The sequence below is a fragment of the Notechis scutatus genome, chromosome 4, assembly GCF_049901735.1.
Source record: "Notechis scutatus isolate UNSWTSFEM ecotype Mainland chromosome 4, rNotScu1.2, whole genome shotgun sequence".
NCBI classification, from domain to species: Eukaryota; Metazoa; Chordata; class Lepidosauria; order Squamata; family Elapidae; genus Notechis; species Notechis scutatus.
Window position 1 is genome coordinate 93,037,039 of NC_142012.1, and position 144,179 is coordinate 93,181,217.

A 144,179-nucleotide genomic window follows, 5' to 3' on the forward strand; every position below is an offset into this window, starting at 1 on the left:
AGCAGTGATATTCCAAAGGCAGGTGCCACAGCAGCAAGGGCTCTCTTCTTGGGACCCATCAGATGACATTCCTTTGTGGATGAGATCCCAACATGCCCTTCCTTGATGGGATGAGTTGAGTGGATGTGATTGGGAAGAGGCTACTCCTCAAATATATACTCCTATCTCTCTGATGTAATGTTTCATATGAAAGTGGATAAAGAATACTTGCTGCTCTTGAAGTTACCACTTGGAGTTACCTTTAATAATGATGTCACTATTGTCTTAATTTTCTGCTAGAGCCATCAGGGCATTTTCATTTGTGGGTGTTGCACTTCTCATGCAATCAAGCAGCAGGATTAGCCTGCTGACTCAAGATCTTCTGAAGAAATCCTGATTTTCCCAATTATACTCAACAATAACAACACAGTAAGTTTTATTAATGTTCTATAGCAAATATCCAGATGATTTCCTCTTCTGTTAGAAAATGCTATGGGCAAAAATTTGAGGCGTTTTTGGACGTTCCTCAACAAGAAAAATTGGTCATAGACCCACTTTACTTAGCAGTAATACCTTTTGGATTTTATCAAGTTCTCGTTGGCAATTTTCTTGATTTTGATCCCTAAACTGGCTTCCTTTTTCTGAATTGTGAATTTCCTTCCTTCCATAAAGCAGGCATACAAAAATATAGAAGAATAAACTGCCTGAATGATATTAAAGCAATGTTGCTCTATCAAGAAATAGAAGCTGTTTTTTTTTTTCCAGGGACAGTAAGAAAATGAATTTATGCATAATATCAAACCACTCTTTGAATTGTAGTTTTATGAGAAAGGTAAAATTAGGTGTCATACAATGAAGAAACCATAAATCTTACATGTGAATTCAGCTAAAAACTAAATGGGTAAGGGAAATGATGCATCTGGCTGAGAAATACCACAAATGCAGATACTCTCTTAAGAAATGGAAAAAATGCCCATGCTTTTGGAATATATCAAGTCTGCTTTTGTGCTGTCTCTCAGTGGTAAGGAAGCTTTGCCACTGAAAATCAGCAATGTGCTCAGATGGATTACAGCCCTGGGAATCCAGGTCACATGGGTTTATGCACAGAACCCTTGTTTTCCTCTCCATAGCTAATATTTTCAGAACTGGGGTTAGTGTGTTGTGTTCACTGTTTTAGCCTGAGCTGTTACTTTTGCTGCCATTATATATTCTGATATTGTAAGCCAGCGAGCCACAACCTTTTGGCCACAAGGGACCAATTCTATGGAGATGTTTTTCCATGGATCGAGAGCATGGTTACATGGGCTGCCTGCATTCTATGAATGGAGCTTTGCTTGTTTTCATGGTCCAATTTCTGGCATGCTGCTGGTCTATTAGATTGGGTAGCCATAATAAATAATTCTGTTTAAAATCAAATTAATTTTTATACTCGGAAAATACTTACTGAAATTGCATTTTGAGTAGCTGACCTGTTAATTATGCACCCCCCCCCAGGACCCCCAAGGAAAAAAAAAACCCCCGGAACCGGAAAGCCAAAAAACCCAAAAAAAAAAAAAAAAAAAAAAAAAAAAAAAAAAAAAAAAAAAAAAACCCCCCCCAAACACACCAAAAAAAAAAAAAAAAACCAAAAAAAAAAAAAAAAAAAAAAACCCAAAAAACCACCAAAAAAAAAAAAAAAAAAAAAACAAAACCAAAAAAAACAAAAAAAAAAAACAACCCCACACCCCCCCCCCCCCCCCCCCCCCACCCCCCCCCCACCCCCCCCCCCCCCCCCCCCCCCCCCCCCCCCCCCCCCCCATCTTCTAGTGCATTGTTTTTGCTTTCACCATAGCTCTGATTCCTATATTGCTCTCAACCTGCCAACTATCTGACCTTAAAGGAACAGTTTTGCCTCATGTTTGTATTGGCTAGGCATATTAAGAGATATTGGAAGAGATATGATTAGAAAGATAAGTATTAGTTTTCCCATTACAGCCAACCTGGGTTTGACCCTGTCAAACTGGTTGGATATGGGTTTTATCACAGCCAGCATCTCTTCCAGAATACAATTTGAGAGGTAAGATATTTAAAGACTGATCCCCAGCTGTAATCATACATAAGCCAAAAGGACAGTGCACACCCCTCTTTCGGTCACACATATCCAGAGAATTCAAACCCTCACAAACATTGATACAATTGCATATTAATCGCTTTTAAGAAACATTCTCTTCCAGAACTCAAATCTCGCTGCATTAACATCAGTAAAGATTTCAGTTCATGCAGCACTGTTAAAATTACTTGTAGACTTGTTAGCAATGTTTAAAATATATAGTCCTAGTTTGTATATATAGTTTGTATGTATGCATACAAACGATCATCATTTTGGACTCAAGGCACTGTCCTGATAATAGTTTACCTACTGTATCTATGAAAAGTTGACAACAAAATGTCATTTCTAAGTGTTTCCAAATACCTGTAAGCTTGACTTATATGTTTCTGATACACTTCTGTTAAGTTTAACAATTTGCTAATTATTTTTAATTTTAAAGGTTTTACATTCAACAGGTGAACAATATTATTTTACAGAAATATAGTATAGCAAGGTTTTGATCAATTTATTTGTGCAGAAAATCTGTTCCTCCAAAACATTCACATCTATTTTGCTGGAAATTTGCTAAATGTATCTAAGATCCTGCTGTGTTTATTTCTTTTTATCAATTAATTGCTGAAAGTGTGCTGCAAATTAAGGGTAAATGAAGATTATTTATAAAACCAGTCATTTTTTAGGGGTTGCTTTCTTTCCTCCTTTTTTGGATTTGTTTGCATACTTTGCTTCCATCCGAGCCACAAAATCTTCCATTTCCTTTTTTCTACTCCCCATTCTGCTCTGTTAAATGGAATAAAAACAAGTTGGTTAAAAAAAGCAAATATCAGCCTCTATTATAAAAAACATTACAGCTTCTCCTCATTTAACAACTACCTCAGGTAGGGACCGTTTGCAAATATGGTAATAAAAAGTAGTAAAAAAAATAATTTTCTTAGCAATGCGCATACTTACACCAAATTTTTGCACCTGAGAATATACTCTATGAGTGAGAATAACGCTGGCATAATCCACTAGAGATCTTTATCTGAATGACAGCAGCAACCAGCAATCCTTACAGTATCTCTCAGTCACAATTTGCTTAGCAACCATTTTGCTTAATGACAAAGTTAAATGAACAGATTGAGGTCATTACATGAGGGTGTACATTTTATCAAAATAATTCAGAAACGGTACAATAGCATCTACATTAAAGGTATTTAAAATATACAGATTTAAAATAAGATTGCTGAAAGAATCAAAACCACTGTTTAAAAATTATAAAGGAAGAAACTATAACATCTATGAGCTATTGTTATCAAGATGCCTGTTAATTAAATATGCTACAAAGATTAGAAACTGATTCCCAGGAGATTGCTTGTGTTTTGCATAAGAGAATTACAGCTCAATTCAGAACCCCTACCATATATCAAGAAGTAAAATTCTTTGTCCCAATGTGAGTCGCTGTATGCTAAATTTTATTTTGACATTTTATGAACTCTTTAATCGGCTTGGAAAAGTTTTTCCCCCCAAGGATCTTTATTCTATAACCTTACTTGAATTAATACTTTCAGATCATCATCTCCTTCACCAAGTCCCATTTGTTCTCTGGATTCTTCTGCCTCTTTAGCCTCCTTCTCTGCCTGAAACAGCAACAATACTGAAATGAACTATCAATTTCTTTCCTAATCCAAACCACCAACTGCAATTAGCATTTAAGGAAATATTCCCATAGCAACCATTGAGTCAAAGTGGCCAAAGCCACACATGAACTTATGATTCATAAACTTATGAATCCCCAGGAATAATTCCAAAACTTTAATAACTTTTAATAATCTTCAAATAAACGTGTGTATTCTGTACATGTCATTGACTACTAACTTTAAATTTATTATGTTCATAGCTTTAGAAAATCTTTTCTAAAAAAAAAAAATGTAAGAAATACAAAAGATAAGGGGATTGGTCATTTAAAAATTCCACCTTGATTTAAAAACATGAGGACTATAATGTAAAGATAAATGATGGATGCTATACACCAATATATTTAGAATTATATTTCGTGTTATAAGCTTTATTAATAAAACTTATCAGTTAAACATACCTTCCTTTTTCTTGCATTTATCTTTCTCTTAGATTCATTTGCAAAGGATTTATAAGATGGAAGTTCTCCAGAATCAATAGCATGTTGAATAATCTGTCTTATTCTTGGTTCATCTGTATAATCAACACATAGGACAGACTCCATAATTTTGTCCATATCGCCTTTAAAGTCTTCATATGCGGCTTTAATGTCTTCCAGCTCTTCTGTGGAATGTTTGTACTTCTTTTCAAAATCTTTAATATTTTTTACAGTTATCTAGTTGATTAAAAAAAATTAAGACACTTTTTTTTACAAGCTGAAGTTAAAAATACATTCTACATTCGCTGTTATTTAAAAGGATTTTCTTTTCCTATCATTCAAGCTCATCTGAACCAAATCTTGATGAAATAAGAAGGTATTCTGTATATGCATTGTCTAGAACTAGAGAAGACAGTTTCAATTTAAGTAAAACCAGCAACTTACCTAGTTCAGCAATGTAATCACTGCTTGGCAGCAGCTCCTGTGAGCTTTGAGCTTAATATTTTCCTGCTCTATTTGGAGATCCTAGTGGTCTAAGTCTGGGAAGTTCACATGCAAGGCCCATGTTCATTAGTCACTTCAGGATTTTTAGGGTTCAGAGTAAAAAAAATAAAAGCTACTTGTATTTTGGCAAAAATGAATTTAAAAAATAATAATAATTTCTGCATTTATATAAAATTCTAGAACTGCTTCTCTTTAATTCTAGCTTTCACTAAGCCTTCTTTATTAAATTTGTTTGCTACTAATGTCAGGAACAATGAAGTGATGAAAAAAACAAAACCTGGCAACTGGCTTTAACTATGATAAAAGTCCATGATAAAATGATGTATTATACAAAACTTAATCATATATCCAAAATGTTATCCTGGAAAGATTAATTCTGGCAATTCAATTATATACTTAGTATACAGTAAAAAAAAACAACCACCCACTTTTTTGAACAGCAACCTCCAGTATTCTTCCCAGTTACAATCTTGGGTCAACACAGTTGATTCCTCATCCACAATCCCTTGTTGATCATACAGTGTCCGCTGTTCCTCATCACTTAGTACTGCATAAACCTTGCCCAGGATCTAGGAGAATTCAGACAAACCTCAATAATTCAATAAATGGCTTCTTCTTGCCTCTTCCAAAGGGCCTATTTTAGGATAAAGAATGTTACATTATCATAACTCTTTCTAATAGTAAATCTACTACTGAAGACTTATCAATTTGTAATTGGGGGCACTCTAAGTAAGCAGAATTTAAAGTAAAAACTTTTAAATTCTTTTAAAAACAAAACAATTGAATCTTCAAAATATGTGGTTTGTTCTTTAGATGTATAAACCTTTATAAAAATAACAAATTAATATATTTACTGCAAGCACATTTATGCTGCTTCATTTAATTCTAAGCAGCCTACAAATTCAAAGCCAAACATCAAAACCACAGGATGGTAATACAGGTAGTCCTTGACTTACGACCACAACTAAGCCCAAAATTTTGTTTGTTAAGTGAAACATTTGTTGAGTTTTGCCCTGTTTTATGACCTTTCTTGCCACAGTTTTTAAGTGAATCACTGCAGTTGATAAGTGAGCAACGTGGTTGTTAAGTGAATCTGGCTTCCCCACTGACTTCGCTTGTCCGAAGGTCACAAAGGGGGATTGAATACATGACCTTGGGATACAGCAATGGTCATCAATACGAACCAGTTGCCAAGCAACTGAATTTTGATCATATGACCATAGGGACGCTGCAAAGGTTATAACAATGAAAAACCAATCATAAGTCACCTATAGTAACTTTGAACGGTCACTAAAGGAAGTTGTGAAAGTCGAGGACTACCTGACCTGTAATTAGATAAGAATCTTGTAAAAAGCTCCTGAAGTCAATTTATGCTTCTTACATGGAATGGGGGGGGAGGTGTCAGGAGGCATAAATTTTTATTTTATTTCATTTTTATTATTTATTTATTTTGTCAAGCATACTTTTGATAATTACTACCAACCTGCCTTCAATCGAGGACCTGTATACTGCACGAGTCAAAAAGACGGCTGTGAAAATATTTAAAGACCCCTCACATCCCGGACATAAACTGTTTCAACTCCTTCCCTCAAAACGACACTATAGAGCACTACACACCAGAACAACTAGACACAAGGACAGTGTTCTGACCCACACCCTTTTCCAACAAATCAAACACAATCCAAAAAGAACAAAAACCTTGTAATGCTTTTACAAAATAATTAGCTGTGATAAGCACAAGCCTTGCCAAACTGTACGAGGCTTGCCAAAAGATAACAGACAAGAAATGATTTGCAAAATAAGAACTCAGGATACTGGAATGTCCACGAGGCTGTAGTTTCAAAACATCTTTACCTTCTGCAAAGAAGGTTAGTTTCACAGCTGGCTTTTATCTTCTTAAAGGAGGGGCCATTATCTTGCAGCCTTACTCCCAAGTTGCCCATGCTGTTGCAGCTGCTCTTTCCTACGAGCAATCCTGGGCACACACGCACTTGGCACAGGCTCTTTAGGAACCTCATCACTGTTGCCAGCCCCCACAATCTCTGAAGGCAGCAGTCCTGGCCCCTCATCTGAGTCCTCGCTCTCCTCAGCTGTCCACACCTGCTTCTGGCTAACCACAACAAACAGTTTTTCCCCAAACGCCATCACTCTGCTAAACAAATAATTCCCTCAACACTGTCCAACTATTTACAAAGTCTGCATTACTATTACTATTAATCTTCTCATCACTCCTTATCACCCATCCCCTCCCACTTGTGACTGTAACTTTGTTGCTTGTATTCTAACAATTTTTATTGACTGTTTCCTAGTATGATTTGATTGCTTATTGTACCCTATGACTATTATTAAGTGTTGTTCCTTATGATTCTTGACGAATGTTTTTTTTTCTTTTATGTACACAGAGAATTTGAACCAAGACAAATTCCTTGTGTGTCCAATCATGCTTGGCCAATAAAGAATTCTATGCTATTCTATATATATAAGTATAAACATGATTATTAATACATGAAATAGGTACGAATAAAAAGGAACAATAAGACAGGGATGGTAGGCACGTTGGTGCGCTTATGAACGCCTCTTACAGACCTCTTAGGAATGGGTTTATAATTGAGAGGCAGAGCCCTGCACATCACTATAGCACAGTGATTCTTAACCAGAGGTACCAATACTACAGGTAGAAGTCCAAAACAGGACACAAGCCAAATTACCAAACTGTTTGCCTTTACAATTAACTCGTGGGAATTGGCAGGCAAGCAACCGCAGAGGACATGCTTCTTTTTTTAAATTCAAATTAGAAGGTTTTTATGGCTCTGAGAATATTCCACCACAAATCTGACCATTATCTGGGATGCTTCTGGCCCTTTTTTATGCCACAGGCTTAACACAAAGGCTTAACCCCCCCACCTCCACTTTTTTTCCCTCCCCCCCAGTCCCCCAGCCTTGGAAAATTACCTCAAGCCAAAAGCTAGTCAGACAATGTCAGTTAAAGATTTATAGCAAGGCTCTTCAAACTTGGCAAGTTTAAGACTCGTGGACTTCAACTCCCAGAATTCTTGAGCTAACATGGACTGGAGGAGGAATTCTGGGAGTTGAAGTCCACAAGTCTTAAAAGCTGTCAAGTTTGAAGGCCCCTGGTTTGTAGTGATCCATCCAGAATCTCAACAAGGCTAATTGCCCCACCAGCTTACACCTCCAATATTTATTTATATTCTCTTATATTTGTCGTGGCTGTCCTCTTTCTGGCTACCCCTGAGGTGCAATGACTGGAAATAGATAATAACAGATCATCAGAGTTGGAAGGGACCTTGTAGGTCATCTAGTCCAACCCCCCCGCCCAGCGGGAGACCCTACATCATTTCTGACAAATGGCAGTCCAATCTCTTCTTGGAAGTCTCAAGTCCCACAATTTCTGAGGGCAACTTCTGTTCCACTGATTGATTGTTCTCACTGTCAGAAAGTTTCCCCTTATTTCCAGGTTAAATCTCTCCTTGTTCAGTTTCCATCCATTATTCCTTGTCTGGCCTACAGGCGCTTTAGAAAATAGCTTGACCCCCTTCCTTTTCTGTGGCAACCCCTCAAATATTGGAAGACTGCTATCATGTGACCCCTGGTCCTTCTCTTCACTAGACTAGCCATGCCCAGTTCCTGTAACCGTTCTTCATATGTTTTAGTCTCCAGTCCCCTAATCATCCTGGTTGCTCTTCTCTGTACTTTTTCTAGAGTCTCAACATCTTTTTTATAATGTGGTGAGCAAAACTGGATGCAGTACTCTGGGTGTGGTCTTACTAAGGATTTATAGAGTGGTATCATTATTGCAATTCGTACATGCAATTACTCATTCGTTATATAGAGTGGTATTAGTACTTCACTTGATCTCGATTGTATCCCTCTGTTAATGCACCTTAGGATTGCATTAGCATGCAGTTTAGGATTGCTAGTTTTCTTCTGTCTCAGAGTATGGCCTTTGTGACCCTCACAATATGGGTGTTGTAGTACTGTTGCCATGGGCTTTCTTGTCCTTTACACCTGCCTTTTCCCCCCCAAACAGTTCTCAGCACAGAAAGAGAAAAAGTGCCTTTGCCGTCCCCTACGCTTCCCAATCCCGTCTCCTCGCCAACCACTAGGTCCGTCTCAGGTTTGGCTTTCATTGAGGTTTAAAACCAAGGCTGTCACCTCGATAGAGCTTTCCCCGGAGTTGTAACTTCAGGCGAGTGTGTGTGTGTGTGTGTGTGTGTTTTGTTTAACTTCCCAGGCTAGCCCTGGGATTTCCTGGTGGTCTCCCATCCCCGTACTGGCCCAAAGTAACTTCCCTCCACCGGCCCTCCGCGTTGACAGACAAGGTGGGGGAGGGGTGTTTTTCAGGGGGCTCAATGAGAAAATAAACCGCCCTCGGAGCTCGGCTCTACCTGGAAATGCCGGGTGGAGCGCTCCTTATCAGCCGGCTCAGCGCGGTCCGGATGCACCCGGAGGGAGACCCTGTGGTAGCCCCGGCGGATCTCATTGGCCGACGCCTCAGGCCTCACGCCCAGCACTTGGTACAGGTCGCCCGCACCGAAGGCCTCCCGGCAAAGCTCCAGCAAACCCATCTTCTTGTTGTTAGTTCTGGTGGTGGTTGTTTTTTTTTTTCCCGCGACACAGAACCCGAGTCGCTTGTGCGCACGCGCGAATGCGGCCCCTCCGCCTCTTTCTCCTCCTCATCAGCGCGCGCGCGCCGGGCGTTCCCGCCAGTCGTGCTCCCCGCCCCCACACCTTTTACTTTACGGCGCGGCTCAGGCGATGTCGCAAACAAAGGGAGTCAAGGAAATCGAAGGATCCGGGGGAGCGTGAAACCGTAGAGATAGGGAATGGGTAGAGGCGCGCGCCAGCTGCATTTCGTCCTCGATTTACGACCGCAATGGAGCCCAAAGCGTCTGTTATTGTGACATTTCTGAAGTGGGTTTTGCCCCTTTCTTGCCACGCTGGTCAAGTGAATCAGTGCAGTTGATGAGTTAGTAACCTGCTTGTTCAGTGAACCGGGCTTCCCCATTGAGTTTGCTTGTCAGACCGGTTGCAAAAGGGGATCACGTCGTGGCCAAGGGATACAGCAACCGATCATAAGAATGAAACAATTGCCAAGCATCTGAATTTTGATCATGTGATCCTGGGGAATGCCTCAAAGGTTGCAACTGTGAATAACCGTCACAAGTAACTTTTTGTCAGTGCTGTTAACTTGGAACGGTCACTACAATGAACCGTTGTAAGTTGAGGACTACCTGTACTCAACCGATCCGGAGAGGCGTGCTCTGCTTCCTGAGACATTAATGTGAGGGATGCAGAGGTGGTATTCAGCAGGTTCTGACCAGTTCTGGAGAACCGGTTGCGGACATTTTGAGTAGTTCAGAGAACCGGAAAATACCACCTCTGGCTGGCCCTCCCCTATCTATTCTCTGCCTCCCAGGTCCCAGCTGATCAGCTGGGTCCTCTTTTGTTGCCCTGTGCAGGAGAAGGGAGCTGGAAAGCAGGTTAGTGGGGTGGGGAGGGAATGGGGACTTTGCAGTAACCTTTCCTTGCCATGTCCACCAAGCCACGCCCACAGAACCAGTAGTAAAAAAAAATTGAATCCCAGCACTGGAGGGATAAGTATGTCACGCTTACTCCTGGTTTATGACTGCCAGACTAGAGTTTGCTCGCAAAAGGACGTTCGCTGCAAGAGACCCAAAAGGGAAAAGTTTGCTTACCTGAGCTGCTAGGCAGTTTTTTCAGTTTCCGTTTTTTCCAACCTGGGGCTGTCCAGGGAACCCTGCTGATGATTTGTACATCACAGCTTAGTTATTTCCTAAGTATTCAGTACAGACAGTCCTCCAGTTACAAGAGTTCGTTTAGTGGACGTTCAAAGTTACAACGGCACTGAAAGCAGTTCATTTAGTGACCGAAGTTACAACTCACCGAAAAAAAGTGACTTATGACTGTTTTTCACGTTCATAATGACCATTGCAGTGTCACGTTAACAAAATTCAGACGCTTGGCAACTGACTCATATTTATGACGTTTGCAATGTCCCGGGATCACTGCGACCTTCTGACAAGCAAAACCAATGGAAAAGCCAAATTCACTTAGTATTACTAATTGAACAACAGTAGTGTTTCACTTAACAATTGTAGCAGGTCGTAAAATGGGGCAAACCTCACTTAACAATTGTCTCCTTCCCCCCCAAAAAATGTGGGCTCAATAGTGGTTATAAGTAGACTATGATTTTTATAGAAATGTTCCCGAGCCCTTTACAGCAGGGATCCCCAACCTTTCGACGCCGCGGCCCGGTTCCGACATCAGCTGGGCGCCGCGCCCGGTATCGGCGTCAACTGGGCGCCGCCATCTTTTATGACGAAAGGCGCTTCCGGTGACGTCACGGAAGCGCTGTTCGTCATAAAAGATGGCGGCGCCTAGCGCTGGTGAGCTTTTTCGGTAGAAATGGCTTTCTACCGGAAAAGCTCATCGAAGCGCTGCGCCGCCATCTTTTATGACGAAACAGCGCCGGTGAGCTTTCTACCCGGAAAAGCTCACCAGAAGCGCTTTTACCAAAAAAGATGGCGGCGCCCAGCAACCAGCGGCCCGGTAAGGCTTGTTCCATGCCCGGCACCGGTCCGCGGACCGGCGGTTGGGGACCCTGCTTTACAGTGCAAAATAAGATTTAGAATCTGATAGGAAGGTTCAACGATCTTCATTCAGAGCAGCGTAGGCAAATCAGAGACTCTGAATCCAAGCGAAAAAACTAGATGCAAGTCTAGTTTTACAAGTGAGAAAGCGATCAATTAACTGCCATTAACTACCAGAAGCATCATAAACTCACCCCCCCCCCCAAGGATAATAGCAGTAGCCCAGAATCATATGGAGAAGGGGTCCCAGTGACTTTCTCTAGCCTAGTTTTCCACAATCAAGATTATATAGTGATGCAACCTAATTCTCTCTCTCAAACTCTACATGGAGAGTAGTGGAGTATTACATGGAGTAGTGGAGTACATGGAGAGTAGTGGAGTAGTACATGGAGCCTGGAGTATTTCTGCTGTCATTGACAATTGTTAGTTTGCTCATGTACAAATATTTACTGTCCACTAGTCTATATATTGATGAAAACCATACTTCATTATAAAGTAAATATTAAAATATACTGGTTTCTTGACATCACCAGTATGAAACCTTTTACTGATTTTCTTTCCAAGATACCTATTTTACTGGGATTTTTTCACTATGGCACTATTTTCCCTGTCATTCTAGGTACCGGTAGAAATACCAGCTTTCAAACTGCTCAAACAAGGACTACATTTTAGTGCTGTAAACCAGGGGTGTCAGCATTGTAGTTCTCCACGGGCTGGGGGCGGCGGGGGGCGGCGGGGAACAGGACTGCATGGATACCTCCTGCAGCACCCTGCTGGCCAAAACAGGGCGCAGGGGGGCTCACACGACCCCCTTGCACTGTTTTGGCTGGCAGAGTGCTGCAGGAGGCTGTTCAGGCTGAAAACAGGATGCCATGGGATTGCATACACCACCCTGCCCCCCGTTTTGGCTCCCAGAGGCACCATGGGCTGCTTCTTTGCTATTTCCAGGCGGACCCTGCAGGCCAGATTTAAGCATCCCACGGACCTTGGGTTTGACACCCCTGCTGTACACTATGGTTTCCACTAAGTTGGGCAGAGTCCTATCAGCAACATTAAATTGTATGTTCCTACATTCTATTCATTGGAATTTCTCTTCTCCCACCCAACAGACCAAATCTCATGCGGTATCTCCAAAATTCTGGAGTAGAAAAAATGTTAGGACTCGTTTTGCTGACACAAGAGCAGCAATGGCGCAGTGGTTAGAATGCAGTACTGCAGGCTACTTCTGCTGATCACTGGCTGCCAGAAGTATGGCAGTTCAGGTCTCACCAGCTCAAGATTGACTCAGCCTTCCATCCCTCCGAGGTGGGTAAAATGAGGACTCCGATTGTTGAGGGCAATAGGCTGACTCTGTAAACCACTTAGAGAGGGCTGTAAAGCACTAAGTGGTCTATAAGTCTAAGTACTATTGCAGTACTAATCACTCTGCCAGATCTAAACAACAATACTAATATATTTTGCATAAACCGTATTATAATTCTTTATTTTTTGCAATTGTTTTATGTGCATATTCCTATGTGCTGTTACTAGACATGTTAAATGAATCTTCAAAATACTATTGAAAATTTGTGGACCAATGGTTTAATTACAATTGAAATTTGTTATAATATATATATATATATATATATATATATATATATATATATATATATATATATATAATTATAATAAATTTCAATTGTAATCAAAATTAAACCATTGGTCCACAAATTTTTTATATATATATATATATATATATATATATATATATATATATATATATATATATATATATATAATTGTTTTCTTAAGTTTTCATGGTACTTACATGTATGGCATTCAGCTTTGGGAAAATACCCGAACAAAGCTGAATGCATCTACATCTACATATATTATTTATATATTTATCTACATATATTTGCCCACTAAATTACTGTAATAAATATTTCACTGCAATAAATATTTCAATTAAATTCCTATAAATCACAAGACACAGGTTTGTACTTCAAGATGTTTTAATTAAAAAAAAAAAAACTATGTCCAATAGTTATTTAGACATTTTTTGGGGGAAACCTCCCTTTCCCATGATTAGCAATCACTTAAGTTTCCACAAACTTGATTATAAATGCTTGACTCTTTACAAAAAAAGTAAAATACTTGTATTTATGGGGAATAACCCTCAATAAATGACAAATGATTTTCACTTGCAGTCAAGAATAAGACATTTTTAAACTTATTCCTCAGATGGTTTTACTCTTGCACAGGTTTTCTTTGTTGCTGATGAAACAATATTGCTTTTCAAATATTTATTTTCAGCTTAATGGTTCTGTTGCAGGTTTTTGTCGTTTTCGTGTCATTTTGAATTTATAATTTAGAACATCTCCACGCCCACTTGCTTTCATTTGCTGTTCCCATGATCTCACTTCATTTTCATAGCGAATCTTATCATCTTCAGCAAGCTGGCTGTAGGCCTGTAAAGTAGTATATGAACTAGTCACATATATTAAGTTACAATCTTTAACTGCATTTTGATTAATCCCAAATTGAAAGCAACTCATATGAATTGTGCAAAGGTATAAACCACAATTTAGAAAACTTTATGGCTTTGGTCTGCATAACTCTCTAAATTAAAATCAAGCAAATCTCATGGTTTAATTTCATGTATGAAACAGTTACAAAGAAATGGGGTTCCAAAAATGGTGAATGTCTGCAAATTGTCACACAACCAATGAAGCATTTCTCTGCAGAACCTCAACCATCTCTAATGTTTCCCAGGATTTAACATTATATAGGAGCTGTTTATACAAATTTCTATTGGGGTGGGAGGGAATCAGAGCTTGGTTAGCTATGATCTTTTTTCTGTTTGAAACACAAGATAAGCCTTTGTATCTGGCAAAATGTAAGTATGGCAAAATCAGTATCTTAAGGTGGAACAAAAAACAGCCCTTAAGCTAAATTTGCTCATATTATTAATTTAAAATTTATATAACTGAGATGTTGTCAAAACTACATATATTGTTTCAGCTTTTCAATATTATTGAATTTTGCAACGTCTACCATTAAAGTACTTCTTGCATTTTAAAAAGTATTGAATGTATGCACAAAGCAGGCATTGGTGAAGAATTTGTTGATGAATTTAATGGTCACATAAGAGCTCCTTTTAAATAGCTATGTGTATTATTTAATAATCAATAAAATAAAATAATTGTATTTTTTAAGTAATGGGAAAATCGGATTCCCTAGAGTCTCAGGTCTCAGCCTGAAATTATTTATCCCCCAGTTATTTGGAGGAAAGCTACGGTACAAATAGTATTTGACTAACAAGGGCAAATGGAACTGGGATTTCCATTGCTAAGTGAAGTGGTTGTAAACTGAACCCAATGATTGTTAGGTAAGACAACTTCTTGCCGGCTTCCCACAGCCAAAGTCACGGGGAAGTTGGCAGGAAGCTGCAAGTTCCATGTCAGCAGGCAGGTTATTGGTTGAGGTTGGGTGAGGGAGGGAGCAAGAGAGTCCGCAGGAGTGAGCCTGGGAGGCGAGTGCAGTAAAAGCATGGAGAGGCTGAGGAAAAGGTGTGCAGGGTAGGGAAATTTATCTCAGCAACTTGTGACCTTCTATGCTATTTTGCCCACTGATTTTCTCGGGAAGGTTGCAAATGGTAATCATGTGATCACTGCAACCAGTCATAAGTCATAATCAAAATCATGACTGCGGGGGTGCTAGAGGGCTGGAACTACAACGATCAGTCATAACTACCACTTGTTCAGAGGCGTTGTTTGTAACTTAAAATGACTGCAGACAAAATGACTGTAGGCTGAGAACGATCTATGCTGAATATCAAATCGGATATCCATCCATACCTGCATATAATATATATATATATTTGGTTCAGAGGAGGGAAGAAACCAGAGTTCGCTATGAATTGTTGAAGGACAGCCATGTTACCCTTAGGACAGCCAAAAACCAGAAGTCTGGTATACCTTTTTCAAATAACAAATTGTATGGAATGGCATAAATTTTCCTGAAATGTAGCTTATTTCATCTCATGTGAGGAACTGTTTTTTGAATGAGCAGGTTTAAATCTTTTACTAATACATTCTTTTGATCTTTTTTCAACTGATAAACAAATAATTCAGACACAATAGATCAATAACCCTAGGTTCATATAGACCTGTTTCCAATAATTAGAGCTATGATATAGCCCATGGGTATCAAACTCGATTGCATCACGGGCTGGATCCTGACTTTTTTGCCCTTGCGGAGCTGGGGTGGGCATGACCTACGTGTGACATATACGGGCCCCCATTTTGACAGACCTGATATAGACAACAACTCCTTTCACAGTAGCACATTCAATTATCAACATTTAAAAACCTTTGGCTGCAAACGTAAATATGATTTGTAATTTAGGTATCAGCTTAAATTTGACATCAACACCAGTTTTATGGCAGTACCTGCTTTTGAAAACTGGATAGGGTTTTCCATTCTTCACATAAAGCTTTAAACTTTTCCTAAGTGAAAGGGGAAAAAAAAAAAAGAAGAATTCACTAAAATTATGTGGATATCCCTTAGTCACGTTATTTGTTCTGTACTTATGTTAGACAATATGTATTAGTCTAAAATAAGACTACCAAATGATCCAATGTAAATAAATTATAATTAATTTTATACTCTTCAGTCAATTTATGGTACTTGTGAGAATCTATAAGTACAGCTATAAGTGATTCACAATAAAATTACAAACTCAGCAAACTTAATTTTTGTTGAGTTATGGATGAAGCAGGAATGAAAAATGGAATGGCAAAAGCAAAGTTGATAAATTATAAATAGCTTTCCTAAATTCTTACTTGCTAGCTAATTTAATAACTAAAGGACCCTAACATTGCTTTTGGAAATATGTGGTTTCTTCTCTGCAGATCTCCAAAGTCAAAGAATAACTTATGTGTTGAAACTGGAAATAATCTTTAAAAATTTAAAGTAGCTCTGAAAAAAAAAAAGGAAATTAAAACTCAGTCATTAAAATTAGGTGATACAGGTAGACCTCAACTTACAACAGTTCATTTAGTGACTGTTCAAAGTTACAATGGCACTTAAAAAAGGCACGACTATTTTTCACACAACCGTTGTAGCATCCCCATAGTCGCATGATCAAAATTTATATGGTTGCAGTGGCCTAGGGTCATGTGATCAGCTTTTGTTACCTTCTGACAAGCAAAGTCAATGGGGAAGTCAGATTCACTCAACAACCATGTTACTAACTTAACAAATGCAATGATTCATTTAACAACCATGGCAAGGAAAGTCATAAAATAGGGCAAACTCACTTAACAAATGTTTCACTTAGCAATATAAATTTATGGGCTCAATTGTGTTCGTAACTTGAGGACTACCTGTATTATTTTTTGTTACCATTAGTTTTATTCACTTGGGGGGAGGGTACAGTATACCAATTCATTTCAGGGATTTGGAATAATACAAAGTTTAACACTCTTTTCTTTATGTTACTTGCCATCTCATTTTGTTTACCTGATTTGAGGTGCCTTCAATTTCTTGGAAACGTTCAGAAACAAATATATTGAAGGAACTCCGATTTTTTTTTGGTTTTCCAAATGCTGTTAATTCCTAGGTAACAAATGGACAGGATTTTTGTAAAACAATGTGTTTACTGATAAGGAACACATTCAAGGAAAGTCAGTAAGAGACTGTACATTAAGGCAATTTGGAAGCATCCTACATCTCAGAGCCTGCTCTGAATTCCATTCCTTACTAGAGACTCCAATTTTACTAGTACAGCATTCCATTATGAGGCACTTTCATCACATTATTTAAACGACATTTTATTGTAAAGATTCAAAAGATTGTAGAGAACAGAAAGGAATAATCTGAATGTAAGCATACTGGCTTTATAGTTAATAGACAAAAACCAATTATTTTTATTATTGGCATTGACAAGTTACTATCAGTCAATTGTAAAAGGCAGCTTTACTTGGAACAGCTTACATCCTCCAATAGCCTCAACCATCGACATCTGCCTATTTCAGGTCCTTGAGAAGGACTGAATAGGTGAATAAAAATGCTAAATTCAGTCTGAACATCAGGTTGACTGTGCAACAAACCATAATAATAAACTTGGAAATTAGGAAGGTCCATCAATTTGATCATGAGTTTTCAGATGATTAAATAGGGCTTGTCTTTTGGTGCCATTATTTTATTGTTATTTTTGTTTGGTTTTTAATCCTATATTCACTGCCCAGACTCACAATTGCAAACAAGCAACCACATAATTTGAGTTAGAAATTAACTCTGATATTAGTATGTGAAATATATCCTTCGATGGCATATAACTTGATCAAAAGATGTGACCCATGTCATTTATTGTTAGTGTGAATTAACACAATTTAGAGGTTTCTTTATCAAAATAACAGTAAGTATACACAGTGGGTCACAGTTAGAGATATTTCAAAAGGAAAAAAACCTCACACACAAACAAAACCAGAATAAAATGTATTTAGTACTGAGGATTAGCTGGTACAACGTCCTTGAATATTTGGATGATGAGAATAGTAAGCACTAACCTTCTTTATTTTTGCTTGTTTTCTTATTTGTCTCCTTATCCTTTTTTCCTCTTTCAAAGCTGCCTCCTCTACAGGATTTAACTCAGATTTATATTTGGCCATTTGTTCTTTATATTTATCCCATTCCGACTTCGCAATTGCTTCATAATGCTAAAAATAAAGAAAACTAAATTTTGCAATAAACAGGTACACATATCTATCACGCAACACTGAAAGGTCAAATATTAAAGAAATGACATTATCTTTCTATTAATACAAGAAGCATTTCTTGTCAGTTCTAAGAGTTCAAGATTCCTAATTTGCATTGCACTCATGTTGGAAGCGATGCTTCTGGGTTGAAAGGATTAGCAGGTGACATTACCATTGCCCTGGGATCCCCAGTTGGGGGCTCCTTTCACAGGAGCTGCAGCGAAGGATGGGAGATCACCCCACTCAGTGGTGGGATTCAAAATTTTTACTACCAGTTCTGTAGGCGTGGCTTGGTGGGTGTGGCAGAGAAAGGATACTGTAAAATCTCCAGTCAGAGGTGGTATTTGCTGGTTCTCCGAACTACTCAAAATTTCCACTACTGGTTCTCTAGAACTGGTCAGATTCTGCTGAATATCACCTCTGGCTGCTCCAACGTAGCACTCAGGTCTTCATCATGGACTCGCTAACCTCCAACCCAGCATCCTAACCACATTAGCCACTGTACTCCATGATTCCTAATGAAAATAATATTCTATTTGCAAGCAAACAAATAATACGTATAGAGCAGGGGTCCCCAACCACCGGTCCGCGGACCGGTACCGGTCCGTGGAACAAGTCCTACCGGGCCGCTGGTTTGCTGGGCGCCGCCATCTTTTTTTGATGAAAAAGTGCTTCCGGTGAGCTTCTACCCGGAAAAGCTCACCGGAAGCACTTTTTCATCAAAAAAAGATGGTGGCGCCCAGCTAATGCCGGTACCGGGCCGCGCCATAAAAAAGGTTGGGGATACCGGGCCGCGGCATAAGAAAGGTTGGGGATCACTGGTATAGAGGACAAAATCATACATACTTGTTTTTCATGTTGTGGTAATTCCCTCCAGATACGCCCAATCTCTTTTATGAACTGCTGACTGTTTAGTTCTAGATAATAACAATATGATTATAATAGTAATAATAATCTATAAAGATTTACAATTTACATGACACCTGTATATCAGAGCAGTGGCAGACTAAGTTAAACTTTAGTATCTATACCATTCACAATTACCCCAATTATCTGAGAAATTTAAACAAGAGATTTAGTGAGCAAACTATATTTCTTTAGCTATGAAATCACTCCCAGTTCTTTTACATAACAAGAAAAAAAGGGATAATAGCTTTTTAAGGAGATTGTCCTTTTGGGAAAAAAAATCGTAACAGTAAATTCCAATGGTGCAATTACTAGAAAAATGAAAAAAGGCAGAAGGATGTGTGGCACATCGGTATTGTCTGCCTGCCATGTCTCTCTGGCCGGCTGCTGCTGGACCTGCCGCTGCTGGCCTCACAGGGGATCTTTGCCCTCCTGGGCATGCTGCTCTCAGCCGCTCTGCTGGGCTACTCCTATTTGGCGTGGGGCAACTGAGCCCAGATCTACGACCTCCGGAGTGCCTTGCCTGCCATCACCATTGGGCTGCGCCACTCCCATCCTGCACAACCTCCATGGTGGCCTTGCTGCGGGATGGAGATTACCCCTTCCTCCTTTGTGCTCTCAAACCCCACCTTCCCTGGCCGCTGAGCCAGCCTGGCTGTGGCAGGGGTTGATCAGCAGAGGACTCCAGCCTTGCAATCCTGCAGAGAAGGTGGAGGTTTGTTCCAGGGCTGTAGCAGAGTGTTGCACCGGGAGGCCTTCACAGGTAACTCTTGGTCCAGCAAAAGAGGTACAGGCTGGGGGCTTGGCAGCCAGGGAAGGTGGGATTTTGGGGCACAAAGGAGAAAGGGGTAAATTCCCACTCCCTCCCATTGCAGGGCCGCTGTGGAGCTCGTGCAGGGCAGGGGACAGATCTTGGCTGAGTTGCCCCATGCCAGGCAGGAGCAGCCCAGCAGGGTGGCCAAGAGCTGCAAGGCCAGGAGAGCGAAGAGCCCCTGCGAGGCCAGCAGCAGCAGGTACTAAGGCCCAGCAGAGGCATGAGGGGGAGAGAGCTGATCATGACGCGCTGCACAGCCTTCTGCTTCGTCATAGCAGCAACAGCCTGAGCAAGACCCAAGCATGTCCCAGGAACAGCAGGGCCAGCAGGCAGGGCAGGTGGAGGCCGGGGCACGCAGAGAGCTTGGTTTGTTGCGGCCGCAGGCAAGTAGACTGTGGGACGGAACCGGCAGTAGCAGCAGCTCCACTCCCAGTGGCTCCTGTGCTCACCACCTCCTGTAGGTGAAAAAACTAAGCATCCCCCAAAATAAGCTCTAATGCTTACTTTCAAGCCCAAAAGAAGACGAGCTCAAAAATTTGGGCTCGAAAATAAGCACGAGGGCTTATTTTTGGGGATGTCTTATTTTTGAGAAAAAACGGTATATACATAAATAACACAGATTTTTGTGGACTTATTTCTTTCAGTTTACTAACTTAAAATATGTTTATAATTTTAAAATATTTATAAGCTGCCCTAGAAAACTGATCGGATTACAACTAAATTCAATAAAAGTACATTAAACAGATATCAAGGAAACAAATTTCTTAACTTTAGACAAACTTACCTGGAAATTTTTTCTTGTAAAAGTCACGCTGTTTATTTAGAAAAATAAGGTATGATGGCAGAGGACGCTTTGGACTACTGACAGAACTAAAATATTTTGAAAAACATTTCTCCAGTGAAGGAGTGACAGTGTATCTATGGTAGACAGAAACAAAAACATCAACTATTAGTACATTTAAACTGTAACAATTATATAAATAATGGGAAGCTAGGCATTGTTTAAAAAAAGACGCATAAACTGAAGGGTTTAAGAGAAAGCAGTCACCAATAAAGGAAAATATTTGTAGTTTCAAGATTGAAATGAAGGGTCCTTGGTGCTCTCTGAACTTGGTTGTTGTTGTTTTTTTGAACACATTTTATTACCCCAGTAATATCATCAGTGCAAAAATATTAAAGTTAGTTACAATGATATCCTAATTACAAAATTAGAAATAATGTCCTAATTTAAACATTTTATCTAAGCCTAAAACAAAATCACCAAGGTTTTAAAGTTGCATCTTGATTTCCTCTAAGATATGGAATCTCAAAGTGAAAGCAGGAGGAAAATGAACAGTAAGAAAGAAATATTACATAGAACATATTTGTCTGAATTCTATATAAAATTAATCACAATGTTAAGTTTTAAAAGATCCCAGATTGGACTACACTAGCCTTTCTCGATCTGGAAGAGCCCTTTAAACAATTTTCACCTCTGGGGGGGGAACCCTTGCATAAAAATTACAAAACCCTGCCACAAAATCTTCATAATTCAGTTCAAACCTAGAAAACCCACATTTTACAACACTTAATAATTGCAAAGCAATAAATCCGTTGCAGCTGGAAATTCCTACCACCGTGAGTGCTAACACTGGGAAGGCGCAAATTTCAAAAGAGAAAATGTTTCTCTTTTTCAACCTCTGGGCAGAACCCTATAAGCCCACAAAGTCAACAAGGTGCAGGGACTCATAATACCAGATGGCTTATTTCTGGCTTAGCAGTTATGTGCCCATTGTAGCAGAAAAACTTTAGTATTAAATCACAGTTTGTGGGTTTTTGATGGCTTATTGATTGCAATGGCACAAAACACTTTAGTGCGCTTTTGGTTTTGTGCTGATTTCGTTTGCTTGATTTAATTTTTGCACTCTAACCCAAACATGAACCCCATTCATAGTTTATAAACACAAGTGTTTTTTTTAAAATAAACAATAAGGTGGATACTAATAGATACACCCTTCTCAAATCCCTTAAGTATATTAAAAACCAGCACACACTGTTCTAATAAAAGCTTCTTTACGTAAATGTCTATTTATAATTCAAAAGGACAGGAAGGGAACCCGATGGGGAAGGCATTCCCAATAAAATAACCCGGGATGAGGCTCGCGGGGCTGAGAAAAAAAGCCCCGTAATTTAGCACATTTTTATCTTAAAATAGTAATAGTAACCTGGGTCCTTTTTTCTCTGGAGGCCTAGATTAGGAAAATGCAGGCAGGTGAAATTTGGAATTACAGGTAGGATTCTTATAGCCAGAAAGCATAAAATGGCTATTCTTAAAAAGCTCGTGTTTTTATAACCATTTTCAGTACAGAATTACTATATTCCAGGCCCCGGTTTCTGAAACAGACGCCCTGTGCTTCGGTTCCTCGTGTCTTATAAGACACACGAGGAGACAACCCCGCCACCCACCCCAAAGAATAGGAAAACAAGGAAGAAAGGTGAAAATGAGGCTGTGGGTACGAGCTCTTGCTGGGCCTCCAAACGGCCCGGGGGACGTTGGAACCCCAATCGGTCAGGTCGTTGGAGGGTCGCTCTGAAAGCGGGCGTCGAGCGAACCAGCCCGGTCCCCGCCAAACGAAGGTCAGCGGGACAGAGGCGCCGAAACATTGGGAAGGAAGCGGGCATGAACGCCGGGGTTTGCTTTACCTGAGGGGGCCACGTGAGCCAGACACGGATACCGAGGCTAACAGACGAGCGGCCAGCGCTACCGCCATCGCGCTCTTCCCCTCAGGCGACCCTCCGCCCTCCCTCCCCCCCAAATCCCGCGCCCAACCGGTACGGACCAAGGGCGCCCCGGATGTTCCTTCACCGCCGACATAAAGGGAGGCGGGACTCCGCTCGGCGCATGCGCCTTGGCAGCCCGAGAGGTTAGGGGGGAGGAGACACTCTCTTTGAGGTTATGTCAACTTCCGCTTTCTATGCGCGGTCCGTAGTCAAATAGAATATAGAAAGAAAAGAGATGGTGGATTTTGGGGAGAGGGCACCGACAAAGAAGTACCCTTTGTTGCCATTATCCCGGATAATGTTGGGAGCCAGCCGTGACCCCGCCCCCGAAAGTCCTTTGGTGATGCACGTGCACTTGGATCCTTTTGGCGGGAAATAAATTTTCTACGGCAAAACCAATCAGGGGACAGGGAGACTTTATTCCCGCCCACGCCGGGAAAAGAAGGAATAGGTGAGGTAAAAATGGAGGCGGGCTCAATGGGCCACGTGCCTGTTAAGTCCTCCCAGAGACGGAACTGGGGTGGAAACGAAAGGATGGCGCATGCGTGCTACCATCTGAAAGCGGCGACAGTAGGGGAATGAAAGCTGGGGTGCGTTTGAAGACTATGGGTGCCAAGAAGCCGCCCAGAGCCTTTAGAGCAGGGGTCCCCAAACTTGGCCACTTTAAGACTTGTGGACTTCAGTTCCCAGAATTCTCCAACCAGTTGGAGAATTCTGGGAGTTGAAGTTCACAAGTCTTAAAGTGGCCAAGTTTGGAAACCCCTGCTTTAGACTAGACCAGGGGTAGGGAAACTTGGCTCTTTTATCACTTATGGACTTCAACTCCCAGAATTCCTGAGTGAGGTATATATATAATATGTCCTACATTTGTATATTAAACAGTCCTATTCAAGTCAAAAATTGATTTCCCCCACAACTGAAAAACCAGGCGGCCAGGGATGGGGAACCTTTTATGGCTCACTCAGGAATTGTGGGAGTTGAAGTCCATAAGTGATAAAAGAGCCAAGTTTCCCTACCCCTGGACTAGAGGACCAAGGGTCCTCTTTAACAAATGAAACTGCATAGTAGACTCCAGTGTGCTTCAACAGCTTGTGCTCTTTCATTTCTGGAGAATTTTTTTCACTTAGGCTTCCTGTACACCCTTCTAAAATTTACTGTATTTTAAAAAATCTAATGTCTTTGAAAGCAGCATAAATCGACTAAGTTTGCTCAAGATCATGAACACTAAAGAGAGCTTTTGCTTGTTTTGCTAATGGTGAATTAACAATGGTATATTAAGTTTGCCCCTGTACCTTTTATGTTTCTAGTTCTATAATACAAGGGCATAAATTTCTGCGAATCATGTTCAAGAAGTGGATGCAGAATTCTTTCAATATTTCTGCAGATTACAGGAGCCTTTTGGAAGAATACTTCGGGGGGAAAAGTTTGCTCAAAGCAGCCTTACTGAATATGTATAATACAATAATCAATCTTAGAGTTTTGTTGATAGCACCAAACTGACATTTGGACAGTACTACCACTGCTCCTTTTTTTCATTCATAAAAGGTGAAACGGCTGGGTTAAAAATACAACTTTACAAATTCCAAGTTCAAATCAAAATTTTATTTTCATTCAAGCCTCAGCTGATATCTTCAGGCAGAAAAATACCACATCAGAAGTAGCTAGAAAGCACACCTTATTTAACATTAACTAGAATGACTAAAGATTACATTTTAAGAATTTCACTGATACAGAGATCCTTTGCTTTAGTCATACCAATTATGTCAAGTGAGGATTATACAGAAAATGGGATGGCTCAGTTAGTGCCCTCGCTAAGGCACTGTACAGTATAAACTGGCATTTGGTGGAGGGACTGAAATTCAGACACATTTATGCCACCATAATGGATGCACCAGGACTGAGCAAATATTGAGATGGGGGTGAGTGGATGATAAAACCAACCTTCATCATGAGTCACTTAAAAACAAAATGACCAATTTCCAGAAAATGCAAAAACAAATAAATTACAGAGAATTCTTAACACCTTTCAGTTAACTGAATCTCTACTCCAGATGCCTGCTTAAAGATGTTACTGTTATTTATTAAGATTAGTCTGGAAGTTCAGTTTATGAAACCAGTCTCTGAACTTCAGTTTTAAATGTCAACTGAAGACATTTGTGGTACTTAAACGATACTTCATAGAACCCAATGAACAATAAGCAGCAACCTCATTTGCACCTTTTGCTCAGCCTGAAGATTTTGCATTATGGCTAGTAAATTCCTCCGATTAAGTATATTTCAAAGCATAACAACGTCAAAATAATTTCAAACCATCTTCCATATAATTTCAGTAAAGCAGATTAAACACTCTTTCACTTAACAGCCATGCAAATCAAACTACCAAATTTTACAGAGCCTATTATAAGAAGGAATATGGGATATTCTGGGACAAACTTATTTTAAACATTTAATACAGATAAAATGTGGAAAGTCAGAATCTTTTACCACTGTTTTTAAATGCTGATGACAGAATGTTAATAGCTTCACAAGCAATGGCATCCCCCCTTTTTTTCAAGTATAGCGAAGGATTCATTTACTGCATGGAAACATGTATTGGCTATTTGCAGAGATGGCCTGTTTCACAATAAGCAATGACACTAATGCAATGAAGTTTCAGTGCTATCTTATAAAGCTTCCATCTTTAGATTGTACTGAGGTAAAACAAAACAAACAAAAACCTCTGAAGCCTAGCTGATTTTTATGCATAAATTGCTCAGTAAAGACTTTTTCATAGGCAGTTAGCGCGATGAAAAAAAATGTGGAGATTAAAATGCTTAAAAGGTTATGAGTAAAGCCAAGTAAACAGAAAAATAGCCTCTGGGATGTTTGCCACATTTTGATGCATTCCAGTTATGGGGTTTTTTTTGAATACTTTTTGGGTCGCGAAGCACTAAGATAATAAAGGGTTAACTTTTATCTATGGCAGCAAAATCTTCTAGCTAAATTGATTTTTAGAATTATTTCAGCTACAAATTAAGATGCATTTCATACTGGTTTAGTACCACAAAATCTACATTAAAAAAATAATGCACTTATCTGTAAGGAACCAAAGGCTGTTTTTCCCCAAACATGCAGTATACACATACTGGCTTTAGCATATCAGATCAAAATATTGTTAATACAACAGGGGGGAAAAGCATTTGAGATTTTCTAAAATCAACTGTTTTCATCATAAGCACATTTTCCAAACTACTTTGCAAGCTTGAAGGTACATCGTTTATACTGGATAAAAGATCGATCCGCTTAGATCAATAGAATACAATGAATAAGTAATTTGTTTAAAAGCTATAATAATGCTCTCAGGAGCATTTTCAAGCACATAGGTCAGTTATTCCCAATGGTACGTTATATATTGAACAATATTTTGATCTTTTCAGAGCATGCACAGGTAAAGAATGTGCTAGATTTAAAGAACAGCCAAGACAAGTAGTAAAAAACATGTTTTATTTATACGGAAAAGCTTCAAGTCAATTTTGTTAACATGTCAGAGATTATATTGCCCATATGGGATAAAAAGTCAGATGTGAATAGAACAAAATTAGTTACATTTCTTTCTACAGAGCAGTGCAATTAGTTCACATTGCAATAAAAGTATGCAACAAAATCAAAACCATGTGTTTCCCCATAATCAGCATACTGAAGATTAGAGTGCAAAGTTTGTTTTTAGAAGTCTATCAGTTTATAGAATATTCCTTTGGGAAGGAATAGTTCACTCATTTAGTAGCAGTTGTATTTTTCAATACTGTGCAGAAAGTCTAAAATGAGTTGAAATATATGGTAAATAAAATATAGTCTATACAGTAAAAAAATACAAATTATACAATGAGCTAACAAAGAATGACATTCAAACAGACTTACAAGACTGACATCTCAAAGACACAGAATATTTATTATGTACCACCTAGTTTTCAGCAAAAATAGTTTGGTTGCTCTACAACTGCACTATGAATCTTGTAGGCTGGAGATGCAGATGTCCAAGTATCTTTAAAAAACATAATAAATGTCTTTTGCAAAGCATACAGAAAGGATAAATACTCTCGTCACAGTCTTCAGGTTAATTTTTGTAGTTAATTTCCTTGTTCCAGAAACACACTTATATGGGTAAAAATCAAAAAGGGCTTCATGGTACACTGAAAACAGTAAACTGTGCTCCATTTACTTCTAATTTTGAAAAACCCTAAAATTTACAGTACTCTGGTATATAAGAAAATGTCTTCAAAGTTTACATTGCATATTTCTGTGTCCATTCTCTTGCATGTCTGTTATATCTGTCCAAGAAAAAAACAGTGAAAATATACAAGCTTATGATTCACAGCTGTATCACATTTCAAATACAATCAACAACAAGATACAAGCGCTTACAAAAGCCTTCTTCAGTCATATTGCAACATCCAGAATTCCTATGAAAACAATCATGCTGAGAGATTCTGGGAGCTGCAATTCTAACACACATTGAAGGCATGCAACTGGGAAAGCTGGCTTAAAATAGTCATGGTTTTCTAATCTACTGGAAAAAAAATAGATATCTGTTTGGTACTGTAGAAATTTAAAGAAATTTAAAGATTGGTTTGTACCAACCTAGCTGGTCATAGTGGGATAAAAAAAAAAATCAAGCATTTTGGAGGAACCATTTTAACTGGATTGATTTATAACAGCTAGAATACAGAATGTGTTGATGATTTCCATGGACAAATAAGGAATTGGATGAAAAAAATCCCAGACCTATAATGATGATCTCAAGGGGGTGGAAACCCAGATATAAATTGCTGGCTCAAATATAAAACATGGATTCATCATTTTTTAATGACCCCATAATCCCTTGCGAGGTGGAGTCTGGGCAACTGAATGGAACTAGCGAGTGTTTTTAATGGCCAGATGCCCTTCCTGTCAACCAATGCGGGTTGAGAAATATCTGCCACCACCTAGGATTGAATTCACAGCCTTCTGATTGTGAGGCAAGAGCTCCACCTCTAGGCCACTACACCACTCATATAAAACATGGATTAAATAACAATATAGCAATAGCACTTAGATTTATATACCACTTTATAGTGCTTTATAGCCCTCTCAAAGTGGTTTACAGAGTCAGCATACTGCCCCTAACAATTGGGGTCCTCATTTTACCCACCTTGGAAGGATGGAAGGCTGAATCAACCTTGAGCCTGGTGGGATTTGAACTGCCAAATTGTAGGCAGCTGGCTGCAGAAGTAGCTTGCAGTACTGCACTCTAACCACTGCACCACAGAGGCTCCTTATATTTGTATATATTTGTACAGCAACTTTTTCTGATAAAGGTGGAGTTTTACAGGCACACATCAGCAAGTATGTGGTACCACACTGATACGTGGTCAACACTTCAAGAAATGCATGATGTTCACTCCTGTAATAACTAAAGGATGACAATGCTATGAAGTACTGTCATGTCTTTTCTCCTCTTCTTACCAGGACAGTTAAGGAGATGTTTAAAAATGAATCAGCTAGTTTACTATGTGAAACATTTTCCAAGCTTTGTAAATTGAAGTGTTCATACAATTTGTTTACTTACCTTTCTTAGATTAAGAACACATATACAATTGTCTCACCGCTCCAAAGCATAACAGATAACAGTTTTAAGACAAAGTATCTAGTTTAAATTTAAATCAGTGTAAACCTCCGTTCAAAGGTTTTTCTTGTTAAAGATAAAGACTTTTTCAAGTTGAAGTCAATTCATGCTGTTTAAATGATCAGGGCTAGGGGTTATGCAAAATGTTCCATGTACAGGGTAAGTCCATACCCGAATTGAAATGTGCAAAAGGTATTATTGTTGATGCCTGCTAGATAATAAGAAAGCCAGTACATCAATAAGTGCTTCATGGATTAAAGAAAAACATTTAAGTAGAATGTGCTTAGGAGAATGTGAATCTTGGAACATCCTATTGTCCTCATGAGAAACCTTTATACAGGTTTGAAAGCCATAGTTCAGACCAATATGAAAAACATATGAGATATGGCTGTATCCTTTCCCCTTCAACTTACATGCTGAACATATATTAAGGGAAAACCATGAGTGCGGTTTTAAAACAAGAAGTCAAACTTCTTGATTGGGGGGAAAATGTCTAGTAAAATAACTGAATAATTTTATCAAGATCTTTGTGGTGCGAGGAAAAAAAACAGAAAAGAACTAGTGGCTTACAATTTTTGAAATAATATTTATACATACTTTTCCTTGTCTGACTTGTAGATTTGTGCAATATCTGGTACTAAAGGGTCATCTGGATTAGGGTCACAAAGTAGAGAGCATATGGACAAAAGCACTAGAGGGAAAGTAAAAATAATCAATTAGAATTTTCATGATGTAAGATACTAATTAGGCCTCAAAAGTAGCTACTCACTTTTCATCTGTTTTATAATTTAACAGTCCCTGTTTTCCAATATTTGAGGAAACTAGCTGCTCCTCAGATTTACTAGCCCCCTGCACATTAATATTTGGATATTCTAACATAATTGCAACTCTGGCCAATTTCAGAGGTGCTTCCTACTCTGAAAGAAATTTGGCTTCCTTAGCGGGATGCGTGGAGGCTAAAAATGGAATGCATGGAGGCTGAAAATGGGATGCGCGGAGGCCAAAATGGGGCACGTGGATGCCAAAAATGGAGCATGCAGAGGCCGAAAATGGGGCACGTGGAGGCCAAAAACCGGCTGTTTGCTGCAAGGAAGCAAACTGCTGGGAGGCAGATGCCGAAGGGTGGGGGCCAGTGGGTTGGTGGACGGGGCTTCGGCAACATTTGCTCTATAAGATGCACAGAAATTTCCACCAACTTTTTTGGGGGGGGAGTAGGGAAGTGCATGTAATAGTATGACAAATACGGTACGTTTTTTTCAATTAAAAAAAACAACAACCAAGAGTTTACCACGAAACTAATTTTGTCAATCCTTTCATTTTTAAGAACCAAACACTAATAGAGGAGTTAGTGTCTTAAAAATGCAACTAAATTAAAATGGACTGTTTCCGTATCTCCTCTTTTTGGCTAGCGTGCCTCCCTTTCCCAAATATTTTAAAAACTGCTTAGGCATAGTAGTTTAAGAAGTATACATGACATTATACTTCTAGTGAGGCAAGTCCCCCTCCTCTGAGCTGATTGTTTTAAAAGCACGTATCTGGCTATTAGGAAGTATTTTAAATATTTAAGTTACTTTAACACTTATAATACTTTAAGTATTTATTTAAGAATAAATGAGGTATCTAAAATCCAAAGTACTGAAGTTGGGAAAAAAGTTCTACACATTATATGAGTGGCAACTTGAAGTTGGGTTTCCATAGGCAAAGGATATTTAAATTGAAGGCAACCTCGTCTAAATTCTTTCCATGCGCTAACTATACAACACCAGGGCTCTTATCTGAAAGGCACACCTTGGAAAGTTATGGTGCAGATTTTAAATAACTCTGGAATTGCTCCATTCAGTTTAATTTGTGTTTCTTTGTAGATAAAGAATATGGGTAACTTTTGTGTGGGTGACAATAACAGAGGAATAAAACAAAACTGTGTAATATTCTATTATTTTTCATTCTTAATACCAGAGATCTAAGTGTATGAAACTCAGTGCTACATTATATAATAAAACCTTAAACTACTGCCACCAAAATAACTCCACTGTACCTTCTAGAAACTCAGTATTTTGGTTCCTAAGCAGGGAGCTGACATCATCACTAGAGAATAGTTCAAAAAATGAGTAAAATTAAGATTAAGGAGTAAAGTGTTGCTTTTCAGACGGTAAGATATTGTCTAACACGGGTGGGCAAACTTTTTGGCTCGGGGGCCGCATTGACTTTTAAAATTTGACAGACGGGCCGGGTCAGCACAAGATTTTTTGGGAATCGCCCCCCCACCCTTCCCCCCCCTCTTCTCCTTCTTCCCCTCCCCTCGGAGGCCCCCTGAGTCAGGAGTTGCTACCGCCGGCGCAGCTCCGCGCGGCTCTAATCCCGTGTTGCCTCAGGAAGGGAAAGGCAAAAAGGAAGAGCCGCGGCGGTGCTTTGCAACGGGAGCAGCGGCACCAGAGGCTCAGGCTCAGCGGCTCCCGGTTTTGCCTTTTCCTTCCCAAGGCAACGCGGGACTGGAGCCGCACGGAGATGCGCCGGCGGTAGCAACTCCTGACAGACCCAGCCGGACACCTGAGCGGAGCCCGGGCGAAACTGCCTGTTGCTGCTGCCGGAGCACCGCCGGGTCGCCTCCTCCAAGCAGCCCGCCCGCCCACTGGGCTTCCCCTCTGCCGCGTGGCTCGGGGCCAGGCGCGAGCGCCCGCGAGTTAAAAGGAAGCCGAAAGATGCTGGGAAGTTGCTCGGGTGCTGGGAGCAGGCTTTTAAAGTGCCGCCCGAGCAAAGTTTAAGCAGCCCGCCTGCCCGCCAGGTGGAACCCTTCCCGCTCCTCGGCGGGAAGACGCTCCAGCCTGCAAACTTTGCCTTTGCAAAGCCCTGGAAGCCCCGGAAACCCGAGCAACTTCCCAGCAACTTTCAGCTTCGTTTTAACTCGCGGGCGCTCACGCCTGGCGGAGGGGAAGCCTCCTCCAAGCACGAGCGCCCGCAAGTTAAAAGGAAGCCGAAAGTTGCTGGGAAGTTGCTCGGGTGCTGGGAGCAGGCTTTTAAAGTGCCGCCCGAGCAAAGTTTAAGCCTGGAAGCCCCGGAAATCCAAGCAACTTCCCAGCAACTTTCGGCTTCCTTTTAACTCGCGGGCGCTCGCCCCGAGCCGCACGGCAGCCCGCTCCAAGCAGCCCACCCCACCTGCCGGGCGGAACCCTTCCCTCCTCGGCGGGAAGACGCTCCAGCCTGCAAACTTTGCCTTTGCAAAGCCCTGAAGCCCCGGAAAACCAAGCAACTTCCCAGCAACTTTCCGCTTTGTTTTAACTCGCAGGCGCCGCGCCGCCCGAGCCGCATGGCGGAGGGGAAGCCCGGAGCGCCGCCGGTCGCTCCTCCAAGCAGCCCGCCTGCCCGGCTTCCCCTCCGCCGCACGGCTCAGGGCCAGGCGCGAGCGCCCGCGAGTTAAAACGAAGCGGAAAGTTGCTGGGAAGTTGCTCGGGTGCTGGGAGCAGGCTTTTAAAGTGCCGCCGAGCAGGACCGCCGAGCCGGGAAACGGGGCACCAAGGCAGGGCAAGGCTCCACCAACAGCGGCCTAGCTTTAGGTGGCTCCAAGCAGCCCGCCCCGCCCGCCGGGTGGAACCCTTCCCGCTCCTCAGCGGGAAGACGCTCCAGCCTGCAAGCTTTGCCTTTGCAAAGTTTAAGCCTGGAAGCCCCGGAAAAAAAAGGGGGATCGGCGGGGACTCACCTTCGGAGAGGTTGCACTCGAAGGTGATTTCGAACTCCCAGCCGAGGCCTTTGCAAATTTCTTTTCTTTCCTACCCCTAGATCGCTCCGCACTGTTTTGCAGCTTTGGGGGCCACGCGGCACAGGGCAATACGCCACGCCCAGCGATTTTTTTTCAGGGGCGGGCCGGATTAGACAGACCAACGGGCCGGATGTGGCCCGCGGCTGTAGTTTGCCCACCCCTGGTCTAACATGTAGTTCTTAGTTATCCAAATATAACTAACAGGGTTTTTCCCAGCTATGTAAATTGTCATAGCTTATGGCTTTGTCTCTCAGTTAGATCTTCCTAATGTTTATTCCAATTAATCCCTCAGAACCTAGTACAAATGACATGGAACAGTATTCCTCAATCTCCAGTTTCTCCTATTGCTTCTGGCATCAAAAATGATTTGGAAATTTCAGAAGCTATTTGTTAAGTCCTTATTTATTTATTTATTTATTTATTTATTTTAATATATCTAATACTGAATTTTATTGCAAAAAAAAATCAGGAATCTGGTAGCACTTTTCCAACTAACAAATTTTATAAAAAGACACAAGTGTTTGTGAGCTGTGTGCAGATTAAACAGTGTCAAGCTAAATTATGCTTTCAAACTGATTTTTTTAAAGCTACTATGTTAGGAATATAAGTCACCTAACAGCTATTTAGATTGGACAATATATAAACCAGGATAGACATTTTAAAACTGTCTCTTTAAGAGAATCATAAAAGTGTAATTGGGTGTGGTTTCTCAAACAGCCATAAGATGGAGCCAGAAACCTGGGTTGTCTTTAGTCTTAGTCTCAGAAGAGAGTGTGTCTCAGTGAGTCTCTCTGTTTCCTTCTGTTGGAGAGTATTGCCGTTCCTTCTAATAGACTGCTATTCCTGAATTGATGTAAGTCTGATACTGAACTGTTTTTGACACTGGACTTTGTTACTGGATTATCCCTGGACTGAAAAATATACATTCAATTTTTTTACAATGAGTTTTGCTGTCTAGTGAAGTTTCACAACTATTATATAATGGTCTCCTGATTTCCAGATCTTTTTCCAGAAGAGCTCTCTCAGACTATGCAAGCATCCTTCTTCTTGAAGGCTCTTGAATTTGATCCCTACAATCACCAATTTTGATCATAGTTTAAAATCTCCACCCAAGACAACAGCAATGGTCTTATGCCCAATACATAGTAACAAATTCAGGCTTGGTTATTTAATTATCTCACTTAGGGGATCCTCATAGAATATAAACCTTATACAATATGCACATAAAACAGTATGTTGTTGGTATGCTTCACAAATAGGATTACCTTTAGATACAGTCAGTGCTGGTGACCACTGTGACCTCAGGATATCAAGACAAATACTTCCATTGCTATTTATGTTTGGATGGTATATTTTTGTAGTGAATGCAATCTGCAACGTAAGAGTGCAAAACAAAATTCAATTGTTTGTACCACATATACTAGATAACTTCCATTTTATTGTTTCATCAGACATTTTTCAATGAAAAAATCCCTTTATGAATGAGCAGTAAAGAGCCATTCCATGCCAAATCAACAAATAAGACTATTTGTTGAGTGGGTTTTTTAGAAAGTTTGTCAGTCATTATATATTCTAAGTAATATCTAATAGCTCAACTTCTCTTTGGAAGGACAGAGCTATCCTCATGCTCAAATCTCATCATGGTCATAAGATATCATGAGTGGTGAAATTTATTAATTTAAAACATTTATATAGCCACCCACTTTATTACTAACCCTGGTAGTTCCCGATGATCTCTTAGGACTTACTGGATCTGGCAAAATAAATGAATCTAAGTGTAATAAATTTATTCAAATACACATCTTTACAATGACTTAAAATTATTATGTTCCCAAAGAAATCAGTATGTGTATTAATTTGATTCTGAGATAGTTTTTAACAATTTTGGATGTCCATATTCTTGTTGCATCCTTATTACACTGAAATCCATGGCTTGGCAATTTAGCACTAGAAATATAAATTTATGGCCCTAGTTACTCAATGGACTAAAGGTGTTAATTATAATTTATGAATGTATTGCTTTTAGATGTAGACTATATATAGCTGATTATAATGAAACATGGTATTTTATTCATACATTTATGTAAAATTGTGACATACATAGATACATCCATAGTATAATTGATTCAATTAAAATCAATAGTCATCTGTTGTCTAAAACAAACAATTGAAGCAAAGTGCCCCTTTGAGACCATACAGCCCTAATATAAAATGTTTGTGCAAAAATGTCAAGAAATTCCGTTTCTGTGATGTGATTATATGTGATTTTTTTTTTCCTGGCAATTTGGTAGAGAATGAATTCAATACTTTTTCTTCACTCTGTTGTTAATACAACAACAGTTATAACCAAATTATCTGGATAAAATACACTACCACATAAAATGATTGGAGCTTTAAGCTGTTCCTTGGATCTTTATATAGCTTTCTATTAAAGGCATGTTATCAGAGTAATTTCCAAGTCCATGGAAACATTAAAATCACATTATGTTAGCAATAGTAGATGTAGGTTCAGACCATTGCTCTTGGTCATCCAAAACATTCAGTTCAATGCATCAATTCCTGCCTTCCTATCTGATAGAATTTCTCTGGAAAAAGGGGAAAAAAAGGCCAGATATGATTTCAGAGAGAAAAAAAATACCATAAGGGAGAAATACTACCACAGCATAGACCCGAGAAGTAGAGTGGTAAGAGCGTGGGTGGATTCCACAAAAGCATCTGAAGCCTTGGACATCCCAGTCTTGGTAGCACCACTGTACATAAAATTCCTATTCTAGATCACATATATAGATCAAAAACCAAGATCTAAGTTAACCTTAGATAACAGATTGACCATTAGGTTTCCTCTAAAATGAACACTAGCAAACGAATGTGCGGGTGGAAAAGCTGATCTCAAGCTAGTAGGATCTGTTTCCTATTCTCTAGGACCTCAAATATCAACTTGAGTCTCTTGTAAAAGACATACATTTAAAATGGATTAAAACAACAACAACACAGGAAAGGCTGAAGTCACCATGTCAAATTGAAAATATTGCAAACTAATTTGTCTTTTGATTTCTTCTGTGTTTGTCTCAAAGTGCTCTGTCCTCTGATCTATGTATTCTATTCTTATTTTAATAAAATATCTATGCCCAGCAAATTTTCCCATTAGAACAGAAGGCCAAGCCCGGATATTAAAATGAACAAATGGCATTTTTAAAAATTGTTTACCTTTGGTGGTTTGAAGGGGTAGTCTGTTGGAAAATGGACTGTAAGAAAAAAGACTCCCCCTTGATAAGCACTGTCAGGCTGGAAAACAAACAAAATAAATAAAGCTTTCCATCTTTTGCATGAAAGTACTACTTAATTCAGAGTACAGACTGTAGGCTGCTGTCATTTTTTTAGCCAATTTTCATCCAAACCTGCAGAAAATCTTGATTATCTTTTTCTTAAAATAATACTTGATTATGACCACTATTTTAATCTTTATACAATTTTAGAAAGAAATCATCCAGACAGCACTCTTAGCTTTATGCTGACAACTAAACTCTATCTCAGTAAGAAGGCTTCTTACAGGTTTAAAGTATATGTTAATATCCATCAATTGCTCTCCCTAAAATGGCGATAGGTAGGAATAAAAGGAAATTCTGATAGTTGGTTAGACCCATGAATGTAGCCATCTCAGTGCCTGATCTGTGGGGGAGATAGTTTCTGCCTCTTCTGTTTTATCAGAAATCCTGTTGGTTGAGCCACATATTATTTTTTCCCCCTTTCCTTCTCTGTTGTGCTCCCTTGCTGTTTCTCTCAGCTTAAAAGGAGGCTGATAGAACCTTGACAGGACTAGCAAACTCCCTGCTTCTCTTGCCACCCCTTCTTGCCCTGGTCCTGTAAGCCAGGGGTCCCCAACCACCGGTCCGCGGACCGGTACCGGTCCATGGAACAAATCCTACCGGGCCGCTGGTTTGCTGGGTGCCGCCATCTTGTTTTGATGAAAAAGTGCTTCCGGTGAGCTTTTCCGGGTAGAAAGCCATTTCTACCCGGAAAGCTCACCAGAGCATGGCGCCGCCATCTTGTTTTGATGAAAAGTGCTCCGGTGAGCTCACCGGAAGCACTTTTTCATCAAAACAAGATGGCGGCGCCCAGCTGATGCCGGTACCGGGCCGCGGCATAAAAAAGGTTGGGGACCACTGCTGTAAGCCATTCACTCTGCTGTTCCTATTCCTACTGCAGAAAAGCAATCAAAAGATGAAGAACCAAAAGCAAAACAACACAGGAGGGATTGCATCCTTCCAGATTAATGTAATTACAGTAACAGAATAGCAGTCATAATAGCTAAGTGTAGTATAGGCAAAATAAATATGTAACACAATATAAAACATTAGCAGTAAAACAATATAATGTAGATAGATTTCCTAATATCAATACAACCAAAATGTAAATGTATACTGAATATTGATAAAGTTCTTCTAACTTCACAAAGATTTTGCTAAAAGCAGTATTGTAAGGGCTTTTAACCTTCAAATAGTCAGATGCCAGACATAATTCAAGGAGGAAATTTTTTTCAGAAGGTAGAATCTAGAAAAATCCCTAAGATGTGACATGGTAATTTAATATGAGGAAAAAACAATCAACCTTGATTGCATGATGGAACAGAGTATATGACATAAATTATAGTAAAGTTATTCAGAAAGCAGGATGTAGGATATATGGCCTGTCAGTTAACACCATTCATTTAACTTGATTACATTGCAAGACTCAGCCAGTATAGAGACTGGCAAAATAATTATTAAAAATTATTAAGACTGAGTTGAGAATTATATAGCCATACAAACTATATCATTATGGATCTGAACCAGAAGATGGACAGCAGGACCATTAAGGTCTATCAACACAGTAAAACAAAAATTCAAATATTTAAAGTGCATTTCTAATCAATAAGAATTGCTCACAATCATGAACAGTCGTGCATGTAGACATAAAAATTACAAATAAAAATATGATTGAACTAATCTTGTTCTGTTTATCAGGAATAAAGTAGCAAGATGCATTATAAATGAATTAGTGGTTGAAAACAATTGTGTAATATCATAAGCCCTTAAAATAATAAATTAATGTATACAGATCCCCTTTAAAATTAGCCTGGCCTAACAGAATATTTCTGGTCCTATGTTATGAAAGATCTTCTCCAAGCCTGAAGACATACTTAAATCTGGGTCTCCCCACTTCTAATTCAACACTTATTATTATATGTTGCTGTTTCTTCTTCCCTGGAACAAATTCTCTCTGCTCTATCACCTCTAACCACAAATAAGGCAGATGAGTATTTGTTTAATCAACCTGTGATATTGTAGACTGAAGACACTTCAGCTCTTTTGTTTCCTTTTGTATCTTATACTTCCATTTTATTTTCACACCTAAGATCTAGAATATTACATTTAGCTTTCCATGTTTCCTCTTTCTACCTTGGATTAAGGGTAATTACAATTAGTTACTTACTTAGGGTACCATGTACAATACTAACAAATTTATTATTGTATAAGTGCCCATAGATCAGAGTCCACTTCATCAAATATATGTAATAAGACCTGACAAACACATTCTGTCATTTAATCACCAAATATTGATTTGATTTGGATTTCTCTTCTGTTCATTTACTTTCCATTTGTTAATTGATCAGAATCAACTATTAACACTTCTATTTCTGAAAGCATTCCTAATTTACAGCATAACTGCCTAACACTTTTGTACAGTACTGAATATTAAATAGAGTGAACACATATTTTTGTAATCAGAAGATTTTATCCTTGTTATCAGTGAGAAACGGCGTTCCTTCTATTTAATTGTTAAAGGTATTTAAGAAGGATGTTATAAAATGTGGCTTCTCAAACCTCAGAATATATTACAAGCCCACATGGCAACTTCCTAGAATATAATATTAGTTTGCATTTTCTTATTTGCTGAGATGGATCTCAATACTACATACCAAGATGCTCCACTCATCCAGTATCACATCCTGAATGAGATGAGTTTTATTAGAGGCCAACCTAATATGCATGTCCAGGACTGCCTAAGGTTTGATAACCAGTAAGTGACAATGTGGGGTAGGGCTAGAGTGCAGAATAGATGCAACGCCTCATTCCTACACTCTACTATTACTATTTAGAGCCAACTAAGATTTATTCACTGACTTCATTCATACATCACTCTGTGCTAAACCTAAACAATATACATTAGAGTTTAGCTTGAGATACATGCGGAAATCAATTACATTAAAACTTAAGTTTATTATTAATGAAGTAAACAAAAAAAATGAACTCAGTTATAAAAATTACATACTTACAGGTCCCATAATAGTTGCTTGCCAATGAAACACTGAAAAATACAAAGTATTATTTATCTTATTAAGTATTTAATGATACTATATATTATATGTATATAAACTATTTTGCTATCAATTATAAAGATCTTACAGTCATCTCCAACCGGTCCAGCTGAACAATGTGCAGGTGGATCACGCTGCAGATCACTTAGCTCCTGTAATAAACATAAAAATATTTGGAAGGTTACAAGCAAACTCAAGATTGATTATCCAAATTTGGATACTGTTTATTGATTTGATCAAGCATATTCAAAATTTACAACTAAAAAAATCAAAATAAATTTTAATCAAAATAAAATTCAATGAATGCACAGTGGAACTAAGATAATTAGTACTGAGCACTATTGCGAGATTTAATGTATATGTTATACATTTTAATACAATAAATGACTCCTGTTTTATTTCAGTTCTAAAGTTGTTGGCCTGTGTGAAAAGACATAAATACAGACTTCCAAACACCCTGATTAAATAGAGTTAAGGTTAAGGCAAAAGTTGAGCATGGTTTAATCTGAGTAGAACACTGCAATGAATTAAGTCAAACCCCTGCATAGGTCAAAGAAAGAGCCAATGATAATTCATATTACCATGTTTTGAAGTTATTGTTTTATTGACTATTGTACAATTTCATTAACAATAAGTTTCAAAGAGGTAATGATAAGATTTTCAAGCATACAAAATATATAGGACAATCCAGTAAGTCTACAAACTTTAATTCTAACAGAGCATACAAATATTAATGTACGTTGTAGATACATTTATTGATTCATTTAATGTTGTACATTCATGAGTGTTGTAATTCATTTATTTTTTAAAAGTTTATATTGCAACAGAAATGAACTTCCATATACCATACTATAAAGTATATAAAATTATTAACATAATAAAGCCATAACATAATAAAGTCATAACTGCATCAGCTCTCCAACTGCCTGAAAATTCAGACTTCCAGAGGTGCCAAATGATTAGGCCAAAGGGGTTTGTGAAAGAGTTTTGTAAGCAATTTACTATGACTAAAAAGATTCAATTTTTCATGTCCATCTGCTTCATTTTTGAAAGCAAAGGAGCTCAGTTTATATGATAGTTACATATATAATTTGCACATATTTTAAATAAACACATTTATTCAGCCCAGAATTACAGAGATGTTGTCAGAAAAGCTACAGCTCCAAATGAGCTGATATTGGTGAAGGATGCAAAAATCAATGAATTAATAATACGACCTTCCCAAGTTATATTCATAACAAAAGGTAAAGAATCGCCTGCTAAATGAAAATGGCAAAATGCTAACAGGTAACCGAGCAAAAGCAGAACCTATTCTTGTAGATGTTCCCTTTGGCAAGTGTAAAGAGCAGGACGAAGGAGCAGGATGAAATCTCCAGAATCAGATAAACTAGATTTTACGGTATGAAGGACTATGCTGATTATCAGGGGTGACATAACGTCTTTGACAACTCTTGGAGAGATGATGAAATTCCAGAAAACTGAAGGAGAACAAATATTGTCTTTATCTTCAAGAAGAGAGAAAAGGGTACTTGGGAAAATTCCAGACCATTTTGTAAAAAAGATGATCTAAACAACCTTAAAAACAAAACTATGATTACCAGTAGTTATCATGGATTGAGTGGAATTGGGGGATGCTATAGACAGAATAGACCTTAATTTAACTGAAGTATTTGACAAAGAACCCAAACTATCCTGTTTAGCAAGATTACCAGTTAAAGTAAGACAATGAATACTGCACATAGCTGGTCCAAGAAATGTATCTGAAGCCTGCTTAATAATTCTTCTACCTGAGTGTGATATCAAGTGGAGTGATGAAATGAAATCAGTCCTGAATCTGGTACTCTTCAGTATTTTTTTTCATGACTTTGATGTGAAGGAAATGCTTCTCAAATTTTCAGGCATAAAATTGAGTAGGTTAATACTGTAGAAAACAGAAATAAAATTCAATATTATCTTGGTAAGTTAAGAAAAATAGATTTCTCTAAGTAATCTACCATCTCTCAAGTATTATGTGCAATTCTCAGTATTAGGTAGCAATAATGATTTAGAGAAACTGGAACAGGTAGGGGTGGGGAAGGATACAGGGTGATCTAGAAATTAAGTCCCATGACTAAGTATCTGGGGATATTTAGCCTGAAAAGAGAAACTTGAGAGAATATGACTAAACTCTACGTAAATACCTAAAATACTTAAAAAGATGTCACAGAAGATGGCTGGGACTTTATCTGATCTCAGGTAGCTCCAAGGTAACAGGAATCAAAATTAATAGATTTAAATTACATAAAGACAGACCTGAACTGAACCTTAGAAAACAAATTTCCAACAGTAACGATAGCTTGACTGTGAATCCAGTTACTGAGAGAAGGCAATTTATTGGATGTGTTCAATTAGAAGCTAGACAACTATCTGTCAAGGATGTTTTATTCTGGATACCTGCATGAAATATGGGGTTAGATTTGATGGCCCAAATAGTTGGGATATGTGTTGGAATGTATGCAGTGTCACAGAAGCAATTTCCTTGAACAGGAATTAATATGTAGCAAAACATATATTATTATTAAATCCAGTTCCAGGACAATCATATATTTCAGTTCTTGCCCGCCCTTAATTCAAGTTGAGATATAGTATACAGTATGCATAATGTATCTTTTTTTATATATAAAATCAAGTTTAAATCCAATATAAAACAAAAGAAGCAATGTCTTGGGTGATTTACTATAATCTCTCTTTTTGGCACTAAAGGAAGTTTTTGTTTTTCAGTACAAACTTTAACAATCAACTTGGCTGTTTTAATACATGGTTTACATGTACTATAAATTTAAGTGGAAATGTTTTAATGTATTGTCTTATTCAACTTAATACAAACTAATTCCCTCAATACAATGTAGCAGTTCAGTAGGATATAATTTTTTAAATTCTTTACACAAACTAATAAAGGATAATATCTGTAGCTCAGGATTGACATGAGGGGTCCTTGGTGCTCTCTGAACTTGCTTGTCTTCTTGCAGACATTTCATTACCCAAACTAGGTAACATCATCAGTGCTAGTAAGGAGTGGGGTTCACTGTCAGTTACACAAATTATTAAGAACTGTATTTTTAGCAGTTAATTCTTGCCTAAAAGACGGCACTAACTTAGGAAAAAATCAATAGCTTAGTAAAGTTTAGTTTATTCATAAAACATCAAAATTGAGTTTTAGACACTACTATCGGTACAAATAGAAACTTGGTAAGAACTATTCTAACTACCAGAATTAGTGAACATTCTTTAAAACTGGAATATTAAAAAATACATGTCCTTAAGTATAAACCTGTATGAAGCAAAAAGGCAGAGAAGTCAGAAATTAAAATTACATTCAGAACAGTAATACATTAAAGCCAAATGTTAACGCTTTCAAATATTATTTACACTGGAGAATCTCACTGGAACTGATGGATTTCATATCTTCATCGCTCCCATCTATTCTGGAAGCTCACCCAAATTGGGTGGGTGGGGGTGACTTCGCATTGGGAAAGCTGATTTATGTTATTATTTCAAGAGAATAAGCTAACTGAATTCCATAGTCAGAATAGTATTAATTTTTGACTAGATCATAAATACTTTACTAAATTCCTAGCTTCATTATTAAGAGGCTATTCATATTTAATCAATTAATCAGTGTAGAAGAAAAAAATATTAGAAGTTTTAATATCTTTGTTTTATTTGAAATAAATGGCTAAAATACTCAAATATAACAATACTATAAATCATATTGCACTAGACTAAACTAATTTAATTATAGCTCAGATGTAAAAAAGAGCTGAAAATTAGAAATTATGCAAAAAAGAAAATATTGAAGCAAAACTAGTATTATAATCTTAATATTAAGGACTAATAGCAGTTCTTAAGCACAATAAGTATTAAATACAACATAGTCACGAATATCTATTTTTTATAATCTTACATAGCCATCTATTACCCATTTTTGAAAAAGAAAACATCAACTCCAGAAGAAAAAAAATCTTTGGAATTATTTTCTTTGGTCTTCTTAGAATTTCCCATGTTTTTCTTGGGGAAACTGAGGTGTCTAAAATGTTTTCCACTTCTATTTCTCCGTGGCACATCCCATCTCAATAGGGTGGCTATTTACAAACTTGTTGGTAGTTTGATTTCTCACATTGTATTAATATAAAATATAGTTTGGATTAGCACAATGTGTAAACCTAACTATTATGGTTTGTGAGTTATGGTTTCTGGCTTAATATAAGTATGAACCAGGCATGAACCATGATTATTCAATAAGCCACAATTTAAATTAGCCACAAACTCAGTAATGCATCTGATTTTTAACTGACCTTCCATTTCCTCACATTAAAATTATAACCAATCAGTATTCATCAACATTCATTTATTACTGCTTAAATTACATTAAAATAAGTAATCATTCTGATACAAAGCCAGATGTTTGTTGTTCCTCACACAATTCCCCTGACCTTCTAGAAAAACTATTAAGGTTATTTGCAATTAATTTTATTCTGAAAAACTAATTGCATGTCACACCTGAGAGGTCATTTCAGTGTGTACTTTTCCAAAGAAACCAATGGCAAAATCTTTTTAAGTACAGTGCCTTTTTAAATCCAAGAGCTCAAGTTTCAGGGAGAAGAGAAAATAACTTATTCATGCAAAGTGCTGATACTACCAACCCAAAGGAGAATCCACAAGTGTCCAATTTCTAAGTGTTATGAAAGCTGAATACAGCATAAGGCATATAATAAAGATACAGAACTGCAGGCAGTGGGAAACCCGTTGATCTCTTTACAATTTTCAATTCCAGATGAAATAAAAGATCTTTAAAATGCTGACTAACCAAACACCTTCCTAGAGATCTTCTTCACTGAAGCACAGAGATACTCTTAATTATACAGGAAATTGTACTTGTTAATGGTCCCTGTCTACTTAAGAAATTAAACTGCTGATGTTAAAATAACTGGAACTACTTGACTGCTTTTAGGTTTGCCTTGTTACTTTGCTTCTGAAATAAATATTACTTTTAATTTCATTATTGTTCTTAAGAACTGTTGTGATTTTAAAACTTTTCTTTTCTTTTTGAAAAATTCTTTTGGAATTTTTTCCTGAGAAAGGTTGTTATAGAAATAAAATAAATAAGCAACTTGCTTGTTTTCCTATCATGACCAAACAGAAATAGCAGTTAGTCCTTGGTTAACAATGGTAATTGGGAGCAAAATTTCCATTGCTCAGTGATGAAGTTTTAGTATTTAGTATTTATTTGATTTGTCAATCGCTTACAAGATACAGGTATAACAATAAACATAGTTTTGAATACATTAGATATTTATAAGTTGCAAAGCACGCCATCACATCACTGTGCAGTTTAGCAACAGAAATCCCAGCAGCTCCCTTTGTCATCATTAACTGAATCCCACCGTCATTAGGCAAAGACCCACCTCAATCCAAGCTTTCCCAGCTTGGTCCCTCCCAGCCCAAAACTTTGGTAAGGAAGGGGACTGCCTCTTTTTGAACTCCTACCACCCACCCCAACCTCCCTGTGGCCACTCTGTACTCTTAGCAGTGGTGGGCACCCAGCAGCATCTGGATTGAAAAAGCCCCATGACATCTATTTCATGTCCCCAGTACCACTATTGGCATCAACGAGTGCCAGCTCAAACCTCATGGCCAATCACCCCAGCATCACAGCACAAAGCCTCACCAACCTGAGCTGCACCCACCTGCCACCTTCCTCCCACTTCTGAGAGGTGTGCCTATCCTGGCCCTACTATGTCAGGCAGCTGCTACTGTATCTGCACCATGCCTTTTCCCCGAGGCTGTCATGATGTTTTGTAAGAGACTTCTGAGGCCTCCAAAATCTCTTGAGAAGGTCCATCTTTCTCCAAACCATGTGTGGCCTTCTCAAGAAGTTTCAGAAGGGTTGGCCATGGCTGGCTGACACTGCTGAAAGCTCAACCACCACTGCTGCCAAGGAATGCCACTGGGCAGGGTGGTTAAAAGGGGAGAGTTGGGGTGGTTGTAGAAGTAGAAGTGGTTGATGTAAGTTCTGATCACAGCGATAACATCAGGGACTGAGTATAAGTACCATTCATTCTGCATCGCTAACTTTGAACTGTTGCTGAGTAATGGTCTTTAAAGAAGGACAACCTGTAATTTTAACCAGTATCTGTTGGAATTACTTTGTTAATTTTCTTTTGACTTGGTGGGTCATAAATCAGGTCAGCATTAAATTGCAAAAATTCAAGTGCACCACAACCATCATTTTTAAAAGCAGGTGTATTACTATTTATAAGCTGCTTAGAAGGTTTCACTTTCATTTTTACTGCTTGCCTTTCCTCCTCACACTTAGAGCCTGGTGGTACAGATGCATTTCTTTTCAAACAATTATAGTTTGTAGTGTACATAGATTTGCAAAACAATAGGATAACTGAATATTTCTGAACTTTGTTTTATGATTTATCTCATGGTTACTATGAAATTGTGTGAATGCATCAATGCAGTGCATGTTATATCAGCTTGCAGAGCTTGAATTCCTTGAGTTTACCAAAAATATAAATATTGCAGAATATTCAGCCACATGCTACATGCATGTAACTAAGCTCCATTTCATGCTGAATAAACTAAATTATTAATGTATCTGAAATAGAAACAATATATTTTTACTCCAAAAGCATTTTATTAAAATAAATTTGATAATTAAAAAATCTGATTGAAATAAAAAAATCTGATTGAAATAAAAAAATCAATTTTTATTTTTTTTAAAAAAATCATTGATTTTTATCTACCATGGTAGCTTCCATATTATGAGCTTATATTATTTAATAATATTTAGTTGATCAATGACCAGCAAAAAATAAAAACAAAATGGTATGAAGCAAATAAATGTAATAATATACTAACAACTAGCAAAACAAAGTATAAAATGTAACATTCACTTCTCAATGCAAAACCAAAACAACCAATAGTTTAATGGAAGATACAGTGACATTCTGATAAACAAAGGTACAGTGATATCCTAATGAAGGAAAAAAACACATACATTTGAACAAGGAAAGCTGTTGATAACCCACTTCAATAATGTTCCTTTTTCCACCTGACCTCTAGATGATTTTATTATACTCCACCACTGTTTTTAACACCTGAAGTAAGACAGCAAAGCCCACTGAAATCAATAGGACAGTCAACTAAGTACAAGATGAGATTGCACTGAACAACCTTGTTATGTATTTCTGTGTATTTCTGGAACTATTACTTTCCGAGCTGAAGGCTTAACACAGAATTACAGAAAAGGGTTATCCAGACAAAGCTACAGATGCTGAATGGTGTTAAAGTTGCTGGGCTGAATAGATCATAGGAGGCTCTGCCATGGTTAAAATGGGCTGCAATCTCCATATCAGGGGTTCAAGAATGGAGTCTGGTTTATTGGGAATGTCCAAGTCCTACTGCAGTTTCCTAGATATAGCAGATTGTTTGGATCCTTTTGGCCAGCATTCATGCCTCAGGATGGAACAGAAGCCACATCATTTACTCTGGTCAATACCACTGATGAGAACATCTTTTTGGGCCACCTATGTGGATTGGGAGGAGGGATACTATTCCTTCCTGAGTGGGTCATTCAAGTTGGCAGTAGCTTGACCCTCACCTTTGCTGTTTAACAGATATCTATATAAAGCTGCTGGAAAAGGAAACTTGCTGCCTGGGATTAGATTATTATTAATATACTGATGATATCCTACTGTAAATCTTGTTTCCATACCTAACTGGAGATGCAGCAGGACACTGCATGAGGAAAAACCGACTGAAGCAAGATGGACATGTTTATTCATCTAAAAAAACCAGGTGGGAATCAGCTGTTGCACTGAGTCTGGAAGGGATTGAAGTCTAGAAGTTTCCATCAAGAGAAGATCTGTAAGTCAAACTTCTTAATCTGACAGCTGTTGTTGGATCTTCAGTTAAAGCCACTGCCAGAGATGTCTTCAGCCAGTTTCAGCTGAGGCCCCAGAGGGGGCTCTACATGCCTTTAGTGACAGCAACTCATGTCCTTATCACCTTTAGAGTGAGTTGCTATAACACATTTTACATGAATTGCCCTTGTGGAGAATGCAGCAGCCCATCTGCTGAGAAATGGAAGATTTTAAACCCACAGAGCTCCAATTGTGCAAGTACTACAAATGTTTCCAGGTTGTTCAAAGTGCTGGTTTTGGGCTAATAAAGCTCTTTATGACTTGACTCCCAGGTATCTCCAGGATTGTCTTGTTAAAAGTTCAACTTGCCCATCTTGTTTACTTAATCTGGAAAAGGATATTATGGGTACCTTCCCTCCGAGAGGTTGATGAGAGACAGAATTTTTGGTAATAGCCACTACACTCTGGAATAATTCTATCTATCTATCTATCTATCTATCTATCTATCTATCTATCATCTATCATCTATCTATCTATCTATCTATCTATCTATCTATCTATCTATCTATCTATCTACCTACCCTTCCCTTCCCTTCCCTTCCCTTCCCTTTCTGGAAAAGTTAAATACAGAGCTATTTTGCAAAGTGTCGGATGGCAGAGTTATCTGTTGAAATTGGATGTTGTCACTTGAGGTGATGTTAGCTGTTGTGAATTGGTTTTAAATATTTTTCAATTTTTATTGAGGATTGTGAGTCATCTCAGGATTAATGAAGTGTAGCAGTATGTCCACAATTGTAGTATGTCTACAATTGTACATAAATAAAATGAGTTGAATGATTATATAATAATAATAATAATAATAATATATAATAATAATAATATAATAATAATATATATATATATATTGTGTGTGTGTGTGTGTGTGTGTGTTTTCTCTTAAGTTTTTGCGGGTACTTACATCTATGGTATTCGGCTTTGTTCGGGTATTTTCCCACGTCATTATAGTTGTGCTTTTAAAGTTGTAGCAACGTTTCGGCAGAATCTCATCTGCCATTATCAGGCTTCTGTATTGTGTTCGTCTGTGAGTCAGACTTTTACAGTTGTTTCAGTTTTAAATTTGGGGCTAGCCTACTGCTGTGCCAGAATGGTTTTTTCTTCATCCTGAATGGTTGGGAGTCTTGGTCTGTGTTTATTGGTCTTGGAGTTTGCTGTGTTCTGCTTGATTGGTGTTTCTAATATCTTCTGTCTGTTTTGTGGCTTTTTTTGTGTCTTGATTGACTGGCAACGTTGTGTTCCTGTATTGGAGGCTTTTAGTGCAGCTTGGCTCCAAGTAAATGGACAGCTATCATTTGTTAGGAAGCTAGGTTTCATCTGGGTGCCTGGTTGGGGTGTGTTTGAGCTGGAGGTATCAGGGGGGATCTGTTTGTGCCCAGGTGTTTGCCTGGCTTGTGGTGTGGAGATTTTTTTGTTTGTGAGTGCAGGCTTCCAAATGATTGACAGTCTGGTGGAATCATCTCTTCTATTCATGCTTTCAGGTCTTTTTTCAATCTCTATGGCTTCTCTGATAATTCTAAAGACCTAAATTCCTTTAAAGGACCACAGGAGGCAGTTCAAATCCAGAACTCTTGCTCTCTGGACTACCTTGAGACTTTATCAGAAGTAGAAGTATTTTCTGTTTTTGAATGTTCTGCAAAATGTTTGAGAAAGGGGCACTTCTTAAATGGTATTGCTGCAAGCAAAATACTTCTTCTCAAAGCAGCTATAGGTATTCCTCAACTTACAATCTTCATCCAATGACTGTTCAAAGTTATAATGGCACTAAATGAAAGATACAACTGGTCTTGGCATTCATCCCAGCACTTGGTGGTCACATTATTGCAGTTTAAAGGCTTAGTAACCCATTCACACTTACAATCATTTGCTAAACACCGCAGGATCACACATTTGTTATTTGCAACCTTCCATGCCAGCATCCCTAGAAACTAAAAGGGAAGCTGGCAGAGATGATTTTATTTTGCCGGGGTACATCTCCCACAACTCATGCACTCCCCCAACCCCTCTGCATTCACACAGGTCACTGTATACACTCCTCAATCTATGCTGCATCTCCAGGCCTCTTCCCCAAAGTTGTACAGTGCCTCTTGGACACTGCCTGCACACATCCTCACATCGCCTCTCCTACCTGCATAGCACCACTCACAGACGCCAACGCACCTCCCCCAATCTACATAGTGCCTCCTGTACACTCCCTTACTCTCTCCAACCCTCGTCTCAACCTTCCCTAACCCATGCATCCAAAAAGAAATCGGAAGTCAATGTATATCTTTCAATATTTGAGGTGGAATCTCTTTGGCACGCTGCAAGTAACAAGTCAGGTCCAAGGATTAAACAGCTGTAGTGCTGGCAGACTCACAAATAAACGAATACTCGATCTATTAGAGAAACAGTTTATGCTACAATCCAAAGTCATTTTCCTCATTTACATATATTTATATCTTATTGCCTATCACTAGTGTTCCCGCTCACTTGTCATCAATCTAGCTGTTCTCTCGAAATAGTATCATGAAGATGATTTCAGAAAGCTGAAATACATATAGCTATTGGAAGTTGGGGATCTTTTTAAGATAAGAAGAAGAAAAAACTTGAATGGTTAACCAAGAAACAGTATTATACTGTTTTGCTAGGAACTCTAATAGATTCACACCAATTTCAAATACGCTAGTCTTGATAGTCATGGTATACAAAGATACATGGCCAAACTGCAGTTACAGTTTCTGACCATCAAGAAAAAAGACATTTGAGCAGTCCTTGACTTCCCTCCCCCCAAAAAGAAAAAAGAGCTTCAGATATGGGTTAAATACCAATTATCAGAAGGATAATGGGGAAACTGTCTCAGATTTTTATCTTTCTCAGAAACTTCACAAAATTCTAACCATATTCTTCCATATCAATGAGTGTAAGAAATACTAATACACTTGCAACAATACACATTTAATTAACATAATGTATGCTATTTTTATTTACCAATCATTTATTTGAAGTAAATTGCATGAATCAAGTGGGAAATAGTTTGATTGATTCAATAAAGGTGAAATTCTTTACAAATACTTTTATTTGCTTAAAGACACAACTGTTATCCAATTCTTAAATGTTTCCTGCTTAGTTAACAAAATAATACTTGTACATCCATGGTAAGGCTAGCAAAAATCATAGAACATTTCTAGTTAACCATTCTAGATTTTTAAAATCATGTAATCATCAGATTTAAGAACATAATAAAAATAGAAGTTTAAACCAGTGATCTTATAATGCTGATTTAAAGTCTCCATTTCTATAAGTTTTTTTGATAAATCAGAAATTAAATCAAACATTTCATCGATATCTATATATAAAATATATACATTTAGAAACACAAAGTTAATGCTGAGAGCAGAAAAGAGGATATTTGTTTCAAACATCAAATGATTAAGTACATTTTGTGTGTGTAAATTAATTGGTTACTCTGGCAAAATGTTTTCTTCCCATGCAACTCCATACACATCTGGGGTATAGGAAACATTTCCAGAGTGGGCCTTTGACTGTTACTTTCTAACCATTTGGTGGACTACTTGAAAAATACAAGCAAGTGTGTGTGGGGGGGGGGGGGACATTTTGACACCTACATTTTCAAACAAATATGCCACCAACTAGATGGCCTCAACATATCTCTAAATAATCTTTTATAATATTATAAAATATTCCAGTATCCCCGAGAGAAAACTGTCTAGGCTCCAATATTTTTAAAAGCACATTTAATTCCTATTTTTCAGAAGTTGCAGTGCTGCTTATTTTTAATTAGAATATAAGACACATGTAAACATGCTTAATCCTTAATATACTTATAATAGGACTTGTTTAAAGGCACTTAGGATTTCAGCCTTGACATAACTTATAATATATCCTAAGCACTCTATTTTTAAAAACTAATTTGATTTAAACCTTGCTTTTCTAATTAACTGACTATTCAAGGTGGCTACATAAATTATTCCCATAAAGTGAAGAATTGCAAGAAGGGGGTATGGTTAGACAGTATACTATATCCTATGATAGTCAACTTGACTCAAAGCTGGCACTGTGAATTCCAGAAAGAATTCACATGCAACTAACTGCCCATGGTTGGACAAAGTACAGTAATTATAATGGTTTTCTGCAATTTTTCCTTGCCTACTTTTGCAAATAAAATGTCATTAAATGACACCCATTGCTAATGTCATCAGTTACTATTTCATTTTCTTTTTTGCTAACATGTTAGGAGCTCTTCCTCATCTTCCCTAATCTAACACCAGAAATAACAAATGACAACATCTGAATCAACCTCTCACATTTTAAAATTAACACTAATCAAGCGTAGTCTTGAAGGATGTCATTTCTTTAAAGACCCAGTTAAAACCAGAAATTTCCCAAGAATTGGTACAAGCAAGTCTGTTTGAGAAATAAGGCATTAAGAAGCAAATTATTCAGACTAATTCTGCAGTAAGACAGACTGTCGATCCTTTAAGTGGAATACACATAATCACATCCTTTTATTCCAAACCACAATTACACTTGCCCTGCTAGGCAGAGAAAACTGCCAAGTAGAAAAAAAAACAAAAACCTACCAACAGCTTGCCCATATGCACTTCCAAGAACCTCACAAAAAGGCTTGAAAAATAATAGCAAAGCAGGAGGCATTCTTGTAACACACTTCAACCTAGCCAGGTCTGATATGTATGTTTACTAAGATGCAACAAAAGCCTGTACAGAAACCTTTTTTTTCTCTTACCCAGGAAAAGTGTTAGGAAAAAAACCTTCCAAAATTAAAATATATATGTATATATATCTGGTAGCAATAAACTACAGGTAATCCTTGAGTTATGACCACAATGGAGTCCAAAATTTCTGTTAAGTGAGACAACTGTTAAATGAATTTTGCGCCCTTTTACGCCTTTTCTTGCCTCAGTTAAGTGAATCACTGCAGCTGATAAGTTGGTAACAGCTGTTAAATGAATTTGGCTTCCCCATTGACTTCGCTTGTTCAGAAGGTCGCCAAAGGGGATCATGTGATCTGGTTGCCCACAGCAACCCAGTCGTAAGTATGAGTCAGTTGACAAGCACCTGAATTTTGATCACATGATCATGGGATGCTGGAAAGGTCATTAACTGTGAAAAACAGGTCATGTCACCTTTTTTTCAGTGTGGCTGTAACTTTGAATGGTCACTAAGCAAACTGCTGTATGTGGAGGACTACAATTATAATTTTATGTGGGGAGCAGTTGTAGTTTTGCCAACCACCCAAGAAAGGGAAGACCTTTCCAAAGCAATGGGACATTATAAACAACCCTGTTACTAACAGTTCAATTTCTACCAGGAAGCATCCTGAACAACATTGCTTGGGAAGAAAAGAAAAAAAAAACCATGACAGGTCTTGGGTGCTTCAACATTTGGCCAGGAAGGAAGATTACCCCAGCAGACATTCTATTAAACATTTATTTCTCTATTAGGCAAATTCCTTATGTGTCTAATCACACTTGGCCATTCCAAATCTCTTCTTCCCCTGCTAAAGGGTTTCTAGGGACAAGCTGCCTTTTTCTTCTCGGTTGTGGGGAAAACTGCACACCCGTGTGCATCATTTCCTCCCCTCACCTGACCTTTCTACTAAAATCTGGAGGGTTTAATAACAAGGGTGCCCGTCCAGAAGGAGAACGAAGGATTTTTTTTCCCCTTCAGGGGAGGGGAAGGTTTCTATCATTTGTCAAATGATCCAAATCCTCTGCGAGAACCTGCCTCCCAAAGAGGAAAATTAAACACACACACACAAAAGCGGGGAGGGGGGGTTTAATAGTCATTATTTCAGATCCCCCCCCCTTCGCCCTCAAGTCCTTTCGGGTAGGCCCGGGTCCCGGTGTCCTTCCCCCCCTCTTTCCCGAAACGCAAAGCGGTTCTCCCCCCCCCGTCCTCTCAGGCTTCTCTCCCCCTCCCTCCTTCTCCCCCCCCGCTCCCAAGGCCCCGGAAAGCTCAAGTTCACCCGGTTCCCAACCGACGAGAGAGGGGAGGGGGGTTTGCCTGGCCCCGGCCCATTCGGGCGCGCTCACCTTCTGTATCCGCTTCAGCGCCATGGGCAGCGGGGAATGCAGGCGGACCGTGGTGTGGGGGAAGCTGCGAGGAGGAGGAGGAGGAGGAGGAGGAGGAGGAGAGCGTCGGCTGCTCCAGGAAGGGGAGGGCGGGCGCTCGCGGGGCGTGTTAAGGCCGGAGCCGAGGTGCCGCTCCACTCCCAATCGACGGATCTTTTGTTTCCGCTCCTACTCGCAGACGGCACGCTCCGCCCACCGCCTCCTGCCGCCCGAATTGCATTCTGGGACGCGTAGTTCCAGCTGGGCCGGCGGGCGGGCAAGGCAGCATCCTTTGGAGTTCTCTTCGGGGGTGGGTGGGTGGGGGGTACCGCCAGTTTGACATCTCTCACGATGACGGTCGTAAGATCGGAAGCGCCAGGATCGAGAGGATTCCGGTTATACGAACCCGCTGCTGTATGGGAGCAATCTGGGGAGGCTTTAACAGTTTGCACTCAGTGTTGTTGTTTTTTTAGTGCTTATTTTTTTGCAAAGTAAAAACATTAGAAATGTAAAGAAAAAAAGTAAAGAGAACAGTGAAAATTAGGGAAGAAATGGAAGAAAAAGTAGAGAAAGAAAAAAAAAAGAAGACTTTTAACATTTCTCCATTTAGGGAATAAAGGATTTGGATTTCTTGCAAATTTCGGCATCCCTTCCTGTCAACTGATATTTTTCTCTTGGAAATGGGAGATGTTGCTTTGATCATAGTTGGATGACTCTCTCAACTACCCTTCAAACTTTTCAATTTATTTCTGCTACTGTGCATGGGTCACCTGAGCTAAGGGAGAAGGGAGGGGATGAGGCTCAACTAAATTGAGTCTGTGTCAAGATTGTGGGTTTTTTTAAAGTTTGCAAAGTAAAGTGCCATATTAAAATCAGATGGGACTAAAACTTCTGCATTCATTTATGTCACATAGGTGAGCAAGCAGCCTCTATCCCAGAGCCATATCCTGGTTGGCAAGACAATATTCTATCACTTTAAAGTAAAAATACAGATAAACTATATATGGACCCTAAGGAGATATTCTATAAACTATATTCAACCCTAAGGAGAGTTAGATTTAGTCTTGGAAAAAGGGGGAAATGGGGCATTATATGTAGTTATCTTCTCCAATCTAAAATGTATGGATTATTAGTTATATCAAATTGTCATTTTATAGGATTAAATGTAATATCTGAAATATTCTGTAAAATTATGTCAGCAAAGTCCAAATTACTGTGATAAAATAAATCCTTAAAGAAGCCCAGTCATTATCTATGGCTTTACTTAATTATTAATTAATTAAAGAATTATGAGAAATTCAACTATTCAGCAAATGTCATTAAATGATAGTTGAATAAAATGAAACAAATATAACAAATTGTGCTATATCCCAATTATCTCAAAGTGTGTGCCATTGTGAGGATATATGTACATAACCCTTCCTGTCTCCCTTGTACAACAGGCTACGGGTTCATAATACTTGCTCAGGTGATTTTTGATTCAATTCTGCCCAAACCCAGGTATTAGTGCAGTATGTGAATCCTTGTTGCATATTCAAGGAGGTGTGACTAAAGCTATTGTTTTAAACCCAGCCTAGGGGCTCATTTCATTTGTGGGATATGCTTAATCAAAGTTTACTCATACTTAGCACAAAGCCCCAATATGTCCTATATACTATAATTATGTGAGTGCAGCCATTAGGGATACTCTGGTAAGTCAAACTTGACGATTTAGTTTAAGGCGCTGTGCTATTGTGGTTGAATCAGGGAACAAACCAACCATAGCTTAGCATCTGGCCCGAATGCGGCCTTTTACGAGAAGGGCAACCCGGCGCCACGAAACGAACCCCGTCAGCATCCTTTCCTCTCAAGGGGAGGGGGATTTCCAATGGGTGTTAGGGCTCAGCTGGCCCTTTAAGAGCAGAGGACGCTCCCTGGTCGCCATATTCGGGTCCTTCGCACGCAGGCGTAGCTCGCTCTTTGGGCACAACCTCGCGTGTCCTTTACTTAGAGAGCGGAGCGCCTGTGGAGCCGGGCGAAGACGATGGGGCACGGCTCGAACTGCTCGGTGAAGGGTAAGAGCGCGCAGGGAAAGCGGTGTGTCTGTGTGAGGGGGCGGGGCAGCCTCTTGTGTCGTTTTACTGAGGGGCGGCGGGAGGGGGGGAAGACTAGTTCTTTCTCCCCTTCCCCGGCGGCAACTCTGGGGCTGGTTTCCTTTTTTACCCTAAGGCTGCATACAACCTCGCCGGTTCTGGGAGGAACGGGCTACACGCGTCTTTCTCGCGCCCATTCCCACGTGCGCGAAGGCAAAGGCTGGCTGCAGTCGGAGCGAGCAGAGAACGCCCGGCTACCTCTGCGACCTTCACAAGATCTCCCTCCCTCCCGCCCTCCTCCTCCTCCTCCTCCGCTCCACCGGTGTGTGTCAGGGCGCGTTTGAAGATGGTTGTTATGTTGTGTTGAGGGTTTTTCCTCGCGCCTTCCCAGCGTGACCCCTTCTCGGCTCCTTAGATTCCCAGGAGTTGGAGTCCTCGCTTTATGGCCGCCCCACTTGTTTGCACCCGAGAACCCTCGCTTCTTTTTTTCCCTTGTGGCGCTCCCTGCTCCGGGTCTTATTTATCCCCCCACCAATTCTCTCTTGTCGAAACTTGTTTTTTAATACGCCGAGAACAAAGAAACTCGAGCCGTGGCAGGTTTCACTCCGAATTAATAGGAGGTTTCGTTAATGAGGGTGGGTTTCGTTTTCGAAACAGCGTGGACGGGCCTCCAATAGCTCGCGATGCTAGGTGGCTCTCTTTCAAGCCACCTTTGCCCGTTACTCCCTTAATCCTCCTTTAAATTTTAACGTGGTTGAGTAATACGGCCCACCTGCTCTGAACTGTGTGGTTCTAGAAATCGAAAAGGGCATGCCGTAAGTCAATGTTTAACCAGCTAGGGGTAATTTTTGACTTAGGACCATAATTGAGCCCGACAGTTTTGTTTGCTCAGTTTATGACTTTTTTTTTTTTGCCATGTTGTTAAGCAAAGTATTGCAGTTAAGTGAATCGCATCGTTGTCAAGAAAATCTGGCTCCCCCCCCCCCCTTTGTTAAAAGCTGGCTGGGAAGATTGCATGTGGTGATCATATGATCCAGCTGCAGCTGTCCTAAATTTAGGAGAAATTTCCTGACAGAGCAATAAACCAATAAACCAACTTGCCTTCAGAAGTTGTGGATGCTCCATCACTGGAGGCTTTTAAAGAGACCGGACAGTCATTTTTCTGAGCAGGGGGTTGGACTAGAAGACCTCTGAAATCCCTTCCAACTGTGTTATTCTGTTAAATACCTGCCAGTTGCCACATGCCTGAATTTTGATCACTCAACCATAGGGATGCTACAACAGTCATCAGTCACTTTTTTTTTTTTTTTTTTTAGTACCGTTGTAACTTTGGTCACTAAGCAAATGGCTGTTGAGGGACAACCTGTAGTATGCTATTTCAATGGTATGTTTTGTCTTTGAGATAATTTCAGAGCAGTTCCTTAGAAATACTTATTGCTACGAGAATATTCTCTATCCCAAATGTATGAGGACCAGCAATTGACAGTTGTGTGAAAGGGATGCTTTGCATGTGCCCTGAGGTTGGCACACTTGCATATTTAAGCATTTCAAAGGCTGCTTTCAAATTCTGAAAGCAGGTGCTAAATGGCTCTGCTCAGGTGGAATCCCTTTTCCTAAGGCTGAGGTATATATCTGGAGAACATGAACCAAGCATTGTTTGAACTACAAAAGAACATGTCGGGCAACCCCCCACACCCATAGGTCTACCTGTGAAGGTTCAAATTAACTGATGTATTGCTAAAATCTTTTCAACTAATGGACAATGGTTAGAGTTAGACAAGGGTAAATGGCAAGGTGGTGGGGGTTGTACTTAGTTTGCTCATGACTCCTTAACAACTAAACTGGTCCCTCTTTTTTCTCTGGCTTTGCCAGTCCTTCTCTTATAAAAGGAGAAGCAGTCAAAAATGTTCATCTACAGCAAAGTAGAAGAGAAGTTTTCATTGTGTGCTGTTAACAATTATGAAGATTAGAATGTTAGGCTGTAAATAACTTTGGACCTGCCCTAAACTCTTTTTAGATGTAATTGTCTTTGTACAAACAGAAGCAAATAAAATGTCCTTGTGATAAGGATGTGTGTGAAACAGAAACATATGGTTTTATTTTGAGCTCAGGACAAAACAGTCCTACTCAGAATGTTCCACTGTTGTCTGTCTTCAGCAGGAAGAAACAACTCCAATGTTTTGATGGTACAAAAAACTCAAAATATGTTTAGTATTCTGCAATAGCAAAATGAGATTTCTAAACAACCCTTATTTTGGGGGTTCTTTTGCCTTTCAAGCCAAACAAGTGTGAGATCATGCTTTAATATATTTTACAGAAATGTTGCTCCAAGAAATGTTTTTTTTAAAAAATAAAATATTTTAAGAATTATTAGAAATAATTAGTGCCCTTTGCAGTATAAGAGACACATTAATTCAATATGCAATAATCATTTTGAGTGATTTCAGTGCAGCTAAAATACTATGGCTATAGGGTTGAGAAAAGCCCAGATGTATATATATGTACTGATCATTGTTTTTTTTTTTGCATAGATGAACATCTGGCATAATATAATTCTTTACATAATAACTAGTACAATTGAAGTTTCATTTCCCCCCCCCCCCCCCCCCCCCCCCCCCCCCCCCCCCCCCCCCCCCTACCTTTGGCTTTTTTTTTTTTCCCCCCCCCCCCCCAACCCCACCAAACCCCCCAAACCAAACCACCCCCAACCTCCCCCCCCAACCCCCCCCCCCCCCCCCCCCCCCCCCCCCCCCCCCCCCCCCCCCCCCCCCCCCCCCCCCCCCCCCCCCCCCCCCCCCCCCCCCCCCCCCCCCCCCCCCCCCCCCCCCCCCCCCCCCCCCCCCCCCCCCTTTCCTTTCCTATTTTGTATACCTCATTGGTTGCCCTTTCACTATTGATCTAACCTGTTAGTATACTTTTGTTGATTGTCAGTACATGGGAGTTTCATTTTTGTAAAGGCTAGAAAGGGAACAAAACTTCAATATTTCTGATACTTTTGGAAATATTTTAAGAGCCCTTAAATTTAAGTTTCTTCTGTTGCTCTTAGTTTGGACTTAAGGTAATAAAATAGAATGGCTGAACCTGAATATAAAACAACACTCACTTCACTATGTGAAGTATTTTTGAAATGAAAAAGAATAATTTATCTTAGTTTTATGCACACTGTTAAAATGTGTATATTACATAAATAAAAATTAAAATCCAATTTTATATTATGCTGTGTTTGATATATAAGAACTTACCCCTTGATATTAAATAGAACAGTTAACTGAAATGTTATTTCTTTAAAAATACCTGGGCTTTGCACTAATTGATTAAAAATATGGAGAAACAAAGAATTCCCAATGTTAGAGAACTTGTCCTACTGACAAATGTCTGCTCTAGAGGAAGGATGGAAAAATAGATTGTTGTTTATCCTTGACTGTATACCCTCCAAAAGAGGACTTAATCAAAAAAGTGAAATTAGCAGGAATATTGGAGGAATGTCATCAAAGCTAAGCTAAGACTGAACTTATTCAGACATATATTTTGAATTTCAAAGTGGATTTTTATACAGTTAGATCAACGATAAGTTAAATTCTATGGCAGGAGAAGCCAAACAGAAAAGGGTTGCAAGATTTGTGGGAGTTATTAAAGAAGACATAGTAAAAGCAAAATTGTTCCAATGAATTAAAACAGTACAGGAGAAGAAATTAATATGGCTGCCTACAAAGTCATATGACAATCTGGAACAGAAAAGTATACAAATATAAACAGATTTCTATATGTAGATGGAAATAGAGATGGTATACCAAAGAAAACTACATACATGTAGTCCTTGTGGAAGAAAACCATGATGGTCTGTGGCAAAAATCAAGGAGTCTGGTAGCACCTTTTTCAGTTAATGTTTTCAAAAGATACATGCTTTCATGAAGACAAAGCTTCATAGCATTCAGTCTAATAGGATATTCCATTATAGACTTCAGTTACTAATTTGAAAAAAATTGAAGTTTAATTCCATCATGAAGCAAGAGGTAGCTGAATTCAAATACATCAAAAAGTTTCAGGCAATCTAATAATGTTTCAACTAACACAATGATTTTTTAACAAATTGCTAATTGATGTATTCATAACCCCTCTCTCGTGTAATTTGTATCTACATTATCAACCTTGATCAGTCTGTTACCTCAGCCCAATTGAAATCCTATATCATTTTAGTCATCCTATATATATCTGATGAAGAAGTGAAGCCCACTTAAGTTTTTTTCTTTAAAGAACAGGATCTCCCATTTCTGCACCAGAAGGCCTTGGAATACCTTTCTCTTTGTAGCAAGAGAATTTTCAGATAATTGAGGCTTCCATTCTTAAGGCTTTTTCTTTTAAGCAGCTGTCTCATTGTATCAGACTGCCTGCCAGAGTGATTCTTCCTCCTATTTGGCTAATCAGAAGGCAGTAAACGCCCCCCCCCCATGCTATCTTGAGGAGCAATAGGGAAGCTGAGTGATTCCCAAATTGGACAGAATGAAGCATCACATTAAAGGACATTGTTTTTTTCCTCTCTCCCCAATCCATTGATCAGTGGATATCAGGGTCTGGGAAAGCAAACCCCTCCCCTTCCTTTGCAAACTGTTTGCATGGAAAAGCACCTGGTATAGCTCTCATCTAGAAGAATTCAAAGGAAAGAAATGTCATCCTACCCATCTCTTTAAATGTTTATCAGTAGAGGTTACCCTTATAAGGAGGCAGTAAAAGCACCATCATTTCTTCTATTGGCCTAGGCTTCCATCTCTAAATCAGGTCTCAAGCAAAGGAAGTGCATCACTTAGCTCACATGGCCAATTGAGAAGACAGAATGCCTCTTAGGATCCTGGGAGTGGATCCTGGCACCAACTCATCTTATACCTTTCTCTATCTCAGGCTTTTAGATGGGGAATTAAGGAGGGCCATCAAGAAGGTAAGTGCGCAGTGGACTTTGAGGCTGTTTTTATGAAGCACTCCCTGCCACAAACATTTGCTTAAATATTTGATGTCAAGAGAGCCTAATCTCAGTTATTCACTGATCTGTTTTAGATCCAGGAATAGCTGAAGTATTCTCTGTAAGCTCAAAGCCAGTAAGAATCCTCAGATGCAGGCTCATCAAGATGGAGTGTTACCAGTTGTAAAAAAAGCTTTCCTTATTTCCAAGCTTTATGGTACACATTCCCAGGTCATTATTGGATTCTAAAATTTGATGCCTAAGAATCTCAGTTCAGTTTCATAGGCAATCATTTTAAAGTTGGAGAGGTGCATGCAAACATCCTATGTGTAGGCATAATATTCTTTAAATAGGAGGCTACTGTTTCACCAGTCAAACAATGGAAGCCATATCCCTGCTTATCTAATCCAGAGTACCATGGCCCAAATAATATTTGGTCATACGCTTAAGATTTGGAATGCAGATCTAATCTATTCCAAGTATATGGTTAAACCAGCATTGAATAAATGTAACAAATAATGTATAAAATCTAAAAGAAGAAATGAGTACTTTGAGCCATCTATCAGAACAATACAGAGGTGATTTACTAGAGCCCAGACTTGCTCACTTAATATTTTTCAGCCAGTTTAATAAGTACTAGGAGTCATTTGACATTGGTCAAAATACCAGCAAAAGCAGTACTTTGTTGGTACTTTTCAAAGTTTCTGCTCCTGTAGAGTGCTGTAAGTAAAAATGATATACCAAGATCCACCAGTAGAAGGCAGTGTTGCTTCTCCATCATCAGAGGCACCTGAGTATTTTGTACAGTTGGCCCTAGCTGCATCATAGAACTGGAAGACATAACCTTACCACTGATTTATATTGTCTTCCAGGTGGCCATGGCAAACACTGATGATCCAGGCCATTCAATCGTCTGTTTGCCTTGGTTTAATCAGAAAAGTTATCCGTTCTTTCCAAGATGTGCAAAGAGAATAGGAACTAGGGAGCATTCTGGGTCTCAGAAGGGTCAGCTGATGTGATGTGGCATGTTCTATATAGAAAATCTGAAACCCATAACTGGTTCTCCATAGAGGGCACCTTGGTTGAAAATGCCTTGAACATCAAATGGTTCTAAGTGGTTTTGTATGCTTCTCCTTCGTTCTTCTACTGACCTGCTTTCTATGTAACATGTACCTGAAGAAAGCAGAAGTTACCATATTTGGCAGCTATCAACAGTCTGAGTCTTCAGCAGGTCCTTTCTATATACATGTCCAGAATACAATAGGTTTTAAATATTCTCTGCCTGTTTTATAAACTATATTTGCAGGTCATGTCCACTTTCCACAAGGCATAGGGAATGTGCCTGCCATTTTTTTTTATTGCCAGCCAGCAATTTTGAAATATAAGACAAGGAACTGCATGTGTAAAAAGCTATTAGATGTCAACTGTAGAAGATCAAGGATTGGAATTGGTCTTTCTTTCCAGCAAGCTTGACTACAAATCATTCTGCATAGGCACCAGGTGGATTAAACAGTATATAGCCTATTGCTACAAGGGACAACTTGTTGCTGCCCTAGCAGGTATGATGGCCCACTCTGCTAGAATCATAGCTACATTGCTTACAGGAAATTTATGACAACTAGGGCCAGAATTGCTATTGCTAAGTGATGCAGTTATTAGATGAGTTGTGCCCAATTTTATGACTCTTACACCATAATTATTAAATGAATCTTCTTTGATTGATTTTACTTATTATGAGTCATGGAAACGTTGCAAATGGTGATCACATGATCCCTGGGATGCTGCAACCAGTGTAAATATATGCTGGTTGTCATGTGCCTGAATTTTGATCATGTGACTGAAGGGTCACTGTAACAATCATAAGTGCAAGGATCAGTAATCACTTGCTTTTTTTCAGGACTGTCATAATTTCAAATGGTTGTTAAATGGTCATACGTGAAGAATTACTTTTACTTTCTATACAAATGTCCAGTGAAGTAAAATATGCAGGATAACAACACAGTCCTTTGAGAAGTAGTATGAGCTTAGTAGGTTTATGTAAAACTTTCTTTGGCAGATGAATCTTGCAATAGGTTATTGCTAAAGATCCCCAGCAAATAGATCCATGTATTTGGGAACTATTCCAACTAATGATAAAGATATTTTACAACTAGTAAAATTAAACACTGGATTTCATTTTGGAGTACCTTTTTCTACTATAGAAAGACAATATCCACACCCATATTCCTTAGTAAAAGATAGGTTTTTCACTATAAACTTTCCACTGTATTTACATCTCTTTTTCTTCTTTCTTATTTATGGAGCTTTTTCAGTTCTTTAACTAGGTTGGGAGGGTGCTATTCTTTACTGCCACCTAGGGACTACAGAAGACTATTTGGTCCTGTTTAAAGGAAACCACCCACCCAGCTAATAAAGAAATTTGATGGTAAAATCCAACAGTCCACTGTATCAGTTAGACTCTACCTCAAGTGGTGTTTCCATTTAAACATTTAAGAATTGCTGAGAAAGGCAAAAAAAATAAGTACTATGAAACAAGATTGTGAAACAAGAATTGGGAATGTCTGCTTTGGGGAAGAAAAGGATTCTTTAAATATCTGAAAAGTAGCTGTGCAGAAGGTAAAGTTCTCCCTTCTAGAGCACAAGGCAATCAGAGATTTAAGCTTCAGAAAGGCAGATTCTGATTAAATGTTTGAAAAAGAGTGTTTAACTGTCAGAGGGAAACCATTCTGTCCCTGAATAATTGGATAGTAATTGAATAGTTGGATTCCAACTAGGATTGATTGCCTAAATGTCCTATTTCAATTCTCCAAATATATCACTGTATAAATCCTGCTAAGAATTTCAGTATTTTTCAACATCCGGTTCCATACTGTATTTTTTGTGAAACAGCACAATGTTAATAACATACATAAGCATCTTTTACAGTTTGTATCTTAGAAAAAGTATTTTAATTTTTTTTTTAAATTGAAATTGACATCTGAAAAAAAATACATTCTGTTTGATTTATTTCCAGTTTAAGGGACTTTGGGAAATTAAAGGTTTGCAAGAATTCAGAAAATCTTAACTGTATTTTTCATATTACTCATTTATTTGATCTCGAGTATTTTTTGTACTTGTTGCAAAAGAAAGAGAGAGAAATCTGAGAAGCAAAATAGATAAGAGCAACCCAAAGATGCTACAAATTGCAAACACATTATATCCTTGATGGGCTGTTATCACGTGCCTCAAGATGCCTTCTTAATCTGCAACAATTGAAAGTGCTTTGGCAACATTATGTACTGTTTATTTATTGGATGCATTTATGCCCAGCTCTGCAATGTGAAATGACCCTAGGGAAGTTGGCAGAATAAATAAGATTTTTAAAAACATTTTTAATGTTTTGTGTAAAAAATTATAGAAAAGTATAACAACTTCTAACGTTATTTTACCTGCTAATATAAAGACGAGAGATAAAGTAACAGCCCTGGTAACAAAGCAAAGACAAAAGAATCAGAAATGTTGAAGTGATGAAGAATCTATATAGAAATACAGGGGAGAGAAATAGTGAGTAAAAAAAAATGCAAAACATGTTCTTGCAAGTAAGAAGCCTTGCAAGATGCTTTTCTGATCTGGAGTGTATCTTATTGATTAAAACATTATGGATGCCGGCTGTAAAAGGAAACCCTTTGAGAAGTATATTAATTAAGCTCTTCAGATCATCAATCTCTCTCTTTTTTAGAGAAAGCTAGCCAGATCAAATGAAGATATTAGTATAATTAAAAATGATGATAGCTCTAGTATATCTTGATATCAATATACTCCAAACATCCATTACATTTGATTAAACTGGCAGTAATCCACATCCTGATGATTTCACGATTATGCACCACCTCACTGGGTACTAAAATCATAGCAGTTTATGAATAAAATTTGTTTGAAACAATTCAGAATATGTACCTTCTAAAAATAAAAGTGACATGTGAGTTCTGAAGAGTACATTTAGTACAAACTTTTATTAGAAATAAGCATGTTAGAGAATTTTTACTAATTAATAATTACTGCTTTATGATTTAGAGCAAATCTACCACTCCCTGTGTTTAATCAAAAACATGGGCAAAGTCTGAAAAAGTTGCGCACTGGATAGTAGTTTAAGGAAGGGCAGTCTAGATTAACTTGTTAGTAGAGTTTGGTGGGATCAGAAAACTGCAGTTAGAAATAAGAAATAAAATTAAGTCCAAAGCAAACATGTTTTAGCATTGCTAAGTGGGACTTATTTTCATAGTCCTGGGGTCATTTTTTGAAGTTACACATTTATCACATGTAGAATTATAATACTTCATACTTTAGATTCTGTCATTTTTATTGACTTCTGAATGATCAATTTGCAGCAACTGACTTGACTTGAGGTATATAATTAATGATGTATATACAATACATCAATGCAACATGGTTCTACATATAATCTAGTATCTTGTTCTGGTGATGGGTGGAGTGTTTGTTTTGTTTTGTTTTTGGGGTACTTTCAAGTCATTGCTGACTCCTGGAAACTGCCTGGACTAGTCCATGTAGTTTTCTTGGCAAGAGTTTAAAAGCCATTGTCTTCTTCCTATGGCTGAAAAAATGTGGTTGACCCAAGGTCATGCAGATGGCTTTGTGCCTAAGGCAATACTAAATCTCACAGTATCCTGGTTTCTAGTCTAGCAGTCCTGTATCTTTCATTATGTGATGCTCTTTCTAATAAAAATTCCCAAAATTAAATAGGTTCCTCCCCTGAAGTGGTCGTCTAATGTATGATTCTTGAAATCATTGATGCAATATAATTAATATATGTAACTAACATTCAACCATTAGAACAAATATTAAAATGCAGTCATCTACCACCTACTGAGGAGTAAGCCCTGTTGGTTTGACTGGAGTTTAATTCTGAGTAGTCATATATAGGAACCCATTTCATAGCTTCTGTTCTGATTAAACAATAGATGATGCATGTTCTGGGGTAGGGAAGCATGCAGAGAATTGGACAGGTTTTGGAGGGAAAATAGAAAACCTATTAAAAGACAGATGACAATCCATGAAGCATATCTAAGGAAACCAACAGAAAACACCTTGCAATTCTTGATTTTCAAGGTCAGGTTGCATCACCAAAAATTTTGACTGTTTTTCTGTTTTTCTCTTTCAGTTGAATGGATTGCTGCAGTTGCTTTTGCTGCAGGAACAGCAGCTGTTGGATATCTCGCTTACAAAAAGTTTTTTAGCAAGGGCAAAGGTTGTAATGGAATGGTGAACCTCCATATTCAGAAAGATAATCCCAAAATAGTTCATGCATTTGATATGGAAGATTTGGGAGAGAAAGCAGTATACTGCCGATGTTGGAGATCTAAAACGGTGAGAGAAATCTCTTGTAAATTTTTATTGTGAATGTATTTGTTGAATTTCCAAAACAAAATAATGACTGCTAGATTATAGTTAATTGTCCAGTGGGCGGGTGGAATAAACAGGAAGTTGTTACTAGATCCTTGAAGTAATGATCAAAGAGTGTTTGAAACAGAAATGATGATGATGTGAAAAGAGAGATGTGAAGGCTCACAAAAATTGGGAGAGGGAAAAGCATTCAAAAAGATTTTTGTAAAGAACTCTAAAGAATTGGCATATCCTGTATTTCTAAATCAATGGCTAAGAATTCCACAGAATATTAAGTAAGTTTCTTATGGTCTTAAGTTAAAACTAATTCAACAAGATACACTTTTTCATGGGTGTGTCAGAGATTGTTTCAGAAAGACTGGCTTTCAACACAAAAGGATCAGGATACATTTATTCATATGATATTGCTTTGTCCTTCTGTTGGCTTGTTTTGATTCAATAGCTATATCTTAGTTATCTGGGCTTACAAAGATCAGTATGATTTAAAGCAGGGGTCCTCAACCTCCAGCCCCCACCCCCGGCAGCAGCCCACTATCAGAGCTTGAACCCTTTGGAACCGGGCGGCAGAAGTGGTGGATGAGCAGTATATACATCCCCACTTGCACTAGCAGTGGGTGGGTGTGGGTGCCACTACTTGCGCAGATGAAGTTGCGCACATGTGCTTGTCTGCAGTTTGTGTGGAACCATCCCTTCTCCCCAGCCAGTCCACAAAGCTGGAAAGATTGAGGAACTCTGTGGTTTAAAGAACTGAATGTACTGTTGAGTTATAAAACTAAAACTTGGAATAGATTAAGAATTATAAATTTCTTGGGCATTAGAACAACAAAAGAATAGTAATTCTTTTCAATGAAAAAAAAATGCAGTCCTAAGATTTTAATTCAAATTCTTTGTTTATGGAATGGTAATCAATTCACAAAATCGAAAGACTAATAATTCACAAGTTCAGGATTCAATTTGTTTGTTTAAAAACTGGCCTGAATACTCTTACACAAGAAAGGTATTCTTATATTGAAGCAAAGAAAATAAAGGATGAAAAAAATATTTTATCTTGTTTTTATCACAAAACAAACATGAAATATTTTAAAAAAACATTTTAATTTTAAATGGTAGGGAAAGTGAAAGAAATTGATCTGTGTTTTGATTGTTGATAGCAAGGCTTCAGATTCAGAATATGAACTCAATTAGTATTTTATGGGACAAAATACATACCCTGCATTTCCCCTACTTTTTATGAAAGTTAGTGAATTTTGTTAATTCAAACCAAAAAGGCATGATAGATGGAATGATTTATATGATATCTAACCATAATTGCTACTACTCTGCCTAAGCAGAAGTATTTGTCACGAAAGCTATTAATCCTCTTGATTAATGCATAGAAATCCAAATTTTTATATTGATCTGGGTGAGATCCACTTTTATTTACAATGAAAAGAGGAGAATTGGTATATTGATACATTCTGGTATAGCAACATTTATTTGTTTGTTGCATTTATTTGCTGTCTATCTCGCTGTGAAGCTACTCTAGGTGGCTTACAACAATAAAAACGAAGAAATGAAAAGTAGTATAAACATAACAGTAGCAAAGTAATGGAACAATTGAATAAACAGTGAAAAAGAAAACAATGAGAATACTGTGATGTGAGAAAAAAAGATGGGAAAGCAGGGAGCAAGGTGGGGTTTGCTATCAAACTATGAAAGCTACTAGTAGCCACCTCCAATATCGTACTCCCCATTGGGCCCCCAGGCCAACTGGCAGAGCCAGGTCTTCAGGCTCTTACAATGCCAAGGTTAATATCAATTGATATCCCAGGGTTGCTTGGAGCAATCAGAGTACTTTCACAGATCTAGAGTTAATAATAATAGCTGTCAGGATTTCGCCCAGTCTGCTGGGGAGAAGATACATCTTTTTCCTCAATTTGCAACTTGGAGGAAAAGAGAATGGACCAATAAGGCAGACATTTCTCTCCAGAAAATTTTTGCCTTCAGTTGGATAGACTACATTTTCTTTTACCCGCAATTTACTTTGATGCCGACTCTTTATCTTGCTGAAGATGTACATTTAATATGTGTTTTCCTTTCAGTTCCCCTTATGTGATGGGTCTCATACAAAACATAATGATGAAACAGGAGACAACGTGGGACCTCTAATCATCAAGAGGAAAGATGTGTGAACAGCAAATAGTTGAGACACCATCAAAACGATATTGTTGCGGTGTTTTCTGGTCACCAGTATTTGGTGTGAAAGAAGATCTTAATTTCACCGAAGATGTTTAGATGTGGTATACAATGCACTGCAGCACATGTAGTTCATGTTGCTTGCTTAAAACACTACAGTGTATATGTTAGAAACAATACCTGTGACTTGCTGATTTTTTTGTCTTGTAAAATGCACATTCTCATTAAGTGTAAAAAATAAAAAACCCTTTAGAAGGTACTTGAAACAATGGAGATACATTAAATTATTTTCAAATACACACTGTTTTCCTAAACTGTCCTTGTCAAGAGCCATGAGATTAAACCTATATTTTTGTCAATCTCTAACTAATATATAGCTTTCTGACTTTTTTTTTTTAAAAAATAGATCTGCAGTATGCAAGGCATCAAAACCACGATGAAGCTATGATTACTAAATTTTACACATTTTAAGTATCAGAAACATTGCAGATGGAAATTATATTGCACAATGTTGGTAGGCACATATCTTTCTGCCTTACATATCTCTTCTTTTCTTACATATCTATAGTAGGGTAAAGTGTCTTGCTGGAGGTAAGCGGTTGGATCTGTGCCACGGTCATGAATTATTTTAGAGAAGGCAGATGACTGCAGAAGCCCAAGAACATGTCAGAAAAGAGGAAAATGCTAGAATGCACCTGTTAATTGACACACATGCTTTAGGAATGTAAAAGAAAAAGCAGGATGGGGGTTGTATTTCAGATGCTGCAGGACATGCTACTAGAGAGGACATCACCCTGTTTATATGGAATGAAATAGAAAACAACCCAATCTGTCAGGTTCAGAATTCCAGCCCTTGGGATATGGAAGAAGACCAGGTGGCTTGTGCAAATATGGAAAGAGATGGAGGATCACCTGGATTGAATATGCAGAGCTTCAGATGCTGGATAGTAGAAGTTTTGTGAATTAAAACCTTTATACAGAGGCGTCAAACTTGCATCGTCACATGACCTATTGGGACTTTTTCCCACTTGCTAAACTGGGTGGGCATGGGGCCAGCACATTACTCATCCGGGCTGCAAGTCTGACACTCCTGCTTTAGTAGGAAGACTGCAAGGAAAAAAACTAAAGGACAGTCCATTGCCATTAACTGATAGGAGTGGAAGAAGAAAGCATACTTTATATACTTACTGATAAGCTAAGAATTTTAGGTGCCAATTTATATTTGGATGGGCTTATATGCAAGTATATATGGTAATTACAAGCAGATATTGAGGGAAAGAGGAAACAGGAATATTAAGTAGGTTACAACTTGATTTGTATGTATTCTATTCTGGATATAGGGAAACATTTGGCTTAGCAAATGTTTTCACTTGTGTAAATTACTAGATTACACTTCATTAGGGGTTAGTACCCAGAATAAAACCCCTCATTTAACTACCGGCTCTGAGTGTATCTATATTAGCTCCTATCCTGATCCACCCTCACAATATTGACTCCTTGAGCAATAAACCAAGTCCTGCTACCTCAGCTGGCTAGTAGGAATCCGAATGCCTGGGTTTTTGTTCTTAATGGTAGTAATAAACCAATTCTATATTGTTTACTAGCCAGTGTATTGTGCTATTTATGAAATAAAGCAGTTCTGTCCAGTTTTTTGGGAGAATACTGGGAGACAGGTCCTTTGGGACAAGAAATAGCTGGAGTCCTAGATGAAGACCTCAGGCAAAGTGAGTTATTTAGTGGCTGGAATTGCATTAGGGTGTTTTTTTTAGTTAGAGTGGCTTTTTTTGTATTTTATCTTTTTAAACAGTCTGTGTATCCATTTAGTATATTTAATAAAGTTGAATTTTGTTTAAATCCTGGGATTTACTAGATGCCCTCTATTACCCATCTCAGCCTGGCTGAGCTACTTATTCCCACTTTTTTTGTATAGTTTATCTTTCTATATTTAGCCAGACCTGAGATACCCCAGGTGGTGTGGAAAGGGAAAAGGGTTGTGGTGAAGGTAGTGGGGGGTAGTAATTTTCTAGTCCTGTTCACCCACAGGTGCTGAAATACTTAAGGAGGGGCAATATTCAACCCCAGTGTTGCCTTTTCCCTTGTTACAAGGGATTGCATGCCAAAACATAATAAGCTTTTAAAATTGATATTCCATATGCAGTTTCTGATACCAGCTGTACCTACTGTTGTTCTGAATTGCAAGTGGTGTTGCTCTGTGGCACTTAGCTAAATTACAGTACAAACTGAGTATAGCAGGTAATAATGTAATTGCACTGTTTTTTTGCACTAGAAAGAATAGAAAATCTTAAGCTACTTGCATGATTCTAAAATATTACAATCCCTTGCAGATGATGAGGATTTTTATTAGATCACTCAGTTCAGGTAATTTGTTGCTTGTATAGTTCATCCTGTTATGATAGTATGCATCATCTAATGGCTTGGGATATACACTATTGAGCCACAAATGACTAATTTGGTTCTGGTTTAATATGCTGTTGAAAAACTATGGAGTGTGTGATTCATGCACATACGTGCAGTTTGTAGCATTTCAGAGCCTGGAACATACTGTTTTGATCTTGAAGTACACTTCCAATTTCAGAAAGTGTTAATGATGGTTGTTTGGAAGGGTTCAGAGCTCAGAAAATTTCTGGTAAAATCAGAACAGTGACAGAATAGTTTCTGTAGGATCAGAATGTTACTTTTCAAACTCTTGAATATTTTGAAAGGACAAAATCCAAATACTTCGGATATAATTTGGAAATGGATCTGAATCTACTTCCAGCTTCAACATTATACCATTACCCAAGATTGACCTCTCCAACATTTCTTGGGGGTCTCTACATTCTGAAGTCCTGCATTTGTAAGAATGTTCTGCTGCCTGCATTTGCTGTGCATGGCAAGACTTTATTTGACAATATGGCCCTTTAATTATTTTGGCACCAAGACAAAATGGGTTGGTTTGTGATTTATTTTTTTAAACCCTAGCCTTCTCTGAAGTAAAAGACAAAAAACCTGTGGCGTATGTTTTTACGCAGTCCATGGATTTATATTAAAATGCATGAAACAAGGAAAAGGGTTGGGAAAAATGATGGAAAGCAATTGCGTAACTGAAAGATTTCTTAGTTAAAAACTCCATAATTGTCTACTCTATTACATAGCACATTAAGCTGAATGTTTGATTATTATGAGCACATGTTCCATTTTATTATATTGCCCCTTTTGCTTGCTGTTCTTTAACTATGGGGCTTTCTGCATTCTCTGAACCTGAAATAATATGAAACTCTTGACAAGTCTCAATTTCTGCATACCCCAAATGGTAATTACAATTTTGGTTAAAGAACAGACTGATGGGGGGGTTGATGTAATAGGCCATTATGTGCCATACTTACAATATTTTTAAGGTTAGCTTGCCAAAGAAAAACTACAGTATTGTACACCAAGTGACTATATCTGCACATGATGGAACAATCTAAAAAAAAACATTTTAGTCAATCATGCAGCTAATTTATAATTCAATATGTTATACAAACCCAACCAACTGGAACAACTGAATAAATTGCAGTCATGGTTAATTATGAAGAAAGTTTTGGCAAAACACATTGTGCTTTTACCAATAAAACTATGTAGAAGTATCCATTCAGTCACTAGAAATCCCAATTCCCTCTTTATTTTTTTAACCTCAGGAAATAATGTAACTCAGCCCAACTGGGTTTAATGACCCAAGACCATACACATGTTTACAGTTGTATGAACACAGCGTGGTTTAAAGGTACTTTTAAAACCTTAAAAGACAACTCTGAACTTTTAAGTCCCCACAGTGAATCGAAGGATGGTTTAGCATGAAATATTTAGCCCGGTTGCAGAGCGGAAACCACTTTCGGAAATAGCAAGGCGGAAACAGCGTATAAAACACATCTCTGCCACTGACTAAGGCACCGTCGCCGTACGCTTCGGGTGCCTTCAACAGGAAACACATTCAGGGCAACTCTGAGCCCAAAGGTGGCTTCAATTGATACCAGCGCGCAGGCGCAAAGCGCGACGCGCATGCTCAGTTAGTGCCTCGGTAGGTAGTCTTCGCCTCACCAAGCGGAGGAGCGCTTAGCTCCCTGAGGGAGAGAAACGAAGGCGGACGCGCCATGGAGCCGCGGGCCTGGCCGGCTCCACAAACGGACAGCCGAGACGGCGGCGGGCCTTGAGGGTAAAGCGGGAGGCGTAGCCATCGCGGCTCTTTAAAGGACATGGCCACCGAGCCGCCTCGGCGTGTGGAGAACCGGGAGGCCGAGCGGTTAGAAGGACTTCCCGGCTCGGCGCCGGCGGGGGCAACGGCAGCAGCGAACGGGAAAGAGGTTGAAGCGACGATGGGGCTCCTCGACGGCTGCGTGCCGCTTTCTCACCAAGTGGCAGGGCACATGTTTGGCAAGGATAAGGGCGGTGAGTGGCGGCCGAAGGGAGGAGGAGGCGAAAGTTTGACCCGCGAGGCTGTGAGCCGGTCGGCAGGCGAGATAGCCGTCTGGGGGTCTCGGGATCCCCTTCGCCGGCGGTGTAACTTCCACCGGCCTGTTGCCGGGAGATCATTTTGAAATGGGGCCGGTAGGCAAGTACGGTAATTCTGGGTTTTCCGACCGGCCGCCAGCTCCTCTTTCTCCTGGGTTTCTATCCTCTCTCTCTCTCCTCCTCCACTCTTTTTGCCTATGATGCGGGTTGCAAGGTTTCATCATGCGGGGGGGGAGGACCGGGTGGATGGGGGAAATAGCTGCCCTGGGGGCTGGGTGGGACCCAACCAACCAGTCTTTTATGATACCTTTACACCTCTATTTTGTGGCCCCTAAACAGCTGAGGGCAGCCTGCATGGTGGACTTTCTTTTGTGTCCTGGATAATCCAGTCGGAGCTGTCGGGGATATGACAGGCGAAAAAAGCGCGGAAGTCAACACAGGAGTGATTTTCATGGTTTTTCTGGTGTGGTCATGCGGCTTGTCCCAAAAGTGCTTTTTTTTTTTTTTTTTTTTTCATGAGGCAACTGGACTTTATTGTTTTTCCTCTTTTGAAGATGTTTCACTTCTCATCCAAGAAGCTTCCTCAGCTCTGACTGGATGGTGGGGGAATGGAAGGATTTATATTCTTTTCAAACAGCTGATCATTTGCATCCTTTTAGAGAGGCATTGAGGCCACTCTGAAGTTTATCTGTGTCCTCAGAGCCATCTGAGTAGTGCTAATGGTTCCTATAGTCTGCAAATCTCTCTGGAAATCCATTTTTCCAGAGGGATTACAGACTACAGGAACCATTAGCACTACTCTGGTGACTGAGGACACAGAAAAACCTCCAAGTGCTTCAACAACCTACTAAAAAGGATGCAAATGATCAGCTGTCTGCAAGGCATATAAATCCTTCCATTCCCCCACCATCCAGTCAGAGCTGAAGAAACTTCTTAGATGAGAAGCAAGACGTCTTCAAAGAAAATCCAGAAAGTCCAGTTGCTTCTTGAAAACACCCTCATAGTAAGCTTCTATGATACATTTTAGTTTAGCTCACTTTGTCAGATGCATAGTGTGGCTAAATGGATGTAGGGTTTAAATTGGGAGGAGGGTGAAAAGGAAAAGACAGGTTGGTTGTGTAGATACCAGCTGATTACAAATGCATTTAGTCCTCAATTTACAACCACAATTGAGCCCAGCATTTCTTTTACTAAGCAAGACGGTTGTGTGAGTTTTGCCCTATGTTACCACGTGACTTGCTATAGTTAAGTGGATCACAACAGTGGTTAAGTAAGTAACCTTTTTATTTTTATTTTTTTAAAAACAGTTTATTAGTTTTTACAATTAAAAACAACCAACGATACATACACAAATAAACGAGAGAGAAAAAAGAAGAAAGAAAAAGAAAAGATTGAAAAGAAAGAAAAAAGAAAGAAAAAGAAGGAAGAAAAATTAAAAGCATTCTTATTTTTACAGTTTGCAAGATCTTTTTTCATAGCCTTTGATTTATGTCATATACACACACCTATTCTATACATATATCGCTATCTCATTATTATAGGTTAATACTTTCCTCTTATGCCTTATGGTATATAATTTATCTTTGATCAATCCAATTATACCAACAATTCCAACTATCATAATATAGTGAAGTATCTTTGTTTTTTAGTGCCAAAGTCAGTTTGTCCATTTCTGCACATTTTGAAATTTTATTAATAATCACTTCATCTGGTGGAATTTGATGTTTCCAATATTGAGCGAAGGCTAATCTGGCCGCGGTTAAGATGTGTATTGTTATGTATTTAGCTTTTTTGGAAATTTGTTTGTCAAAGATCCCTAGTAGGAAGGACTCTGGTTTATATTCGATCTGCTCTTTTGTAATTTCTTCCAACCAAGTTTTGATTTTCTTCCAGTAATTTTGGGTTTCTGTACATGTCCACCACATATGGAAAAAGGTTCCTTCTTTTTTCTTGCATTTCCAACAATACGGACTCATGTTGGGGTGCATCTTCGCTAGTCTCGAAGGAGGGAGATGCCATCTATAAAACATTTTATAAAGATTTTCCTTGTATGCTACCGATTTTGTGATCTTATTATTCCTGCCCCAAACTTTTTCCCATTCCACTAGTGTAATACTACGTCCTACGTTCCGACTCCACGTAATCATATTCCCTTTTACAATTTCTTCTTCTAATTCTGTTTCTAGTAAATAATTGTAAAATTTTGTTATGTTTTTTTTGTCCGGTCCTAATAAAATTTTATCTAATTGTTGAAGTTTGTTGTTAATTCCAAATTCTTTCTTGTCTTGTTTGTACCTACTTTGAATCTGAAGGTAAACCCATTGATCAATTTTTTGTCCCTGGTCCTGAATTTCCTGCCTCGATTTCAAATTTCCTTGTGGGTCCAATAAGTCTTTATATTTAATCATTTTAGTAATTTCCAGATTGTTTGGGTGAATCATCGCCTCCATTGTTGAAATCCATATTGGTATTTTTATGTAATGTTTTTTCCGTATTTTCTTCCAAATTGTTAGTAGCGCGTCTCTAATTAAATGTCTATGAAAATATTTTTGACTGGTTTTCCTTACGTCCCATAAGAAAGCGTGCCACCCCCTTTGTAAGTCGTGGCCTTCTAGAAATAATATTCTTTTATTAGTTAAATTCACCCAGTCCTTCAAACAAACTAAGTAAGTAACATTTAAGTGAATCTGGCTTCCCTGTTGACTTTGCTTGTCAGAAGGTCACAAAAGGTGATCAAATAGTCCTTGGGACACTGCAGCCATCATAAATATGAACCAAGTGCCAAGCATCTGAATTTTGATCATGTGGCCATAGGGATGCTGCAATGGTTGTAAGTGAAAAATGGTCATAAGCCACTTTTTTCAATGCTGTTGTAACTTTGAACAGTCACTAAACAAGCTGTTATAAATTGAGGACTACCTGTATTTGTATTCTGTATTAAATTCCACTGTGGGTTCAACAAATTCCACTCCATCAACCTCAACAGGTGTATATAGAACAGGTAGAAGTACTTGTACTTTGTATTTGATGAATGTCTCATAATTATGAACCAGGTGCCGAGCATTGATTTCAACTTGTTCCACTCAATGAACTTCAGACTTCACCTATATACAGAGTACATCATTTCCTTGATATCATCATTAGTGCTTGTAATCTGACTCATATGTGACCTGCATCTACATAACTAGACTGTCTTCTTTCTTTCTCCAATCCCAGTTTAAATCCTTCAGTTTAGCTACTCTGTGCATCTAATGAAATGAGCTAAAGCTCACAACGTGTTTTCCTTTTAATAAGCTTTGTTAATTAGAAAGGGTACTCACTTTTTCTGATTTTTTTAGCATAGGCTAAGGTGACTGTTTTTCTATTCTCAGACTTACTTTACTGACAGTTTTTGCATGAATCCATTACTAACCCCACTACATTTATCATTTACGGTAATTGTTTTAGCAAAATTTACAAGACAAGTAATTGAAAATGTAAAGATCTGAAATTCACGTAATGGCTGGCTTTGCTTCTGGCTTTTTGTCATCAGTTTGTCATGTTATTTATAATATAACATGATAGTTTATGGTAGATATATTTTCATTTTTAATATTTATTAATGGATATAATAGACTGCTATGTTTTCTTTCCCAAGAATCAGCTTAATTCCTTATATGATTTCCATACTGTGCATCTTCTATGCTTGGTCTAAATGGCAGGAAATTTACTTATTTCTCTGTCTCCCACAATGATATTTTTAAAATAGCTTCAAAAAGTAATGCTACTAGTTCTTCAGGAGAAATTATAAAATTGGTTATTTTGCTGGGAAATATATCTCTTGTAGGTTTCTATAAGAAGCAGAAAAATATAGGATAAGTAAAGTTTTTTTTTTAAAGAAGGATCTGTATTCATGTGTTAACTGAACCATGTTGATTTGTTTTTAACTGGGTGCTTTCTGTCTTACATAAATTTGACATAGTGACCAAGAGGAAGAATGAAAACAGGGAGGGGGAAGAAGAAAATAATGAGCTGTTAAAGAGACAGTCTTAGTTTTTCACAGTCAGTGAACTTCAAAAGGGTTTATTGGAAATGTTCTCATAAAACAACAAATGAAAGAATACTTCCATGCCCATTTGGAAGGATTTTTAAAGCTGCAATTTTTACTTTGTCCATTTTTCCTAGCTTGCTTTTTATAGACTTACAGTATATTAGATGGAACACTATAAAGCAACAATTTAGAAAGAGCTTTAATTATCTAATAAATTGCTACAGTTTGAAATAAAAACTTTTTATTAGCTACAGTCTCCAGAAGGAATGTTGCTTGCTACTGTTAAGGTTAATCCTCATAGATTGGACTCAATATTTTGTCTAACAGAATATGTGTTTAAATTATCTGCCTGTAGGAAATGTGACACCACTTTTGGTTTAAGAATAAAATTTCCTTCATGTTGACCTCAATTGCTAGGATTTTTATGGTAGAAACCATATAAAAGGGGTCTACCATTGCTTTTTTATGATATGTATTTTTTTCTAGTGTAACCTACAGCTCTGTTGTTTTCTGTTGATCTCTCTCTCTCACACACATGTTAACCTTCTTGGCTTTTTGAAATCAGCCAAGATTGTGTGGCTTTAGGTACTATAAACCATGTGTAATAAGTTTACTTTTGGGGTACTATGAAACCCAATGTTTATAGTTTTGATTGTAGAATTAAACTATATTAGCAGCTTAGTTTTTTAAAAACTTCAAAAATTATGGTACTTGGGGATTATGATGATAGGATTAAAAATGCACAGAAAATAGATTCTTAATTCTCAGATGCCAAAATGATCGGTTGAAAACATTTCTTGGTTAGAGATGGTGCTGATGCTCTGCATGGTTTTCTCTGCCCCATCTCCTCAAGAACTGGCAAAAGCAGAATTATCCTAGTTCTATGATAATGTTAAATTGTTGTGTATAAATCTTTTAAAATAAAGTTATGAGAAAGAATAAAGGTTGATATTTATATGTACCGCAACAATTATAAATTGAAATAATACCACAGAACACTACTGCTTTGAGATTATTGTTACATAGTTCAAAGAGTATTTTTAATAATAATACATATACTAAAATAGGAGCCTTGGTTATTTTTTAACTATGCGTGTAAAAGTTGCAGATCCAATTTCAGTTAATGATTAAGGTGTTTGGATTAGTGGTAGGAAAACCTGGATTTTAGTGCTGCTTTAGTATGGAAACCAAATGGGAGGCTTTGAGACACTCAGTCTCTCTTAGTCCTAGGAAGAAGGCAGTGTAAATTGCTTTTGAAAACACTGCCAAAAATTGCATAGACTTTTCCATATAGTCACCAGGAAGCAAGACCGACTTGAAAGCACATACATGGTGCAAGATCATTCTTATTTTTTTAAAAGAAGAATATGGTTTCAGTTAGGTCTATCCATCTGCATATTATACGCAATTGTGGTAGGATCTGACGCTGAGTTGTGTAGTGAAACTGCTGAGTAACCTTGAATCACTTGTGGGGAGGAAGTGGCTGAAGGGAGATTCTCCTTAAAACTTTTTTAAATATTCATCAAGTAGCTACTTATGTAGTCTGTGCTTTAGATTCCTGGGTATAGGTGAGCAAGTAATAAAAATGCCACTCTGATTAGTTCATTGTGTTGTTTCTGGTTCCTCGTGCCTGGCAAATTGTTTGCAAAAAGTAGGATTTCTAATGCCTACTGTTCACAACATTTGGGGTAGCAGAGTTCTAATCTATGAAATTTTATATGCCATAAAGGCTGGGGGTTAAAATTAGGATTACTATTTGGTTACTAAAATAAATCATGGTAATTTATTTTTGCTGTAGCCTGCTAATATGCTGTCTGTTTGACAAAACATTGATAGTAGAAGAGACAGACAAGAAAGGAAAGTGGCAGTGGACTTGAAAATTACATTATAGAAGTAAGATTTATGGAAATGAAGGAATGTGCATCACACAGAAATATGTTTCTTGCTTGAAGTATGCTGATTAAATGGCCCTCACCTTGGATACAGTGGCCTACATCAATTCTACCAGTGTTTCAAGATTCTAATTCTGAGGCTGCCACTTAGGAAATTTCTCAATGTGAGGCAGGAGACCAAGAGTTCCAACAGAGAAACTATGATAAAGTAGTAGAGTCTACAGTAATATTATAGATTGCTGTGAATCAAAGTGGCTCTAACTAATGGACCCATTGAGCTAGGCATAGATCTAGCTAATACAATAGGCTTTAAATATATTTTTAGATAAAGCATGCTACAGTTCAACATCACAGAATATTACAATTGACACAACTCTTGTTCACTGCTAAATTTCAATTGATGTCCATAAATGTATGGATAGCCGTGATTTCTCATTGATTATCCAACAAATATAATTAATATTGTCTGAAATTCTAAATAAAAATACTAAGTGTTCAGTATGAGACAATGGTATGTCATAGTACCAGTGGTGGGATTCAGCCAGTTCGCACCAGTTTGGGAAAACCAGTTAACTTTCTGAGCAGTTTGGTGAACTGGTTGTTGGAAGAAATCATTAGGGCAGAAAACCGGTTGTTAAATTATTTGAATGCCACCACTGCATAGTTCCATAATTCCTTATAGTTCCATAGTTCCTTATACAAAGTAAGGGGACGTTCAAGCTAATCTTAACTAATTTCTGAGCTTATCGGATCACAAAATCTCAATAATAATGGAATGTATAAAAGGCTTATAATTAGTAACTTAAGAATGTAGCTTGTACTTTTTGATTTTGAGAAGTCATGAGCCATGTTACCCTAATTTAAATAATGAGATGCACAGAAACAAAGAACAAACTCAATACTTACTTATTTAAACTTTACCTCTATTATTGAGCTCTCCACTGCAACTTTTGAATGTTTTTTTAAAGCAGCCCCATACAGAGTGTATTACATTAGTCTGAACTGTGTGTGTGTGTGTGTGTGTGTGTGTATGACCAAGTCTCTCTGAAATCACTGTGAATAAGGCCTTCTGATCCATAAAATGAGTACAGTTGGTACACAAGGACAATGTGTGCAGAGTCCCCTAGCCATGATTGCCATCAGTTCTTTGAACAAGAGTTCAAAGAGTTCTTTGAACAAGAGTTGTAAGTCCAGGAAAAAATTCCAAATCATTTACCAACTTGGGAAGCAGAGCCTCACCTAGAATGAAAGATGACGTATCTCTGAAATAGGGAGGGAGTGCTAAAAAAACCCACGGCTGCTCAGTCTTGCCTGGGTTGAGTTAAAGCTCTCCCTTACCCAAACCCAGAGCTTCCAGCGCTATCCTTTTTTTGGAGAAAGAATCTCAGCGACATCACTTGGTCAGTCTAGGACAGAGTTGCACAGCTGGGTATCATCAGCATATTGATACTTTACATTCATGTTGATGAATACCTTCACTCAGCTGTATGTAGAAGTGGAAAGGGGCCATGGACTCCATCTCCCTCCCTCCCTCAAGACTGACGAATTGGCCTTGAAAACTGGGGGGGAAAACCCCACTGCAGTATTGTACCTTCCATTCCCAATTCCCTAAAAAAAAAATCCAGGTTACCACAGTTGAAAGTCCTGAGAAGTTAAGGAGGGCCAGAATGATTCTACTACATCCCTCTCCCTACTTATCAAAGATCATCCACAAGTGCAATCAATGCTTGTTTCACTGCTATACCAGGTCTGGATTCAGCCTTGAGTTGATCCAGATAATTAATTTTGTCCTGGGCCTCTGGAACTTAAGCCAACCCTCTTCTCAACAACTTTCCCAAGAAGATTGACTATAACCAATAATTTAGGTTGTAAAATTGCCATATTCTTGAGGTACTTACCATATGGATTACAGTTAATTCTGCAAGTTATATTAAGTTTCAGCAGTAACTTTGATCTGCAGTTTGTAACTAGATCTGGTGTGTGTCTTTAATTAAAGTTGAAAACAATGAGAAATAGTGCATCATTTTGTTTTTATGTAGCAGAATTGCATCTTGACAATATTATCGTTCACTAATTCTCAGTGAAGTGAAACTCCAGAACTAAGGCAGTTTGTTAAAGACAAGAAAGGAATTAATTTAAAAACATGTTTTACTCAGTATGTGACAGGTTTATTTTGGCCATGAAGTGACTACTAGACTCAGAATCTTAAATGCTTCTATCATAAATAACTGTAATGTTGAGTTCTCTCTCTCTCCTTGCCTTTTTCTTCTGAGTATTTTGTGTAGTCTCAGAAAACATTCACTATGCTGGAAAAAACTAATTCCTATTAAAATCCACAAGTCTGCCTTCCCTGTTTTATTTGTATCAAAGAAATAATTAGAAATTATTCTAGAGCCGATTTCTTGGGATTTTATGTTAAATATGCTCTTCTGTGTTTGAATTTCTGTTCGTTATGACATAAAACTGAAATTGTATCATAGTTTGAAAATCAGCATATCGGGCTTTTGTTTTGTTTGTCTCAGGCATATTGCAGCATCCAGATGGCACTGTCCTCAAACAATTGCAGCCACCTCCTCGAGGACCCAGAGAGCTAGACTTCTACAATAAGGTAAAATAATTCATTTCCTAAAACAACTGGAAGCAATTGCACTTTTTTTTAGAATTGAACAACCCATTTTGTGTACTATCTGTGTAAACATGTCTTGCATTTTATTTTTTTGTGCTGCTTTCCATTTTTATAAATTGTACAGTGGTTCTGAAAGCTTTAAATTTTTGGTCTTTTAACTGTTGTATGTCTCCATTCCTAATGTTCTTAGTTACATTTTCCAATGCTGATTAGAATACGATCTTGACTTGGGAATTTGTATGCCATCTTGGGAGACTAAAGACTTATGTGTATCAATAAAAGTATTGCTGTTTTGAAACAACCTCTTGAAATTTTCCTCTATTACTTTTGTTGTTTACAGACTATGGCATTATTTTTTACTCCCTTCTGAGAGATCTCAAAATAATACAAAAATCAGCCATAGAACTATTCATAAAGACAATAATAATTAAATCAAAACTAATTTAATATAGAAACAAATCATTTATCATCAGTAAAATTGTCTTTAGTCTAGTGCTTCTGTTTAGAAAGCATAGATAAGCCTTCTTTATTTAGACAAGTATTTGTATAGGCTTAACAAGACTTTATTTTAATCACACATATAAATTATAGTGATAATTTCTGTGTAAGTCAGAGTTGAACCAATATGTGACATTTAAAAATCATCAAATGTAACTGTTAAAAACTACAGAATCTGTTATGTATTCTAGAGAATGTTTACAATGAAAACCTACATTCTGGAAAGAAAAAAAATCGATATGAATGATGAATCATATTTCAAAAAATTAAACATTGTCAGAAGTATTCATGTCTGTCTCATATGTTTACATAGCAGCTATTCACCCTGATAATTTAATCATAATTTTGTTGTTGGAGTGATTTATATTGTTCATATCCTTTTATAATAAAATTTAAAAAGTTTTGTTTACTTGACTTTATTGTCAATGCGTACAACATAATTAAATTAAAAGGTATACTTAGACATTTAAATGTAAGGTGATACTGTGGTAGAAGCTAGTTTAATTTTAGTTAAATTTTCATGTTCACCTATTACCCCAAAATCATAAAATCAGAGAGACTTTAAGCAACTGTCCTTAAAGTTGTTCGACCCCCTCTTCCATCCCAAACTAATATTTAAAACATTAAAAAACTTTTTTTTAGAAAAAAGAATGGAAAAACTTTGCTGAGTTGGAGAGAATACATAATGTGTCTCCCATTGGAATTACCGAACAGTAGTATGAACTTAGAAAGTACTGTAAACAGTTAATTACTATAGACGTTCTTGAACAGCTTGCTCTGAAACATTCAGTTCCCTTTTCAAACCAGTTCATGATTCAATTCCCTTTATAAACCAAAATCAGTCTGCAACTGACCCATTTAGCATGATTTTCGTGCAACAAAGTTTATTTTCTAGGCATGCTGATTAGAATCTGCAGTTTCTGTAGTAAAATAATTTGATTCTCAATTTACTTCTGCAGATTGAGAGTTTGGAGAGGAAATTATTTTGAAGTGAATAAAATTATGTTATAAGATGTCTGAAACTTTATTAGGGTTCTAAAATTAATTTGCTAACAAACTTCATCTCTATCTTAATTTATATAAGAGATTAATTTATATAATTTATATTTGATAATTTATAAATAAGCCAATCTATATTCTGTCAACTTTTTTGTCATCTGATTAGTTACTATCAAAAGAACTGAAAACAAGGTTTGTTCAGTACTTCTCAGATAGCTTTCTAAGGGTGTATGGTTATTGCAATAGAATCTAATGTTTAGACATTTATACAAATAAAAATGTTTAAAGATTTGACTAAACATTTTCCTCATTTTTGTCACATTTAATATTTAGTGGGTCCCCATACTTTATTTGTCCAGGCAGTTGTATGGAGTCTATAAAGCTATTTAAACTGCTTCGGTTAAATATATTTCAGAAATCCCTCAAGGAATGGTTCTCAACCTGTGGTCCGCTAACCTCTGGGAGCTACAATGTCATCACAGGGAGCCATGAAGACTTGAAGAAATGTTATGATTTAAATATTAAGTTAAAGTGGATGGTGAAGAAAAGGTTGAGAACCACTGCCCTAGGGAGTTGGATGCTTTAGACCGTGACAAAAACTATGCTTTTTAAAAAATAATAAATATAAAATCTGTTTTTTTGATAGGAATAGATAGCTTATCAATTCATTGATTGTCTATAGCTGTATTCATATTGGAGGTACCCTTCATTTTTACTCGTATAAATTTGGTATTAATATAAGGTAAGGTTTAAATTTCCAAAGTTGCTATCATAGCAGAGAAATAGATAATTTATTACTGGATCCAATGCATTTCACTAACATTTCTTTTATTTCAGGTATTTGCTGATGGATGTGAAGACTCTGTGTTTCTTGAATTACAAAAATACTTGCCAAAATATTATGGAACGTGGTCATTGCCTACTGCACCAAATGGTACTATTGCTATATTCAGTGTGCTAGGCATGAATTTGATGGGAATTTCTCTGGAGGGTTTTCTAAGAATATCATACATTAAATTCTATCATATAGAACTTCATGAAAAGAGTATTTCAGAGCTGATGTACTTAAGTCCATTTCTGGTCACCATGGGTCAAAAAAGATGTCAAAGCCCTAGAAAGAGTGCAGAGAAGAACAAAGTTGATAAGGGGTCTGGACCCTAAATCATATGATGAAACGGCTAAAGGAACTAGTTATGTTTAGCTAATGAAGAGAGAAGGCTCAGGGGAGCCATGATAGCAGTCTTTCAATACTTGAAGGACTGCCATAAGGAAGAGGGTGTTGATTTATTTTCCATAGCACCTGAAGGCAGGACAAGAGGAAAGGGGGGAAGCTTGTCAGAGGGAGATACACCCTGGAAATAAAGAGTAATTTCCTGGCAGTGAGAAAATTTATCAATGGAACAGCTTGCCTCCCTGAGTTGTGGATTCTCCATTACTGAAGAATTTCAAGAAAAGATTGGACAACCATTTGACTGGAATGGTATAAGGACTCTTCCCCTCTTAAGCAGGTGGTTAGATTAGAAGGCCTCCAAGGACCATGTGATTCTGTGAGGGGAAGATTGTGTAAATAAATCCCAGGCTCATGAATCATAAGTGTTCTTGATTTCTCACCATGATTGTAAAACCAGAAGCCCTGTCCACCTTGCTCAGAAGAGAATTTCTGTTAGAAAATAATTTATATTGTTTCTCTAATTATTTTAATCATTTTTAAATATATCTGCAGTACTATTAGATGTGATTAATGTTAAGCAAGATTTGAAATTAGTTGGAAATCTTGGTTAAGAGGAACTATGGCTAGAGATAACTATGGCGAAAATCAATAGAGAAAAGGAGTATGATTGACAGTTAATATTAACAGTTTTCATTCATGAACTGAAGAAATAATGGGCTTTTGACCTCCCTTTCCAAGATATTGAATTATAACCTGGTATGATAGATGTTTGTATATCAAATTTTTTTAGATACTGACAAAGCTGAAGTATCCTTAATTGTTTACAGATTTGTACCTGAAACTGGAAGATGTGACACACAGGTTTAAGAAACCATGCATCATGGACGTAAAAATAGGCCAGAAAAGCTATGATCCATATGCTTCAGAAGAGAAGATAAAGCAACAAATCAGCAAATATCCACTAATGGAAGAGATTGGGTTTTTGGTGCTTGGCATGAGGGTAAGCTGTCTCCTGGATATTGATTAAAGGGTGCTCTTGAAGAGATGTGTGCAACATAAGCTCGCTCCAGATTATTTTCTTTTTTCTTGTGAAGAGAATGAAGGATCGGTTTGGAGTTCATATATTTTTCTTACATACATAACGGCTTGTACACAGCAGGAAACGTTTCCTGTTTTCATCATTACAGGTTATCCTCAAGTTAGGACCAAAAGTTTAACAACTGAAGTTATGACAGCCTTGTAAAGAATGTTTTACGGACTGTAAAGATTTCTGGCTATCGTAAAACATCACATTGCCCTTTCTAGTCATGTGATTGTGATCTCGCTCTTGACAACCTGATTGTTGCACTCATGAGCAGTTGCCAAGCATCCTACAATCCTGTTATTGCCGTTTACAATTTTCTCTGCTGGCTTCCCCAGAAAGTTAATGGGAAAGCTGGCAGAGGAAGTTGCAAGCTGCTGCCACCTGTGGTGGAACTGAAATTTGTCGTGTCCCCCCCGCGTGCAGGCAGGTGTATTCCTCCTTCCTGCCAGAGGAGTTAATCTCCCCTCTGTATGTGGTAGAGAACTGCTTCGGCAACTGCAGGAATAGAGCTGGGATCTTTGAAGCCTGAGATTTATTTCTGCAACCCATGAAGGAGTTTCCCATTGTGCATGGAAAGCAGGAAACTTCTCTGAAGTACTGCAGGGATGGAGTGCTGATCCCACAGATCCCAACTCCATTTCTGCAACCAACCAGAGTAGTTCCCTTCCATGCTACATTCCACTGGCAGGATGGAGAAACAAAGCTCCAAACCCAAAGATTCTAGCTCCGTTCTGCAGCCATTTATATTGTAGGTTCTTTGTGGTTCCCTTTTAATTATTTGAGTGGAATGCTGTATAACTACTACTGTATGAGCCAGAGAATAAACTAGATTGTTTGTTTCTCCACTATGGAAGAATATGTTTTTCCCTGCTGAAGTCTAGCATAGACTTTACATGATTAAAATCTGTAGGTTCCCTTACATTATAGACACAGGACATGCTTTGTGAGAGATTTATATTTGTTATCATTTCATGCACCTCCAAGGTGTTTACACTGACAACATTATTGTTAGTTAAAAGGCTTTGGCAAGTTACTTACAACTTTATTGTAGAAATATGTTTTGGAATTTTTAAAAACTATTACATCAAATCTATGGCTGGACAAGAAAAAATGAATTCTCCATATCTTCCTTTTTGCTAAAAAAACCCCAAAACCCTTGACTTTCAACATTGAAATGATAAATTTGTGACTCCACTTAGTGTTACTTTATGTTTTTAGTTCTTACACATCGGCTTATACAAGTAAGCCTTGTTTTGATACCACAATTGTGACCAGCAACTCAGTCATTAAGTAAAGTGATCACTAACTAAAACCACAACTGTGCTTATGATCTTATAGTACTTCAGTTTTCCTTTGCTTTACAGATTTAAATGTGAAGACTGGATGTAAGCTTTTTCATCACTGTTGTAACTGTGAATGGTCATTAAACAAGGAGTATTTGTATATGACAGTTATAAAGTTTATATATATATGGTTATAGTTATAGAGAAACCTTTTATAGAAACTATTGAATACAGTTTTATATGCATGTACAGATACACGACAAGTCCTTAAATATATAATCTTGTAATGGTTTTGCTATTTATTTAAATGTATTTTGCTGTTTAATTAATTACAAAAATGCATTTTATAAAAGCACAGTTTAAGCAGAAAATTTCTAGATTTTGTTTCTAGATATTTTCTAGATTTTTTTAAAAAAAATTCTATTGTATATTTTATATACGTTTCTATTCATATTGTCCTCCGAATCAAATTTTGTTTTGTTATAATTTTTAGTTAATTTAGATTCCCAATAAAACATAAAGCTATCAATGTTCATAGGGCAACTGATTTGAAGGAATATATCTGACAATTCTTTAGTATTGTACACAAAATATTTCATTTTCATTCATTTGTTTCTTTCTTAGATTCTTCTGTAAATAAAGTATTATGATATCTTCTTCTGTAAATAAAGTATTATATTTTTTTCAAAAAATACCCTAATTCATGTGTTTTACAAAGATCTAACTAGGTCTAACTCGTCTAATTCTTTTAGACCTGTGGTCTGAAGCAAAATGTTTTAATGTAAGTGTAACATTTCACTTGAATTAAAATGGAAAAAAGAGCTCAAGAAATGACCCAGACATTTCTCCTTTCTTTTTTAAAGGTTTATCATGCACCTACTGGCAGCTATGAGACACAGAACCAGCACTACGGAAGAGGATTAACAAAGGAAACTATAAAAGATGGTAATTTTTGTATAAAAGCACTGTATTACATATACGGTCTTTTAAAAAGGAACAGCCAAGTTAGAATGTGTTATGGGCTCTGAACCATGTGTGCTTGGTAATTAAGAAAGTAGTCATCACTAGAAAAAAACATGGAGTTTAACAGAATGCCAAATGAGACAAAGAAGTAGCATTTTTTTTAAAGTTGATGCTATTGTAAAATAGATAGATAGTATTCTTTATTGGCCAAGTGTGATTGGACACACAAGGAATTTGTCTTGGAGACTTGGAGATATATTTGGAGACATTTTCCAGTAGTATTTATAGAAGGGATAAATCAGTTTTATGCACAAATCTTTTACTATGAACGAGTGAAAGGACTGAGCATTAATACTGTGCTTTATATTGAGAAAAGTGTGGTATAACACTAAAGGTGCTGGGGTAGGATTGGAGAGGCCTATCCTCTAGTCACCCATTAGGCATAGAAGTTGTAGTTTGGGTGACTTTGGCCCAATCACTTATTCTTAGGACAAGAGTTGCAAAACATCTATATACCAAATCGGTATTGGATTAGCATGAGGCTACAGAACATTCAGTGAATTGGGGGCGGGGATGCCGTTCCAGAAGGCAGATGCTGTAGCAGAGAAAGCATGCTTCTGGGATCCCACTAGATGACCTTGCTTGATAGAAGGTGGCCAGAATGCCTCCATTCTGCCTGATCTCGCCAATCTTTTAGCTATATTTTGTAAAAAATATATGGACCGCCAGTATATAATGAATCTTACAGATTGCCCGTCATTTATTGTTGTTCTAGTTGATGGCAGTGAGATAAAGTTTTTGAAATCTTTAAAATCAGCTGCTCTCTTGCAGTGCTGTAACCTGAAATAATTAGAGCTTGCCTTGTAATAGATAGAGATTCTGTTTAAACAAAGAACACTCAGAAGAAATTACTATGTCATATGTTTATTGAACTCATTGAACCGATGTTCACTAAATAAAAATGTGAAGTCCTTTAAGATTATGAACTTTTAAACAAAAGTTGAATCAAATATTCCAATCGATAGATGATAATTAGAAGTGAATTTGAAGGCTTTCTTGCTCCAACACTGGGTTATGAAAGCAAACCATAACCTACGGTAATTGAAAGAGATCTCTGCCAAACTCAGGAAAGGGGTTGTTGATAATTAGCAGACGGGAAAGAGCAACCACTCACTGCACAAAATTTGGCTACCCTCAATTTCTAGTCAGATCGACAGTATATCAATTGAGAAGTATAATACCATTTTTACTCTGCCAGGAAATGGTTGTCCAACAAAAATCATCCCAAGAACAAGGTCTACAATAATTTGCATTATAAGGAAGACACACACACAAAAAGGGTAGTATGCATGAGAAGATCCGATGATAGAATCGTCTCTTCTGCAGAAAACATTGCTGTTCATTTCAGGTTTTCTGAAGACCCCCTGAATGCCCTCAGAAGCTGCACTATAGGCAGATAAAATGTAGGGTAATTTATATTTGGAGAAAAAACTTTGAATTCCAATAAATAATTTCATCCTTTAGACAGTCACTCATGCTCTAGTTATCTGAATAATTGTGCAATGAACCTTATGTAGGACTGTTTTCAAGTGGCTTTTAGACTACTTGGAAGCTTCAGCTGATCCAGAACACAGCAGTGCGGGCAATGTGGGGCATACCTTGGTATTCTTATGTGACACCTTTGTGAGCTGCACTGGTTTCCTCTCTGCTTCCGGATATGATTCAAGGTTCTGTTTACTTCCTATAAAGCCCTACATGACAGGGCTAGCTTACCTGAGGGACTGCCTATCTCCCATGGTTTCTACCTATCTTCTACATGTCAAGAGGTAGATCCTTTCAATAATCAGTGTCATCTATTGGGGCTTCAGAAAGGTATCTTCTCTATTGCAACACTTATCCTTTGGATTGAATTTTCCCTGAAATTTGCATGGCTTCCACCATACTGATGTTTATGCCAATAAATTAAAGTTGTCCTGTAAGGAGGAATGAGGACCAAATATCTTTAAACCATTGTGGGAGGTTGATGAGTACATACAAGAAACATTTTGCAATCATTACTGCTAAAGGAACTGCCATCAATTGCTCAGTCTAAAGCTTCGCACACATTTTCAAGCAATGAGAGTGAACATTGGTTCAATCTATTCAGTAGGAATATATAATAATATTTACCCCAAATTTTGTTTATTTACTAAAATTAAAACTCAGATCACCTTGCAGGACACAAAGCTACAAAGTTGTAGGTAAGTCTAAAGAGTTCACTAATTCCTTTGACCATTGTATAAAATTGAGTTGTAGAACCAGAAGTATATATAGTACCACATACTTGGTAATTGTATGAACTTCTCATTATTTCAAGCCTGTCATTTATTATTTCACCATACATTTCTGCAACTAATTTTGAAAATTAAACATGCAAATTTAGGGTAATAATCGGTGTGATTCAGCCAGTTTGCACTGGTTCATGCAGACGGGTTGTTAAATTACCCATCCCCCGTTATCAAAGTGGATCCTTTGCGCTTTAATGGAGAAATGGGCAACAGAGAGGCCGGTGCAAGGGAAGGAGGAGGCTGTTTTCCCTCTTTTCCTTGCTCCTCCTTCCCTCACTCCGTTGCCCGTTCCTCCATTGCAGCACAGTGCAGCATCCAGAATCCACTTTGATAGCTGGTGGGATGTGTGTAATTTAATAACCAGTTCGCCCAGGATCAGGTTGGCTGCCGTGGGAGTCTCATCCCACATGTGTGGCGGAGATAGAGGATGGGGCTGGGCCATGCCTCCCATAACAGCCAACCTGACCCTGGGTGAACCGGTTGTTAAATTATTTGAATCCCATCACTGGCAGTAATCCATATTGCTGAACTTTGTAGTGCCAATTTAATCCTGAATTCTGTTAGATTAAGATATTTGTCCGCTAATTTGTTTGTTTGTCTTGTAGGTGTGGCTCGATTTTTCTATAATGGATTCACCCTGAGAAAAGATGCAATAGCAGTTAGTATTGAAAAGATTAAAGAAATCTTGCACTGGTTTGAGAACCAGAAGCAGCTTAACTTTTATGCAAGTTCTTTACTATTTGTCTATGATGGTTGGTCTCCTTGGTTAAATGATGGCTGTCTGGTTGAGAAGAACAAAGTAGCCGAGGACCAAGTGCCAAGTGATAGTATAGATAACACATTGGAATGCAACAACAATATTCATATCATCAATGCCTCAGAAATGGGGGAGGTAGAGACTTCAGATGGCAAAGATTTTTCTAAAACATATACTTTTCACAACAGGCACCAGAATCAGTTTTTGTTAAGGGACCATCTATGGAAGCGCAGTTCTTGCTTTTCACAAAAACATTTGAACGGAAATGTTATACCTCAGCTGGAAAAAGTTTTCAGCCAAATGCCCATGTCTCTTCCAGGAAATGGAGAAGTTGAAGTCCGGATGATAGATTTTGCTCATGTATTCCCTAGCGATGCGCGAGATGAGGGCTACATCTATGGGCTGAAAAACTTAATTACTGTCCTTCAGAATATTTTAGATACTTAAATTTTTGCAGTGATTTTTACTGAGGGCCAAATATAATGAAAAGCAACAACATTTCTGCACTTGTGATCCTTGGTTTATATTGTTCTACATTTTCTTGTCTTTATACTTTTGGTAGAATTACCAGGTATTTTATAATGTTACTCAGGAAAATTATTCTGTAATTAGTAAAAGAAAAAGCTAATGAGGCTTAGCTGGTAGTAATAGGAATTACATTTAACAAACAAAGCCTATCTGATATTGGATATATCTTGCGTTGGTTGAAATGACTGAGTTGTTTTACATTCTTACATATTTTAATTGAAAACCCATCATGCAGCCATAATGTTGAGCCATATCTCTCATGGAATACTAGAAAATCATTAGAGAATACTAAAATCAGAATTTAATAGACCATTTAGGATGAGGGGGTACCCATTAAATCTAAATTTATATCACTTTTGTAAATTTACATTGTTTGCATAATTACATATTTGACAAATGACATTAGTAGTAAAATAATTTAGCAGAAAAATCCTTCATTTGACCAAAAAAACCACCCAAACCCTGCATTGGAGTCTGAACAGAAAGTTAAACCATTATTTCAAAAGTCCATCAAACTGAGGTCCATTAAACTAAGAGTTTACTGTATTATTCTTGAGTATTTGATATATTTTTAAAACTGGAGCTTATAATATTTTTAAGGAATACATATTTAAAATCTATTCTAGTTTAACAGATTTTTTAAATGAGAGATAATCATGTTCTGCATTATTAAACTTGAGTAAAGGTGTTAATCTTTTCATGGCCGAATATTCTTATAAATGTAACATTTCCCCTCTAAATTTATGAAAAAGAAATGAGCCATATAAAGAAAAGCTTGAGTTTTGGAGGTTCTATTAGAAAATGAATAATCAAAAGTAGTTTTAGTTATTGGAAAGGGGGTGCAAAATTTAGTCTAATGTCCGAAGCTACTTTTTAAATAAATTGGTACTCATTATGCAGGTTTGGATTTGCAAATGGAATGATTGGATTTGCTTTGCAGAAGAAAGATGAATATTGTAAAAAGCTTTTTTTGGAGGAAAGGATAACAAAATAGTGATTTTCATTTAACTCTTTCCCCTATTTCATTCCTAAACAATATGGGAAGTGATGCTGGGGATTGTAGAGAAAAGGAAGAATTCATAAAAACTGTCCTTACATTTATTTCCTTCAGTTCAACAGAACTTTGTGCTGATATGAATTCAATTTTAAACTGGTGGATGGTAAATAGCAGTAGTTTAAATTTTACATTTATATTTTATATTCCAAATGTGTTATATAAATCTTTAGTAAGTAGTTTTGTTATAGGTTATAAAGAAAGCCTTAATAATACCAGATATTCAAAGTTAATATTAATTTAAGAGTGATCACAAGAATTTGGTCTTCTGTCAGTAATTTAAGCCATATTGTTGAAAAATAATTGCTATGCGAAATTGTCCCAATCAGTTTCCTTGATCATTGGTAGCTTATTCTGTTGTAGTTTCTCATTAACGGTTATCAGTTAATTTGGCTACGTATGTATACCTGGTGCAGACTGGGAATGTTTCCTTGTAGGCCAGTAAGAATACATAATTTTACATCTTTCAGGCAATGACTTCTGTGTTTCATAGTATTTGTAGTGCAATTATTCTTTTGCTAATAGTTTAAGGTTCTGGAATAGTGAGCACTCAACATCTAATTTTAAGTTTTGTAATTGAGTCTTTACAATATATTTAATGTAAGTATGTTTTCTTTTGGAAAGTAAACTTTAAATTGGAAGCTAGGGAGAGTTGGTTACAGTTACCCAAGTAACCTCTCATTTTTTATCTAATGAAAAACATATTCCAGTTATTTTTATTGTCTGCCAGTGTTTAAACACTGTTGTGAAATAAACATTTTGCAATTTTCATATGTGAACAAATCAAAAACCTTATCTAGAACAGTTTGGTTTCCTAGACCTTACTGGTTTAATTCCATCACTTGCATTTGCTGTTCTTAAAAAACCGTGTAATGTGATGTCCCTGGAATATATAAATGTAAAACTGATCTTTATATTTCATTTTCTGTCCTAATCCTCCATTTTATTCCATATTTACAACTCTGTGTATAGAGGATACAGATGGAATCCTTTGTAGTCACATTAAGGTGGAATTCTCAGTTTTCTCCATTTAACTGCTTGCTTCTAATTGAAGTTAATTTGACAGCCTGCATGTCAAGAGTCTGTAAAATAACAATTATTTTGAGTTTCAGATTTAAGTCTGTAGATAGAGCAACGAGTATTTTAGTATCTGATCTAAACTATGTTCAAATTAAATTACATTTTTTGGAAGGAAGATTTCTAACCTCCTGAGGAATAGATATAAATAACAACTAACGATAAACTACTTTGTAGCTCTCCCAAACACCCCTGACTTTGACAAGTTTGTCCTTACCACTAAGGCAGAATCTTAAATATTGCTTCGAATGAGATTATGAAGATGCTTCCTTACAATATATGAAAAATTATGTACAAACTAATATAAGAATTTTAATTGTATAATTTTTTTTATAGCCAAACAGTTTCATCCTTGGTATTTTGGATATTTTGCTTCTTGTTGCATAGATCTATTTAAAACTATGGTGTTATGAAATGTTAAAACTATTTTATCTAACTAATTTTACAGAATTATGCAGTTGTGTATAATCATGTTTCACATGAAAGGCATATATTGAGATGGGAATTATTTTTGTTGTACAGGAAAACCGAGCTTTCTGCTTATGTTACCATCCCATAATAGATGATTACATTTTAGGAAGGGACTATTTTCTGTTAATGTGTACCTAATACAAAACTTGGTAGATTGTAGCCTTGACTTCATGCATATCTGAAAGTAAGTCCTCTGAAATATGCAGTAGTCATTATAATATTTAAGCCCCTGTCTGAAATAGTAGAATTAAAGTTTATATAAAAATATGTGATCTTTATCAGAGTGGAAAGTACTGCCCAAGTTTTGAGAGAGAGAAAAAGACATCCGATACTAGTTTAGAAAGCGAAAAGGGCACAACCACTAAGTCTTTCGTGTAAACCATTTTCGAGTGGTTTATATTACCCTTTTAAAGGAGTGCCGCTAGTATAAATAGTCATTCCTTTTTATCCAAATTATTTTAAAATTAACATTATTTGCAATAATATCCCCTACTGAGTGCCTTCTGCTTCATGTTTGGTACCATTTAAATGACATTATACAGCATCCAGGGTGACAGAATGGAATGCTTTAATTAAAAGCTTGAATATAGTAATACCCCAACAATAGTTAGGGAACACTTATAATATTTTATATTTATCCTAAAACCATTACTGCTGGTAAAAATTCTGTTTCTTTGATTATGAATTGTGTTTACAAACCCACAAATTAACCACATATTCAGGAACTAAAACTCTTCATCCTGCCAGTTGTAGGGCTCAGGGGAGGTTGTGTGGGACTCTGTTTACAGTACCATCAGAGGCAATGACATCTGTAGCCATAGCAATTTGGGAATAGCACATCTGACAGAAGGGAAACTCGGATGTGGAACTGACATATTTCCCCATCTTCTCTTAGTTGGATCTCTCTCATACCTGACCAGGATACTTAAAAACCAGAAACTTAATACACAATCATATGGAACCCCACAGCTGGTTGATGCTCAATTAGATTGAGTTGATTAGAATTTTTGGTGAGAGGGATTTCCATCTTTGTGACTATGAATAGGCCTTTAGATTTATGAACCTAGCTGATGAATATGAACCTCCACATCATGCCTGGTGAACAGTTTGAACATAAACAAGTTTGTAGATTAAGCAGGATTGTTTTGTAATTCACACTGAATTGAATACATTTTTCTCTCTCCTTGAAGTGTAATTCTTACAAATCATCTCCCTTGAGAAGCTTTATATCATTTTTTTTCTTGTTTCTGTACTAACAGTTTTTACTGGCATATCATTGCATTCAGTTGTAGAATGATGGGCCATTCAACTGTGAAATATTACTCCATTAACATATCTACAAGCTACATACTGCACACTTATAATTGTGAATTATGATTCACTGAAAAGTTTATGCACATTTAAAACTTCCATACTATGAATAGTCATATTAATCCTGCCTTTTTTTTAATATAAATTAATTTATTTGTCTTTACTTTTGTAGGAATGGCTTCTTTGTATTTAAAATTGTTCATTATGTTAAATCTTGATATATAAGTTAGCAACAGGAAAGAGAAAGCAACAGTGATATTGGGAACAAATATATTTTTAGACATTGTTAAAGTGGTATGCTTTTGAAAAATAATATGTATTGGCACTGGATAGAAAATCCTGGCTGAACTGACATTGAATTAAAACATCCAAATATGATGATATTGCACATCTTACCATGAATGATATAAGTGACATAAGCACTTTAATATTGTGGGAACTGTACTGGAAAATACATGGAAACACATGAAATTGCACCTATAGCTACTGTATATTAATTTTCAGTTTGTGATGGGTGGGTGAAAGGGAGAACTTTACTACTTTAAGTGTATTGTATCTGAATGAATGTATTTAGTCTGATCTCATTTCTTATTCAAGAAGCTTGGATTGTGTTGTGCGTTATTCTTTAATGGGGTGTTTGTATTATAAATAATAATTTAGTTGGGGGATACTTACAGAATTGCAGATATGTTGGTTACTTTATAGTTTAAAAAAAACCCCTATTATGCTATATAAAGCAATCATTTTGTAATTTATGCGATATTTAGGTAATTCTAACAGCTGTATATTTGGCTGACTATTAAAATTTCTTTAATTTATCTTGACATCTTCTTTGTTTTATATGATACTTTTAAAATGAGAAAGCATCTTCTTACCCTTTCAAGATACAAAAAATAGAAATACTATCAAGCCTTTCATGACTTCCTTACCAAATATCAGTATCCTTGATGGTAGAATAAATGAGGTCAGATGGAATTCCTGAGAATTTAGATGAAAGTTGAAGAGGGTGTAAAGAACATATAGCAAAAGGATAGATGGTGAAAGGGAAGGATGAGCAAAGGTGGCTTCCTGTTGTGGAGCTCAATTCTGTTGTGTCAGGACCCACAACTATTGGAAATTCAAATGTCTGACACAATTTGTTTCTATTGCAGGAAACAGGGACATTGGGCATCCAATTGCCCAGAGGAAAAAAATAAAGTATTCAGTTCAGCTCCAGTTATACACTTAGACCCTCAAAATCTGAGACGTCAAATTCCCAAAACATTAATATGTCAACTTAGCCTTTTGAATCTGAAAGGCTACAGGAAAACACTACTTTTTGTTAGGAAAGAGGGGGTCCAATTCTACTAGCAAGGAAGACACTTTTATATCTATTGATTAGTGGGTCCCTTTGTATGTGCATTAATATCCACCAGAAAACTTTAAAAAAATACTCTGTTTTGTAAGTCTCTTCCTTTCCTGATCTTTCAGCCTTGGAGAGATCAATACAAGGGGTGGCAGGTTTCTTAATCTCCTTTCTATATCTTTTATATTAGGATAACTAATGAACATGTTTTCTTACTATTTTCTGATTACTTACTGAATTTATTAGGAAAGGATCTACTGCGTAAATTGGATGCTAACATTTTGCAGTTAAGGATGGCATAGGAGATCAACCAAGAAACCAACTAGAATATCTCTTAACTTGGCCCCCTTTGTGGGCAACCACTTCTCATGATGTAGTGACTCCAGTGAAAATAGACATCACTTCTTCAGGAAAAAAAAAAATCCTTAACATTTGCAGCATAAAACTTCTCTCCTGAGGCAGAGAAGAGAGTAGCACCACATCTTACAACATCTTACAACATCACCTGAAAGTACTCCTACCATCTCCATTCCAAAACCTGGAAGGATGGATGAACAGGGAAGATCTCCAACGTATTTTGTTTAAGAGCCCTAAAGTCCCACGTGATTCCTCTTCATCCCGTTTCCCCCCATCTTAATGCAGAAATTACCTCTCCTGCCAATGTCACTTTACTTTTATAGATTTTTTGCTCTGCCTTTTTCAGTGAAACTTTATATCCAGGTTCTTGATATTTATTGTTTTTAGCTCTCGGGGAAGCTATATACTTGGACATGCTCACCCGAGGGATTTTGGGACTCCACAATATTATGTGGAATGTCATTTTGAAAAACCGCACCTGACCTAACTTTTCCTGAAGGAGGGGGGAAAAAAATACAACATCCTGGTGAGGGATCCTTCTGTAGTTCTATGATCATTGGTTTTGCTTTTCCATCTGAAATCTAAGGGCATAAAGTATGCAGAGGAAAATCCAAGAGGTTTCTTATTTTGGACACCTAATTTCAGCCAAGGAACATAAGTTGAAACCCATCCCGCAGTCCTCTGTACTGGGAAGTTTCCTAGGAACCCTAATTACTTTTGACAAGCCCCTGTGGTGCAGTGGTTAAAGTGCAGCATTGCAGGATGGACAGACAGACAGACAAAGATAGAATCCTTTATTGGCCACGTGTGATTGGATGTACAAGGAATTTGTCTCCGGTACAGAAGCTCACAGTGTACATATAAACAGCAAGTAATAGGTTCATAGGTCATAAATCATAGTTACAATCATTAATCATAAGCTACAAACAACAATTGATAAATCATAAGAACCCAATAAGAGAAGATAGTAGGAAAGATGAGTAAAGATGAGAGGCAGTGCTGTGGGAATTAAGTATTCAGCAAAGTGATGGCATGGGGAAAAAAAATAGTTGTTTTGGCATGCAATGCCTTGTAACGCCATCCTGAAGGGAGGAGTTGAAATAGATTATGTCCAGGATGGGGTGGGGGCAGGGCTCTTTAGATATTTTCTCAGCCCTGTTTCTGGTTTGTGCAGTATCTAGATCCTCAATGGAAGGCAGGCTGGTTGCAGTTTTTCCCCCTGCAGTCCTAACTATCAATTGAAGTCTATACCTGGCCAGTTTTGTTGCTGTGCCAAACCAGACAATTATTGACCTTGAACATTTGTGACAACATTTACATTTTTGACATGTAAAGCCCTGTCCCCAAGATAGATAGCAAAATTGTGGCTCTGGATTGTATAATACCAACGTTTCTATAGGCTGGGGCCTTTCTTCAAATCAGGTTTTGAATTTAGTTTTGCCTATAGGACACAGACAGGAAATTCTTCAGGGGTTCCTATTCAGAAACTTAAGAAACTGGGGCTTCCGTAGGTTTTTATAGTTTTAATCCACAAGTCTGGGCATTGCAGAAATTGAAAGAGGGTTAGTGTTTTGTTTTATTTTTTATCAGCAAAGTCGGAGATTGTTTTTAGCATAATTCTGGACTCTAAACTTTGTAGATGAAATATCCTTCTTATGAAAGATAATCCCATAGAATAGAAGAGCCTTAGATTTATTCACTGCAACCCAGGGGAGAGATTAAAATTTATTTCAGAGGTGGTATTTTTATGTTAATAAGAGTGGAAAGATTGGAGAAAACACTAAAGTTCTGAAAAATGCTATGTTTTTTTTCTATAAAGATGCAAATACACTGCTCCCTCCCGCAAGATGGCTTCCTGAGTTTTTCATGGTTAACTTTATTTTTCCCAAAATGAAGTCCTTGAGGAAAAACTGTCCTAATCCCATTTCTCTTAATATTATTTTGGGAGGAAGGGGGAATTAATTCTGGTAAATAGCTAATAAGGTTGCTTTGTCTTAAATATAAAACAAACACATTTCTGAAAGAGAGGGCTGAGTTTTATAGAATCAAAAAAAATTGCACCAAATAAGCTTCAGGAAGAAAGCAGAGACGTTGTGTTTTATTGCCATCTTGAAACCTAATGGTTTCCGTAAAACAGGCTCCAAAACCAAGATTATGGTTGTCAGCAAACAACCCATTAATTTACCGCCAATAAATTCGGAAGAAATACCACTAGAAAAAGTTGAAAAGATCATGTACCTCAGTTCTAATTTACATGAAAGCTGGGACATGGCCACTGAAGTAAAGACAACGATAGAGAAAGCTCAAACAGCATTCTTCAAAATGAAAAAGGTTTTCTGCAGTCACAACATAAGCAGAAGTGGGCTCCTGGGGGTTCTCATGGGTTCGGCAGATCCTCTAGCTAAGATTCTGCGCAACGTGGTGAACCCGCAAATCCCACCCCTGGCTGGCCCCGTCTATCCCACCCCGCCCCTCCCAGGAGTCTCCAAGTGGCCCATTTTGGATGCTAGGTAAGTACAGGACCCGCGTGGAGGCTCGCGGAGGGCAAAAAACAGGCTTCTCAGAAGTTCCGGAATGGGCCCCATTTCTAGCCTCCGGACGCCAGGAAGGCAGTTTTCGCCCTCCCGGAGGCTCGACAAAAACCTCCGGAGCTCAGGGAGGGTGAAAATGCCCCCCGCCCGCCATGGTACAGGAGGCCGACTAGGTGACACCCACCATGGCCACGCCCACCCAGCAACCGGGTGGAGAACCAGTTGGCTAAAATTTTTGAAGCCCACCCCTGAACATAAGCCTAAGTTTGAAAATCAGGCTTGTCAGATGTCACATCTTTTCTATCCTGCTCTATGGAGTAGAGATTTGGTCTCTGACAAAGAAAGCCACTTGAAGAGACTTAGAAGCATTTGAAATGTGGATTTACAGGTGGCTGTTATGTATAAGCTGGGTTGACAAAATCAGAAATGAGGAGGTGATAAGCCGCCTGGGAAAGCCAAGGGAAATAATCAAAACCATTAAATAGTGAAAGAATATTTTGGACATGTGATGCGACACCCGAAAAAATATGGCATACTTCACTTAATCCTCCAGGGAAAGATTGAAGGTCCAGGCAGAAGAAGAACATCAAAGTCTAAGGGGCTGGTTTGGACAAAACTCAAAGACCCTCGAATTAGGACCACAATTGGATTCAGAATTTCCATTGCTAGGCAAGATAATTCTTTAGTGAGTCATGCCTAAATTTACAGCTTTTTTTTTTTTTTTCTCCATTGTTAAATGAATCACTAGCATTGTTAAGTGAACCACATGGTCATTAAGCAAATTCGGCTTCTCCCATTAACTTTGTTCGTTGGAAGCCAGATGGGAGAGGCACAAATGGAAATCATCAGATTCCAGAATGCTGCAATTGTTGTAAATACAAGATGGTTACAAAGCCGATCACATAACGATGAAGACCTACAACAGTCGTGAGTGTGAAGATTGGTCATCATTCACTTTTTAAGTGCTTTTGTAATTTTAGACAAATGTTTGTAAATTGAAGACCACCTGCATAGGTTTGGGCTGTTTATAATTTGGATACATATAACAGTAGATATTTTAATAGCAATAGCAGTTAGACTTATATACCACTTCATAGTGCTTTTACAGCGCTCTCTAAACAGTTTACATAGTCATATTGCCCCCAACGATCTGGGTCCTCATTTTAGTGTCCTTGGAAGGATGGAAGGCTGAATCAAAAAGAGCCAGTCAGGATTGAATTGCTGGCAGTCAGCAGAATGCAAACTTCATTCTAACCACGGCACCACCACCATGGCTCTATTTCTATTTACTATTTCTTCAAAATGGGAAATGAAGTACTAAATGATTGGCAGAGACAAGTATCACCTGTAATCCAAAGACTGAATTTAAAACTCTGTAGAGTTGAAAAGAACAAGGCAGTCTAACAACTCCGAATTTCATACTGAATTTCTAACTACAAGCAAGTTGGTTGTTTTAACTTAGATCACATATTGGGTTGCCTCTGTTTAAGGTTTGGCTATTTCTACTGAGAGAGCAGAATTTCCAGATGATTTATACCGATATGTTTGGACTGATACAAACAGAATTAAACAACTCATACTGAAGCATATTAATAGCTTGCAATAAATTATGTCCAGCTATTTATTTTCATGCTGATAAAAGCACAGAGATATTTGTTCAGTGGAGAGTCAACAAATTGTATAGACTGCACTATTGGATTATGAGTAACTCTCTCTTGAGAATTCCTCTTTGGTTAGCCCAAGCCACCAAACTTCAATTTATTTTGAAATTGTTAATGAAATAGGATTTGGAATCTGAATTAGTTACAGACTCTGATTAAATGGATGCAGAATTTAGATAGCGTAATTGACATGGAACAGTGGAAATTCCAATGGAAGAGAAATATTAAACTTACAATGAGTATAATATTCAGAGAAGACTAATATAAGATGTTTTACTGTTGATACATTATTCCAGTACTGATTGCTAAAATGGACAGTTCGTTCCCTAAATATTGTTAGAAATGTGTTAACCAAGTTGAATTTTTTTAACGTATTTGGTGGCATTGTTGTAAAGCTGAACAATTTGGAATTCTTCAATCGGTGGTTGTTTTATTCCTTTTAAAATAGAAAAATAAAAAGCAAAAGGAACAAAAAATGCATTATAATAAAAAGTAATGTAAATATAAAATATAAATATAAAGCTTAAATAGATCATTGTCAATTTCAGAAAAGACAGGCACAGCAACACACTTCTGTATATTAATGATTTACCTGTGGAGGTGGTTAGCAGCATCATGTTTCTGAGTGTGCAGTTAACGAGTAGCTACCTTGGTCGCTTAACAATAAGACACTGGTAAAGTGGGCACAGCAGCGCCTACATTTTCTGCATCACATGAGAACAATACACCATCCTTTCCCTGTCCTTACCACTTTCAATAGAGGGTGACAGAGTTTCCAGTACTCTGGCTCCTTGGGTTGAGTGCCTTGCAGTCATTCCGCTTCAGCATGGCTTGTGCCATTTCCTCAGAGGGAGAATGCAGGGTTTCGACAAATGACCCTGTGTCAATTCCCATGGCTCCCTCTTCGGCCCTCGCCTTCTCTTCCATCTTCCCTGAGTCTTTACAATGCCTGCTCAGCAGGTCAGCGTTTGGGGCTCAGGATCCCAGACAGCCCCCAGTTACCAGGGAGCTGCTTGAAAATTTAGAGATTCAGGTTAATGTCAGCATTCCAACTAACAAACTCCAACTTAACCTATAGGTTAACCCTAACCTATAAACTCCGAGACAAGCATTTTCTGAAAGTTCCATTTTATTAGAGTTTTCATATTGGCATATCTGGGAAAACCCAAATCTGAGAGTTCCGGGTTTTCCCTTCCCCAAAGAAATTCACAAACCCATCCCCTGCACTCACCAGTCCATCACATGGTCCAATCAAACCATTGTCCCAACTGGAGGCATTGCTCCGGACACTCCTCTCTAGGTGCAGGGTAACATAACATTGACTTTCTGAGAAGAATGGTCAGAAGAATGTTGTTGAGTCTAATCTTCCACCTCTCTACTAAATCCCCCCTCCCAAATTCCCAGGCACTAAATGTGACAGCCTCAAAGCTTCCAAGTTAAATATGGCTTCCAAGGCTGACAGAGGGACAATCAACAGCATCCTGTCATATTCCATTACTGTCTGGTTTGGAAGCATTACTGCTTCAGACAGGAAGGCGGTGTAAAGAGTGGTGAGGATGGCAGAGAAGATCATTGGTAGTTCACTTCCATCTATCTAGGACATAGCATATAAGCGTTACTTAAGCAGGGTCCACGGGCTACACATCCTCTTCACAGCGTGTTTTCCTTGCTACCTTCTGGGAGGAGGCTTTGTGGTATTCCCAAGCAGAACATCCAGATTTGTCCAGTTTTGTTCTATACGGTATCAATCTTGTGAACTCTCAAGTTTTCACACATACATACATACATACATACGTTTTCTTAAGTTTTTGCGGGTACTTACATGTATGGTATTCAGCTTTGTTCGGGTATTTTCCCACGTCATTATAGTTGTGCTTTTAAAGTTGTAGCAACGTTTCAGCAGAATCTCATCTGCCATCATCAGGCTTCTGTATTGTGTTCGTCTGGTTGCTACAACTTTAAAAGCACAACTATAATGGCGGGGGGAAATACCCGAACAAAGCTGAATCACACACACACAGACACACACATATGAAAATATATAAATAAAAATATGTATAAAGTGTGTGTGTGTGTATATATATATGTGTGTATGTGTGTTGATATATATGTGCGTGTATACATATAGCATGTGTATATGTGTGTATTGTAGGGGTTGATACAGTGTGCTCACAGTAAAAAAAATGATAAAAAGTTATATCAACAATTTGGAAAATCATTGTGCTAAACAAACTCAAAATTTAAATTTTTTTTCAACTTGCTACTTTTAAATATCACTAAATGTTAGTATTGTTCATTGTCCAAGGATATTCTATACTACACTTGCCACACTTTGTAAATCCCATTACTTACCCTTCTGTCAGGCTCTCTGATATTTCTGCCTGCAACAAAAATAATTATTTCGCAAACATGATTCTCACAGGACGCCTCTAGCGCGATTTATTGAGAAGAAAGGATAGGGTTACACACTATTTCCTATTTAGAAATCTATACATTCCTGTATACACTGGAACAAAGACACCTTTACCTTTTTCCTAATTCCTTTAAAAGTAAATGAATGAAGTGGCAAGTCTCTATTGAGACTCACTGCTTATTTGTCTCACTGCTTATTTGTGTAACATCTTTATCAGTCTGAGAAATAACCCTTAGAACTTCATTTGGGCTAAGTAATTTCTCTAGAAGAAAGCAAACATAAATCAGTTCTATGTTGATGTTACAAAGCCAACAGTTACCCATTAAGTGAACAGGAATTGACTTTGATGTAGGAAGTAAAAAGTTTTGCTCTTTTTAAAAGTAATTTTCAGTTACCTCCCAAGTTCGAAACACTATGGCTTCCCTGATGTAGGAGTTGCTGAACAATTACGAATAATTTTTGGAATAAAACTTTTTATAATGATCCTATTCAGGGGAGGTTCAGACATTACTTTACAATTAAATTGTTTCCATTTCTGATGGAAAGGGAAGAATATCTGTTTTGCTGCAGGCAACCCAACTGATACAATCCTATATTGCTTTTTCAAAACTCATTTATTGCTGTCTGACAAAATAAGATTTTCTAGGGATGGGAACAGAAGTCTTAGTTGTTGCCAAGTGACAACCAACATAGTAGTAATGTTAAATTTTGATGGAGTATGGAATTCATTATGAAATTGCTGTCATGGTCATAGTTTTGTATGTACCTAGTGCTGCATTCAAAAAGTAATTCATTTACAATTCGTTTAGTTCTCATTAGATATACTGCCAGTGTACTCATTTGGCATTTTAAGCAAACTCAGTAAGACTCATTGGATTGCATTGTTTGCTCTTGAATATTAACTACTTCTTACACATGCTGCTCTTGTTTGGTGTAAATTATGTTTGCAGAAAATGGATACGTCTAGTTTAATGAAGAGAAGAACTAGAGGTGATTTATAATAGTAGCGTTCCAATATTTGAGGGGCTGCCACAGAGAAGAGGGGGATCTACCTCGTTCCCAAAGCACCTGAGGGCAGGACAAGAAGTAACATTGGAAGCTTATCAGAGAGAGATCCAACCTAGAACTAAGTGGACAGTGAGCACAATTGATCAATGAACTGTTGGCTTGCTTCCAGAAATTATGGGTGCTCCATCACTGATGGTTTTTAAGAAGAGATTGGGTAGCCATTTGTCAGGAATGGTATAGGACAATGATGGCAAACCTTTTTGTTGTGGTGTGCCAAAAGTATGCGTGCGCCAGCACCCACAATGCAATGCACCTTGCCCCCTGCGCATGTGCGCGCAACACCCCCGCAACACCCCCTTACCTGCACTGCACATGCACGCACCTCCCAGCTGACAGATGGCACACAGAGCCATTTGTGCAGGCACGCGAGCCCCAACCAAACTTACCTGCACTGCTGTACCTGTGCGTGCTTCCCGGCTGATTTTTGGCCCGTTTGAGGCCATTTTGGCCTTCCTGGAGGCTCGAGGGACCCCTCTGCAGTCTCGGGAGGCCGAAAAACAGGCCTTCCAGAAATACTGGAAGTGCCCATTTTCAACCTCTGGAGGGCCTCTGAAGCCTGGGGAAGGCCATTTTGCCCTCCCAGAGATTCGAGGGAAGGCTCTGGAGCCTTGGGAGGCTGAAAACAGGCCCATTTCAGCACTTCCGGTATTTCCGGAAGGCCTGTTTTTCAGCCTCCTGAGGCTGCAGAGGCTTCCCTCGAGCCTCCGGGAGGGCGAAAACGGCCTCAAATGGGCCAAAAATCAGCTGGGAGACACACGCATGCGCAGTGCAGGTAAGTTTGGTTGTGGCTCATGCCCGCACTAATGGCTCTGTGTGCCACCTGTGGCACACGTGCCATAGGTTCACCATCACGGGTATAGGATCTCCTGCTTGAGCTGGGGGCTGGACTAGAAAACCTTCAAGGTCCCTCCCAACTATGTTTCTGTTACTATGTGAACAATTATAGGTTGTCCTGCCAATGTCAACAGATAATAGGGAAACTGTAGAAAAGCCAACCTCTAACCCACCATTGAAATTTAGCGTCAAAGAACATCTGATCAACTTAAAATCATGTTTAGAAGTTGCAATTCCTGTTTCAGAATACTATGAAACTCTTAGTTTTGTCAGTAGTTCCATAAGGATATATCTCAGAGCTGCTTTTGCTCTTAACATTTATAAGTTTAAAGGAGAAAATGATAAAGGAAGGTTTCTTGTTGCCTGTATATCTTCTGTTTTCTTCAGAGTTAGGGTTAGGTTATTCATACTTTTTATCCTGGGAGATAGGATAAGCCAGGGCTCTCCAAACTTGGCAACTTTAAGACTTGTGGACTTCAACTCCCAGAATTCTCCAGTCAGCATAGCTGGCTGGAGAATTCTGGTAGTTGAAGTCCACAAGTCTTAAAGTTGCCAAGTTTGGGGACCCCCTGGAATAAGCTAATAGATATTTTGGGCATGTCATGCGGGGGAATTCACTGGAGAAAGCAATTATGTTTGGAAGAGGTACGGTAGCAGTAACAGGAAACCAGGCCACCAAAGAACACAATGGCTGGACACCATCAAAGCTGACACAAGCCAGAGGATAGAAAAACTCAAAAGAAGTAGTTGCAAGATCAGAATATATGGAGAGACCTGACCTATAGAATCACCAAGAGTCGGACACAACTGAACTGGTATCATCATCATCATCATCATCATCATCACTCAATAAGATTTACGAGGTTTGGATATGAACCAATCCTAATTCAAAATCCAGTGGCTCAATTGCAATGGCAGAATCGGTTTGCATATTTGAAGTGCCAAAGGGAAAAAGAAGTCACATAAGTGTGTGTTATGTAGAAACAGCCCAAGGAACGTTTTTTTAAAGAAATAATAATAAAAAAGGCAGCAATGATATTCTGACTAAAATGCTTTCCGTATACAGTATCCTCCTCAATCAGCATGACCATATTGATTTATGTTGAACAAAGTGACATTCTGATGTCCAAAACCCCAAAAGCAGTGGGTCATTTATATCATTGGGGTAGAGTGAGCCAGCTGCCTAAAATGGTACAAGTTAAAAAAAAGTTAAATTTTTTACAAGTTACAAATTTTAAAAACTCATGTTCCTAACCATTAGATCAGGGGTGTCTGTCAGAGTATATTCATTAACTGGCAGAGACATGGTTAACAAAGTAAGTATGGCAACATAACAGCAATGGGAGCTGACAGCCTGGGTGTGGTTTGGCTCTGTGGGCTTTGCTGAGAATTGAAAGTGAAACTAACTTGCTTACTAGCAAAAACTGATATCTGTTCTGAGCTCTCTGAGCTGCTGTTTGTGTTTTTGCTTATGTTATGTTGAAAGAATTTACAAATGGTATTGTAAACTTTACTCATGTTATTATGTTTATAAAGAAGTTAATGATCTTGCTGAATCAGTCTGTGTGTTTTCTGGATTTGAATTTCTGCTACAAACTCTAACAGTGTCAAACTTGATTTTATTGAGGGCTGCATCAGGATTGTGTTTGACCTTGGGAGGCTGGTGGGACTAGCTAGATTGATGTCACTCATGTTGGGGCACCTGTGGTGGCCCAGATGGGGATGGGCGGATCCATTATACTCCCGGGCTCCATTTCTGGCTGCAACGGCCTTCTCCAGCCCTCTGCCAGCAAAAACAGAGCCCAGGAGGGCCACTTGCACCCCTCCCAAGCTGTGTTTTTGCTGGTAGAGGCACCACGGGCCAGTCCTTCACTTTTTCCAAGGTGGCCCCACAGGCCAGATCTAAGCACCTCATGGGCTGGATGCGGCCTGCGGGCCTTGAGTTTGACAGTCCTGCATTAGACACTTCTGGCTGAGGAGCTTGCTGGTGACTGATTCAGCTTATAACGAAGACATAAATTTATGGACATTTATGTCCAGTACAAACATTGTGATTCCACATCCTAGTATCTTCTGGCCACTTGCACATCTGCACTGATAACTTTCACATCTGCACTGATAAGATTCTCAGATGACTTTGAGAAGGTTTTTTTTCATATGTTGAAAAATCATTCCTTAGGAGCAGATTTTTGCCAATGCTGTCTGTTATACACACAACAATGTTGATGTAAGCATTCTCAGCATTAACCTGTTTGCAGATTTTTTTTTTTCTTCCAGCTACTGTCTCTGGATATGAATAAAAATACTGATAAGAGACTGATAAAAATACTTTGGAACGTGCTGTTTATGATTTCTTTTAAACAAGGCTCCCACCAGATGGTGCTATGCTCAAATATTTGGTACTTAAGTTGTTTGGTGAGTTTGTGCGTTCTTATTAACGACTGGGAGTTTTCAGAAACCTTTCTACAAAACCTAATGTGTGTTGCTTCTTCAAGATTCATTCCAGTGTGATCTTTTATTTAATCTTCAGAATATTCTATATCCACCTAACCTGCAAAACAGCTCATTAAACCTGGCCTAGATGGGTTTACTGCTGTAGGCATTCTGTTTATAAATGTGAGATAGACCCAACACAAGAACTTTAATGAAAGTAACTGCAAAAAATTCCCATATTGTAGGTAGGGAGTTGTGATGAACCAGATAGCATTGAATTATTAATAGTCAGAAAGACTGTGTTTTCTCAAGGGCTACGTGTGTCTTTATAGCCATGGCACACCGGTTATCATTTCAACAAATTGGGTTCACCGTAACTGGCCATTTTAAACCACTTCCACCACAAATATCTCTATCAAGATATTCTGGTCTTTATATTGAGGGCATGGAACTGAAAGTTTACTTTTAAGGACTGGATAGCAGGGTAGATTGGTATTAAATATTCAAAGGAGTTGCTCACCCAGCACATCCCACCCCCTTTACTTAATCACAACAAATTAAGGACAACTGAAAATAATTTTTAGATCTAGGTTTTGTGTCAGAGGAAATGAGGAAACTTTAAAACTGTCTACTGTTACTAAACTAACTTTCCTAGGAACTTACCACTTCCTTTGGCCATTCTGTCTGGGACTACTTAGACCTGAAATATAATCAGGATAGTGTCTGTCCCTATGCAATCAAAGCTTTATGTCTGAAATGGTGTAGGGTTTCCTGCTTGAGAAGGGGGTTGGGCTAGATGTCCTCCAAGGTCCCTTCAAACTCTGTTATTCTGATATGTTATCATATGTTATTCTGTTATGGAATCTGATAGACAGAAAAATAATATAGTATATGGTAACAGATAAAAGTGATTATATTATTATTAGAATTGTACAATTTGTTAAATGAGAATAGAATGGAAATTATGATGTGTGTATTTTAATGAGATTAGAAAGGGACTTTGTTTTAAAAACATAAAGGTGGCATAATTAAAAATTAAAAAGGGGGATAAATAATGGGTAATATAAATTAATAAAACTAGACACAAGGACATTTTCCCCAAATGCCATCACTCTGCTAAACAAATAATTCCCTCAACACTGTCCAACTATTTACAAAGTCTGCACTACTATTACTATTAATCTTCTCATCACTCCTTATCACCCATCCCCTCCCATTTGTAACTGTATGACTGTAACTTTGTCTCTTGTATCCTTATGATTTATATTGACTGTTTCCTAGTATGATTTGATTGCTTATTGTACCCTATTACTATTATTAAGTGTTGTACCTTATGATTCTTGACTCTTGATGAATGTATCTTTTATTTTATGTACACTGAGAGCATTTGCACTAAGACAAATTCCTTGTGTATCCAATCACACTTGGCCAATAAAAAGAATTCTATTCTATCTATACATCTATGAATGACCAGTTGAATTATATTATAAATTTGTTAAACATTGCAAATATGACAATTAATAGAATATTTATAACAAAAGAAGCAATGTTAAGAATATAGAGATACTGTTCTGACCCAAACCTTGTTCCAAGGAAACAAACACGAAACAGAGGTAACAGAAAAATCTTTTAATGATTCTGTACTAATTCCATTCCTTCATGGCTAAAAGGCTGTTTCAAATTAATTATCTCTGATAAGAGCGAGCCTTTCCAAGGTGGTGCAAGCCTGCCAAGAACAGTAGATAAAGTTACTAAGAAATATTTCAAACACAAAGAGTCTCCAAACACCAACCAAGATATTCCGAACATCGACAAGGCTTCAGTGCACAAACTTCTTTGCTTCCTGCAAAGAACTCCGGTTTCTCAGCTGGCTTTTATCTCTTAAGTGAGGGGCCATTACCTTGCAGCCTTACTCCCGAGTCGCCCATGCTGCTGCAGCTGCTCTTTCCTTAGAGCAGCCCTGCACGCACACACACTGGGCACAGGCTCCTTGGGGACCTGTTCATCACTGATGCCAGCCTCCACAATCTCCGAAGGCAGCATTCCACTCCCTGATGGTCCTGGCCCCATCCCTGCATCACACACAGGCCTCTCATCTGAGTCCTCGCTCTCTGAGACCTCAGCCATCTGCACCTGCTGCCGGCGAACCACAACAGATTTACATAAAATAATATATGGAAATATTGAATGTTAACAATTGATAATACATATTAATATAAAACTAGATAAGAAAGTTAATAGCACCAATATGAAACTATTGGCATGTTTGTAGTTAAAATGTAGAATAACCTAGAACCACCCTGTTCACACAATAATGTGTTTGTAGAGATAAAAAATAAAAAAATGTATTTTTTTAAAAATTCTGTTCTGAGATTACATGGCATTTTCATCATCTTGACTTTTTGGATGCCAAAAACAATTGGAGAGCTAATGTTGTACTCCTGCTTTAAAACACATTGATAGTTCCCCTGCATAGCAATACTCAATGATTGTCCATTTTTTCAGCTAAGAGATCCCCAGCTTTTAATAAGGGAGAGTAGCTTATGGCAAAAGTTGGAATTGTTTTTTTGCAAGAAGTAGGAACATGGTTTGTGTTGATACTATTTTGGCTTACTTTAAGATTAGTATAGCCCAGGTGTCCCAAAACTTGGCAACTTTAAGACTTGTGGACTTCAAGTCCACAAGTCTTAAAGTTGCCAAGTTTGGAGACTTCTGGTATAGGCAGAAGCTCAAGAACCCCAAAAGGATGATACCCCCATTCTGGTAGCACGTTGGGTGAATATTTCCTAGGCATATGTGTGGAAAGGACAGTCAAGATGGGTGAGATGGTGGAGGGAGAATGATGATGCAAGTCTTGTCTCTTTTGAACACGAGAGCAACCCCACTCCCTAGCACTGATGATGTTACCTAGTTTGGTAATGAAATATCTGCAAGAAAACAACCAAGCTCAGAGAGCACCAAGGTCCCCTCTTTTGAATGCATGAAATAGATTCAGAGGATTGGAAGCCTTATAATCCAATCCCCTGCCCAGTGCAGGAATGCTCATACCACCCTTGACAAAGATCTGTCCAATTCTTTCTTGAAAATGCTCCACTGATGGAGCATCCATGGCTTCAGGAGGCTGCTTCATTGATTAATAATAGTCACAGACAGGAAATCCCTCCATATTCCAAGTTTGGGTCACTCACTGCTGAGTTTCCACCGATTGCTTGGGGTGTAATCCTTGGGTGCTTTAGAGAATAAATCCACATCCTGTATGCTGTGTTATCTTTTCCTGCTATCATGTCTCTCCTTGGCCCTCTCTTCTTTAGGACAAACATACCAAGACCTTTACCATATCTGCCATTCTTCTCTGCAGGTTTTTCCGGTCTTCAGTATCCTTTTTTTGTATGTGGCAACCCAGAGCTGGATTTGATATACCAAATGTAGTCTAATGCAGCATAGAACAGTACTATTACTTCTTGTAATCTTGATGCTATCCAATCCATGTATCAAAAGACATGGGCTGGCATCACAACGTTCCACCTTGACCATTTTGACCACAGTTAGTGAATGTCACTGCTGTTCAGTCTAAAAATCAACCTTCTTGAATATGCCTGTGAGTAGTCGTTTGAAGAAACCGAGGCAAATTCACAGTGGCTGCTACTGGAATGGAAATGAAGTATTATATGAGAATTATGCTTTTTATACATTTCTTTGCTTCGATATAAATCAGCTGATGGGACCCTGAACAGATCTGTATTTGAAAACAACTGCAACTGTGTTTTATAGCCACTCTAACAGAAGGAGCCATTTTAAGTTAAGGGTATTATTAAAATGTTGGTCACTGTGGCTTCTTATAACTGTTTCATCACTGAAATTTTGGAGGGCAGAGGTCATCAAGGAAGCCTTGCCTGAAGTATTAACTGCTGGATCCTTGTGTTATATTACTGTTTTTGATGCTGCCCTAAGAAAAGAAGTTCTGAATGTGAAGCCTGTTAAGGTAGTAAGATATAGCACCCAAATACCACTTTCTTTTATTTTGCCTAGAGCTCAGATAAACACTTAAAGAGATAATGCCTTCAACAAAGAACAACATGCGCTAGGATTATTAGATTCCAATCCCTGCAATTTAGCTTTGGAGGAACACTCTGTTCTGTGGCTTTGGTTGCTACTAAACAGGGAAGGAAGATTAAAATTTGACTTTTTCAAAAGATGCTTACTCTTTTTGATTTTTTTTATTATAATAAGTTTTATAATGAGCATAAGCACTAACACAAACTAACCCAGAGTAAAAGCAGGAAAGAAAGAAAGAAGATAATAGTTATGCAGATAGGTGCTTTAGTCTGGGAAGATTCCTCTCTGTAGGCAATCAACAATAAAGAAACTACTATGAGAAACTCCTTGTGTCCTTGATTCCTGGCACCTGACACAGTGTTAGCCAAAGCCAAAGAAAACGAAAGAACATTGAGCTCCAGTGCTAATGAGAGTTGTTAGTCTCTTTAGTTGTTACTAGTGTCACAGTGCTACATTAAAATTATCTGGGATATTCACATGGAATTGAAAAAGTAAAGCTGGCAGCTGGATTTGAAGCCCTTCTTCTATTTTATATGAATCACAGACATCCCTAAATGTGAAGATCTAATTATTTATTGCTTTAGTAAATCATATATGGTTTACTTACTTACTTACTTACTACCCCATTCATCTCTCCTAGGTCATCCTGGGCAGTTTACAACAGCCTAATAAAAGCATATAAACACATTGCTAAAAGTATAGCTTAAAAATGGACTTAGAAAGTTAAAACTCACAAAGCATTCCTTATACCAGGGGTTGTCAACCTTTTGGATCTCAGGGACCACCAAACTCATATTAAATCCTCCGGACCAGAGACTCTGGGAAAATCCCCCAAAAAGTATGCAGGAAAATTCCCCGCCCTGTTTTCCTACCGATCGATCATTCTTTATTTGGGATCACAAGATACTGTCTCCAGTTCCGTTCTCAGGGGGAGAGAGAGACAGAGAGAGAGAGAGTGACTTTGGGCTTCATGCAAGGGAAGCAGCAGAAGACTTTCTTTCTCTGCCCCAAACTCCGCCAGATGAGTCTTTGTGAGACTTGTCATGCCGGCGCAGCCTCTTGGATCAGGATGCCTTGCAGTGTCCCAAAGACTCATTTCTGGCGGAGTTTGGGGGAGAGAAAGAAAGACTTTGCTACTTTCCTTGCGTGCAGCCAAAAGCAGAAGAAGAAAGAAAGAGAAAGAAGCAGCTTGGTGGCCAGGCCAGATGTGTTGGGCAAGTGGGGCAAGTTCCCCCCTTTGCCCTTTCCCCTCCCCTCACTACTTCGTGTTGACTTATGTTCCCACAGCCATGTGGGCAGCACAGCCTTGTGTTCCTGCGTAGCCTCCAGTTCCGTTCTCAGGGGGAGAGAGAGACAGAGAGAGAGAGAGACTTTGGGCTTCATGCAAGGAAAGCAGCAGAAGCAGTAGAAGACTTTCTTTCTCTGCCCCAAACTCCGCCAGATGAGTCTTTGTGAGACTTGTCATGCCGGCGCAGCCTCTTGGATCAGGATGCCTTGCAGTGTCCCAAAGACTCATTTCTGGCGGAGTTTGGGGGAGAGAAAGAAAGACTTTTGCTACTTTCCTTGCGTGCAGCCAAAAGCAGAAGAAGAAAGAAAGAGAAAGAAGCAGCCTGGTGGCCAGGCCAGGTGTGTTGGGCAAGTGGGGCAAGTTCCCCCCCTTTGCCCTTTCCCCCCTCCCCTCACTACTTCGTGTTGACTTATGTTCCCACAGCCATGTGGGCAGCACAGCCTTGTGTTCCTGCGTAGCCTGAATTAATTTCTTTGGGGGGTGCTTTGGGGGTGACATTTCTCTGAGGACCACCAAAATTTTCTTGCAGACTACCAGTGGTCCCCAGCCCACTGGTTGGTGACCACTGCCTTATACAGTGGAACCTTGGGTTGCGAGTATAATCCATTCCAAGACTACAGTTGCAACCCAATTTGGTCATGATCAGAAGCACGACTGACAGCCCATGCACGGATAGACTACACATGCACGGAAGAGGAAATTGCCGTGGCCGAGTTTGGTCGCCACCTGATTTTTCAATTGTGACCCGATTACTTATAATTTGTCTTAGGGATAACTAGGTCACTGTTACACCAAAATCAAACAAAAAGAACTCTTTATTCAAAGAACCTTTCCATTTAACTATATAATGATTTTGGGCTAGGTTTTCATTTCACCGTTACTCTCTCTCGTAACATTTCCAAAAAAGTCTTCCACTATATTGCAAAGAAACCATCTGGTACTGAGATTTATTCCACTTCAGTTTCTGTAATTAACTTATTAAGTTAATTTGTTGATCTGTAAATTTGATAAGCTGTGTTGTATTTAATTATTCTTCAATCCATTAACTCACATAATGAACGAGATTCAACAACATCATCAGATCTTTCCTTCTTCATGGTAAGAAACTTTTACTTCTTTGATTTATAAAAGAGGAATCACCAGAATTACACAGACTTATTTCTTTTCTGAATATAGAATACAATTTTCATGGCAATACATACAAAGAGATGAAATGGCTTTGTAACTGAGTTAATATATACTGATCGAACTGGATTTGTTCCAAAGAGATACATCGTAGACAATATCGTAGATATTTTGTACTTGTATTTTCCTATTGTTTCTTATGTCATTTTTAAAAAAATCACAGGGTGGGAGTTTAGAAATTATAATTACAGAAGCAAGATAACCACTGAATTCAAAGAGTTGAGAGTCTAGTGGTGATACTGGTTTTTCCAGCCTGTGGCATTCCAACCACCAGTTCCTGCTGCTAAAATTTAGCAATCAATTGCTAAATTCTGCTTTTAAGATTTCTTGCTGCTTTTAAGTGGGAAACAAATAAAAAACAAAAATACAGTTTTTTTTTAAAAAAAACAACATTCTTTTTCTTAGCTTAAAAAAACATGGAGCCTACTTCGGTTGTTTTGTGTGGGTTGTTTTTTTGTCTCAATGATGGTAGAAAACTATATTACTAAATTCCAGAGTAATGATCAAAAGGTGGTTTAGGACCTGCAAAAAACTAAGCTGGAGTTGAAGCACTGTTTGGAGATGAGGACAATAGATCTGTGATGACCCGGGGCATGGCACAAAGGTAACACAGGCAGCTGGTAGCTCAAACCTCCCCTTTATTGCTCCAAATTTCCCCAAATGCTCCCACATTTCTGGCAAGTTCCAGAGCTAAGTGATTATACACACATGCACACATATACCTCAAGCAGCCTCTGGCTGCAAATAATCCAGTCCAATATTGTGAGCACCACAGCTGCAGAGCAATAAATCCAGCAGGGCAAGTTGAGGAGTCCAGGAATCAAAGGAGCAAGGCAAGTATCCAGAAAGAATGCAAGGAATTCAGGAACGTTCAAATGTTGGCACTCAACACTCCACGAATTCAGCATTTGTTCCTGACAAATGCCCCTCCCCACAGTGTTGTCTTAAGTCTCAGTTCCCAGGTGTGCCAGGTGAAGAGGGGCAGGGCACTCTCCTTCCAAGTAGCTGGGTCAGTCTGCACTGTTCTCACCTTCACTCTCCGTGCTCAAGGATCAGGAGTGGGGTGGTCCTTGCTCATCGCCTGAGCTCTGTCTCTCATGTTCACTGCTTAGCCTCTCTTGCTCACCCTACCTCTGTCTCTCCCTGCTACAAGACATCCTAATCCTGAAAGGCCCTGACCTGACTGGGCCTGCTCCTCCCCATTTTCCTCCAAAGCCAAGAAAGCTGCCCCCTCAGTTTCTGTCTGCTCTAGTTCCAGCTCATCTTCCCCCACAGATTCAGGTTCCAATGGGGGCATGATAAGATCTGTCAAGTTCAGATACAGTTAATTATCTGTGTCTTCCTAATCTGTGGATTTCAATTCCAAGAAATGATTGGGAAACTGAACTCTGTAAATCTGAAGAACACCAATTTGGAGATTATCCTAATTAATTACTGTATGTCAGATGAGGAGGACAAGATGCTCTAATGAGGGACTGTATGAGAAAGCTTAACTAGGGTGTCAGACTTTTAATGTTTCTAGCTTTAATACCATGTTTTTCCAACAATACGGCCAGCATGTTTTCTAGGCATAAAATGAAATTAAGCCCCTCCCCCCAAATTTAGGCCTATTTTAAAACATGCAAAATGGGGAGAAGGGTGAGGGGGGAACTTGCCGTTAGGAATGCCCTGCGGGCAGCCATGCCTCACCACCAGCCGCTCCTAACGGGCGATCATGGCAGAGCATGGGGAGTTCCCTACTCCCACCAAGCACCTTTGCTGCAGACCCAAGACCTTCGGTGCCCGCCGCTGCTGCTTCCTCCACCGCCGTTGCTTTCCCTTCTGCCTGTGCTGCTGCCGCGTTTGGAGCTGCTGCTTCCGCGTTTGGAGCGCTGCCACCATTTGGAGCGCCACCGCTGTTTGGAGTGCCGCTTCCACGTTTGGAGCGCTGCCACCATTTGGAGCGCATTTGGAGCAGCGGCAGTGCTCCAAATGCAGCAGCAGCTCCAAACATGGAGGCGGCATGGGCAGAAGGGAAAGCAGTGGCGGTGGAGGAAGCAGCAGCGGTGGCCGCCGAAGGTCTCAGGTCTGCAGCAAAGGTGCTTGGTGGGAGTAGGGAGCTTTCTGGGCTCTGCCATGATCGCCCGTTAGGAGCAGCTGGTGGTGAGACATGGCTGTCCGCAGGGCGCTCTAGGCGAGGATGCAAGGGGGATGAATTAAGTCACCCCTGAAAAAACAGCCTAGCTGTTTTTTCGGGGCTCAAAAAAAAAGAAGACCCGGCCTTATTTTATGAGAAACACGGTAGATATATGTATTGTGTTGTTTTAGTACTGATGTTTTAATTGTTGATTGGGAGCTGCCCAGAGTTCTATACAAGATGACTGACTATGTAGATATCATAAATAAATAAATAAAATATTGTTGAATTGTCTTTAATATTGTACTGTACTTTGACACATTGAATAGTGCCCACCAGATATAGGTGAACATTTTAAAAAATGAAGTAATTTTTTTAAAATTGTGAGTTATGGGAGAACAATGTATTTACCACCTTACAGTAAATTATGACTGTGTTTAAGCCTGGAATGATGGTTTAAGTCCATTCAGGTTTTAAGTGGATCACCATGTGAGCACGCCTGATTTTATGACCTTTTTTTGCAATGGATTTAAGTGAATCACTGTGGTCATTAAGCGGATGTTGTAGTCATTAAGCAAACCCTGCAGTTGTTAAACAAATCCATTGTCTATGATGGGCACGTTTTATTTTGGTTGGGAGATGGAAGTAAATGCTGGGGTTTTGGGGGCAAAAATCATGGTCATGTGACTATAAGATGATTCAGATGACTATGAGTGTAGGTTAAGTGACTGGTTATAAGTCAAGACCAATCTATATCTCTGCTTTAACTTTTTTTTTGTTCTTCATCTAAGAGTCATAAAAGAAACCAGCCATTGAGCATTTTGACTGTGATTAGGTGGGAGGAAATAAAATCATTACATTTGTGGTAAATGATTGGAGTCTTATTTGCATGCTTATTTATTCTTTTCTGACATTTCTCTGTTTATAAAAAGCTTTTATCGAGTTGGCAATTTATAAAGAAAGATTTCCATGGCCTCTTAACACTGTTGTTTCCTGCGTTTGTTTCTTAAACATAAAATTAGTTCTTTAGCTTTCCCAGTAAAAAGTCAACAAATCTGATTAGAATTGAGGAGTGTTATTTGATCTCCAGGTAACATGGACTTTAATGTTCTAGACAGTTCCAGTCACTGAAATGCAGCACATCTAAAGGACACCAGGTTCAGAAAGGTTATCATAGAAATAATTTGGACTAAATTGGGTTTACTAAGCCGTGGATCTGCATTGATCTCTTACTGTAACAGCCATAGCTATTGCTGCATCTTAATTTGACACCAAAGGCAAGAGAGGCCATTCTGCTTTCCTTGTCTTCATATCTGCGTCACATGATTTTCAACGACATCGCAAATTAATGTTAGTTAGTCCCAAGTAACAATTTGCTGAATTGCTACACATCAAAAAGAAGGGGTTATTTAAAGCAGGGGTCCCCAACCACCGGTCCGCGGAACAAGTCCTACCGGGCTGCTGCCTTGCTGCGCGCCGCCATTTTTGATGAAAAAGTGCTTCCGGTGAGCTTTTCCGGGAGAAAGCTCACCGGAAGCACTTTTCATCAAAAAGAGCGGGCCAGCTTCGGTGAGCTTTTCCGGGTAGAAAGCCATTTCTACCCGGAAAAGCTCACGAAGCGCTAGCGTCGCCATCTTTTTGATGAAAAGTGCTTCCGGTGAGGTCACCGGAAGCACTTTTTCATCAAAAAGATGGTGGCGCCCAGCTGATGCCGGTACCGGGCCGCGGCGCCCAGCTGATGCCGGTACCGGGCCGCGGCATAAAAAAGGTTGGGGATCACTGATATAAAGGAATGAAAATAACCTATCTTGTTAAATCAATAGAGAGATATTTGAAGTTTGTCAGACTTACATTCCATGAAAGTCCACCAAAACTTGTTATATTTCAGGGAGGCTAGTCAATAAAATTATTTTTTTTTAAATTTGCATTGGCTTTTCGAGCCAAATACCAACTTTGTGTATGCTGGGGCTAAGAGAGAATTAAACCCTTCGCCCACATCCTCTTGTTGCTTTTGTTATGTTCTTTGGTCTCAGAATAAAGATGTGCTTATGTTATCAGACTGTGTGTTGTCGAAAGCCTGCCTAACAATAAGCTGAAGGACAAACTATGTTAACAGTCAACATATTTGATCAGGTTTCTCAGAATTATCCCGTGTGATTAATCTAAACACTCTGCAATACTTTATCTCACAATTATTTAAAGTCCCAGATTTCTTTTTCCTTTTTTTTTTTTTTTTTGGCTAAAGTTATAAAACTTAATTGGCTTAAAATATTAACTGAAATATGTCTTGCCAGTGTAAAGAAATTACTATGGATACATTGCATTATAGCACCCTTACTGTTCATAAATGGACGTTCATAAACTAGGCTCTAGATTAAGTTTAAATTTGTCTCTGAGCCCACTTGGAGCAGTAGCTTCTAAGGTACAGCTGGTCATCCTCAATACATGTGAGTCTAGGCCACATTTTTATTCAAAATCCAGATTGGGGAAGGTTGTTTTAGCAAGCTTGAAAAGACCACAGTATAGGTTCTTAATACATAATATTAAGTATCTGGGGGTGCAGATAACTAACCATGATCTTTAGTGAAGTGTGCAAACCAGCATCTGCATTTCCTGTGTCGGATGAGAAGAGCACATCTTTCTCCTTCTGTCCTGGCCACTTTTTACAGAGGCACGATTGGCAGCGTTTTAACAAACTGCATCACTGTTTGGTTTGGTGGCAGTGCCTCAGATAGAAAGTCCATACAGAGAGTGGTAAGGGCAGCTGAGAAGATTATAGGGAAATTGCTTCCTGCTATTCAAGATATTGCTTATAAGTGCTATGTGCTTAGAGTTTGAAGCATTGTTAGAGACCCTCCAAACCCACTTCACAGTCTGCTTCTGTTGCTCCCCTCTGGAGAAGGTTTAGAAGTATCTATAGTAGGACTACTAGATTCTTTAACAGTGTTGTTCCTTATGTCATCCATCTTGTAAACTCGCAGAATTCTCTTTTTTATTCCATGTGTATGTATACATCTGAACTAGGGTGTGATGTTTCTATATGTCATATATGTGTGTGTATGTGGGTATATGTATAAATTGGTTATCTTTTGAGAGCCGAATGCAATGAAATTTAATTTTAATGTATGCTGATTAGTGTACATTTAAAATGACAATAAAGATTCTGTTCTGTTCCATTCTGTTCTATTCTATTCTATTCCATTCTATTCTATTCTCCTGCTTGAGCAGGGGGTTTAAGGTCTCTTCCAGTTCTATTTTGATTCTGATTTGATCCTGATGAGGATGATGAACATGATAACTTCTACTTAGTTTATATTTTAAAATATTCTAGCAGCCAGTTAAGAGATAAGCTTATAAGTAAGAGTTAAGCAATTTTCTTCAGTTCAGGAAAGCGTTATTTTTGTTTGGCATGTGAAGGATTTGAACTTCAAAATTCAAATTCAGAACGTTAAATATTGTTACTTTAGGTACCTGTTTGAATAAGAGAAATGAGTCAATTCAATCATCCTCATGATGCCTAGTAATTTATTTAATCTGCTTAATTAAGGGTCTGTAGCTGTTCTAAACATTAGCATATGATTTTGAAAGGAGGATCCTGATGAAGGTATGGTATCTATGCAGGTACTGCTATAACATGCTAAAAGCAAATCTATTTTGCAACCCATTGATTTTTAACATATCCCTAGCTCTTTAACTTAACCAACAGCATGCTGAAAGTGACTACTGATTTTCAATAAATTATTATTTACCGTGCCTTGCTTTGTTTAGCAGGTATCATTTAGCAGTATATCACTGTGTAGATATGTAGGCTTTGGAGGAGAGAAAGGAAATTTCAAGGAAGTAACAACTTGGCAATATCATTATATTTCTGTTCTACATTTCTAATAATGCACACAAATCCCTAAAATGGACCTTAATTTAAGAGAGAGGATCATTTAAAAGATGCTCCTTGTAAACAATCAGTTTTTGCCAGATCCTAATCTGCTTTTATGTTGTATGGAAGAGGAAACGCCTTGCTAGATCATATTGAGAGTCTCTCTAAAATCCTAAACTTTGTCTCTTGATGCTAACCCTACTTCCTCATTACATCTTGTAAATTTTTATTTAATATTATTTGTAATAGAATAGGTTGAGAGATTGGCCAATACTCGAATACAGCTCATCTGTCTGGAGTCCGCACTGTATATTGGACATTAATACAATTGAGCAAGTCCAGAAGTATTTCCCGAGAAGAGTACTACACTCCTCTGCTCGCAACAGAATACCCACACCACCAGGCTTGAAATTTGGGGCTTGAATAACCTAGAACTACGTCACCTACGGTTGGACTTAAGGGTAGTACACAAAATTATCTGCTACATTGTCCTACCAGTCAATGACTACTTCAGCTTCAACCGCAACAATACAAGAGCACACAGCAGATACAAACTCAATGTTAACCGCTCCAAACTTGATTGCAGAAAGTACGACTTCAGCAACAGAGTGGTCAATGCCTAGAATGCACTACCTGACTCTGTAGTTACGTCCTCAAACCCCCACTCCCTTAACCTCAAACTATCCACTATTGACCTCACCCCATTCCTAAGAGGTCTGTAAAGGGCGTGCATAAGTGCACCACCGTGCCTCCCGTCCCTGTCCTATTGTCCCCATTTAATTGTACCTATTTTCTGTATTCTTACTCATGTTTATACTTATACCTATTATTTTGTAAGCGATTGACAAATAAAATAAATAAATAAATAAAAAAAATAAAAAAAATAAAACCCCAAAATACAAAATACATATAATAAGGCCGGGTCTTATTTTTTTTTTTGAGCCCCGAAAAAATGGCTAGGCCGTCTTTTTGGGGGGTGACTTAATTTCCCCCCCCTTGCATCTTCAGGTGGGCGGGCAGCGACGGCTTGGATGTTGACCTCGACGTTGGTGGGGCACTTCGTATCGGGGTCAACGCAGGCAGCACCATATCCGGGTGTGCAACAAAAGTACTTCCTAACGGCAAGCCCCCGGACCATTCCCCCCCCATTTCGCATGTTTTAATATAGGCCTTAATTTGGGGGGAGGGGCTTAATTTCATTTCATGCCTATAAAACATGCTGGGACTTCCTATTGGGGGAGGCCGTATTGTTGGAGAAACAGGGTAATATAGTTGTTATTTTACATTACGTTCAATGAGGGTTTTCATGTTTATTGGATATTTTACAGAGTGTTTGTAAAATGTTGGTTGTCAACTTCAGTATGCTGGAAACATAAAATGATGGAGGAGAGATACAGAAATGTAATGGGCCTGCCCCACTGTCACTTTGCTTTATTTTAATATCTGTAAGTTTGTTAATGCTTTTTGAGTAAAAGTAATGTGGTTAGAATGCATGAATGTGGATTTATATCCTTATAGGAAGAGGTGCAGCAAAAACAATTACTCCTTCATGTTAGAAAATTTACAATCTTAGATCAATAGTATGTGTTTGTTTTTTGCTTATGAACTGGTGCTATATAGATGTAATGAAAAGACTGATCAATATTACTCTGAGTGAACAAAGTGTAATGCTATATTTCAAATCTGAGCTGCTTTTTCTACATATGCATTATCTATCTATCTATCTATCTATCTATCTATCTATCTATCTATCTATCTTTGGTTATTCGGGTTTTCTCCCACGTAAGATTGGAAGTATCTAGGCAACGTTTCGATGAAGTCTCATTCATCATCTTCAGGCTTCTGTCTTCAGCTCTGTGCTTCTCAGAGTGATGTGAGCTTGCAACTGCTTCTTCCTTTTAACTGCTAGCTCACATCACTCTGAGAAGCTACAGAGCTGAAGACAGAAGCCTGAAGATGATGAATGAGACTCATCAAACGTTGCCTAGATACTTCCAATCTTACGCGGGAGAAAAACCAATAACAAAGATCCATATATATATATATATATATATATATATATATATATATATATATATATATATATATATATATATATATAACTAAACCAATATACTAGACCAATATCGGTTATATATTATATGTATATATGTATACACACACACACACACACACACACACGAATACAAATATCCTGCATCAAATACAGCTCATCTGTCTGGAGTCCGCAATATATCGCACTATTAATACAATTGAGCAAGTCCAGAAGTATTTCAGGAGAAGAATACTACACTGTATTCTTAGTCATGTTTATACTTATACCTATTATTTTGGAAGTGATTGACAAATCAAATAAATAAATAAAATAAATAAATAAATAACACCCCAAAATACAAAATACATATATTTAATATAGTTGTTATTTTACATTACGTTCAATGAGGTTTTTCATGTTTATTGGATATTTTACACCCTCTAACTCCCAATTCTTTACCCTTAAACTATCCACTGTTGACCTCACCCCATTCCTCAGAGGTCTGTAAGGGGCGTGCATAAGTGCACAATCATGCCTACCGTCCCTGTCCTATTGTCCCCATTTATTCGATTGACAAATAAATAAATAAATAAATAAATAAATAAATAAATATTGCAACCTTTTCTGACAGTTTTCCTGTTTTGGATCAAGTATTTATTATTTCTATTTATTATAGCATATGCATTATTTTATAATTATAAATCCATATGTTCTTTTATAACTTACAGTGATTATGTATGGTATATGGCATAAAGGTACCCTAATATCCTGCAGATATAAATATTGTTTCCTTTGATATGGTCTTGACGCACAAATGAGGAACACATACAGGTAGTCCTCAACTTACAACAGTTCTTTTAGTGATCATTCAAATTTACAATGACATTGAAAAAAGTGACTAAAGACCGTTTTTCACACTTGCAACTGTTGCTGCATTCTCATGGTTACCGGATCAAAGTTCAGATGCTTGGCAACTGACTCATATTTATGACGGTTGCAATGTCCCAGGGTCATGTGATCCCCTTTTGTGACCTTCTGACAAGCAAAGTCAATGGGGAAGTCAGATTCACTTAACAACCATGTCACTAATTTAACTACCACAGGGATTCACTTAATAACTGCGGCAGAAAAGGTCATAAAATGGGTCAAAATTCACTTAACAAATGTCTCACTTAGCAACAAAAATTTTGGGCTCTGTTGTGGTTGTAAGACAAGGACTATCTATACAAGGCAGCTTGTGAAGACCCTTCCTACAATTCATCTTTCCATCATAGCAGTAGACAAAGTTGTTGCTGGACACTTCCAATTATTCCAGGATTTTCTTAAAATGTCAATTATATTGCTCTGCTTTTTATAAGAATATTTTTACAACCATGTAAATAACTTGCTTGAACTGTATAGTAATGTACAAGTTGCTGAGATTGAGAAAGGTTAGGCTTTCTATAACACAACACCATTTCTGACTAAAATCAGTCTGTCCGACTGAGATCGGCATATATGGGCCTGATTGGGATAGACTGCAGGGGCGATACAGAAATGTAATTTTATGTAATTTTATTCTATTTTACATATTTATGTATCAAATTATTGTATTTTATCCTATAACTATTGTATTTTAAATTGTTTCTTTTGAATTTTATTGGTAATATGTGTTTGAACCTGTAGATCAGGGGTGGGCAAACTACGGCCCGCGGGCCACATCTGGCCCGTTGGTCTATTTAATCCGGCCCGCCGAAGATTGGCACGGAATTAAGGTTTGATGTGAATGATTGAATGATTGCATTCATTTGATTTTGACTTGTAATGACAGGTATTTCGACACCAGGTGGTGGCCCGTCTGTCAAATTTTAAAAGTTAATGAGGCCCCCGAGCCAAAAAGTTTGCCCACCCCTGCTGTAGATTGATGTAGCCTATATGCTAATCAATCAGTCTATCTATCTATCTATCTATCTATCTATCTATCTATCTATCTATCTATCTACTATCTATCCATCTATCTATCTATCTATCATCTATAAAGGAAGCCATTGACTTTTAATGTGGCCAGAAAAGAAAACTTTGTCTGAAAAGAAAGAATTGGGCATTTCTTGGCCAGACCAACAGTCCTCGGTGGCTTAGCAATTAAGATAGTGGGCTTGTCGACTGGAGGATTGGCAGTTTGAAACCCAAGTACCCAAGTACTGTATGATGATTGAGCTCCTGTTCCTGCTGCCTCGTCTTCTGCCAACCTAGCAGTTGGAAAGCATACAAATGTAAGTAGATAAAAACCACTTTGAGTGGAAGGTAGCAGCATTCTATGTGCCTCGGCATATAGTCATGCTGGTCACATGACCATGGAAGGGTCTTCCAACAATGCTGATTCCCTGGGCTAGGAAATGGAGATTCTATTTTACATATTTGTGTATCAAATTACTGTATTTTATCCTATAACTATTGTATTTTAAATTGTTTCTTTGGAATTTTATTGGTAATATGTGTTTGAACCTGTACACTGATGTAGCCTATATGCTAATCAATCAGTCAGTCTGTCTGTCTATCTTCATTTTACACCACCCTCTGGAGTCAATTGTAGGGAAAACCTTTCCTTTTGGGGACGGGGACAAACCAACAAAATCAACTTTTATGCATAGTCTGAATTGCATTGGGATGACTGCTTGAAGCTTAGTCTAATAATTTGTGTCACACTGCTTTACATGCTGTTTTGTCATAAAGTCTAAAATATAATTACCACCACTTTCTCCCATATGCGAACCATTAATACTTGAGAGAAATAAACCCGCTCCTCCTGATATAATTTAATCAGATTAATTCTATCAGAAGTTGTCCACTGAAACAAGAACATAGGGAAAAGCTGAAACGCCTTTAGACTGGAAGTATTTTTACAGGGAAAATAAAATCTCTAAATCCTGATTGACCCAGATTTCTTTTCACTTTATTAAATTTAAACCAAAACAACTGTCAATCAAATAAATCAATAAAATGCCCTTTATTATACCCTAGGAATTCGGACAAGGAGAAAGAAGTGGTAAATAAATTGTTGCTGACATTTCCGATTCCTATATTTCCCTGGTGATCTTAACTCAATATGCTTTTAAAACATCAGGGGAGAGAGAGTAAATCTTTTATTGGAGTTTGGATAATGTCCCTAATAGTAATAAGAAAAAAAGAGAGAGAGAGAGGAAGGCATTTTTGCAGGTTATGTAGAAATGTTGTAGAATAAAAATAGAACATGTAGATTTCTGTATGGGAATATATCTTCATTTTATTCTAAGCTGCATTCAATTTAAGGCTGTAGATATGTAAGATAAGAGGTTTTTCTGGAGAGAGTTGGTGAATTTCATATTTTCTTCATCTCTTTCATAGATTTTCCTCCTTTCCTTTCTTATGCAACATGGTGGCATAACTCTTGTTTTTTGTTATTGTATCAGAAAAAGAACTACTTTTATCTTCTCCTTTTGAACACTTACACTTCTTATTTTAACACTATATAATAGTGTTCATTCCACCACCCAATTTTTTTTTAATTTTAACAATCATCAAATCCATGTCATAATTTTACTTTTTTCCCTTCTCCTGCAAAAAGTCCACAAAGTTCTAAATATACCATACGTTTCTTCAGTGATGTTTTTTTCTTCCACAAGAGTAGTTAATTTAGCCATCACTGCCTATTCACTGGAATGTTTGTTTCAAGAGACTTCCACAAATATGCAGCTTGGGTAAATATGATTTTTTTTCTCCTTAGGTTATCGTATGTTGAATTCCTTTAAAAAAACAAACAAGAATAGTAATGATAATTAAACCTATATATTGCCCAACTCCCAGTAACTTTGAGTGGTTTACAATTGTTAAAAACATTTAAGAAGAAAAACCAATATAGAAAACAGGTATTATGATTAGATGTTTTAATGAACAGATTAACAGAGTCGGAAGGGACCTTGTAGGTCATCTAATCCAACCCCCTGCCCAAGCAGGAGACCCTACATCATTTCTGACAAATGGCAGTCCAATCTCTTCTTGAAGGTCTCAAGTGATGGCACTCCTACAACTTCCAAAGGCAACTTCTGTTCCATGGGTTGATTGCTCTCACTGTCAGAAAGTTTCTCCTTATTTCCAGGTTAACCATACCTTCATCTCTCCTTGTTCAGTTTCCACACATTATTCTTTGTCTGGCCTTCCAGGTGCTTTGGAAAATAGCTTGACCCCCACCTCTCTGTGGCAGCCCCTCAAATATTGGAAGACTGCTATCATGTCTCCCCTGGTCCTTCTCTTCACTAGACTAGCCACGCCCAGTTCTTGGAACCAGTTCCTGAAAACAAGATATTGGGTTTATTCAATTATTAGATACAGCTTTCATCATTTGCATTCTTTCAGAGAGTCATTGAGGCCACTTGGAGGTTTATCTGTGTCCTCAGGGTCACCTGAGTAGTGCAAATAGGTATGGACTCTTCTTAGAACTGCTAAAAGGACTGTGTCGTAGACTAGAGATAGATGATGTCATCTCCCTCCCTTTCTGTTGAGAGAGCATTATTCCCTTTGACCCCTCTTTCAAACCAGTGGTCCTCTCTGTCTAAAATGTGGACAGCAGTTTCAGCTATCTGCAAGGAGAATAAATCCTTCCATTCTCCACCATCCAGTCAGAGCTGAAAAAGCTTCTTAGATGAGAAGCGAAATGTCTTCAAAGAAAAAAAGCAAAAACTCCAGTTGCCCCTTGGTTGTCTTTGAGACAACCATGACCTGGATGACTGAGAATTTCCATAGACAGAAGTAGTTTCTCTTCACTCTATGACCTATCTCAGAGTTTTTTGAAAAAGAAAATACTTTGCATTTGCTTTGAGAGCTTGAGTGTTTCACGTTGATGCAGAGCCAAGTACGGTCTCCTTAGCAACTGCCTTGCTGCACATTTTGGTACAGGAATGTATTCTTCAAATAAGATTGATGGCTTCTGGTTGACAGCGTTTAACTGTTTTCATTCAGGCAAATATAACATTCAAATCCAGGTGTTGAGTCTTCAAGCTGACTTTTAAAATCTATTTCTAGCTGATAGTTTTAAATCTTCCTCTTCCGTGCATAATGCTGTGTGCATCAACAGGAATCTGGTAATGTTGGAGACTTGTAAATTGTGATATGAAGTTGTAGAATTACTATTATTTTTGAGATTGTTGGAAGTGCTGTGAGGGAGTTTGCTTTCCCTGACTTGCATAAATTTTTAGCATAGCCTATTGACCCTACTAGATAATCAAGTTTGGGGGATTTCGTGCTGAATGCAAACACCCATGATGTAGTTTACTAGACTTGAAATCTTAGATAAGCATAACACTATAAAGCCAACCTTTAAGATTGTTTCAGCTCTTTGGAGAACTCCAAACTATTGTAAAAGATATGCCTACGTTAATTAATTTGTGCTTTCAATCAATTCAATCAACAAAACATCCGGGCTGTTATATGGGCATTTAAAAGAATCTGAACAATAAACAATTATACCATAAAAACATTTCTTACTTTTACTGAGGAAAAGTTCCATCTACTTTAGCACTTTGGTATTTTCTAGACTGCTTATGATTGTAATTAGCAAATATAAGAGTTCAATAATATTTATTTTCTTCCATTCAGTTGTGTCTGATTCTTAGAGATTACCTGGAAAAGTCCCTGCAGTTTTCTTGGGAAGATTTCTCAGAAATAGTTTGCCATTGCCTCCTTCCTAGGGCTGAGAGAAAGTGACTGGCCCAAGGTCACCTAACTGGATTTGTGCCTTAGTTGTGCTTACAAATCAGAGTCTCCCTCAGTGGTGGGATTCAAATTTTTTTACTACTGGTTCTGTGGGTGTGGCTTGGTGGGCATGGCAGGTGAAGGTTACTGCAAAATCCCCATTCCCTCCCCACCCCACTAACCTGCTTTCCAGCTCCATTCTCCTGTTCAGGGCAACCAAAGAAGACCCAGCTGATCAGCTGGGACTCGGGAGGCAGACAATAGATGGGGGTGGGGCCAGTCAGAGGTGGTATTTGCCAGTTCTCTGAACTACTCAAAATTTCCACTACCGGTTCTCCAGAACTGGTCAGAATCGGCTGAATACCACCTCTGGTCTCCCTTCTGGGAATTGAAGTTCACACATCTTCAAGCTGACAAAGCTAAGAAACACTGGGCCAGAAGGGTAAGTTTAAGACACATTTAAAATAAGGAAAGATTACAAGCACCGTGAAGAGACATTTAACGTAAATTTAAAAGTATTTCTCTTCTTTCCTGCTGTAACTTTTCCATCTTGACTTCTCTCTTTAAACAAGATAACAGCCTTTGAGCTCACACGATTATTTTCTTTTGCCAGCAATTTAATTTTAATAGAGGCTATGAATCTGTGCACTTAATTCTTTTCTCATCAACCTCCTGTGAGGGATTTCCAGTCCCTCCTTGCAAAATTGATAAAACTATTACAAACTTTTACCCTAAACTTTTGAAAAACTGCAAGTAATCCAGGCAAGTCTCAATCTTTTTTTTCCAAAGCCAAAGCTAAAGGCAGATTGAGAAAGCAAGCTATTGAACAGATCCTGCAGTGATCTGAAATGAACACACGACTAAAACTGACAGGTGTAAGCGAGCTTTGGAATTGATTCTTCCACCAAGCAGGGAAAAACAGTCACCTCAGGTGTAAAATCTGGATCTGTTAAAGAGAGAAATAGTGGATAATTTAAAACAACCTTCCCCACACTCATGTACACATATGAAATGAATGAATGAATAATGAATAAATAAATATTGTACAAAAATATTGTATAAAGCTCCAGGATGTAATAGACAGGTTGATGGAGAATTTTTTTGGCATTATAGGCCAGTATATCTTAAAGGCACTATTTGAGTGATCTATCTGTCTGTCTGTCTGTCTGTCTGTCTGTCTGTCTGTCTGTCTGTCTGTCTGTCTGTCCGTCCGTCCATCCATCCATCCATCCATCCATCCATCCACCAACCCATCCAACTATCCTATCCATTCCTCCCTCCTTCACTCCATTCAACCATCCATCCATCCGTGATTAAGAAATCAGCAGCCATTAAGTGAACCCACAGTCATTAAGTGAACCAATGGTTCACTATGGATATGGTTCTGCCAAAAAACCCAGAAGTAAATGCTGTTTTTTGGCAAAATCATCATAAGACATGTGACTGCAGGACATTGCAAAGGACTGGAAGTGTAATCATGTGACTGTGGGGTGAGGTTGACCGTTGGAACTTTGAATCTGGATCGTAAGTATCCCCTAAGTAGGTCTGTTAGAACTCTGAACAGTTGCTAAGTGACTGGTTGTAAGTCAAGGACTACCTGTATTATGTATTGTGCAATTATATTATGGTCCACTTCTCCAACTGTTCTTTGGAAACCATCTAAAATCTATTTCTGAAAACTATATATTGAGATGTCTACATTTTTGTTTTGTTCAGTTCTCCTTTAATGAATTGCAAAAGGCACTCCTACCTTTTCCCATTTGTGTTAATATTTGCATGGATTTCTTTCCAAAAAGAGGGAAGCCAGTAGCTCTTTAATCCCCTAAGAAAACAGTTCAATCCTATTATGATATAACTTACATATAAAATCAATATCTGTCCAATATTTCTATAACTGTGATAAGTTTTAGCAATGGATTTGGCTAGCTTGTTAACACAGATGCAGATGAACACAATGGTTTATGAAAACAAGCACACAAGAACTGAGTTGGAGCTTATCAGGTCTCAACTCCTGAACCTATTTGTCCTTAGTTTAGTTAGAATTGTGGGTCTTTTGAAATAAACATAGAAGGGACAGATCCTTGTCTCAGAGGGAGTCTAGGACAGGGGTGTCAAACTTGCATCGTCACGTGGCATATCGTGACTTTACAATCTAGAAATACAAGAGTTATAGTAATTTGAATGAAAATGTGGACACCAATAATAAAAGTAAATGAATGAAATGATAAACACAGCATTGAATTGTCCCATTGCTAGTTGCCCTGTAGTGTATTGGCTGTGGTGATTTGGCTATGGTGAATTGGCTATGGTGGGTTGTCCCATTCCATGTCTGTGAGTTTACAATTTGTATTTCAACATTGTAGAAAAAGCAGAAGAAAACAATATGTATAACAATTCTTCTTTTTTCTGTCTCTTTCTCTGCATTCACGTGAACACACACAAAAATGGGAAAGAGAATGAGCCGAGAGAGTAATTCACAAAACATTTACAAAGAAAACATGTCCTCAGCTTTGCTGGCTGAGGAACTCTGGGAGTTGAAGTCCACAAGTCTTAAAGTTGCCAAGGTTGGAGATCCCTGTTTTAGAAAATATTTACAGACCCCTCACATCCCGGACATAAACTGTTTCAACTCCTTCCCTCAAAACGACGCTATAGAGCACTGCACACCAGAACAACTAGACACAAGAACAGTTTTTTTCCCAAAAGCCATCACTCTGCTAAACAAATAATTCCCTCAACATTGTTCAACTATTTACAAAGTCTGCACTACTATTACTATTAATCTTCTCATCACTCCTTATCACCCATCCCCTCCCACTTGTGACTGTATGACTGTAACTTTGTCGCTTGTATCCTTACGATTTATATTGACTGTTTCCTAGTATGATTTGATTGCTTATTGTATCCTATGACTATCGTTAAGTGTTGTACCTTATGATTCTTGACTCTTGACGAATATATCTTTTCTTTTATGTATACTGAGAGCATTTGCACCAAGACAAATTCCTTATGTGTCCAATCACACTTGGCCAATAAAGAATTATATTCTGTTCTGTTCTGTCCTGTCCTGTCCTGTCCTGTCCTGTCCTGTCCTATCCTATCCTATCCTATCCTATCCTATCCTATTCTAGAACACTTGTTATATAAGAAAATGTCCTCAGTGCCTCTCTGGGATTCATTAAAGCTATTGTGCTTGTTTTCAGAATCACATTAGTATTTATTAGTAGGGCCGTGCAATGATATGGATACCATTAGGTGCCTCAGAAGATGCAGAAGCATGAATGCAGAACCTTAAAACTCATGATGGGTTTGTTTGATTTCTCCTGGGGCCTCGCCTCCAACTTACCCACCACAATCACCTCAGGAGGTAACTTGTACTGTGGCAGTAAGTGGCCCCAAACCACCCAGGTAGCTTCTATGGTTGAGTGTTGACTTCAACCTGAAGATCCCCATCATATTACAACTCATTAATCATGACTTAAAACATCCAGGATGAATCCTCAAAATTACAAAGGCCTTCTATAAGCTTCATTAAAGGGAGCAAGAGCCTATTACTATGAAAAAGAGGTCAACTGCAATACAAAGTGGCAACTATTACAGAGTGTTCCTCGCAGCAATTCTGTAAGATGATAATTTTTTTAAAAAGCACATTAGATTAAACTTGAGCGGGGACCAGGTGTCTGTTCTTAGGAAGGCGGCTTTGGTGGAAATAAGTGCTCTTCATTGAATCCATCTGCTGCATTGCTGAAACAGAGATGATACAACATTTCTACATTCAGTCTTTTCTGGGTTTTTTTTGAAGAAGACACATACAGTACTACAAAAACTCCAGAATGCCAACAGATAGATGTGTTTTAGCCAAATTTCGAGATGCTGTAGTAAAAAAAATTGAATCCCACCACTGCTCCAGGGGCCAATGAGAAATGGTTAAATATTTTCTTTTTCTCTCAGTCAGGATTGGGCTTCACATCCCATTGATATGTAAGACTGAAAATGAAATGGCTGATTTCTTCAGGAAACTGAGTATATGATCAGAAGTTCTTTGTTCCTTTATCTGCCTGCAGCTATAGGGTGAGAGTGATTTCTAACAACTCTTTATTGAATAATGCCTGTGAGGCAAGTTCGACTTCCTGGCTGCCACAGCTCCATGTATAGGCAACTGATCAACCCATCAACCAATCCAGAGAGAGTATTTTTCCTGCTCCAACAGAAGACTAGAATGAGAACTTCAACCGACAACTATATACACTATATACAATACATAACAGTTTATGTAAACTGTAGCAAATTTGGATAGCTAATAAAAACCCAACTAGATTTTGGACTCATCCTCCTCTATTAGGAGCTACTGCTTTTCTAAGTATTGCAATGTTGTAGTACAACCTTGCCCTTTTGGTACATGTGTATGGTATTAACAAGTACACAATGGGTAGGGCTTATATCTCAATGCTACTTTCATCATTCTATTTAGTATTTAGTATTTATTTGATTTGTCAATCGCTTACAAGATACAGATATAAGAATAAATATAGTTTTAAATACATGAGATAGATACTTATAAGAAAAATAAAAATAAAAATTCTGCCTTCTTTGCTCCCTACAAAGACTTTGCTGGCTATATACAACCTTTTCCTTCCTTCCTTCCTTCCTTCCTTCCTTCCTTCCTTCCTTCCTTCCTTCCTTCCTTCCTTCCTTCCTCCTTCCTTCCTTCCTTCCTTCCTCCCTCCCTCCCTCCCTCCCTCCCTCCCTCCCTCCCTCTCTCCCTCCCTTCCTACCAATTTCAAATGCAATTTGAATTTTTGTCAATGTCTAGAAAGAGGGAACTATGCTGCCTTTGGAGATGTGATATATTTAGCTAAAGTGATGCCTGATTGCAGAGGTGGTATTCAACAGGTTCTGACCAGTCCTGGAGAACCGGTAGCGGAAATTTTGAGTAGTTCAGAAAACTGGCAAATACCACCTCTGACTGGCCCTGCCTCCATCTATGCTCTGCCTCCCGAGTCCCAGCTGATTGGCTGGGTCTTCTTTTATTGCCCTGCACAAGAGAACAGAGTTGGAAAGCAAGTTAATGGGGTGGGGAGGGAATGGGGATTTTGCAGTAACTTTCTCCCAGGAGTGGGGAGGGAATAGGGATTTTACAGTATCCTTCCCCTGCCACACCCACCAAGCCATGCCTACAGAACCAATAGTAATTTTTTTTTGAATCCCACCACTGCCTAATTGCCACAAAAATAGGCAAATATATCCTGCAACATTTTCTCGATTATTTTTTTTTCTCACACCAAGTGAGCTTTGCACCAAATCCGTGGAAATCTCAAGATTTAAAGTCATAATCTCTCCTCCTTATCAGAGAAATAAAGCTGACAGTATCCCGCACCATCTTGACCCTGACAATATCCCTCTGAAGCCTTCATAAAGGCCAAGGAAGGAAACCAATCTCCACTGAATTAATCGGGCTTTGAAAACCAATGGACCTCTGCAGCCAAGTTAAGTATGAATGCAAGGTACTTTTCCTGACAGCTGCAGATAATATACCAATAAATACCTTAGAGTGAGTGATTGACATTTAGGGGGACTTTCTGATGTAATGCTATCTCAGATACATATGAAGCTACTAAATCATGCTTCTCAGGATCATTGGAGGTCAACATCTTAGTGGTCTCTCCTTACAGATTTTCCTTCTTACTAAGCATTCAAGCACTCCAAGTCAGTGCTTGTATTCCCCTTAAAGCTTTGTGTCCTTGAATAATAGCTTCAAAGATAAAAATTATAGGAAAAGGCAGAAACTGAAGCTGGACAAACGATTAAAAAATTGGATTTCTGGCCTGAAATCCTGAAAATATTAGGAAGAAACGGGTGATATCAAAGAGCAAAAGAGATGGTTTTCCTGTTCATTTAAATCAACCATCTCTAATTAGGCAAATTCCTACTATTTGTTTTGGTTAGGTTATAAGGTTAGAGTTGCCTTTGGTGAGATGGGCAGAATACAAGTTTGATAAATAGTAATTATAGGATTAGATTAGGATACATCATATCATACTACGTTGGAGAACTTGGTCCATTTGTAAGCTATTTAGCTGTAGGTATTTTAGCAAAATTGGGACACGGTAGCTCAGTGGCTATGATGCTGAGCCTTTTGATCAGAAAGGTCAGCAGTTCAGTGGTTTGAATCCCTAGTGTGCATAAAGGAGTGAGCTCCTGTTACTTGTCACAGCTTTTGCCAACTAGCAGTTCGAAAGCATGTAAAAATGCAAGTAGAAAAATAGGGACCACTTTGGTGGGAAGGTAACAGCGTTATGCGCACCTTTGGCAGTTAGTCATGCCAGCCACATGACCATGGAGATGTCTTTGGATAGCGCTGCCGGAAACAACTAGCACATATGCGTGAGGGGAATCTTTACCTTATTTTAGCAAAAATAATATGATGATGAAAGCAGTGGGAAGATACATGGTTAGTTTGCAAAAATTAAAAACACTTCATGCTATTTTCTTTTAAACAGAATGAACACCAGTTTTAAATGAAGATAGAAGCTGAAGTTTCACAAAGCAAAAGAACTGAGGTTCTTTATTCATAGAGAAGTGTAATAGAAAATATTTTGAAGTCACATTTTTTAATGTGAATAAAATATTTATTTTGAATGCAGCAAGAATACAAAGCACAGCCACAAGTTAGAAATGAAAGCACCCACACTATGAACATTGGTTTAGAAAGTGGAATTATAGTCCTAACTATCTGGAGTGTTGTTCTCTTTGGGAAAAGCACAATATGAATCAATAATTTACACCAAGAATAGATGGTGTTTTGTAGGGCTTGCAATATATGTTTCAATTTCTTCTCTTCTTCCAGTTTACATTTTCCAGCATCCTTGTTATTATAGCATCACTGCAAAAAGAAGCAAAACTTTTATGACATCAAGTTATGTTCTTGCAGAATCTTAAATGAGCTGCATCTCTTTCCATAACCTTATGACTTTGTTTGCTTCCCTCCAACAAAGGTGATTATTTTTATTTCACCAACTGGCTTCAGGGAAAAAAAGGTCTCACATTAGATGCTAGATTTCTGCACTAATGCCCCTTACTTGTAGAAGCCAGAGAGATTTAACTGTTCTTTGCACCAAGTACAAGAGACATTACCATGGAAAATCCCATGTATTCTCTTTGTCTTGATTTAAACTCTTGTTGGGTTTGCTCTCCTCACAAGAACATATTTGCTGTTCTTAGTGAAGGCAGTGAAGGCATATATCAAACAATATTTCATTACCAAGGTTCCAAAACAGACTTTTCGTTTACAAACCTAGTTTAAAAAACAACAACAACCATGCCAGGGGCGGGATTCTACCAGTTCACACCTATTCTCTAGAACCGGTTGTTAACATTCCAAGCAGTTTGGAGAACTGGTTGTTAGAAGAAATTACTGGCCTAATCCTGTAAGGAAGGCAGGAAGGAAACATTCTGGTGTTGCTTACAGAAACTGCCTCTCCGTTAACCCTTATTACATTCTTGGCAGGATTAGGCTTCCTGTCTCTGGAACTTCTCTGGAGGTTTTTTTCCCCTCCTTTGTTGGTACTTTGCTTGTGTGGAGTGACCATTTACAGTTACAATGGCACTGAAAAAAGTGACTTATGACCATTTTTCACACTTACGACTGTTGCAGCATCCCCACAGTCATGAGAGGCCAGGCAAAGAGATGCATGCCTTGATGTGAGTGATATTGAGTTGGCCACGCCCAGACAATAACATGACCACCAAGCCATGCCCACCACCTAAGCCATGCCCCCAGAACCAGTTGTTAAAAATTTGAATCCCACCCCTGAACCATGCGATCTTATTAAGTTTGGTTGCCCAGTCATCCAGATCCTTAAACTGGATTTGAGTTTTTGTCCACCTATTGAGTGCTTCCCAAGGATCTGAGATAGGCAGATATTGTTTAATAATACTAAATAATACTGTAAACTATTCCAAGTAAAACTTCCTTTTGCAATTGACTGATAGTGATTTTGTCAATGCCAATGGCATTCAAGTGCTCCTGATATTTGGGGATTATACCCAAGGGACTTATTATTTATGGAAACGTCTTTGCATTCTCTTCTGGCAGTTGTTCTACTTCTCTTTCCATAATCTATACACCCAAATTATAAAAAGCCTTTTCTTTTTTATCACCTGAAAGAGTTCTACTATTTCCGCCCTCTATTTTTATTGTATAAGTTTTCAAAATCTACACTTGAAAATGATAGAATTTGGGAGAGCTGGTTATGTTAGGTTGGGATTGCTGTCAATGATTAATAAAATGGGGGTAAACAGTTGAGATTCCTTTTATATTTATTCAGTCTTTCAGTGCACTTAGCTCTTTCAAGATATTTTTAAGACTTGAAAGCAAATGATTATAATGACAAAAATTACATTTAAACCACAGGATTATTAAATGCCTCTTCAAATAGATACCTGAACTAGCAACAATTCAATAACTGTTAGTTGGCTAAATATATTATCGGAGAATTGAGATTGAAGAGTAAATCTGCTCTCTCTTTTCTTTTTTAAAAATATTATAAATGGTGTGTGTGTGTGTGTGTGTGTGTGTGTAATCTTTCTTGATTTTTTCGTTGAGACTAAGTTAAGCATTGGTGACCTTTGGCCCTGGTCCTCACAAAAGAAAGTAAGACAAGGTAAGATAAAGATAATAGGATATGGGCTCTTTTGTTGTCTAATTGAGCATCCTTTAAACATCCATGGAATATTTATAAACTGTTGGAAGAAATGTCAGTTCCAAGTGGGGAAAAAGACACTGGAAACGAGGAGGCTGTTTGGAAAGATGGTTTAATGGTAGACAGGACCACATGGCTTGGAACTCCAAAGTGAAAAGGACGATCACATGCTTCAAGATGTTGGGTGAAGGAACAGAAGGGCCAAGATGCTGAGAGACTCTTTGTTATATACCCTCTGTTGGGCCCGACCTTAGTGTTTCCTGTTCCTGTGTAAGAAATGTATCCCATTGGCTGTCAGATTCCCAGGGGCAATGGTCTTAGCTGGACCACATGCAATCTTCCTTGGCCAGGTAGTGAGATGGGTAGAGGCCTTTGTTATATAGAATACTCAGGCCCAGGCTTTAATGGCCTGCCCATTAACAAAGGTGGGGGGTGAACTTCTGCCTTTCTGAGTTTCTACTTCTCTTTTTAGGGGAAATATTTTTAATATTTCCTAGGATATTTCATTTTTTTAGGAGAGGGGTGGGTGCTAACTTCCTACAAAACATTGATGAGGATCTGGAAGTCCTGATAGAAGGCCTGAGGGATTGGAAAGTTGAAGATGATGAATTTGAAATGCAGGTAATTAACTGAGAGCTTAAAGGAGAAGGCAAAGTAGTCCAAGGCCTGAAAAACAGGAATTTGGGTAAGGATAAATAGAAATGAGATGTCTGACAGAAAGAAGAACAGAAGAAATGAAGAGGTTTTTTTCCCTTTCTGTACTTAATCATGGCATAAATGTTCCTTGGAACAATATGGAACCAACGTTCATTGGAATCACATTCCTTGCAACCAATCAGCGTTGTCTTCATTTAATTCCCAGCCTGTGAGAGAGGTGGGCTTCTGTAACCCTTAAGTTGTCCTTCAAGTTGTGTTCTCCTTTTTATTTAGGGCAGCCTGAAGATGTTACAGAGTATAGAAGATGTGCAGATGTATAGCCCTTAAGTTTCATTCCTCTGATCATGGAAGGACATCAGGTCACTGCAGAGGCAACCCAGGATTGGCAAAGGGATATAGCAACTTTTATGGATGGGTAGCATCATATCAACTCATCAGTGACGAAAGACACTCTAAGCTAAGAAAAAGGAGAACCAATCCATGCATCACATCCAATTTATGAACTAAAAACTACAGAGGGGAAAATATTAGTTATTTATTTGGAGGAGGAATATATGCTCTTTCCACCAAACCTCTGGTGTGAACACCAATTTGGGGTTGCAGGAAGAAATTCATATGGAAGCAAAATGATGACAGAACTAGAACCTCTTGTATTAATTTACATTGTTGATGGAATGATACATTTGTTCCATGTTTTAATGTATCGGAATTTGTCAAATCCCGAGAACTGGCCACTATTCCCTTTGTACATAGTAAAAAGTTGTGCTAAAAAACTAAGTCTAGACAAGAGGCATGCATATAAGACTTCAGGGCTGATCTTTCCATCATGTCCCAATCTCCTGTTCTGGGGTACCTTCAGGGGGATTAAAAAAAAGTGAACATAGCAGCTATGACACAAAGATGTTTTTTCAAAAGGCAAGAAAAAGAAGACATTTCGCTTCTCACTGAAGAATCTTCATCAGTTGTGATTGGATGGTGGGGGAATTGAAGGATAGCTTCACAACTGATGAAGCTTCTTGGATGAGAAATGAATTTCTTCTTCTTCTTCTTCTTCTTCTTCTTCTTCTTCTTCTTCTTCTTCTTCTTCTTCTTCTTCTTCTTCTTCTTCTTCTTCTTCTTCTTCTTCTTCTTCTTCTTCTTCTTCTTCTTCTTCTTCTTCTCCTCCTCCTCCTCCTCCTCCTCCTCCTCCTCCTCCTCCTCCTCCTCCTCCTCTTCCTCCTCCTCCTCCTCCTCCTCCTCCTCCAAAAACAGCCCAGTTGCCTTTTGAAAAAGTCTCTTTGAGACAATTATGACCTGGATGATTGACAATCTCCATAGATATAGTGGTTATTACTGAACAGTCAAAGTTTTGCTCTGGTTTTATACACAATGGGACATGACAAACACATTAAAAATCAAGATTTTAATAACACAGTAATCCGGCTATCATCTAAACCAGTAGTTCCACGGAGCCCTGGAGGGCTGCAATGTTGTCACAGGGGGTTGTGAAGGACTGAAAAAATAAATAAATTTTGAGTTAAGTCTTGGGAGCCCATGTCCATGGTCTATGGCCACAAAAGGTTTTTAAAGCAGGTCCATGGTGATGAAAAGTTTGAGAATCATTGATCTAAACTTTTTTGACACTCTTCTCCTTGACACTCCTGTTTCTACAGTCAAAGTCCATTGCATTTCTGATACCGACTCTGCCTTCTGTAGCAGTAGAGCTATTTTGACCAGCCAAAAGCTATGCGACAGAACATATGGAGTTCCAAAAGACAGTATTTCTTTTATCTGTAAATATCCTGAAGTATTTATAATTCATTTTTAGGAGCATATTGTTTATTTATACAAACAGAAAAGGGGAACAAAATGCTTATAAAAAGCTTAAAATATTGTTTAGTGCAATCAGCCAAGTGATGAAACAACTTAAAGCAATGTTCTTGAGGGAAATGATTTGGGGTTTGTAGTATTGTTAGCACATGAGAGGTTACCCATAAATAATAAGTTTGACATAAATCTTGCAGTTCTAGAAAAGACTTATGGTATATCTTTGGACAGCTGGAGTTGTTAACACAGTTTCATCTGAAGTATGTCATTTTTAAGGCTTTTTATTTTTTTCTTACTTGAAAGTCTAATGGATGTTTTCTTATGAGAGGCAGAATAAATTACAGCATTATGCAGCAGAGAATAGAAACCATGCCTTTCCCTCTCTTTTTTTGGTTAAAACAACAAAACTATTTGCTATCTAACCAATTAGATAACTCTACATTTGTTAAATAATGATCTATCCCCTGGAATCAAGCTATTCAACTTAATTAAATGTAAAAAATGCTCCAGGGAAGAGATTTTTAAAATATTCTCAAAACAAATGAGAGGACTCGCTTTTGATTAAACACTTTAAAAAAAAGAATCCTTAAATTCTTCCTAGGCACTGACTTTTTTTGTAACATAATGCTCCCATTCTTTGATATATTTTTTTAAGAATTCATTTGATCAAATGAAACAAACAACTGATCTAGCTCATTAAAATTGATCTGGGAAATTGTTCAAGATTTTGCCCTGAACTGGATTTATATATTATAAAACACTTCAGAAAATGATTGTTCTTTAATGGAGGGATGAATCAATAGTATGCAGATTTAACCCACATAATTCTAGTTTTCATCAAATGCAAGGTTGATAGACTTTAATTTACAATATCAATTATTCCATTTTAGTCTCCAGAACATTTAAATGAAGTGCTTCAAAAGTTATATGTATTGTGGAAGAGAGAAACAGTCTTAAGGGATGATTTTAATAGAGGAATGACTCCTAAAACTGAAGGAGAGATCAGTCAAGAAAGGGATAATATAGATTTTAAAAAGTAGAGAGAATTTTAGGGAAATAAGGACCTTGACATATTTGAATCCTAACATTAAGGGTAATTTACTAGTCAGTGAGACAGAGTTCATATTCTAGGACTGGTTTTATTCTTCTTTTGGATTCTTTATCACAGAAGTGTTTTATTTTTATTATAGAATAAATTTTCTGTGCATTTGCAATCTACAAAAATGGAACTTGACTATATCAGATCATGCATGGATCATGGAGAAAGTAAGTTTAACAAAATATATTTATTGGATGTTCCCTGAATTTGGTCACTCATGGTTCTTTAAAAAAATCTTTATTATCCTTACAACATTAACTACTTAAATAGGAAGAATTAGGAGTTATGTTAGAAGTTCAAGATGCTGATTCAATTACTAATAAATTATATTTTAGCCAAATAATATAAAAAAAACCCTGGATCACTTTTGATGAAAAACACACCTTGGCTTTTGCACATAACTCCATAGGGTGGTACCAACCATACAAATTGTGGGTAATGGCTTTCATCCTATGTTGGATCTTGGGTGAGGGGCTGCTTTCTAATCCTACCATTCTACCAAAGAGTTTTGAAATCTGCATTTCTAAAAGCTGGCCTCCTCAGTTTCTGCTTAGGGGCAGGGATACTGGGGTTGGTTTCTGTCTCTCTTAAGAGCATGTTTTTCCATTTCTCCCTTTGGGGAAATATAATATCCGGACTTTTTAATATTTCTCAAAATATTTCATTCTTCTAAGGGGGAGGGGCTTCCCACAGCAGCATATGTGCTGAATGTTGTGATTATAATAATGTTCAGTAATGCTTGAATTCAGTCAGCTTGGTGCCTAGCTGACAGAGCTGCAATCCTCAAGGTCACTTGACTTTTACCATCATTTCCTTAGGCCAGGCCACTCAAGCCTACACTGACAACCTATGGCCAGATGTATGATTCCCAGAGAAGAGAATATGTGCAGCTCAGGGTTGAACTGTGGAGTTTTTTGGTGCTCTCTGTGCTTGGTTGGTTATATTGTTTTCTGTTTGATTAACATCAGACAATCAGGCAAAAAACAATATTTTAAACATGTAACTACCAAAGAGGAGGCCACAACCCCTCCCCCAAAACTGACAAGACAAGCTACTATATATAAACAAGCAGCAAACCCCATGCTCACTTGCACTGGGGATATTATGTAATGGTGGGATTCAATTTTTTTTACTACCGGTTCTGTGGGTGTGGCTTGATGGGCATGGCATGGCTTGGTGGGTGTGGCAGGGGAAGGATACTGTAAAATCTCCATTCCCACCCCATTCCTGGGGGAAGGTTACTGCAAAATCCCATTCCCTCCTCACCCCACTAATCTGCTTTCCAGCTCCGTTCTCCTGTGCAGGGCAACAAAAGAAGACCCAGCCAATTGGCTGGGACTAGGAAGGCAGAGATGGGGGCGGGGCCAGTCAGAGGTGGTATTTGCCGGTTCTCTGAACTACTCAAAATTTTCACTACTGGTTCTCCAGAACTGATCAGAACCTGCTGAATACCACTTCTGATATTATGTACTTGGATAAGAAATTGTCTGCAAGCAACCAACCAAGCTCAGAGAGCACTAAGAAATCCACAAAGATTAACAATATTTGGAGAACTGGGAGAGTTTCAATAATTATACCTTTCCCCAAAGAAATCTTCTAAGAATGAGCTATCTGGTGATTGACTGAATATTGTTTTCAAGCCAACACATAGCCTCTTATGTCAGAGACAAATTGTAGTCAAGAACTTAAAAGAATCTTTGAGAATTATGGCTTTCCCCAAATTCCTTGTTCCTTGTCTGAGTGCATTGAAAAATAACACCTTTTCAGACCAGCTGGAAATTGTATCCCAAATTGGCTCACAGAGAATGCTGTAGTACAGCTTCATATAGGAGAAACCACGTACTCTGATGACATCTTTTTTCACAGTTGCCAGATTTTTGTAGATGATACAGTTGGGGAATGTATTTGGTATTGTATGTATGCACTACTTTGCTTTTCCTAAAGATTGTGATTGCTGCCTGAGGTTGTGTAAATATAAAAGCTGCTAGTACAAGGTTGACTTCATTAATTGATTAAAACTGGAGTGCATGTAAATGTTTAGCATAGTGTCTTGTATTATTGTAACTAGAATCAATTGGGATATCTGCCAGCACTTGTCAGGAAGACCCAGTAAATCAGGGCTGTCAAACTCCTGGGCCATGGGCCGGATGCGTCACCTGCTGGCCACGCCCATGCCCAGTTTAGTGAAGGGGAAAAGAGTCCCAATACATCATATGACGCTGCTGTGATGACATTCAAAAAGTCCAAGGTCAATCTATAATTGTTGACCCAATTACTTAATTTATAAATATTTGAACAAATGGCACAGGGCAACTGTTCTGACCTAAGCTTCCCCCAAAAACACTAAGCAGAACTTTTGTCCTGGCAAAACCCCTTTTATTAAACAAATGTGAATTTCTTGCATTCACATTCCACCAAAAGCCTGGCAAACAGTCTTTCAAGGGTGTAATTAGGAGCACAGGCCTTATCTAACCTGGAGAGCTGCCAAGTAAATATTTTCAAATGCAGTGCTGACAAGGAAGGCTTGGCATAGAGTCTCTGAGACAGACAGATCTTCACACTGCTGCAACCAACAAACAAATTGTTTCCTGCAAAAGCCCCCTCCCATTTTGCTCCTCTTTTTATCCCTATGGGAGGGGCCATTCACAGTCCACCTGTGGCCTTACTCCCACATCAACTCTTAGTTCATAATTGTTCTTTTCTTTTGGCAGCTCTGTGCATGTGCAGGCTGTGAACCAGCTCCAGATGCTCCCCCGCCTCACTGCTGTCCAACTCCAAAGGCAGCTGATAACTGCCAGCCTGCCCTGGTCCCATCTCTGCCTCTGATGCAGAGCCCTCAGCCTTCCTAGGACTGGCCCATGTTCCTCCCCAACCTCCTCACTGTCCAACTCTGCTGCCAGCTCCACTAGCCACCGACGGGCCACAACAGCAACTAAAAAATTGGTATCATTGAATACCAATAATAACCAATGGTATTCAATAATAATCACTAGTATTCAATGGTTACAATTAAAAATTTGCAGGCTAACACACTTATCACAGGAATTTTTTGCTAACATATCTTTATAACAGAAAACCATTGGCATATAATGTACTCCTCCAGGCAATGCATTGGAGTAACTGCAAGAGTGGAGAAAAAAACAAAACAGAGAAAGACCAGAGAATGAGAGTGGCTTATGACAGAAATGAACAGCTTTTTATTCTAGTGGAGCTTATATAGAGTTCACACAGAGATAAAAAAAATATATATAAGAAGATCGCTTAAATCTATGCCAAATTTTCCACCAGGCAGATGAAGTAGGAGGTTTAAAGAGATAGCATGAAGGCTTCTTGCTACAGTAAGGAAGGCTAAGGATGTTAACAATGTACTATTATTATTTCTTCAAGGAAACCATTTAGCAAAGGAATAAAAAATAAAAAGAAAGTTTACTTTCCTGGAGAGAATAAAATCAGGAGGAGAGAGAATCTTTTCTTGCACAGTTGAAATGTATTGGTTTATACTGCTGGATTGGGTGGGATAGAAGTTAATTTAGTTCTCTACCAATGTATTTTTTTTAATGTAAATTATCCTGCTTTTGGTTTTTGACTTGAGGTAGGCTTTTTAAGCATATTTTTTATGATGTATGGTGTTTATATGACAAATATAACATCCAGCTTTGAGTAGTGAACTCTGCAAAATGCATTCAAAGATTTTTGATCAAGGAAGGATTATTTATAATAGTGTTCACGATGCTGTAAAGTCTAATGGCAGAAGGGCAGCTAAATTAACTTCCAGTGAAAATTATAGTGTTTGTTTACCTAATATAAAGTTGCTTCATATCCCTGTAGTTAGCTAATCCCCTCTGCAGATGGGAATAAGGAAAAGAGAGCAAGATGGTGCTGTTTCATCATTTAAGAGCTCATTTTCAATTTACTCAAATTAATCTAACCAGTTCTGTCCATTTCGATCAGTGTTTATTTTATTTTATTTGATTGATAATCTGTTTTCCGGTTCATGCTGAAAGAACACCATCAGCCTACAATGTAGTTCATCATATTCATAAATTCAAATTAAATCATCCCTGACAAATATCTACTCAGGCTCCACTCAGTGACATCTATTGAAATAGGGCTATCACCTTTTTTTGAACCTTATTGCTAGAACTTTTTTTTTAAACATTCAGCAGAATTTTTTCTTCTTATAACTTAAAACAGTTGTTCCATGTCCTGCATTTTGGGTTAATAGAAAAATAAATGTGTCAGTCTCCTTCTGGTACTTAAATTATGTTACAATATTCCCCCCATCACTCTCATATTTTTTTTTTTCAAAATTAAACATAATCAGTTCAGTGGATCTTTTCCTGTTGAACTCAATTTCTAGTGCCCTGACCCATCCCTGCTGGCCTTCTTATTCTATATTAGCCAGCAAAGATCTCTATAGGATGATGGGGTGAGAAGACTTTCCCATTACTGATCATCTTATTCATTTTAATGGAGATGTCAAAGAGAAAGAATCTAGCCTTGCAAAGTAAAAAATAATGTACTGGTACTATAGACCTGTGGTTCCCTCTGATATTTACGATTGCTAAGACAATTGCCAATCTAAGTTGTCCATTCCATTTGATGTGCATTGTCAAATAGCATAGCATAGCATAGCATAGCATAGCATAGCATAGCATAGCATAGCATAGCATAGCATAGCATAGCATAGCATAGAACTGAATTCTTGATTGTGTGATTGGACACACAAGGAATTTGTCTTCAGTGCACAAGCTCTCATTGTACATAAAAACTATAAGTGATAAAGCAGTCTAAAAATTCAACTTGAGAAAAGGGTCTTTGCTGACTAGAAGGCACCTGAGTTTGTTAAATTGATCAGCCAATTTGCAGTGGCAAATCGGGTGGAAATTTCTCATAATCCCAATGCAATTTAACTCCTTTCCATAATGGCCATCTCAATTGGGAAATCTGGACTACTCTATAAATGAAGGTGATAATCTGATAGAGATAGGAGTCAGAGCATGTCTGCATTTGAAATGGCATGGGACATCTCCCAAAGGCATAGGAAATAGCTGTATTTTAGGATGAGATTTGATTTGGCATATTTTAAGATTAAAGTGGGAAGGTAAAACATTTTTTTAAAAACATTGGTTCCTTTTCTTAACCTAAGATCGTGAAAGTTACCACCATACATTTTCCCCCTTTGTTTTGAAATATGTGAATATAACATGAGATAAAATGGAATAGTTCTGTTGCTATTTCAGGATGAATATTTAAAAATGGATGACAGTTTTTGCAGAAAAAAGAAGAAGAAACTCTGAAAAACAGACAGATGGTATTGTATTGCATGTAAAAGAATAAAATAAAATAAAATAAAATAAAATAAAATAAAATAAAATAAAATAAAATAAAATAAAATGAAATAAAGAAAGAAAGAAAGAAAGAAAGAAAGAAAGAAAGAAAGAAAGAAAGAAAGAAAGAAAGAAAGAAAGAAAGAAAGAAAGCAAGCTACACTGGATAATTGGAGTAGTCACACATAATGATGAATTGATAATGTTTGG

At 38.1% G+C, this 144,179-nt stretch overlaps 5 protein-coding genes across 7 annotated transcripts; 2 read left to right on the top strand and 3 right to left on the bottom strand.

Annotated features, from left to right (window-relative positions):
• Window positions 1-2,552: 2,552 nt before the first annotated feature.
• On the bottom strand, window positions 2,553-9,425 carry DNAJC9 (DnaJ heat shock protein family (Hsp40) member C9). The gene is made up of 5 exons (XM_026687035.2): window positions 9,071-9,425; window positions 5,093-5,233; window positions 4,143-4,397; window positions 3,598-3,684; window positions 2,553-2,845 (listed from the first exon to the last, which is right to left on the bottom strand). Exons 1-5 carry the CDS (start codon window positions 9,248-9,250, stop codon window positions 2,735-2,737), a joined length of 774 nt encoding a protein of 257 aa, XP_026542820.1. The 5' UTR covers window positions 9,251-9,425; the 3' UTR covers window positions 2,553-2,734.
• A 3,847-nt stretch (window positions 9,426-13,272) lies between these two features.
• Window positions 13,273-22,642, bottom strand: TFAM (transcription factor A, mitochondrial). The gene is made up of 7 exons (XM_026687039.2): window positions 22,442-22,642; window positions 20,544-20,677; window positions 18,886-18,956; window positions 17,851-18,000; window positions 16,802-16,897; window positions 15,730-15,786; window positions 13,273-13,746 (listed from the first exon to the last, which is right to left on the bottom strand). The coding sequence occupies exons 1-7, from the start codon at window positions 22,507-22,509 to the stop codon at window positions 13,588-13,590; spliced, it is 735 nt and encodes a 244-aa protein (XP_026542824.1). The 5' UTR covers window positions 22,510-22,642; the 3' UTR covers window positions 13,273-13,587.
• A 1,457-nt stretch (window positions 22,643-24,099) lies between these two features.
• Window positions 24,100-52,526, bottom strand: UBE2D1 (ubiquitin conjugating enzyme E2 D1). Of its 3 annotated transcripts, XM_026687042.2 has the most exons (8): window positions 52,293-52,516; window positions 40,060-40,193; window positions 38,361-38,424; window positions 38,231-38,262; window positions 35,122-35,199; window positions 33,180-33,285; window positions 28,758-28,851; window positions 24,100-26,826 (listed from the first exon to the last, which is right to left on the bottom strand). In XM_026687042.2, the coding sequence occupies exons 4-8, from the start codon at window positions 38,237-38,239 to the stop codon at window positions 26,781-26,783; spliced, it is 333 nt and encodes a 110-aa protein (XP_026542827.1). In that variant the 5' UTR covers window positions 38,240-38,262; window positions 38,361-38,424; window positions 40,060-40,193; window positions 52,293-52,516; the 3' UTR covers window positions 24,100-26,780. The 3 variants fall into 3 exon arrangements, with proteins under 3 accessions (XP_026542827.1, XP_087820241.1, XP_087820242.1); XM_087964115.1 differs by lacking the exon at window positions 40,060-40,193 and having other exon boundaries at window positions 52,293-52,526; XM_087964116.1 differs by lacking the exons at window positions 35,122-35,199; window positions 40,060-40,193 and having other exon boundaries at window positions 52,293-52,511.
• Window positions 52,527-54,212: 1,686 nt separating this feature from the next.
• CISD1 (CDGSH iron sulfur domain 1) lies at window positions 54,213-67,180 on the top strand. The gene is made up of 3 exons (XM_026687043.2): window positions 54,213-54,364; window positions 64,495-64,700; window positions 66,818-67,180. The coding sequence occupies exons 1-3, from the start codon at window positions 54,334-54,336 to the stop codon at window positions 66,905-66,907; spliced, it is 327 nt and encodes a 108-aa protein (XP_026542828.1). The 5' UTR covers window positions 54,213-54,333; the 3' UTR covers window positions 66,908-67,180.
• Window positions 67,181-70,943: 3,763 nt separating this feature from the next.
• On the top strand, window positions 70,944-94,291 carry IPMK (inositol polyphosphate multikinase). The gene is made up of 6 exons (XM_026687041.2): window positions 70,944-71,339; window positions 79,847-79,932; window positions 82,285-82,381; window positions 83,446-83,618; window positions 85,849-85,930; window positions 88,881-94,291. Exons 1-6 carry the CDS (start codon window positions 71,147-71,149, stop codon window positions 89,477-89,479), a joined length of 1,230 nt encoding a protein of 409 aa, XP_026542826.2. The 5' UTR covers window positions 70,944-71,146; the 3' UTR covers window positions 89,480-94,291.
• Window positions 94,292-144,179: the final 49,888 nt, after the last annotated feature.

What these genes read in the sequence shown, in the direction of transcription:
- UBE2D1 (XM_087964115.1), bottom strand. Translation starts at nt 52,316, where the DNA reads ATGGCGCTGAAGCGGATACAGAAG. An exon ending in CGCTGAAGCGGATACAGAAG is followed by an intron (nt 38,425 to 52,292) that starts GTGAGCGCGCCC and finishes TGTTTATTACAG; the next exon opens with GAGCTAAGTGATCTGCAGCG. An exon ending in AGCACTGACTGTATCTAAAG is followed by an intron (nt 28,852 to 33,179) that starts GTAATCCTATTT and finishes CTTTCCCTCTAG; the next exon opens with TGCTTTTGTCCATATGCTCT.
- CISD1 (XM_026687043.2), top strand. Translation starts at nt 54,334, where the DNA reads ATGGGGCACGGCTCGAACTGCTCGGTGAAGG. An exon ending in CTCGAACTGCTCGGTGAAGG is followed by an intron (nt 54,365 to 64,494) that starts GTAAGAGCGCGC and finishes TTTCTCTTTCAG; the next exon opens with TTGAATGGATTGCTGCAGTT. An exon ending in GATGTTGGAGATCTAAAACG is followed by an intron (nt 64,701 to 66,817) that starts GTGAGAGAAATC and finishes TTTTCCTTTCAG; the next exon opens with TTCCCCTTATGTGATGGGTC.
- DNAJC9 (XM_026687035.2), bottom strand. Translation starts at nt 9,250, where the DNA reads ATGGGTTTGCTGGAGCTTTGCCGGGAGGCCTTCGGTGCGGGCGACCTG. An exon ending in GCTCCACCCGGCATTTCCAG is followed by an intron (nt 5,234 to 9,070) that starts GTAGAGCCGAGC and finishes GAATTCTCCTAG; the next exon opens with ATCCTGGGCAAGGTTTATGC. An exon ending in TAAATGCAAGAAAAAGGAAG is followed by an intron (nt 3,685 to 4,142) that starts GTATGTTTAACT and finishes TTGCTGTTTCAG; the next exon opens with GCAGAGAAGGAGGCTAAAGA.
- TFAM (XM_026687039.2), bottom strand. Translation starts at nt 22,509, where the DNA reads ATGGCGGTAGCGCTGGCCGCTCGTCTGTTAGCCTCGGTATCCGTGTCT. An exon ending in TACCACAACATGAAAAACAA is followed by an intron (nt 18,001 to 18,885) that starts GTATGTATGATT and finishes CTTTATTTTTAG; the next exon opens with CATTATGAAGCAATTGCGAA. An exon ending in TTGAAGGCACCTCAAATCAG is followed by an intron (nt 15,787 to 16,801) that starts GTAAACAAAATG and finishes CCTTTCACTTAG; the next exon opens with GAAAAGTTTAAAGCTTTATG.
- IPMK (XM_026687041.2), top strand. Translation starts at nt 71,147, where the DNA reads ATGGCCACCGAGCCGCCTCGGCGTGTGGAGAACCGGGAGGCCGAGCGG. An exon ending in AGCTAGACTTCTACAATAAG is followed by an intron (nt 79,933 to 82,284) that starts GTAAAATAATTC and finishes CTTTTATTTCAG; the next exon opens with GTATTTGCTGATGGATGTGA. An exon ending in ATTGCCTACTGCACCAAATG is followed by an intron (nt 82,382 to 83,445) that starts GTACTATTGCTA and finishes AATTGTTTACAG; the next exon opens with ATTTGTACCTGAAACTGGAA.